Genomic DNA, 144,179 nt, shown 5'->3' with positions numbered 1-144,179 from the left:
TGCTAGTACAGGCATACGCTTGTGGTTAAGTTCGTTAATGAAGCTGATTGTGTGTGTGTAGAGTGGAGAAAGTGATGACACCGTGATGCGCTACTCTTCACAGTACGAGGAGAGGCTCGACCCCTTTGCTTCCTTTAGCAAGAAGGTGAGAAAAGCACAAACACTTATCACTAATATGTTTCACTAATCACTACAGAATATGGCTTCTTGTTAACATGTGATCTCTTGTCAATTTTTTATCCTCAGGAGCGCCAGAGACGATACCTGAGCCTCAGTCCATGGGACAAGGCCACCCTCAGCTTGGTATGTCTGTCTCTCACACACACTCACACACAGCGTGTCATGTCACCAGACGTGTGTATGGGTTTTCAATTCTGCTTGAGTATGTTTCACACCACACATGCTGTACTTTCAAGCAGATCCAATTAATGCACCCAGGGGTGCCATTACCATTTTGAACACTTGTCATTCCAAAAATGGCTTGTTTTCATCATTTATCACTGTGGCGTACTAATACAACACCACCACCTCAGCCTCAGCCTGTGTGGTTATGTTGATCAATATTATTATAAAGCGTATTTTTATACACGAGGCTGTAAATTTATAGAGAGTTGACCTTCTTTCTCAGGAAATCTCTTTTAATCATACATTTTTACACACAGATTAGAAAATATGTTTAATGTGCTGTGGGTGCAGTATATAAATCAAGATGGCTGATATTCGGTGTGTCTGTATTTCAGGGTCGGGTCATTTTATCCAACAAGATGGCAAGAACTGTTGCTTTCTTCTACACTCTTTTCCTCCACTGCCTGGTGTTTCTGGTAAAGAGCTACACTTGCACTATGTTCCATTCCCTTATTAACTCCTCACCTACAGTGCGCAGCATAAATGAGTCCACCCCCTTTGAAAAGTAACATTTTAAACAATGAACACAATTTCCAAAATGTTGACAAGACAAAGTTTAATATAACATCTGTTTAACTTATAACATGAAAGTAAGGTTAATAATATAACTTAGATTACACATTTTTTCAGTTTTACTCAAACTAGGGTGGTGCAAAAATGAATACACCCCAAAACAAAAACTACTACATCTAGTACTTTGTATGACCTCCATGATTTTTAATGACGGCACCAAGTCTTCTAGGCATGGAATGAACGAGTTGGCGACATTTTGCAACATCAATCTTTTTCCATTCTTCAACAATGACCTCTTTTAATGACTGGATGCTGGATGGAGAGTGATGCTCAGCTTGTCTCTTCAGAATTCCCCAAAGAAAATAATTTCTTTACACCACAAAGGTGAAGGCTACAAGATGATCAGTGAAGCTTTACTTATCAGTCAGAATACTGTAGCAAAAGTGGTACAAAAATTTAAGAAAGATGGAACTGCAACCATCTCACAGAGACGTCCAGGTCGTCCACGGAAGTTAACACCTCGACAGGAGCGTCTTCTGATGAGAAGGGTTGAAGAAAATCGGCATGCAAGTTCACTGCAGTTATCTAAAGAAGTAGAAAGCCAAGCTGTGGTGACTATTTCCCGTGACACAATACGGCGTACACTGCAGAGGAATGGCATGCATGGATGCTGTCCACGAAAGAAGCCTCTCCTAAAGCCCAGGCACAAAAAAGCCTGCCTAGAGTTTGCCAGGGCCCATGCTGACAAAGATGAAGACTACTGGGACTCTATACTCTGGAGTGATGAGACCAAGATAAATGTTTTTGGAACTGATGGCTTCAAAACTGTATGGCATCACAAAGGTGAGGAATATAAAGAAAAATGCATGGTGCCTACAGTGAAACATGGTGGTGGCAGTGTCCTTATGTGGGGCTGCATGAGTGCTGCTGGTGTCTGGGAGCTGCATTTCACTGATGGCATCATGAATTCACAGATGTATTGCTCTATACTGAAAGGGAAGATGCTACCATCACTCTGTGCCCTTGGTCATTATGCACTTTTCCAACATGACTAAACACACATCTAAGGCCACTGTTGGATTTCTGAAGAAGAACAGGGTGAAAGTGATTCAGTGGCCAAGTATGTCTCCTGATCTGAACCCAGTCGAACACCTATGTTGCAAAATGTCGCCAACTTGTTTATTCCATGCCTAGAAAACTTGGTGCTGTCATTAAAAATCATGGAGGCCATACAAAGTACTAGATGTAGTAGTTTTTGTTGTGGGGTGTACTCATTTTTGCACCACCCTAATTTGAGTAAAACTGAAAAATGTGTAATCTAAGTTATATTATTAACCTTACTTTCACGTTATAAGTTAAACAGATGTTATATTAAACTTTGTCTTGTCAACATTTTGGAAATTGTTTGTGTTCATTGAGATATTGTTTAAAATGTTACTTTTCAAAGGGGGTGTACTCATTTATGCTGAGCACTGTAGAATCATGCACATCACATAGAGCAGGGGTTCTCAACCTTTTCTACTTGAAGGCCCACCTATTCATACTTGTACCGATTTGGGGCCCATTAAAAAAGATCCCCAATTATTTTGGCTCACCTATTCTGTTAGAATCTAATCTAAATATTGTGTACTAATGGGATGCAACATCACTCCCTGTTACAGATGGGAGCCCAGGAATTAAATAAATGCAATAAAAAACAAACTGTTTTTAATTTGTAGGTATTGTATTTAAAACTGTATGGATGTACCAGAAGTCAAACCATGCACTTCTCAGTCAAAAGGGATTAATGATCCAAAAGTGGAGTCTGGTCCATTAACACAAGAACTTATTGCCATGTTTGTGTACAGCAAACAAGCAAGTTATTAAAACCAAGAAGTACACTCAAAAGAAGTGGATGTAGAAAGTACTCAATGGGATAGATCCTTACATGCTAACACAGAAGGATTTTTCCTATGAAAGAAAAGTTTACCAGCTAAATTTGACATTAGTAGAATAAAATTTGATTCGATTGTAGGCATAACTAAATATAAAGACAATAGTTATTCATACTATTAATTAACTTAATGTGAAGATAATTAACAGATAATCAACAGATTTTAATGGGGTTTTTTTAAGATTATGTATATTTTTAGTCTTTTGTATTTGTAATTATTTGTATCTGTACATGTATGACCCCACCAGCTCTGGTGATCCACTTATTGTGCTTAAATAAAGTTATTCATTCATTCATTATGAGCTGGAAAATTATCCATCCGTTGACTTCCCCGAAAGCTCAAACTACCTGGTGCTGCAGACATCATTCTACATGGACACACAAATGAAAACCTGGAAGAGCATGGAGGCATACAACTTTTGATATGTGGCTGGATTAAAGATCTGGGGATCAGGACACTACAAGATAAATCCTGTATCGTTTTTGCGGGTAATTAGGAGATTCTGGGCTTTTTGTCTGCGTCTTTGCGATGGTTGGTAGGACGCTACAAGTTTTGGTATCGAGTGTAAACAAACGTCAGCTGCTTGATTCCTAATCCTCCATGCTCTTCTCTTCCAGCAGGCATCACAGATCCATAGAATTTGCCCACAAACGTATTTATTTATAGCTCTTTCTCTCTGTGTGTGTGTGTGTGTGTGTGTGTGTGTGTGTGTGTGTATATACGTGTGTGTGTACATGTGCGCAGAGGAGGAATGTGACAAAATAAAGGCTTCTTCATCTTAATTTACCCACAAATGTGTTTATTCCACTTGAAAAGTGTTCGGCAAACCAGCTACCGGATTTGGGACACTACGACATCCTGAACTATTTAGTATTTGGCTTCAAACTTGAAAAAAATTTGCAGCCTACTAGATGGCGCTTCCGGCCCAGTGGGTGGGAAACAGTGACATAGTGTATTAAAATATTGAAAAAAGTAGCTACAAATAAGCACCATGTGTTGCTCCATTCATAGTATAATGATGGATCGTTTATTTTGTGCACAGAAAAGTAGCAGATCAAGTACGTGGAGTAATTAATCATGGAGTATTACCTCAGTGAGGCTACTTGCTATTGTTTGACACTTTAAGACTACCTTAAGAATCTAATTACTCCTTACAAGCCATCACATCCTCTCCGTTCCTCCAGTAGAAATCTCTTAAAGAAACCTTCCTTCGATCTCAAGACCTATAGAAGTCATGCTTTTTGTATTGCTGCTCCTGAACTGTGGAACAGCTGACCAGAAGACATCAAGGACTGTACTAAAATCGACTGCTTTAAACAAAAACTCAAGATGCATTTGTTTAATCAGGCCTTTGAAATGGAACTGTCTCCAGCGCTGTTGAACTCACGGAAATGGCGCTTTATAAGTCCATCATCATCATCACTTAGCACCATTCAGTCTGATAATAATTTTGACACAAGTCAACGAAACATAACGATTTAATGATTTTGGAAAAAAAACAATTCTCCAAAATTCGAGGCCTATTACCTGCTAGTTTTCAACAAGCTAACATTAACTAGCTAGTGTTGCGTTTGCTCGCAAAATAGCTGACCTTTCCGTGGATTGGGATTCTGCATTATGTTCCAGTTTGTTTCTTCATCCTGTGTAATAAAGAAATAATAGCCTCTAAAAATGTTGGTCTTTAGATCTTGGTGTTATAAAATCTGCCTCCAATGATTAGCAATCTTTGCTAGCTTGCTAATCATTTCTAAATAGAAGTATCTGTCTGGATCATTAAGAATAAATTGTATTGTATGCCAGAAAATGATTGAGTTGATAATGTATTTTTCATGCACTAGTACAAGGGTACAAGGTCAATGCTCAGCGCATTGCCAAGTTATGTCTGTTGTGTCTGTATAATGTTAGACTTTTCAAGTACGTTATTGTTACTAAGTAGCTTTGACTGCTATATTTGTGTTGTTGAATGGATCATTTCTATCAGCTTTACCGAACAAATGACAATAACATTGAGCTAATAAATGATATGTAATAATAAAGGATCTGTACTAATGTTTGTTTCAGGTACTTTATAAAACAGCCTGGAGTGAGAGCATTGGCCGTGACTGTGCTGCATATTGTGCTAAGAAGTAAGTGTTTCTTCACACACACACTACAGCATAATTAATATTGCAATCATATTTATTAACAGAGGTGTCAAGTAACAAAGTACAAATACTTTGTTACTTTACTTAAGTAGAAATTTTGGTACTTTCTACTTTACTGGAGTAATAATTTTTCAACCTACTTTTTATCTCTACTCGTTACATTTTCAAGCATTTACTTTCACTTCGTTACGTTTATAATAGTATCGTTACTTGCATTTCATTGCGCCAATCTTTATATTACTTTATATTACTTATATTACTTTGTGGCGGCACGATGGTGTAGTGGTTAGCGCTGTCGCCTCACAGCAAGAAGGTCTGGGTTCGAGCCCTGTGGCCGGCGAGGGCCTTTCTGTGTGGAGTTTGCATGTTCTCCCCGTGTCCGCGTCGGTTTCCTCCGGGTGCTCCGGTTTCCCCCACAGTCCAAAGACATGCAGGTTAGGTTAACTGGTGACTCTAAATTGACCGTAGGTGTGAATGTGAGTGTGAATGGTTGTCTGTGTCTATTGGCCCTTTTCCACTACCCTTTTTCAGCTCACTTCAGCCCGACACGGCTCGCGTTTCGACTACCAAAGAACAGCACGACTCAGCTCGCTTCAGCCCTGCTTAGCCCCTAAAACTCGCACCGTTTTGGAGTAGGGCTGAAGCGAGCCAAACCGAGCTGAGTGAGGCTGGGGGCGTGAGCAGGCACTCCCCTGTGCACTGATTGGTGAGGAGGAGTGTCCTCACATGCCCACACACGCCCCGCGAGCACGCTGGGATCTGTAAACACCGTAAACCCGGAAGAAGAAGAATTACGAGAATTTCTGAAGCCTTATGCGCCTCACCTCATCTATACGCTCTTGCCAGTATCTGTTGGCGTTGTCAGTGACAACAAGCCACAGCACCAAGACCAGCAACACTAACGACTCCATGTCCTCCATGTTTATTGTTTACTATTCGGGTCGTGAGACTACCGCTTAAAAGATCACTGATGTCACTGTTTGCGCTGTTTAACGACATCACGTGACGTCCACCCACTTTCGCTAACTCCACCCAATGTGTCCACTCACTTCCAGCCAGCACGGTTCAGCGCGGTTGTAGTCGAAATGCAACTCCAACAGCCCCGCTCAGCCCGACTCAGCACGGCACAGCTCAGCCCAACTCAGCCGCGTTTGTAGTGGAAAAGCGGCATATGTGTCAGCCCTGTGATGACCTGGCGACTTGTCCAGGGTGTACCCCGCCTTTCGCCCGTAGTCAGCTGGGATAGGCTCCAGCTTGCCTGCAACCCTGTAGAACAGGATAAAGCGGCTAGAGATAATGAGATGAGATGAGATATTACTTTGTCCACCTAATAAACTGCCACTCAGGGCCAGTGTTGCCAGATTGGGCGGTTTCCCGCCCAGTTGTGGGGTTTAAAGTGCATTTTGGCGGGTTTTGAACATATTTTGGGCTGGAAAACGTCAGCAGTATCTGGCAACACTGCTCAGGGTGCTCCAAGCACACAGCAATCAGAGCTCTGACTTCGACACCATTAGTAAATTGCGGGCTCTCGTTCGTTTGTCAGGAGTGGAATCCCCCCCACGAACCATATGCGGCATTCTCTTTTCTGAGTCAGGTTAAGTTTACAAACGCAGTTATGGTATCTTGGTGGGTGTTAGTGAGTAAAGTGACAGGTCTTAGCTTAGTAAACGTTATATTAGCTTGTAGTGTGTCGGCATTCCAGCGGCCGCCCTTTCTCTCCTCGCCTGTGTTCAGCCTCGCATTGCTGGAACACAAACATTCTGTTGACTTCTCTCGGTGAGCCAGTAACTAGTAGGGATGAGAAAGTGTTTTTCTTGCATTTTAACTGGAACCTGCTGCCTCTACTGCACGTCCCATATGAAAAAGAAAAAAACTGCAATTTTACAGTAGTGTTAGTGTAGTATTCATTCATTCATAGCATTCAAATACTGTATTATTACTGCCGTTTAAACAGTGAATGCAATGCAACTTTGGACACAAAATGATTGCCAGCATACTGCAAAAATATTGCGTTATACAATATTTTGGACATTACAATGTTTTTTTTTTAATATATACATTTTCAATAAAAATTTATTGATAACTTACTTCTGAGGTATGAAGTTTTACACCATTACAACACTTACAGACAACAAGTCATTATTACTTGTGCTCCATGAAACACATTTTAATGGGTCAGGAGAATGTACTGTATGTGGACTTCTAGGCTGCGCCTTTGTCCTTAATAGCATTTTTTCCTCTTTCATTACTTTTACTTTTGTACTTTAAAGTAGTTTAGAAATCAGTATACTTTTTACTTTTACTTGAGTAAAAAGCTTCAGTTGATACTTTTACTTCATGAAAAGTATTTCTAAACCATAGTATCTATACTTCTACTTGAGTAATAAATGGTAATACTTTTGACACCTCTGTTTGTTAATAGTAATAAGGCTTGTTTTAATTTGTAGCTGTACCGTATGTATATTATACGTGTGTGTGTATGTCAGTCTGAGAAAACTCACTCGCTGTGATTGAAACAGCTAGTCAGGGTTGGCCCAAACTGACGTTTTTCTACCAATAACACACCCTGTCCCCAGCATCACTCCCTACTCACTATATCATGAGTCCACCATTTTGTAGTGCTGTCCAAATGTATAGTGAGCATTATTACACCCTATATAGTGCACTCAAAGTATCCCACAGTGCATCACGAAAAATATTGTATAACCAATGGTCACTAACCAAGCAATACAGTATATTCCATCATGCATTGTGGTCACGCTGAAAGAAATCAAATCAAAAGCCTCAAATTTGATTTAATAAAAGGCAGTGGCAAAGAAGAAAGTATTCAGCCTTGATTTAAAAGAAGTGAAAGATGCAGCAGACACAAAGTACCTTGTATTTTTTAATGTGGGAAATACACTCAGTATAATATGGATTTATCACAAAAATACATGTATGTATTTGTTATTTTGAAACCCCACCAACTGACTGATCTGGTACATTTTAATTGTGCGACAGTAATGACGTAAATAACAGTGCGGTGGAGTAGTGTCCGAAAGTGTTTTTCAATTTATCAGTGAGCTCACTATATAATCCTCTATATAGAATTCCCTAGATAGGGTGGAGAGTAGTGAACGAGTGAGTGATTTCGGACACAGGAACAGTTTTTCCATGTCAGCTTTAAGTGTAAATGTATTTCACCAAAATGATTAGGTTTTGATCCCGTCTTGGCTGTTTGCCTGCATAAAGCATGTTCTATGAGGAACCAGTTTAAAGGTAGAGAAGGTCATTTTGGAGAAACCAGTAAGAGTAAGCAAGGTTTTGAAATTATCCAACTGAAAAATTCCCATCCCCTTCCTCCAAAGACACTCCTCTGAACCACATGAACGCGCACTGCCTGATTACTCCTGGAGGACAAGTGGACAAGAGAAAGTGTTAGGGGTCATATCTAACTAAATCATATCTCATTCCCATGGTTAGAACTCAAAGCTGTCGACGAGCATCGCTAGCTTTAGCAATTAATTTGGACCAAATGAAATGCTTGGATTGGTTTGATTTATTTGTTGTCCTCAGGATGTAAAGAGTTCTTTAAGAAATGTTACATAAACTGCATTTAAAGCAGTTACCTACCCTAGCTTTAACAAATGCAGCAGAAAAAACATTCACTGATCAACTGATTAAAAATGTCTCAGTCTTTGCTAGCTATGTGCTATTTCCTCACACAGTGAATATCGCACCTCGATCGAGTCATTGGACAGCTACAGGCCGTCATGAAACCTGACCTAGCTAAATCTAATCGATTCAGTTTGTAATCAAATGTTCAAAAAAATAAAGTTCCATGACGCTCCTATGCCTGTTTTCATGTTTATTCATGTCTCTTTAGCACGATATCTCAAGAACGATTGGTCAAATGTTTGCAGAATTTATACTGAATCATGACTGTAACCAGCAGATGATTTGATTTTGGAACTGAGCCAAACAGGGTCAAGGTCACAGCAAGGTCATATGTCTACTTTGATCGCTTCCTTCCTATTTGAGGCAAACAAATCGGTAACAGAAGGACTAGACTCATTGGTGGCAGAGACATCCTCGTTGACAACATTGGCATTTTGTTTTTCACCTAAAATGGCAGAACTTGTGGAGATGCACGCAAAAGACAAACACTTGTGCTCTGGAAAGACTCTAGTTTTCAGAACTAAGCGTTATAGAAAATGTAAACTTTTCTCTCATTGTGTTACATGTTTATTTCATTACACTCTTGTTCATAGTGTTTTATCATTATCTCTGATAAATGTATAAAATCTTTTTCTTTCCGTCTTCCTCTCTCTCTCTCTCTCTCTCTCTCTCACTGTCCACCTTCCAGGTACTCGGACCACCTACACCGTTTCCACGAGAACGGTGACAATCCTGATATGTGGCAGTGAGACATGAACACTCAAAGCTGGCGGTCTTGGCGATTTCTCTACTCTTTCACTCATATATATATATATATATATATATATATATATATATATATATATATATATAACTAAGTACCATGTATCCTAAAAACAGTTATTCAGACAACCTGGTACAAACGCATCAATATTTTATGGATTTCTGAACAAATCTTGGTTATGGCCACTAGAGGGCGAACTTGATTTTGTGGTTTTGATTTCTAGGGAGGAATCTAAAATTCCTAAGGATTATAGAGCATAGATTAGTAGAAATGAGCTTTTCTGTGTATGCTATGTGATTCTAAATGTTAGGAAAGAAAACGTTATTGTAATTCTGCTTTATTTTAGTGTAGGGACCAGTTTATGTCTGAATTCTTATTTTTCTTCTTGAAGAACATGAAAGGATTAGTAGGTGATTAAATGAGAGAGTTTAAAATCTGTAATCTTTAAAACATTTAGCAACATTTATTATTATTATATGCTTCTAGTCTTTCTCTCTTCCTCTGAACCCCAAATCTTTGATATCATTAACAGGGTGTGGCATTACTATATCTGTTTAGATTCTATGCAGAAGCCTAATTAGTGGAAATGAATAAATATATTAACGTTGTGGAAAGGAAAGTCAAACCAAGGATTAAGGGTCTGTTAATATTTTTGTTTTAACTGGATAAATTACTGTTGCTTTGTTAAAACCATCCTGCAGGTAAGTGGAGCTTAAGCCAGCAGGTAAAATCTGACCATGTTGTATACAGATCGAGGAAAGCTTACTAGCTGTAGATCATCTGCTCTTGTGTTTTGTTCAACGTTATGCAGTGCATCATGTGATGATCCAAATTGTGTAATAGACGTGAGCGTCCTCCATTTCCTGTTTGATTGATTGGCATGTCTCTGTTTTGTGCTTTTTTCTGATTAACCTAATAAAACTGTCGAGCATCTACAGTAGGTTGATCGTGCTTATTTTCTGTTATGGAGGACAGAGGATCTACAGTATACTGTATTTCAAGCTACACTCACAGCCACTTTATTAGGAACACCCATACAAACACCTGCTATTTGATGCAGTTCTCTAATCAGCCTTGACAGCAGCACGGTGCATCAAATCACGCAGATACAAATCAAGAGCGTCAGTCAATGTTCACAGTGTTCAAACATCAGAATGGGAAAAATTGTGATCTCACAGTGAAGTATGACTTTCTTTCACTGTGGTATGGGTGTTGGTTTGAGCCAGATGGACTGCTGGTTTGAGTATTTCAGAAACTGCTGATCTCCTGGGGTTTTCACACACAACAGTCTCTAGAGTTTACACAGAATGGTGTAAAAAAAACATTTTTTAAGTGAACAAGCGACAGTTCTGTGGGTGGAAACAAATGCCTTGTTGATAAGAGAGGTCAGAGTGAAAATGGACAGATTGGTTCAAGCTGCCAGGATGGACTCGTACAGTGACTCATATAATCACTCTTTACAACCGTGGTAAGCAGAAAAGCATCTCAGCATGCAACAGCAGACAGAAGACCACACTCATTGGGTTCCATTCCTGCAGCCAAGAACAGGAATCTTAGAATCAAGAACAAGTTCCTATTAAAGTGGCCGGGGAGTGTATACATGCTCTATAACTTTAAATTAATTAAAAGTGTCTGCTAAATGAGTGAAATGTGAAACTAGTTGCCTTTAAAAGGAAATTAGTGAGGGGGCGGAGCTTTCAGGGAATTTCATGGCTGAAAACAAAAAAAATAAATAAATAAACAGAAGCCTGAAATAAAAAGGCGAAGTTTATTGTTTTGCTCATTTATGCAAATATTTTTAAGTCATCATTTGAATAAACAATAATAAAAACTGGTGTATTTAGTTAACATTACATTTTCAGCTTTCCATCACAGGAAAGTCCTCAGGACTGGAGCTTATCTGGTACAATGTGTGTGTGTGTGTGTGTGTGTATACACATATATGGTCCGTCTCAGAAACTGGTCTCTCATTTGGGACATTACGGTCAAAAAATAAATTTTCTAATTTTACTCTTTTTTTTTTTTTTTTTTTGCATTTACCTAACACTCAATGTTTCTTTTGTCATGTTTAATAAGAATAAAGATAGCATCTTGCTTTATCTGGCCTCCACTGTGGAAATTTTTTTGATTACAATTCAAATGCTTTTGTAAAATTGATTTACATATAAAATACACTACATCATGAAGAATTAAAGCCCCTCCTTCACAGATGCGTGTAAATATTATAATAATAAATAATAATACATTTCCTCTTTTTGATTGCTTGGGTTAAAAATGCCAAGTTATGATGACTGAACTGATTATTCACTTAAATATGAATTATATATATACATTTTGGGTATTTGATATGGCGAAATAGGACACAATGGAAAAATCAAGAACACACCGGAAAGATGAGAATAACGGCGCTGGTAAAAGAACAGTGACTGTACCGGCTGAAGGTCGCGCGGGTCTCTGCTGCGGCGCGTGAGCAACGGGACATCACTACCGCACCGGACGGAGCGGGGGCGGGGCAAAATGACTGGCCGTAGATTCTATCAAAAGTTCGATCTAAATTGACCATGGTTGCAAAATATTGGCCAAAAATACGCAAGCACTACGAAATATGAAAGTAAGATGAAAAAGAAACATTCTATTGCCTTATACTGCAAAACTAAAACAAAATAAAACTGTCAAAACTCACCTTTTCAGTGATAACGTCCGAACAGATCACTCGCATAACAGAAAGACCGCAAATGGAAGCACGATCAACTTCTAACTGTTGGAGTGGAAAATTCCATTCTACACATGCAAATTGTTAATGTGTGTCCTTCCCCGCACACAAATACGGTAAAAAATAGACCACAACTCATATGAGAAAATGGAGTTACAACGGTGATCAAATATTTTACATGCTGTTTTATTACGGTTATGATTATTCTGTGAGCGCACCAATCCTTAGGTGTATAAAGTTACAACTTAAAATACAATTAGTGATAACTATAGACTTTTCAGTGGACTACAACCTTTTTAAGGGAATGCGATGTAGTCAACCATTTATCATGTCCCAGATCAAGCCGCCATTTTCCCACAAATTTGCAGAATTTTTGCCAAATTCTGAATATTCACATCAAAGATTTAGTTTTATCTGTATTATTTCTTTCATCATTGTATTTCAAATTAAAACCAACATCACCATTCAAAACCGTATAGTTTATTGACTGTGAGTATATTTAGTGGGGTGCCCCCACAGTACCCAGTTTCTGAGACAGACCCATACACACACACACATACATATATATATATATATATATATATATCTCATCTCATCTCATCTCATTATCTGTAGCCGCTTTATCCTGTTCTACAGGGTCGCAGGCAAGCTGGAGCCTATCCCAGCTGACTACGGGCGAAAGGCGGGGTACACCCTGGACAAGTCGCCAGGTCATCACAGGGCTGACACATAGACACAGACAACCATTCACACTCACATTCACACCTACGGTCAATTTAGAGTCACCAGTTAACCTAACCTGCATGTCTTTGGACTGTGGGGGAAACCGGAGCACCCGGAGGAAACCCACGCGGACACGGGGAGAACATGCAAACTCCGCACAGAAAGGCCCTCGCCGGCCACGGGGCTCGAACCCGGACCTTCTTGCTGTGAGGCGACAGCGCTAACCACTACACCACCGTGCCGCCACATATATATATATATAAAATTATTTTCTAATCTCATTAGGGCCCAAGTGCCAGAGGTGTGTGGCCTCCGGTGTCCACTAGAGGGCATTGCAAAGCCCTATTGTTTTCCTAAAAAATCTTGTTTTCATTTATTTATTATAAATAAGCCGGCCGGGCTCAGCCCGAAGAGGTGACGTGGGCCCGACCTCCTGTGGGTTCACCACCCACAGAGGTAGCAGTAGGGGATTGGTGCAGTGTGGATTGGGTGGCAGTCGAAGGCAGGGGCCTCGACGACCTGATCCCCGGACACAGCGGCTGGCTGTTGGGACATGGAATGTCACTTCGCTGGGGGGGAAAGAGCCCGAGCTTGTGCGGGAGGTTGAGAGGTACTGGCTAGAGATAGTCGGGCTCACCTCCACGCACAGCTTGGGCTCTGGAACCCAGCTCCTCGAGAGGGGCTGGACTTTCCAGTTCTCTGGAGTCGCCCGTGGTGAGCGGCGGCGGGCTGGTGTGGGCTTGCTTATAGCTCCCCAGCTCAGCCGCCATGTGTTGGAGTTTACCCCAGTGAACGAGAGGGTCGCCTCTCTGCGCCTTCGGATTGGGGAGAGGGCTCTTGCTGTTGTTTGTGCCTACGGGCCAAATAGCAGTATAGAGTATCCGGCCTTCTTGGAGTCCTTGGGAGAGGTACTGAGGGGTGCTCAGACTGGGGACTCCATTGTGCTACTGCGGGACTTCAATGCTCACGTGGGCGACGACAGTGACACCTGGAGGGGCGTGGTTGGGAGGAATGGCCTCCCCGATCTGAACCCGAGTGGTGTTTTGTTATTGGACTTCTGTGCTAGTCACGGTTTGTCCATAATGAACACCATGTTCGAGCATAGGGGTGTCCATAAGTGCACGTGGCACCAGGACACCTTAGGTCGGAGGTTGATGATCGACTTTGTAGTCGTTTCATCTGATCTCCGGCCCTATGTCTTGGACACTTGGGTGAAGAGAGGGGCTGAGCTGTCAACTGATCACCACCTGGTGGTGAGTTGGATACGCTGGCGGAGGAGGAAGCTGGACAGACCTGGCAGGCCCAAACGTATGGTGAGCACTCTGTTGGGGAGGTCTTTAACTCCCACCTCCGGGAGAGCTTTTCCCAGCTTCCGAGGGAGGCGGGGGACATTGAGTCTGAGTGGACCATGTTCTCTACCTCCATTGTGGACGCAGCTGTTCGGAGCTGTGGCCGCAAGGTCTCCGGTGCCTGTCGTGGCGGCAATCCCCGAACCCCGTGGTGGACACCAGAAGTAAGGGATGCCGTCAAGCTGAAGAAGGAGTCCTATCGGGCCATGTTGACCTCCGGGACTCCTGAGGCAGCTGACAGGTATCGGCAGGCCAGGCATGCTGCAGCTCGGGCAGTTGCGGAGGCAAAAACTCGGAACTGGGAGGAGTTCGGGGAGGCCATGGAGAAGGACTATCGGTCGGCCTCAAAGAAATTCTGGCAAACCGTCCGGCGCCTCAGGAGGGGGAAGCAGTACTCTGCCAACACTGTTTACAGTGCGGGTGGGGAGCTGTTGACCTCGACTGGGGACATTGTCGGGCGGTGGAAGGAATACTTTGAGGATCTCCTCAATCCCACCATCATGTCTTCCACTGAGGAAACTGAGGCTGATGACTCAGAGGTGGACTCGTCCATTACCCAAGCCGAAGTCACTGAGGTGGTTTGCAAGCTCCTCGGTGGCAAGGCACCGGGAGTGGATGAGATCCGCCCTGAGTATCTCAAGTCTCTGGATGTTGTGGGGCTGTCTTGGTTGACACGCCTCTGCAACATCGCGTGGCGGTCGGGGACAGTGCCTCTGGAGTGGCAGACTGGGGTGGTGGTCCCTCTTTTTAAGAAAGGGGACCAGAGAGTGTGCTCCAATTATAGGGGAATCGCACTTCTCAGCCTCCCAGGGAAGGTTTACTCCAGGGTACTGGAGAGGAGAATTCGACCAATAGTCGAACCTCGGATCCAGGAGGAACAATGTGGTTTTCGTCCTGGTCGCGGAACACTGGACCAGCTCTATACCCTTCATAGGGTGCTTGAGGGTTCATGGGAGTTTGCCCAACCAGTCCACATGTGCTTTGTGGATCTGGAGAAGGCATTTGACCGTGTCCCCCGTGGTATTCTGTGGGGGGTGCTTCGGGAGTATGGGGTTCGGGGCTCTTTGCTAAGGGCTGTCCAGTCCCTGTACGAACGGAGCAGGAGTCTGGTTCGCATTGCCGGCAGTAAGTCAGACCTGTTCCCAGTGCATGTTGGACTGCCCTTTGTCACTGGTTCTGTTCATAATTTTTATGGACAGAATTTCTAGGCGCAGCCAGGGGCCGAAAGGAATCCTGTTTGGGAACCACAGGATTTCATCTCTGCTTTTTGCGGATGATGTTGTCCTGTTGGCTTCTTCAAACCAGGACCTTCAGCATGCACTGGGGCGGTTTGCAGTCGAGTGTGAAGCGGCTGGGATGAGAATCAGCACCTCCAAGTCCGAGGCCATGGTTCTCGACCGGAAAAGGGTGGCTTGCCCTCTCCAGGTTGGTGGAGAAGTCCTGCCTCAAGTGGAGGAGTTTAAGTATCTCAGGATCTTGTTCACGAGTGAGGGAAGGATGGAGCGTGAGATCGACAGGCGGATCGGTGCAGCCTCAGCAGTGATGCGGTCGCTTTACCGGTCCGTCGTGGTGAAGAAGGAGCTGAGCCAAAAGGCGAAGCTCTCAATTTACTGGTCGATCTACGTTCCGACTCTCACCTATGGTCATGAGCTTTGGGTAATGACCGAAAGAACAAGATCGTGGATACAAGTGGCCGAAATGAGTTTCCTTTGCAGGGTGGCTGGGTGCTCCCTTAGAGATAGGGTGAGAAGCACAGTCGCTCGGGAGGAGCTCGGAGTAGAGCCGCTGCTCCTCCACATCGAGAGGAATCAGCTGAGGTGGCTTGGGCATCTTTTTCGGATGCCTCCTGGACGCCTCCCTGGGGAGGTGTTCCAGGCATGTCCCCCTGGGAAGAGGCCCCGGGGAAGACCCAGGACACGCTGGAGGGACTATGTCTCTCGGCTGGCCTGGGAACACCTCAGTGTTCTTCCCGTGGAGCTGGCCAAGGTGTCTGGGGAAAGGGAAGTTTGGGCTTCCATGCTTAGACTGCTGCCTCCGTGATCCGGTCCCGGATAAGCGGAAGAAGACGAGACGAGATGAGACATTTATTTATTTATTTATTTATTTATTTATTCTTCAAGACTTGGCCATTTTTGAGATGGTTCCCATGGATGAAAACTCATGAAATTTGGTCCACACATCAGTCCTGGCTACCACTACTCAGGTAGAGGCTTGGCCCCGGGTGTGTCTGGGGGACTCCATAGCGCCCCCACGTCTTTGAGACTTTTGCTAGAGTCTCCTAGTTCTAGACAGTATATCACATGATGAGGCCAACATTTCACAGGATCCTTTACACATTGACCTTAATGTCATCTACATGTACACAGTCTATGTTCTAACGCCACCATTTGGACCTGGACAGTAATGACTCCATTGCTTAAAAACTCCTCACTGGTGGTGTACACATCAGATGCCCAGGCTTTTGTCTCACATCTCATATGTGTGTCATTGTATAATGACCATGTGTGACGGGTCGCAGAACCAGAAATGCTCTGGCCCTTCATCGCCGCTTGCGGCTATATTTTAACTTATAATTATTAGCAGCTACTAACTCCAGCATAAGTATATTATACCGACATAATGACATCATTCTTTACTCTTGTCGCCATTAAAAAACATCACTGGAAAATTGCTGTATATAATTTCAGAACTGAAACACTTCCTGACATGCAGTTACAGGAAAATGATAAACCTTGGGGTGGAAACAGGTACGGTAACTCTGCTTTCTGTCAGTCTGCATCACACCATTCCATCACTGATTATTTTCCTAAAACAGCACAACCCAAAGTGTTCCATTCCGTAGTTGTTGATCATTTCATAACTGATGTTCATTTACCTTAATGTAAAGCATTACCACAATGTACATCATTAAAAGTGCAGGGGGAAACATTGAAATATCAGAGTGGTGGAGTTAATAATATCACATCATGTTTCAGGAGATGAGAGGTTGCTGTATCATACACTATATACCAAAATAATCGAAAAATTTACTTATTAAATTTACCTTTAATCTGTTAGCAAATGTCGTGCTGATTAATTATCAGAATTAACCACAAAACATCATCAAAACATGTTAAAAGAGAAGGAAAAGAAGCAGCAGAGAATCAGCTTGTGTCCTCTCATGGACCTACATAGCTTAGAAAGTGATGTTTACTAACACTGTCTATCGCTGAAGTGCCTCGATCTCCGGAGCTGCATTAGAAATGCTCTAAATATGGTTTGTTTGACTTCTGTGCATCATGAGACACCCTCTGAAATCACATTCTGCTTTCCTCAAGATGTTTAATGCAGCTCTTTGCAAAGGTCGTGTTTGTAACTAAGTCTTAATCCCTTCATAGCTGCATTTTTTTAAAAATTCCCATTTCAGTTTAATGGGAATGGTAATTAGTGCTAATTTTAGAAGTCTTCTTTTAATTGTAAGGTGAAGCAACATTTATATGAGGTGATGTTAAGGTTGTGTTTAATTCATTTGAGGATAAAAGTGCTTAAAGGTGACGTATTCTACCCTTTTTCCACAAGTTGACACAGTTCGCTGAGGTCTTAATGAAATGTACTTTAAGACGTACTTTGATCAAAATACCACAAGGAGAAAACACCACAGCTCCCTTCTCACCCTAAACAGCCCTGTTCAAAAATGGCTGATGTGAGGAGCGGCCTGTTCCTTTAAATGATAATGAGCCTCTGCTCACCCCACCCCCTTCTTCCACCAGCCAGCCAGCCACTTAGCACTTTCCTCATGAATATTTGTTCATAAAGGCAGTTCTCAAGCCATGCTTCTGTGGAGATACTCAAATGAGGGGCGGGATTATTCTAATGAATGCCACTTGTGACATAGTAAAAGGGCCTGAATCTGAATAGCTTGTCGAAGCTCATGGTTTTTTTGAAATAGGCAGTGCAAAAGAAACTGATTTGGGAGTCTTATTTCAGAGTGTTTGGGTTGGTAGCCGCTCTAGATACCCAAATGTATGTGCATAAGTGCTGAAAAAGTGAGTTTTTCATTATATGTCCCCTTTAAATTTATTAGACGTTGGCCTGAAAGATTCAACTGATAATCGGCAACACTCAAATTTGTCACACCCCTTGTCTCTACAGCATTCCCTCATATTTTTTATTTTATTAATTAAAACACTTCATGTCATTTCTCTTTACTTAGTTGAGTGGTTTCTTGACATAATATGGATTACTACAGTTGTGGAATAGGGCTGTTTACTGTATTTTTATTATATACTATCCATCCATCCATTATCCATAACCGCTTATCCTGTGCAGGGTCACTGGCAAGCTGGAGCCTATCCCAGCTGACTATGGGCGAGAGGTAGGGTACACCCTGGACAAGTCACCACGTCATTACAGGGCTGACACATAGACACAAACAACCATTCACACCTACGGTCAATTTAGAGCCACCAATTGTCCTAACCTGCATGTCTTTGGACTGTGGGAGAAACCGGAGCACCCGGAGGAAACCCACACAGACACGGGGAGAACATACAAACTCCAGACAGAAAGGCCCCCGTCAGCCACTGGGCTCAGACCTAGAACCTTCTTGCTGTGAGGCGATGGTGCTAACCACTACACCACCTTGCCGTCCATGAGACACATCTGTTAATTGAAAAGCATTCCAAATACAAAATACAGAAAAACCCATGAATGAGATTTCTCATTATAATACGTTCGAGTACCAGCTCATTCACAGAGACTTAGGGATCATAATATAATCCTAATAATAAACCACTTAAACATGTGTTTGTTCTTTAACAAAAATTAATATGGTGAAATTTTTTTGGAAGAAGCTTTAACATGTACTAGTGCATCTCAAAAAATTAGAATATTGTAAAAAAGTTCAATATTTTCCATCAGTTATTTAAGAAAGTGAAAATGTTATATATTATAGACTCATCTCATCTCATCTCATCTCATTATCTGTAGCCGCTTTATCCTGTTCTACAGGGTTGCAGGCAAGCTGGAGCTGACTACGGGCGAAAGGCGGGGTACACCCTGGACAAGTCACCAGGTCAAAATACCACAAGGAGGACAGGGCTTATTATAGACTCATTACACATAAACTAAAATGTTTCAAGCATTTTTCTATTTTAATTTTAATCAGTATGGCATACAGTACAAAAACATAAAAAAAAACATCTCAAAATATTAGAATATTTCATTTCGAGTTTGAGTAAAACAGTATGAACACAGTGTATCTCTCGGTCTAGTTCAGTACACACAACCACAATCATGGGGAAGACTGCTGACTTGACTGTTGTCCAGAAGATGATCACTGATGCCCTCCACAAGGAGGGTAAGCCACAAAAGGTCATTGCTGAAAAGGGTGGCTGGAAAAGGTGCACAAGCAACAGGGATGGCCGCAGTCTTGAGAGGATTGTCAAGAAAAGTTGATTCAAGAACTTGGGAGAGCTTCACAAGGAGTGGACTGAGGCTGATGTCAGTGTATCAAGACCCATCACGAACAGACATCTTCAAGAAAGGGGATACAGCTTTCTCATTCCTAATATCAAGCTACTCCTGAGCCAGAGACAATGTCAGAAGTGTCTTATCTGGGCTAAGGAGAGAATGAAATGGACTGTTGATCAGTGGTCCAAAGTCCTCTTTTCAGATGAAAGTACATTTTGCATTTAATTTGGAAATCACAGTTCTAGAGTCTGGAGGAAGAGTGGAGAGGCACAGAATCCAAGGTGTTTGAAGCCCAGTGTGAAGTTTCCACAGTCTGTGATGATTTGGGGTGCCATGTATTTTATCAAGTCCAAAGTCAACACAGCCATCTACCAGGAGATTTTAGAGCACTTCATGCTTCCATCTGCTGACGAGCTTTTTGGAGATGCTGATTTCCTTTTCCAACAGGACTTAGCACCTACCCACAGTGCCAAAACTACTACCAAATGGTTTGCTGACCATGATATTACTGTGTTTGATTGGCCAGCCAACTTGCCTGACCTGAACCCCATAGAGATGAGAGGAAGATGAGAAACACCCGACCCAAAAATACAGATACGCTGAAGGCCGCTATCAAAGCAACCTGGGCTTCAATAACACCTCAGCAGTGCTGTGGCAGTGCTGTGGACTGATCACCTCCATGCCACACCGCATTGATACAGTAATTCATGGTAAAGGACCCCCAACCATGTATTGAGTGTATAAATGAATATACTTTTCAGAAGTTGGACATTTCTGTATTGTAAATCCTTTTTTTGATTGATCTTAGGCTGATGTCAGTGTATCAAGACCCATCACGAACAGACATCTTCAAGAAAGGGGATACAGCTTTCTCATTCCTAATATCAAGCTACTCCTGAGCCAGAGACAATGTCAGAAGTGTCTTATCTGGGCTAAGGAGAGAATGAAATGGACTGTTGATCAGTGGTCCAAATCCTTGTGAATCATCACAAGGAGTGGACTGAGGCTGATGTCAGTGTATCAAGACCCATCACGAACAGACATCTTCAAGAAAGGGGATACAGCTTTCTCATTCCTAATATCAAGCTACTCCTGAGCCAGAGACAATGTCAGAAGTAGTTCTGCTCAGTAGAATGCTCAGGAGTAGCTTGATATTAGGAATGAGAAAGCTGTATCCCCTTTCTTGAAGATGTCTGTTCGTGATGGGTCTTGATACACTGACATCAGCCTCAGATCAATCAAAAAAAGGATTTACAATACAGAAATGTCCAACTTCTGAAAAGTATATTCATTTATACATCATCACAAGCTTGATGATTATTATTCTAATAATTTGAGATACTGGATTTCTGATTTTCATGAGCTATAAGCCATAATCATCGAAATTAAAACAAAAAAGGCTCTAAATATTATTCTATATTCATTACTTTACATGTAATGAATATAGAATATATGAAACTTTATCTTTTTGAATTAAATTATGAAAAAAAGGAACTTTTTCATGGTATTCTAATTTTTTGAGATGCACTAGTATTTAATGTTTCTGGAAGGAGTCTCCAGGGTCAGAGCCAGTGTTGTAGTTGAGTCAAACCTCAAGACCCCAGTGTTCAAGTCCAAGTCATTAAAAAAATTTGAGTCAAGTCCGAGAACAAGACTCCAACTGTACCATTTGATGGTGGCTGTTTTAGCGCCATTAACATTAGTTTGTTCCTGAACATCATGTATGAACAGGTGAATGTGCATTCTCTTTGTCAGGGAGTGCAAAGTATTCTGTCAGAGATGGTTGGGAGACAGATGTAAGTGCAGAAGGTGTATTTATTAATACAAGTGAAGACAGGTAAACAATCCAGAACGGCAGGCAAAATAGTAAAACAGTGAAACAGGCAATAGGTCGAGTGAGGCACAAACAGGCTATTGTAGACTCAGCAGAGTCAAAGACGAGAAACAGGAAATCAGGGATCAGGAAACCAAACAAGGAAATAAGGCTTGGTAATGTGTCAGCAACGCAACTCAATACTTCGCAAAGTAAGTGTGTTTTCACAGTTTTTATATAGGCATGCTGATTGCGCCTTAATCCTGTGCAGGTGCGAGTCATTTACAGCGTGCACGAAAGTCCGCTTGGTGTGCGTGCTGTCCGGAGTGTGCCCGAGAATCTATCTGATGCATGCGCCAAGGCATGCAGGTGTGACATTCTTACATGAAATTAGTACAAAATAATGTAGATAAAAAGCTTGTCATGTAACCCAGAACCTCAATATAGAAACTTCTCTGTCCTAAACACTTTGTGTCTGAAAACATACAGTTACAAAGCTCTGGCCAGGCTTGTAGTACTTGAGTCCGACTCGTGCCCTAATTTTAAGGACTTGTGACTTGACTCGGACTTGGACTCGGACTCGTGCATAAACTGCATTTGGACTCTTATGCCAAATTATTATGGCATGTTGCAAAAAAAAAGAAAAAATCAGAGTCCTCGTCTCCAGTTTATGAATCCAAATGCAGTTTATGCACGAGTCTGAGTCCAAGTCCGAGTCAAGTCACAAGTCCTTAAAATTAGGGCATGAGTCGGACTCAAGTACTACAAGCCTGGTCAGAGCTTTGTAACTGTATGTTTTCAGACACAAAATGTTTAGGACAGAGAAGTTTCTATGTTGAGGTTCTGGGTTACGTGACAAGCTGTGTTTTTTATTTTATTAACTTGAGGGAATGAGGGTTTATAGCTTCTGTAATGTAAGTGATAAAAGGAGCTGGTTGGTTTCATGGACGTTCTACAGCATTAAATGTATGATGCATCATTCTGAAATGTTGGCAATGTTGTCCTGTGGAATAAGAATAAGAGGCATCAAACACCCTCCCCCGCAAGCTATTTTTTTTTTTAATTTGTGGTTGTAACACTAACTTAATCACTGATTAGTTGCCTATAACAGCACATCCCATCCATTGTGTCTTATTCCTTACTTGGCCTCTGAAAGATGGAACTGTCCTAAGTTTCATGAGTTAAAACAGTAACAATGTCGTAACCAGTTTTCTGGGCAGGAAGGACTACCTCCTTGAAAGATTTTTATATTTTTTGAAATGAGTGTGTTCATTTGCTCGCTCATGTGCATTAAATGTGGTTACATGCAGTTCAATCCAATCTATTTGGTGGCACAGTGGTGTAGTGGTTAGCACTGTTGCCTCACAAGAAGGTTCTGGGTTTGAGCCCAGTGGCCGACAGGGGCCTTTCTGTGTGGAGTTTGCATGTTCTCCCTGTGTCTGTGTGGGTTTCCTCTGAGTGCTCCGGTTTCCCCCACAGTCCAAAGACATGCAGCAGGTTAACTGGCTGCCCTAAATTGTTCATAGGTGTGAATGTGTGTGTGAGAGTGCACAGAAAGGAACTGGCCACCCTACTGCTGCAATTCTGGCCAAGTCAACCAAACATGGTTCACCTCGAGCCTGGATTGGGTTCGGCAGTGACGATGACGACAACAAGATCCAATCTGTGAGGCTAAAGGTCAACGTGCATTTTCCGAGACGCATGAAGAAAAAAAAAACTTTTTAATTTCATTTGAAAAGTATGGTGTCCTTTATTATGAACAATTTATTTATTGCTACACAGCCTTTTATTCCCCTGTCATTATACTATTGCTATTACATTCACACTTTTTGTTTATCAATGAGGTAATTATATCGTTTAATTCCTTTACTGGCGGCACGGTGGTGTAGTGGTTAGCGCTGTCGCCTCACAGCAAGAAGGTCCGGGTTCGAGCCCCGTGGCCGGCGAGGGCCTTTCTGTGTGGAGTTTGCATGTTCTCCCCGTGTCCGCGTGGGCTTCCTCCGGGTGCTCCGGTTTCCCCCACAGTCCAAAGACATGCAGGTTAGGTTAACTGGTGACTCTAAATTGACCGTAGGTGTGAATGTGAGTGTGAAAGGTTGTCTGTGTCTATGTGTCAGCCCTGTGATGACCTGGCGACTTGTCCAGGGTGTACCCTGCCTTTCGCCCGTAGTCAGCTGGGATAGGCTCCAGCTTGCCTGCGACCCTGTAGAACAGGATAAAGCGGCTAGAGATAATGAGATGAATTCCTTTACTTTGTCTCAGAGAATTTTTCCTCTATTAGTATCATAGTATTGCTCAAATTTTAAATTTGACTTATTTTTCATATATCTCCAATATTTACTATTACAAGTAAAGGATTGGGGTTTTTTTTTTTTATCTCAGGCTAGGAAATTTTCTTATCTTTTATATTTATTATTATAAGGTTAACAATTAGCATTTAGGATTTTTAACATTAGTAGAGTATGTATATTTAGCTTTTATATCAGCTGAAGAGCCGTATTTGTGGAAACGCTAATATTAAACCATTATCATTATAAATGATGAACTGCTGCATGGACAGGTTTAAAATAAGAATGGCAGTTTTTAACACATGACAATCATAACTAGCTATCAACGTCTTGTGTTTATTGTTTGTGAGATAGGCTTGTGGAGTGTGGTGGTGGTGCACGAGGCGGGGAGCCTGTCACAGTGGGAGCTTTTTGGATGCAGCTGAATAATTCATGCAGTCGCCTTTTAATGCGTAGCATCATCCTGAGCTTTTGCACTTTCATTAAAGAGTAAAGAAGGCACTATTCTGTTCACATAAACCCACTCTCTCTCTCTCTCTCTCTCTCTCACACACACACACACACACACACACACACACACACACACACACACACACTTCTGTTATCCTGTTTACTCCAATTAGCCCAGAGTCGTTTGTTAACCTGTGGGAGACAAAACAGGCTTGTAAATGCGGGAAATGGAGAAGAGCTGCAGATGAGGCCATGCTTTTAAAACCCGCCTCGTCACTCCAGCTTGTCAGTGAGTGGACCTGTTCGCACTCTCAGGGTGTGAATTATACAACCCCGATTCCAAAAAAGTTGGGACAAAGTACAAATTGTAAATTAAAACGGAATGCAATGATGTGGAAGTTTCAAAATTCCATATTTTATTCAGAATAGAACATAGATGACATATCAAATGTTTAAACTGAGAAAATGCATCATTTAAAGAGAAAAATTAGGTGGTTTTTAATTTCATGACAACAACACATCTCAAAAAAGTTGGGACAAGGCCATGTTTACCACTGTGAGACATCCCCTTTTCTCTTTACAACAGTCTGTAAACGTCTGGGGACTGAGGAGACAAATTGCTCAAGTTTAGGGATAGGAATGTTAACCCATTCTTGTCTAATGTAGGATTCTAGTTGCTCAACTGCCTTAGGTCTTTTTTGTCGTATCTTCCGTTTTATGATGCGCCAAATGTTTTCTATGGATGAAAGATCTGGACTGCAGGTTGGCCAGTTCAGTACCCGGACCCTTCTTCTACGCAGCCATGATGCTGTAATTGATGCAGTATGTGGTTTGGCATTGTCATGTTGGAAAATGCAAGGTCTTCCCTGAAAGAGACGTCATCTGGATGGGAGCATATGTTGCTCTAGAACCTGGATAAACCTTTCAGCATTGATGGTGTCTTTCCAGATGTGTAAGCTGCCCATGCCACACGCACTAATGCAACTCCATATCATCAGAGATGCAAGCTTCTGAACTGAGCGCTGATAACAACTTGGGTCGTCCTTCTCCTCTTTAGTCCGAATGACACGGCGTCCCTGATTTCCATAAAGAACTTCAAATTTTGATTTGTCTGATCACAGAACAGTTTTCCACTTTGCCACAGTCCATTTTAAATGAGCCTTGGCCCAGAGAAGATGTCTGCGCTTCTGGATCATGTTTAGATATGGCTTCTTCTTTGAACTATAGAGTTTTAGCTGGCAACGGTGGATGGCACGGTGAATTGTGTTCACAGATAATGTTCTCTGGAAATATTCCTGAGCCCATTTTGTGATTTCCAATACAGAAGCATACCTGTATGTGATGCAGTGCCGTCTAAGGGCCCGAAGATCACGGGCACCCAGTATGGTTTTCCGGCCTTGACCCTTACGCGCAGAGATTCTTCCAGATTCTCTCAATCTTTTGATGATATTATGCACTGTAGATGATGATATGTTCAAACTCTTTGCAATTTTACACTGTTGAACTCCTTTCTGATATTGCTCCACTATTTGTCGGTGCAGAATTAGGGGGATTGGTGATCCTCTTCCCATCTTTACTTCTGAGAGCCGCTGCCACTCCAAGATGCTCTTTTTATACCCAGTCATGTTAATGACTTATTGCCAATTGACCTAATGAGTTGCAATTTGGTCCTCCAGCTGTTCCTTTTTTGTACCTTTAACTTTTCCAGCCTCTTATTGCCCCTGTCCCAACTTTTTTGAGATGTGTTGCTGTCATGAAATTTCAAATGAGCCAATATTTGGCATGAAATTTCAAAATGTCTCGCTTTCGACATTTGATATGTTGTCTATGTTCTATTGTGAATACAATATCAGTTTTTGAGATTTGTAAATTATTGCATTCCGTTTTTATTTACAATTTGTACTTTGTCCCAACTTTTTTGGAATTGGGGTTGTACACAGCTCAAGGACATCTCAAAAATAAAAATGCACAGGAAGTGGTAGCATTAGTTTGTTTGGTGTTTGTTTTTTGGAATGCATTTTATCTAATGAGCTCATTTGGTTAGTGGGTAGATTTGTGGATATCGGACCATCACAAATCCATGGATATGGAGTCGTGTTCATTCAGCCACAAGAGCATTAGTGAGGGGGTCTGGGGTGTGCAGTTCATCCCAAAGGTGTTCATTGAGGTTGAGTTCAGACAGGGCTGTGTACAGGACATTCAAGTTCTTCCACTCCAACTTTGGCACAACGTGTCTTCATGTAGCTGGCTTTGTGCACAGGGGCACTGTTGTGCTGGAATAGATTTGGGCCTCGTAGTTCCAGTGAAGTGAAATTGTAATGCTACAGTGTACAAAGACATTTGAGACAATTGTGTGGTGATAAATTTGTGGCAACGTTTTGGGAAAGACTCGTGTGAGTAAGTTCTTCAGGTGTTCACAAACTTTTGGCCATATAGTGTGGTTCCTTGGTGGTGTAGTGGTTAGCACTGTCACCTCACAGCAAGAAGGTCCTGGGTTCGAGCCCAGTGGCCGACAAGGTCCTTTCTGTGTGGAGTTTGCATGTTTTCCCCATGTCTGCATGGGTTTCCTCCAGGTGCTCCGGTTTCCCCCACAGTCCAAAGACATGCAGGTTAGGCTAATTGGTGGCTCTAAATTGACCGTAGGTGTGAATGTGTGTGTGTGTGAATGGTTGTTTGTGTCTCTGTGTCAGCCTTGCGATGACCTTGTGACTTGTCCAGGGTGTACCCCACTTCTTGCCCATAGTCAGCTGGGATAGGCTCCAGCTTGCCTGTGACCCTGTAGGACAGGATAATGGATGGATGGAGGGGTGTGGTTCCTTTTGTGGAACGAAGCACTAGTGGCTGTAAGTAAAAAAAATAATAATAATAATTTAAAAATACACATAATGCAATGGAAAAAGTGAGAAATTAAGCTGGGGCTGATTTCTTTCTAGCCCAGGCTGTAGATTCATTACCAAAATACTCCTGAGATCTCATATCCATCATGATTAATTTATTTAATCTCCCTTCTCTGATACATTCCTATCACTTCATGAGCAGTTTAGTCCAATAGTGAGTAATAAACATGAATGAGATGGATTACTGTCTCAGTTATTGCGGGATTTTTTTTCGAACTTGGAAGTAAATACATGAACAAACATCATCTCGTGAAAGTGCAAATTATGCAAAGGGACAAATGATGGTAAGGTTTCTGATCCTCAGCTTGAATGAAAGGATGAGCTTTTTTTCTAACTATTCAAAAAAAGACACTTTGTGTTGGTGTGTAACTCTTTCGTTATGGATGTGAGCGAGCTCCTGTGTGTGCGTTTTAAGAACTTTACACCTATAATGCATCTCTTTGCTGATCATTTCATTCCTCACCCCATTTCCTTTCTCGCTCATAAGTTTTTTTCTTCCACAGCAAGTGAAATATTATCAGCCTCTTTCAGGAAACCCCCAGGTTCTCGTTGACCCCTGCTTGGTCTGGTCGCCGTGGCAACAGTGCTTCCCGTCACATCGATATCCTCTGTGTGATGCTGAAGACGGAGTCCGGATGATTCATTAGCCCATGTGACCTGGCTAAGCCAATCAGAAGCTCAGCTTGGCCTCCTCAGGCTCAGAGACACCACCAGTGTTAAAGCCTTCTAATGGAGAGACTTTACTCTCTCACAGCTCCATCCTGTGCTCCAGTCATGTGGTGTGATGTGATGTGATGTGATGTGATGTGATGTGATGGAGTGGGATTAAATCAATTTAGCTGTGACGGCCCGGGGTTGAGCCAATTTAAGGGTTTTCTCAGATTTGGAAAGATGTGTTTAAATTATATCTTTAAATTATGAATATAAATTATAAAACATCCAAAACACACTCGACGGATTACGATCCTGAGGACGTGTCTCAAAAGGAAATATTACGCAAAGCACACAAATTCGAAATAAATCCTGACAGAAATATAAACAATAAATTATTCAATTCCAGTTTTAAAATGAAGGTCAAAATACTTAAAGAAAAGAAAAGAAAAAAGAAATGCGATCCAAAAATTTAAAACATAAAAATAAAAAATGAATTAGTGTTTATATATATATATATATATATATATATATATATATATATATATATATATATATATTACTGAATCACATTAATGAATATATTATATAAAAATATTAAATCTATTTTTCATGTATACAGTTGTGGTCAGAAGTTTACATACAGTGACGTGAATGTCATCTTGGATATGAATGTCATGGCAATATTTGGGCTTTCAGTCATTTCTTTGAACTGTTCTTTTTCTATGGCAGAATGATTGTACAGCGTACATCTTTAATTAAAAAACAACACTAGAATTTGGTGCACAAGTTTTAATTTTCTTTGGGTTTCCTGAAATCAACACAGGGTCAAAATTATACATGCAGGGTCAAAATTTTACATACGCTCACTTCGATTATTAATTCAGAGGTGCTGAAACTTCTAAAATGTCTTTTTATCTTGCCAAGGCTGAGGTGTCTTAACTTCCTGTTAGTGATCATGATTGACTACAACTGGTAGCTTCTCTGTGTCTTCATAAAAAGGGTTTGTTTACAGCACTCAGATTGACCAACACACAGTAAAATGGGAAAGTCCAAGGAGCTCAGTGCAGATCTGAGAAAGAGTGAGAAAGAATGTCTCTTGGAGCCATTTCTAAACAACTGCAAATTCCGAGATCAGTTCAAACAATTTTATCCACGTTATTGTGAGGTGTAGTCACTTTGCCAAGCCACTTTGCTTCAAGAAAACCCAAACTGTCACCCTCAGCTGAAAGGAAATTGGTTTGGATGGTCAGGAACAACCTGGAAACCACCATGGCACAGCCCTGCCATGAACTGGAAGCTGATGGATCACTGTCTACAGTTCTGATCACCATGGTCTAAAAGGCTGCTATCCAAGAAATAAGCCCCTGCTCCAAAACTGACACCTTCAAGCTTAACTAAAGTTTGAAGGTGACCACATGGACAAAGAAAAAGCCTTCTGGAGGATAGCTGTATGGTCAGATGAGACAAAGATTGAGTTGTTTGGCCATAATGACCACACTGTACCAGCTGGTGGTGGTGGTGGTGGTGGTAGGATCATCATGCTCTGGGGCTGTTTTGCTGCCAGTGGAACTGGTTCATTGCACAAAGTCGAAGGAATAATGAAGAAGGAGGACTACCTCAGAATTCTTCAGCATAAACCATCAGAAACTTGAACACGACTTGGGAGTTACAACAGGATAATGAACCCAAACATGCATCAGAGCTGGTTGTGGAGGATAAAGCAGGCTAACATTAAGCTTAAAACAAGTTCTGACTTCAACCCTATTGAAAATATATGGACCATGCTTATACGTCGAGTCCATACCAAGAAAAAAAAAAACAAATTTAATTGACCTCTCCCAATTCAACCATGAAGAGTCATGAAATATCCAACCAAAATTCTGCCAGAAGCTTGTTCATGTTAAACAAAAATGTTTGGTCAAGGCGAATCTTGCGAAGAGACATTTTACCCAAATATTAGGTGTGCTGTATGTATATTTTTGACCCTGTGTTGATTTCAGAAAACCCAAAGAAAATTAAAACTTGTGCACCAAATTCTAGTGTTTTTTTTTAATTAAAGATGTGTGCTGTACGCAGTGTTGCCAGATATTGCTGACGTTTTCCATCCCAAAATATGTTCAAATACGCCAAAATGCACTTAAAACTGCCAAATCTGGCAACACTGGCTGTACGTTCTGCCACAGAAAAATAACAGTTCATCAAAATTACTGAAAACCCAAATATTGCCATGACATTCATATCCAAGATGACATTCATGTCACTGTATGTAAACTTCTGACAACTGTAAATATGCCTATACATCTATTTTTAAGTTATATATGACAAATAAAAAATTAACTGATATTTTAATTCAATATTATTTTTAAATATCTAATATAAGTATTATTTTAATTAATCAAAAAACATTTTAATTAAAATTAAATATAATCTAATTGTAATCTAATTAAAATAACCTTATGTAGGAGTAAGCACAAAATTAAGATTTTTGATATTTAAAAAAAAGCAAGTTTAATTTCATAAATAAATAAAGAAAGAAAATGATTAGAACTCCTGAAGAGTTTCTGAGTAGTATATTACACAGAAACGGTTGTTGAGTGAAAGTGCAGCGATGTTCAGCTCTGCTTTATCTCACTACTGAAGCTTTGATGATGATGATGATGATGATGATGAAGAAATCAGGAGTCGTGCATGTACAGCTTGTCTCTTTGTCCTCAGTTAGAGGGCGAACGGAGGATGTGTGTGTGTGTGTGTGTGTGTGTGTGTGTGTGTCGTGCTCGATTGCAACCAGATGTGCGTGCTGTCAGGAGCCACTTCAGTTCCTGCCATCGTCTCATAGCTTACTGTCTCAGCTGCTGTTTTCCACATCGACACCACAGAGTGAGAATATGAACTTCGTCAGTCATATGACATCATGCTCCATTAAAATCTCCTCCTGTTCAATTCCATAATTAAAAGCACCCCCAGTGGCTATAAGTACAAATACACAATGCAATAGAAGAGTGAGAAAGCAAGCTGGGGCTGATTTCTTTCTAGCCCAGAATCGCATATCCATCATGATTAATTTATTTAAGCTCCCTTCTCCCATTATTAAAATCCAGTACATTGTGGTAAGCACTGTATTAAGCTGAGGAAAAGATTACATGTTTATAGTGAGGTTACAGCTAGTTTGCAGTTGTCTGATCAAACTGAAGTTCTACCTGGCACTTAGTGTCATTTTATAGATTTTTGGAATAAATACAGTAACACAACCTGACAGACACGCTGTGTCCGAAATCAAATCAAATCAAATCAAATCAAATCAAGTTTATTTGTATAGCGCTTTTAACAATAAACATTGTCGCAAAGCAGCTTTACAGAATTTGAACGACTTAAAACATGAGCTAATTTTATCCCTAATCTATCCCCAATGAGCAAGCCTGTGGCGACGGTGGCAAGGAAAAACTCCCTCAGACGACATGAGGAAGAAACCTCGAGAGGAACCAGACTCAAAAGGGAACCCATCCTCATTTGGGCAACAACAGACAGCCTGACTATAATATTAACAGTTTTAACAGGTATAACCCTCAACTGTCCTCATGGGGCCGTCCTTCACAGGAGCGGTGCGATAAAACTCCGACCAGACACAGGGCACCAGGATGGATCAAGCAGGTCTGAGGGGCAGAAGAGGCCAGCATCTCAATCCCAGGATCAACATGTAACTCAGAGGGACAGATGGGGGGGAGAGAGAGAGAGAAAGAAAACACATTGTTAGGTATGCCCTAAAAATGACAAGTATTAAATCTGTGTGGTAGGCTCGCAGAGACAAGAGTCTTTACATCAGGCATAACACACAACAATGGCATGTTAATATGGTAAAATATATCATGACCTGCTCTGGCTGGATGCTTGATTGGGTGATGGGAGCACACTCCTCAGCAATGATGAGATGCAGATGGGACCCTTAGGCCTGGCCAAGACAATTCAGTTACATTTCACCGGGTCTGGGACATGCGACAGAATGTCTGACGGCTGATTCCCTGCAGGCTACGATAGCCAGTCGAGGTCTCCACCCTCTCCACCAAAAGATTTCCTGTTGACTCCATGTAACTCAGAGGGACAGATTTGGGGTGGGGGGGGAGGGAAAGAAAACACAGGTGGTTAGGTATGCCCAATGTCACCTGAATAAGTAGGAACAGTATACATATTGCACCGAGTACAAGCAGGGACTCCGGCAACTAACTATGACAGCATAACTAAAAGGAGAGAGCCAGAAGGTAACACAGGCATGAGGGAGCCCCGGGACATAAAGCAGCCAGCCACTACACCGTCAACAAACTCGAGTGAGCAAGCGAGTGGGGACTGACAGCATCCATACATCCCAGTTTACCAGATCCAGATCTACTCCTTTACCTCATAAACACCATTAACAAAAGGCTTGACTAACAGATATGTTTTCAGCCTAGACTTAAATGCTGAGACTGTGTCTGATTCCCAAACATTACTTGGAAGGCTGTTCCATAACAGTGGGGCTTTGTAAGAAAAGGCTCTGCCCCCTGATGTAGCCTTCACTATACGAGGTACCAGCAGATAGCCTGCACCTTTTGATCTAAGTAGGCGTGGCGGGTCATAGAGGAGCAGAAGTTCACTCAGGTACTGTGGTGCGAGACCATTTAGTGCTTTAAAGGTCAATAGTAGTATTTTATAATCAATACGAAATTTGATTGGGAGCCAATGCAGTGTGGATAAGACAGGCGTGATGTGGTCATATTTTCTAGTTCTAGTAAGGACTCTTGCTGCTGCATTTTGAACTAACTGGAGCTTGTTTATGCACTTATTGGAACATCCAGACAGTAAGGCATTACAATAATCCAACCTGGAGGTAATGAAAGCATGGACTAGTTTTTCTGCATCATGCAATGACATTAAATTTCTTATCTTTGCAATATTTCTGAGATGAAAGAAAGCTATCCGGGTGATGTTATCAATGTGAGTTTCGAATGAAAGACTGGGGTCAATAATCACTCCGAGGTCTTTTACTGCTGCACATGAAGAAACAGAAAGGCCATCCAGAGTTACTGTGTAATCAGAAAACTTACTTCTAGCTGTATGTGGTCCTAGCACAAGTACTTCAGTCTTGTCAGAGTTAAGCAGAAGGAAATTAATAAGCATCCAGTGTCTAATGTCCTTAACACATTCCTCAATTCTATTAAGCTGGTGTCTCTCATCAGGTTTTGCAGAGACATACAACTGTGTGTCATCAGCATAACAGTGGAAACTAATACAATGTTTATGAATAATATCGCCCAGAGGTAACATATATAGAGAAAAAAGCAGTGGACCCAAGACAGAACCTTGTGGAACACCAAACTTTACCTCGGTACATCTAGAAATATCACCATTTATATCAACATACTGATAACGATCAGTTAGATAAGACCTGAGCCAGGAGAGGGCCATTCTCTTAACTCCCACAACATTTTCTAGTCTATCCAGAAGAATGGAATGATCAATGGTATCAAATGCTGCACTAAGGTCAAGCAACACAAGTAGCGAGACACAGCCCTGATCAGACGCCAACAGTAGGTCGTTTACTACTTTAACCAGTGCTGTCTCTGTGCTATGATGAGGTCTAAATCCTGACTGATACATTTCATGGATGTTATTCCTATGTAAATATGAGCATAACTGCTGTGCCACAGCTTTTTCAAGGATCTTGGAGATAAAGGGGAGGTTTGATATTGGCTGATAATTGGACAGCTGACAGGGATCAAGGTCAGGTTTTTTAATCAGGGGTTTGATAACTGCTAGTTTAAAGGATTTGGGTACATAGCCAATCATAAGAGAAGAATTCATTATCTTTAGAAGCGGTTCAATTACTCCAGGCATTATCTGTTTGAATAGATGTGTCGGTAAGGGATCTAGTATGCAAGTTGAGGCTTTTGATGTAGAGATTAATGAAAGTAATTCAGTTTCTTTTAGGGGAGTAAAACATTCTAACTGATGATCTGATACAGTTATATTGTTAACTACAGGGTCACTTTCATTGTCTAACCTTAAATTAGTAGTTTGAATTTTTTGTCGGATATTCTCAATTTTGTCATTAAAAAAAATTCATGAAGTTGTTGCTACTACATACTGCAGGTGTGCATGTGTTGATAGTGGACTTATTCCTGGTTAATTTGGCTACAGTATTAAATAGGAATCTAGGATTATTTTTGTTATCTTCTATTAGGGAGGAGAAATATGTTGATCTCGCAGCACTAAGAGCTTTTCTATACTTCAGGAAGCTCTCCTTCCAAGCTAATTTGAACACTACCAATTTTGTTTGACGCTATTTACGTTCCACTTTTCGAGTGGTCTGTTTTAATGTGCGAGTGTCATCATTATACCAGGGTGCTAATTTTTTGTCTCTGACCATTTTCCTTTTTAGAGGAGCTACATTATCTAAAGTATGGCGGAATGTTGACTCTAAGCATTCAGTTGCCTGATCAAGTTCTGCAGGGGCTGACAGTGACCCAATCAAAGTTGACAGCTCTGGGAGATCATTTATAAAGCTCTGTGCAGTAGTTGACGTGAAAGTACGTTTAATACAGTAGCGTGGTGAGGTGCATATATTATTACTCAGACATATTTTGAATGAGATGAGACAATGATCTGAGATAACTTCAGACTGTGGAAGTATGACTATATTGTCTACATTTAATCTGAATGTTAGTATTAGATCAAGGGTGTGACCACCATTATGGGTCGGTCCTATGACATTCTGCTTAATCCCGACTGAATCTAAGATGGACACAAACGCTGTTTTTAAAGGGTCTTCTGGATTATCGAAGTGAATATTAAAATCTCTGACAACTAAAGCTTTGTCTAAGGAAATAACCAGATCTGAGATAAAATCTGCAAATTCAGAAAGAAACTCAGAATATGGCCCCGGGGGCCTGTAAATAATAAGCAATGGAATTAACTGGGTAGACTTATTTTTTGAGGCTACGTACATTATATGAGTATGAAGAACTTCAAATGTATTAAATTTATAACCAGGTTTGTGTGTTACACCTAGATAATCGTTATAAATAACCACGACGCCTCCTCCTCTGCCAGTTAGACGAGGCTGGTGTATATAACTGTATCCAGGAGGACTCGCTTCATTTAATGCTATATATTAATTTGGCTTAATCCATGTTTCTGTTAAACACAGTACATTAAACTCCTGATCAGTAATGAGTTCATTAACCATTAGCGCTTTAGATGTAAGAGATCTATCACTATTCACTCACTATTCACTATATAGTGGACTATATAGTGAGTTTGCAATTTTGTAGTGTTGTTCGGACGTACAGTGAGAATTATTACACCCTATATAGTGGACTCACAGTATCCCAAAATGCATCGTGAAAAGCAGTGCTCACTAACCAAGTAATATAGACCATCATGCATTGTGGTGGGCGGCACGGTGGTGTAGTGGTTAGCGCTGTCGCCTCACAGCAAGAAGGTCCTGGGTTCGAGCCCCGGGGCCGGCGAGGGCCTTTCTGTGTGGAGTTTGCATGTTCTCCCCGTGTCCGCGTGGGTTTCCTCCGGGTGCTCCGGTTTCCCCCACAGTCCAAAGACATGCAGGTTAGGTTAACTGGTGACTCTAAATTGGCCGTAGGTGTGAATGGTTGTCTGTGTCTATGTGTCAGCCCTGTGATGACCTGGCGACTTGTCCAGGGTGTACCCCGCCTTTCGCCCGTAGTCAGCTGGGATAGGCTCCAGCTTGCCTGCGACCCTGTAGAAGGATAAAGCGGCTAGAGATAATGAGATGAGATGAGATGCATTGTGGTCACGCTGAAAGAAAAATGGCAGACAACAGAATAAAAGTTACAGTGCAGTGCGAGGAATTAACCAAAAGCCTCAAATTTGATTTAATAAAAGGAAGCAGCAAAGAAGAAGAAAGGATTCAGCCTTGATTTAAAAGAACCGAAAGATGCAGCAGACACAAAGTACTTTCTATTTATTAATGTGGGAAATACGCTTAGTATAATATCTATTTATTATTTTGAAAACCCACCAGCCGACTGATCTGGCACATTTTAACTGTGCGACAGTAATGACGTAAATAACGGCACGGCAGAGTAGTGTCAGAAAGTGATTTTTTTATTTTTACCAATGAGCTCACTATATAGTCCTCTATATAGAATTTCCTAGATAGCATGTAGGGAGTAGTGAATGAGTGAGTGATTTCGGACACAGCTACAGTGTATGTGACATACATGCTATTGGTTAATTAGCTCCCTTGCTAAAATGAGAAAGATACAGATGAGCAGAGGATTGACTGATATACCGTAAAATACCAAATAATAGCCCGGGCGATTATTTGTCTCAATCACGTAAGAGACCCGGCGCGTATTAGAGACTAGGCGGCTATTTGGAACAGGCGATTAATTCCTTCTTCACAAACACCTTCCCCAAAATCTACCTCAAAACGGGGAAAAAATCATTCTCAGATAGGCCTACTTTTAACCAGTATAACTTACAGTTTGTTTAGAGTTAGATTACAGATAGCACGGTGCCGACTTCGGGGAATTTTGAAGACGCAGAATGCATCTTCGCATGGCACAGTCGGGGTGGATAAAGGATAAATCACACACCTTTTCCTGTTAATGACTAGTTAAGCGCATGCTTTACAAAATAATCAAGAAACCACACCATTGTCTGTGCGCAGCACTGTGATTTAATTACTCTGCAAAGTTATGGTCACTTGCTATCACCCTCACCCATGCAGCCTCCACCCTTTGCGCTTCACGATGTCTGTCAATCTGAAATTGCATGGAGGGCGCGACGTTGAAGCAACATAATTAGGGTGCGAAGTGTCAAACCAAAGGGTTTTTTCTTATGCTGAAAAATAAGTGACCTGCAGTGGCTACATACTGTCATCTTGCATTCTCACGTTTCTCTCCAAGACGTCTCCCTATTTGGCCGATATGAGCCTATTCCCCGAGTGAGTTGGTACGGTGGCTCGACCCCGTAGAAAACTTAAAGTTCGGATGAAAGTTGGTTGAATAGGTTACTGACTTGTAGGCCTACATGTTGCCTGCCTGACGCGTGCTTCTGCCCAACTTGCACGACAGATTACTTGTTGAAAAGGCCCCTTGGATTAGATTGGCCGCGAGCAGACTGAAATGCATGTTAGAACGCTCTCACCTTTTTTGTAAAGCGTCTTCCAGATCCGAATGGGTAAGGGCAAGTGAAATGGTATAAGGTCTTTAATAAAACTCAGTGTGTGCTTTGACGCATGCATTCGGCAATTTCGGTCGTTTAACAGAAGCAGCAGTCCAACCTTGGAAACCCGCAGTCCTCAATGTCACCACACACGCTGGCTTTCGTTGGGTATACCCAAAGGGGTGGCTAAGACATCTGTCAAAAGTTACGGAGTTGCATTCCTCAATAAATATTACGGTAGACCAAGATTATAACATTGAAATGGCATGTTTATTATCACGTAACAAAATGTTGTAAACAGTATTATAGAAATAATTTCATTCATTCATTCATTCATTCATTCATTCATTCATTCATTCATATTGTTTCGGTAGAAAACTATGCAATGCAAAATCGTTTAAACACCAGAAAACCAGAAAAGTGCTGGGCCTCAAGATTCTAGATAGAACGTTCGGACGCTTTTTTTTTTTTTTAGACCCCGGCGAGTATTCGGAACCGGCCTTTATTTGTCACAACACACGCGTACACCCGGCCGTTAAAGGGAACTCGGCGGTTAATTGGAACTCGGCTATTATTTGGTATTTTACGGTAAATGGACTAGCAGGGCTTCTAAGGCAAAGATTTATTTAAAAGAAAAAATCTCAATAAATTATATACACACACCAGCCACTTTATTAGGAACACCCATCCATCTACCTGCAGCGGTTTTATGCAGTTCTCTAATCAGCTGATCCCTTGACAGCAGCACAATCATGCAGATACAAATCAAGAGCTTCAGTTAATGTTCACTCACATTCAAACATCAGAATGGGAAAAATTGTGATCTCACAGTGAAGTGTGACTTTCTTTCACTGTGGTATGGGTGTTGGTTTGAGCCAGATGGGCTGCTGGTTTGAGTATTTCAGAAACTGCTGATCTCCTGGGGTTTTCACACACAACAGTCTCGAGTTTATACAGGCAGAATGGTGCGAAAAACAAAAAACATTGAGTTCTGTGGGTGGAAACAAATGCCTTGTTGATAAGAGAGGTCAGAGGAAAGTGGACAGATTGGTTCGAGCTGTCAGGAAGGACTCATATAGCAACTCATAATCAATCTTCACAACCGTGGTAAGCAGAAAAGCATCTCGGCATGCAACAGCAGACAGAAGACCACACTCATTGGATTCCACTCCTGCAGCCAAGAACAGGAATCTTAGAATTAAGAACAAGTTCCTATTCCTATTAAAGTCACCAGTGAGTGTGTATATGACCTCGAACTGTACCCATGGGGATTCTGGGAAACGCTTGTACAGTTATCAGATTTCATTCTGCTAAAACCTGGGACTGATATTCAATAATCTGCATCTCTAAAGTGACATTAGACACGGCCTGTGGTTTATTTGAGCTGTGTATAAGACTATGATGTATGTATGTATTTGAAATACTGCATTCTACATCTACAGTGCTCAGCATAAATGAGTACACCCCCTTTGAAAAGTAACATTTTAAACAATATCTCAGTGAACACAAACAATTTCCAAAATGTTGACAAGACATAGTTTAATATAACATATGTTTAACTTATAACGTGAAAGTAAGGTTAATAATATAACTTAGATTGCACTTTTTTTTTTTCAGTTTTACTCAAACTAGGGTGGTGCAAAAATGAGTACACCCCACAACAAAAACTACTACATCTAGTACTTTGTATGGCCTCCATGATTTTTAATGACAGCACCAAGTCTTCTAGGCATGGAATGAACAAGTTGGCGATATTTTGCAACATCAATCTTTTTCCATTCTTCAACATTGACCTCTTTTAATGACTGGATGCTGGATGGAGAGTGATGCTCAGCTTGTCTCTTCAGAATTCCCCAAAGAAAATAATTTCTTTACACCACAAAGGTAAAGGCTACAAGAAGATCAGCAAAGCTTTACTTATCAGTCAGAATACTGTACCAAAAGTGGTAAAAAAATTTAAGAAAGATGGAACTGCAACCATCTCACAGAGACGTCCAGATCATCCACTGAAGTTAACACCTCGACAGGAGCATCTTCTGATGAGAAGGGTTGAAGAAAATCGGCATGCAAGTTCACTGCAGTTATCGAAAGAAGCAGAAAGCCAAGCTGGGGTGACTATTTCCCGTGACACAATACAGCGTACACTGCAGGGGAATGGCATGCATGGATGCTGTCCACGAAAGAAGTCTCTCCTAAAGCCCAGGCACAAAAAAGCCTGCCTAGAGTTTGCCAGGGCCCATGCTGACAAAGATGAAGACTACTGGGACTCTATACTCTGGAGTGATGAGACCAAGATAAATGTTTTTGGAACTGATGGCTTCAAAACTGTATGGCGTCGCAAAGGTGAGGAATACAAAGAAAAATGCATGGTGCCTACAGTGAAACATGGTGGTGGCAGTGTCCTTATGTGGGGCTGCATGAGTGCTGCTGGTGTCGGGGAGCTGCATTTCATTGATGGCATCATGAATTCACAGATGTATTGCTCTATACTGAAAGAGAAGATGCTACCATCACTCCGTGCCCTTGGTTGTCGTGCACTTTTCCAACATGACTAAACACACATCTAAGGCCACTGTTGGAATTCTGAAGAAGAACAGGGTGAAAGTGATTCAGTGGCCAAGTATGTTTCCTGATCTGAACCCAATCGAACACCTATGGGGAATTCTGAAGAGACAGGTTGAGCATCACTCTTCATCCAGCATCCAGTCACTAAAGAGGTCATTGTTGAAGAATAGAAAAAGATTGATGCTGCAAAAATGTCACCAACTTGTTCATTCCATGCCTAGAAGACTTGGTGCTGTCATTAAAAATCATGGAGGTCATACAAAGTACTAGATGTAGTAGTTTTTGTTGTGGGGTGTACTCATTTTTGCACCACCCTAATTTGAGTAAAACTGAAAAAATGTGTAATCTAAGTTATATTATTAACCTTACTTTCACGTTATAAGTTAAACAGATGTTATATTAAACTTTGTCTTGTCAACATTTTGGAAAATGTTTGTGTTCATTGAGATATTGTTTAAAATGTTACTTTTCAAAGGGGGTGTACTCATTTACGCTGAGCACTGTATACACTTATCAAGACGCAGCAACAGTGTGTGTGACATGCTATTGGTCAATTAGCTCGCTTGCTAAAATGAGAAAGATACAGGTGCACAGGGTCGACTGATATAAATGGACTAGCAGGGCTTTTTTTGTTCACATCCCCTTCAGCTCGTCCTTTTCTAAAGTACCTTCCTGCGTCCTTCAATAGGGTGATATAATACGTCAACCCTGCTGGTTGGTGGTCCACAGAGGCCAGACCACCACTTTACAACGGAGAAGATGCTTTCCTTTTCCACAAAGTGTGTGTTTATGGCATGTCGGAGCAGCTTTTAGAGAGCCATACACACCTTTATGAAGTGAGAAGAGACTATGAAGTGACCTCAAAGTAATTGGATGGATTCAACTGGTGCTAAGCTGTTGCCATGGCTGTGTGTGTGTGTGTTGGCTTCCTCCCCCTCTGTCCAGAAAGATGTCAATTCATCCTTCCGGCAGAAAACAGCTGAAGGATCAATAAGGTTTTGTGGAGGCTTGACATACTCTGATTTGTCTATTTATTTCCTGTACTTGTCTTGGTTTTCATATTTTGTCATGTCATGTATCAAGTTATTTTTTGTCATGTTAAATCGTATTGTATCACATCGTTATATTCAATGACGTCATGTTATGCTGTATTAGTTCATACTGGGTTATGTCATGTCATATTATTGTAAGTCACTGTGTCATGTAATGTAGCATGACGTCATATTATATGTCATATCAAGTCATATTGTATGACGTTTCAACTATGTGTTTTAACATTACAATAGGCCAATGTTATGCCATGATACCCCGTGTAACAGATCAAACTAACAGCCGGATAATGATAATAATAACATGAATTTTGTCCAGTTGTCATGGTGTGGCTTTCCCCCGTCATGCTCCACTCCACTGCAGCACGTTCTAAATAAAAAGAAATTCTATTTTCTCATCCAGGAAATGGATAACTCGCCCTGCTCCTGAGGGAAAACTTACTGTATTGATGTATGCTGTAGTCAAGCCTGCAAAGTTCATAAAGATCATACTGCCTCCTGTTAATCCCCCACACAAGAGCTTTGAGATCAGTAGCATCGTTCTTCATTTATTGGCCACAAAGACATGCAGTTGCTCTTCATACATCTTGCTGTGTCGTTCAATGTACCGCCTCGTATACTGTAAGGGCTGAGAAAGCTCCCGGGCTACGCGCAAGACCTCTTTCAGTGTGTGTGTGTGTGTGTGTGTACGCGCATGCAAATCCATTGGGTGGGTGCTGAGTAACTCCCCAAACAGCAGGGTCCAATTCTGAATCCCGTGAACCATCTTAAGCAAACGGATTTAATGGTGTCTTATCTGGTGAGTGAGTGAGTGAGTGAGTGAGTGCAGTCAGTAAAGAGGGAAATTGAAAGCAAACGGAGTTGCACAAAAGTGCAACGATAAGTGAGAGTTTTGCTATTTGCTACATTAACATAGCAAAGAGCCTTCAGCCAGAGTAAATTACAAATAAGGCAGAATCCAATCCAAACACAGAACCTAACCTGTGACTTGCACGCTTCCTCAGTGGCAAACTGTTTCTTAAACAAAGCATATTCTCCACAATCATCACGGAGCCTATTTGTGACTGGCAGTGCAAAGACTGTAACTATAAAGCTGTTATAGATACATAACCATATGTGATGAGAAAAACACGAGGCAATATAACAGACTCCGGGGTTGGTTGATATTCCTTCTTACTCCTACTCCCTTCCCAGCTGCTCTCGTCTCTTCCCCCCTTCTCAGGATTTTGTATGAGAAACCGCGGCGTGAGAAAGCGTGAGTGGGTGACGGTTTCGCTCTACGCTGATGTTATTCTACCACTGCTAGTTTTCTCATGTGAGGCTTAAAAATTCAGCTCATCCTTTAATTGAGTGAGATTAGAAGGAAAGGATGGAATAAAATCCAAGGCCTTGTTCAAATCTCGAATGTTCCTTGCAAGACCAAACATCATAAACAAACAAACAAACAAACAAACAAAGATGTACAGTTCTATCATCTGTCTATTCGACATGTTACAGAGGTGTGATTAAAGCAGGATGAAAAATGTCAACTGAAATGGAGATCAGACCGAGGTGGCATGTCACTCTGTGTCATCACATGACTGACCGTCACCCATAAGCTGGATGAATCTACTGTCTGGGCTAGAAAGAAATCAGCCCCAGATTCACTTTTTTTGCTTCTTCATACCATTTCTGTGTGCTTTTCTTCCAACCTTTGTTACGCTCGATTCCAAAATCATCAATGTCCAGATTTGTTAACAGCAGCAATGTCCACAAGCGCCGGCAACTACACAGACGGTCTGCACCGGCTACTCGATCTCAGGAAAAAAGCACAATAAAATTCGCCTTTCAATGTTCAAGCAATTTATATTGTCTCCACTGCCCATAATTTGCTGCAAATCCACCACGAAATTGTCTTTGATTTGGGTCTAGCATGACCGGAAGCGACGCCATATTTGTTGATCAATTCTCGCACTGTAATTGGCTGAGCCGGACCACATGACCATGCTGTAGCATATGTAGTTATGTTACACCATGTAGTTATGTTATAGAGCTAGGCACCATACTACAGATGGTCAGGGGCACTGTTGTGGGGGGAATTAGGACAATTCTAAGGGCCCAGCATTGACAGAGGGCCATCAGAAGACAATATTAACATTATTACCATGTGTAAGTTCCATCCATCCATTATCTGTAGCTGCTTATCCTGTACAGGGTCACAGGCAAGCTGGAGCCTATCCCAGCTGACTAGGAGGGAGAGGCAGGGTACACCCTGGACAAGTTGCCAGGTCATTGCAGGGCTAACACCATGTGTAAGTTAATTTAATTTAAAAAATAAAATTGTCTCTTAAACAAATACAACAACCTTCTGGCTTGGTTTTCCATTTTCCACAAAATTATTAGGATAGTCTTTATATTTCACCCCTCTCCCTATCAGAGGTGGACAGTAATGAAGTACATTTACTTGAGGACTGTACACTTTTTGAGTATCTGTACTTTACTTGAGTATTAATTTTTTTGGCAACTTATGACTTTAACTTCACTACATTCGAAAGACAAATATCATACTTTTCACTCCTCTACATTTCTATCAAGGTCCTCCTTACTATGAAGTGGCTTTGAAAGTGGATGTTTTTTCTTTTCTTCTTTTCTAAAACGTGATGGTTTTTTCGCAGGTGACACTGAGACAGCCTATCAGTAAACACTAAGGTCATGTCATGTCCATAGACTGTATAAAATCAATTAAACAATTTCTCCACAGCATTATTTAACACGATCAGTTGATGGCAGAATGGAAGCAGACAGTTTTTCTGGAGAATGCACACACTCCATGACTATAGCTAGAACCCGTTTCAGTTTTCTGAAAGGAATAAAGAGTCATTTCATTTTAAATGTTTGTTTTGTTTGCCTAAAACGAACCACATCGCAGAAACTTGCCATCCAACCTGCGGAAGTATATTGAGGTATGTAAACATTTTATTCCAAGAGAAAGCTTGCAACAAAGTTGTTTGTGCTTTTAGAGCTAGCGATAATGTTGCAATAGCTATACAGTCTGGTTAGTCAAATGACTTTCTATGGATATGGCTGCCAAGTTGCCGTAGCCTTGTCCACAGCTAACATTAACACATAGCTAGTTAACTTGGACACTCTTAGTTAGCATGTAAAAACAGAGTTACACTAACATGAATATGAAACATGAAACGTTAACTTATCTGAAGTGCTTTCAGAAATGTTTTAGCATAATCTTGCCAAATAAACAAAATGTAGAAATCTTTCTTTTCTAGTAGCATTAGCTACCCAAAATGATTTCGAGTTTGAAAAGATTTTGCTAACATGTCAGGTGGAGCTTCACTGACTAGCTAGCTTAACGTTAAACCACCATGATTCCACAGGCAGATTCATGCGTATGAATACGTACACTTGTGTGCACGCTCTCACATACACGCTCGCGTGACCTGTGAGATGGACAGTATTGTACTAGTCAGTCACAACAAATTGCTGGAATTTTTTGTTTTGATGTCAGATGATGGTCTTGCTTTTTTGTCTTGCTTAAAGCAGTGTTGCTGTTGGGCAGTTATTAAGCTCGAGGTGTGGACCTGGGTTTTAATCAGGTTGGATTGTCAGTTTTATTTTTTGAACAATCTGCATTTACAGCTATTTCACTGTCTTCTTGATTTAACTTACAGATGCATGTGTGCACACACTGCCAGAGCTGGGTCAGAACACTACCATGCTGCTTTATGTGGGTGGGGAGGAGTGTTACAATTTAAAAAAAAAATGAAAGTGACAATGGCTCTTTTTCAGTTCAGTTGTGTTTCATTTTGTAACGTTCTACCAGGTGTTTATTCTACAGGTTCTACAAGTTAGTAAACCAGTCGGTTGCTTCAGAGGCATTAGGTTTTCTAAGTGTTGTGGCAATAATATACCGTAACAATGTGTTGACAGAAAATGTACTTTTAATACTTAAGTATTTTTAAAAGCAAATACTTCAGTACTTTAACTTAAGTAAAATTTTCACGTGTATCAGAGTAACATTTGACCAGTGGGATCCGTACTTTGACTTAAGTAATGAAGTTGGGTACTTTGTCCACCTCTGCTCCCTATTCATTTCATGATACAGTCTTGTGTAGGCGGAGCCAGAGCATGACACCACGTTAGGTTTGTTGCTTTCCAATCCATCACTAACGTTAGCTGAGCACGGTAGAAGCAGAATCGATGGTGAACCATCAGTATATTGACTTCATGAAGAAGTCGGGTTACCAGAAACGTGGTGGTGGTGGTGGGGGGGGCAATCTTAAATTCTTTCATAGGGCCCATAATTTCTAGTGGTGCCCCTGCAGAGGGTAACTCAGAAAGCCAAGCACACACACATCTGGAAGGAAATTTCATATATATTTACCAAGTAGGGCAGCACGGTGGTGTAGTGGTTAGCGCTGTCGCCTCATAGCAAGAAGGTCCGGGTTTGAGCCCCGTGGCCGACGAGGGCCTTTCTGTGCGGAGTTTGCATGTTCTCCCCGTGTCCGCGTGGGTTTCCTCTGGGTGCTCCTGTTTCCCCCACAGTCCAAAGACAAGCAGGTTAGGTTAACTGGTGACTCTAAATTGACCGTAGGTGTGAATGTGAGTGTAAATGGTTGTCTGTGTCCATGTGTCGGCCCTGTGATGACCTGGCGACTTGTCCAGGGTGTAACCCGCCTTTCGCCCGTAGTCAGCTGGAATAGGCTCCAGCTTGCCTGCGACCCTGTAGAACAGGATAAAGCGGCTAGAGATAATGAGACGAGATGAGATTTTCCAAGTATTTTACAGGGAAACCATTAGTAATTTATTAGCTGAGAATGCACCAGAAGCCACCAGAAGGCATGTCAGTTTCAAAATTTTCTGGAGCGGCATGCCCCCTATAATTAGCGCACCTCTGGCGTGCCATGCCAGCAAAGCCGCTGCACATTCCAGACCTGCCTACTACTTTTTTTTTTTAACCGGCTAATTTAGATTTTCAGGAGCACCCTGATTTACAGGAAATAATCTGATGCGGATGCTCTGGATAATCAAGCTTGTGATGATGAGCTCCGACCCCAAAGGAACCTGTCCTGTGTGAGGTTTCAAACCAAATGTGAAAAAAAAAAATTCACCAGGATCAGGGCTGGAAACTTGTTAACTTGCTTTCTTATGCTCATCAACAATGAGAGCTTCTTTAAATATGCAAATAAAAACGCGCTCACCCCACCCCCTTTCCTGAATACACCAGTGCTTCATGGGCTGCTGTATTTGCATACTGGAATCTGATCAGCTTTTTATATATAGATTTATATTATTTATGATGCAATAGCATACACCCTATAGGTTCCTGTGTCAGACTGATCAGTGGGAATAGAAGTCGGGATCCTTCAGTCTGGGATGAGAGACAGGATGAATTAAGTTTTAGTGTCCTTTCCAGATTTGGCGCTAATCCTAAATCTAATTCCCCCCCTCCTCTTATGCACGTGACACAGGAGAGCCTGCTTCGTGGGTGTAGGAAGAAGAGTGTGTGTGTGTGTGTGGTTTGGGATAGAGCCTGAATTGAGGAAGTCCAGGAGAACAGAGCACGCGCCTGGTTGCGCACGGCTCCTTTAAGACGCACGGAGGAGAAGCGGTGTAAAACAGAGCTCAGAGACACGGAGATCCTGGGGCTGTTTCTTCGCGCTGCTGACGTCCCCCTGCTCATTATCATCCGGGAATCTGATAACGGATACCGATTATTGCCTCGGTGTGATCATGGTGTACTGAGGTTACCGGCTGTAGCGGTCATGCAGTGAGTCGGATTCGAGGTGAGGTGAGCTGAGCATTAGGGCGGGTGGGATGGACGAACCCTGTTGTAACACGGATCTCGGTACCAATTAGCAAAGCGATTATTCGATTAATCACGAGCTCTGAATGATCAGTAGGGCAGATGTCAGGGCTCAGGTGAAGCAGCAGAGGGGATCAGTGTTTCGCTGTACTACAAAACCTTCTCACCTTACCAAGTGTTTCCTTATTCGTGATAATCGTATTAATCGATTACTGTTCCCCCCCAGTGCAGTATAGACTAATCAGGGCTGAAGTGTTGGTCCAGGAGCTGTTTAATTCTCTCAGGGGGAAAGGCGTAGTGGGGTCAGTGGATAGACTGCACAGACATACCTTTTCCAGGAATTCCGAATAATAATTGGAATAATCGTGTTGTACTGAGAGGACAAGATGTTCAAATAGGAGCCTTGTTTTAAGATGCAGTTCAAAAGAGACGTCTCAGATACTAAGAGGAGGGAGGGGTGTTCATTCATGAAACCAGCATCAGTGGAAAAGCTAGTTTGATTTGATAACTCCTACAGCATGTTCCTTGATAGACGTAATTGACAATTTCTTGACCCTCTTCTCTGATGACATGGGCAGTGTTGTTATTTAACACCGTACTGTATAATCACTGACATGGTCTTGTTTTGGGCGGCACGGTGGTGTAGTGGTTAGCGCTGTCGCCTCACAGCAAGAAGGTCCTGGGTTCGAGCCCCGGGGGCGGCGAGGGCCTTTCTGTGTGGAGTTTGCATGTTCTCCCCGTGTCCGTGTGGGTTTCCTCCGGGTGCTCTGGTTTCCCCCACAGTCCAAAGACATGCAGGTTAGGTTAACTGGTGACTCTAAATTGACCGTAGGTGTGAATGTGAGTGTGAATGGTTGTCTGTGTCTATGTGTCAGCCCTGTGATGACCTGGCGACTTGTCCAGGGTGTACCCCGCCTTTCGCCCGTAGTCAGCTGGGATAGGCTCCAGCTTGCCTGCGACCCTGTAGAAGGATAAAGCGGCTAGAGATAATGAATGGTCTTGTTTTCTATTAGATGTTTATTTAACATTAATGGAAGGAGTCTTCAGCGTCAGTGCTGAAGAAGCTTTTATTTGAGGATGGGTTCCCTTTTGAGTCTGGTTCCTCTCGAGGTTTCTTCCTCATGCCGTCTGAGGGAGTTTTTCCTTGCCACCGTCGCCACAGGCTTGCTCATTGGGGATAGATTAGGGATAAAATTAGCTCATGTTTTAAGTCGTTCAAATTCTGTAAAGCTGCTTTGCGACAATGTTTATTGTTAAAAGCGCTGTACAAATAAATTTGATTTGATTTGATATTTGTCACATGCACACTCGAGCACAGTGAAATTCGTTCTCTGCATTTAACCCATCTGAAGCAGTGAACACATGCATGCACGCACACAACTGACATGACAAATTGTGTATTGTTTTTTTTGTTGTTGTGGTTTTGTTGATTGGTCGGGATCAAAGTGTTGCCAGACTCCCAACCAAGAAACAACAAGATTTTTTTTTGCACTAGGCTTTGTGAAAGACAAAAAATAAATATTGTGTAGTCTGATCCTGGTATCAGTGATGCCTTACTTCTTCTTTTTTAAAATTTTTTTTTAAATAATGAATCGGGCGGCACGGTGGTGTAGTGGTTAGCGCTGTCGCCTCACAGCAAGAAGGTCCGAGTTCGAGCCCCAGGACCGGCGAGGGCCTTTCTGTGTGGAGTTTGCATGTTCTCCCTGTGTCCGCGTGGGTTTCCTTCAGGTGCTCCGGTTTCCCCCACAGTCCAAAGACATGCAGGTTAGGTTAACTGGTGACTCTAAATTGACCGTAGGTGTGAGTGTGAATGGTTGTCTGTGTCAGCCTTGTGATGACCTAGCAACTTGTCCAGGGTGTAACCCACCTTTCGCCCGTAGTCAGCTGGGATAGGTTCCAGCTTCCCTGCGACCCTGTAGAACAGGATAAAGCGGCTAGAGATGATATGAGATAATGAATCGCAAATCAAGACGTTTTTGTAAATCTGTGACTCGAGCTGTACCACAAATATTAAATTCTATATGACTCGCATGTGATCTTTACTTATGAAATACCACAGCATTGCTGAATTCTTGAATCTGATTGGTCAAAAGGTTTGGATGAATTTTCTCTGAGTAGCTCCAGCTGTGATTTGACTCGTGTGTTAATATTAAAGGAACAGTCCACCGTACTTCCATAATGAAATATGCTCTTATCTGAATTGAGACGAGCTGCTCTGTACCTCTCCGAGCTTTGCGCGACCTCCCAGTCAGTCAGACGCGCTGTCACTTCTGTTAGCAATGTAGCTAGGCTCAGCATGGCCAATGGTATTTTTTGGGGCTGTAGTTAGATGCGACCAAACTCTTCCGCGTTTTTCCTGTTTACATAGGTTTATATGACCAGCGACATGAAACAAGTTCAGTTACACAAATTGAAACGTAGCGATTTTCTATGCTATGGAAAGTCCGCACTATAATGACAGGCGTACTAACACCTTCTGCGCGCTTCTACAGCGCATTGATACTGAGCTCCGTATCAATGCGCTGTCGAAGCGCGCAGAAGGTGTTAGTACACCTGTCATTATAGTGCGGACTTTCCATAGCATAGAAAATCGCTACGTTTCAATTTGTGTAACTGAACTTGTTTCATGTCGCTGGTCATATAAACGGGGAAAAACGCGGAAGAGTTTGGTCGCATCTAGCTACAGCCCCAAAAAATACCATTGGCCATGCCGAGGCTAGCTACATTGCTAACAGGAGTGACAGTGCGTCTGACTGACTGGGAGATCACGCAAAGCTCGGAGAGGTACGGAGCAGCTCGTCTCAATTCAGATAAGAGCATATTTCATTATGGAAGTACGGTGGACTGTTCCTTTAATGCCCTTGTTCTAATACCTTCTTGTTTCTATAGTAACAGCACGCTCACAGGGACGTGTTGTTGTTTAACATCGTTCTGTATAATCATTGACGTGGTCATGTTTTCTGTTAGATGTTTAACATGAATGGAAGGAGTCTCCAGCATCAGTGCTTTGGAAGTCAGTAAGTTTTCCACCACAGGAAAGTCATCAGGATGATGGTCTGTGCAATTTCTGTCCGAGAATGACTGACTCTTCTAGCTCCTGTAATGTAATCAGTGACAGGAACTTGTTTTGCACAGGTTCCGCAAGATTAAATACAACTATAAATGGTTAAGAATCATGATATCATTCCTTAATAAGTTAAAACCTGTATTATTGGTACAGTTGCTTTTGTATAAAAGGAATGAAACAGCTTAGGACATGCTGATATTGTTAAATAATCAACTCTGGAAGTAACAGTTCCTCTGCTTCATACTGGGTGACCTCAAACCATGCCCTCGGTGATTTAGTTTCCAATAACAGGGTTTATTCCTTTACTTTTTGGATGAAGTAAATGCTGTGATTTTCTCTAGGAAGACTCATCTGGAAAATAATACTAGCACAGAAAATTAATTTGCAGCTTTCTGTGATAACATGTCCCACAATAACAAGCCCAAATGTACAGAACCTTAATCTCCTTTTTCTCTTGGCTACAAAACAAAGCTGCTACTTTGATGACTCAGTCCTCAGCCTCCACCTTTCTGGAGCAACTGTATTGATCTTGAGATGAACAGAGAAGGTGAAGAGGAGAGGAAATTTAGGATCTGATTTATGGGTCTCTGGCTTTGTTTTTCTGATTGGAGATGCAAATCTTTTGCCTTTGACCTGGCAGTCTGATTGGACGAGAAAGAGAGAGGTATGATTTTGAATCATATTTGGAATACGTGGTTAAAGCTAGATGGCTTTCCGATTTCATAAAATCTGTGAAATTTAGTTCCCTCTGAAATTTGTTCATTGTGATATGTTTATTTCTGTAATATCTCACAAAATATCAGGCCATTCTGTGGGTGGGAAGTTATTTAATTTGAGGGGATTCCTGAGCAAATAATGTGCATGAAATCACTCGCTCCGCGCAGTCAAGCAGACAGAGCAAGCCGTGCACTGACAGTTCCATCGTTCTGTCGCTAAACGAACAACTGCTCACATCGAGGTGCTCGCTGTCCGCCCATAGCCGATATTTTAGTTTGGTCCTGCGTTTCCTTTCCTTCATATATAACATAACGTCTTTTCTTCTCACTTTCCATTACTGTAGTCAGTCTTTTCACGTTTCATTCGTACATTCGCGTCCTCCATTTTTCTCTCCTGTTTCAAACTTGTATCCCACAATGTCTTCTGTGAACGGGGAAAGCCCACCATGTGATGCATAACATAATGTCTTGAATTGGGTCATGGTGAAGCAGGAAAAAAAATAGTGGAGAATTTAGGGCCACATGGAGATAAATTCATTAATTGTTCTATTAGGGGGGCGGCACGGTGGTGTAGTGGTTAGCGCTGTCGCCTCACAGCAAGAAGGTCCTGGGTTCGAGCCCCGGGGCTGGCGAGGGCCTTTCTGTGCGGAGTTTGCATGTTCTCCCCGTGTCCACGTGGGTTTCCTCCGGGTGCTCCGGTTTCCCCCACAGTCCAAAGACATGCAGGTTAGGTTAACTGGTGACTCTAAATTGACCGTAGGTGTGAATGTGAGTGTGAATGGTTGTCTGTGTCTATGTGTCAGCCCTGTGATGACCTGGCGACTTGTCCAGGGTGTACCCCGCCTTTCGCCCGTAGTCAGCTGGGATAGGCTCCAGCTTGCCTGCGACCCTGTAGAAGGATAAAGCGGCTAGAGATAATGAATGAATGAATGAATGTTCTATTAGGGAAAAAAACCCTAATAAAATTGGAAGTTTATGATTCGAATTCAGTAGCTTTCAGTCCACTAAACAAAAATAATTGGGTGTTGGGGAAAATTCTTTTAATGACCTACACTTAAAATCTGAAAGGCAGTAGTACAGCTTTAAGATTTTGTTTGGAAGCAGATCTCTGTGTGTGTGTGTGTGTGTGTGTGTGTGTTACTATAACAGAGCTGTGTATGCCTGAATGGCCAGAGCTAAACTTAGAAATCATACTGGTGTTTGCATGCCACTACGGATCTTCTCTCTTCTGTTTACACACTTTGAGTAGCAGCACATTTCTGTAGGCTTTCTCTAAGGGTACGTTTCCATTCCAGAGTAGAAATACAGAATGTGCAGGAGTATGTGTCTGTCTGAGTATATGATAAGCTGAAGAACACTCCGAATGTACTCATCTATCCACATCATTAATAAAATGTTAGGATTTTTTTTTAAATGTACCAAATCTACTAAACTGGCCCAAGAACATTTTTACTCCTTTACTGTTCTCAAAAATGCCAGGGTCTATGAATATGCAAAGAAACCCCCATATCATCATCATCATGCCATCCTAAAAGGCTATCTAGCCAGGTTAGTTAACTGCTTGTAAATTTGTTCATTTGTTGTAGATCAACACAAGTGCTCTCTTGTGTTAGTAGTGGAGGCTTGGTTTATCATCACTTTGTTTACAGCTGACATGTTTACAGCTCTGATTTAGCATGCTGGTGGGAACTTGAAGGTTAGGAGTTTCCAGTCAGATTATAAACTGAGCCCATGATTATTTCTTGTATGCTGAGAAATTATTTAAATGGAAGAATGTTGATGTACAAGGACACATGGATTTGGTGAACTGGCTACTTGAAATTGCCCTTAGGTGGGAATGAGCTCCATTCAATTGGCTCCAGCTCACCTGCAATGGATAAGCGATATACCGTATATAATTTGTATTTTCTACATTGTAGAACAACACTGAAGACATCAAAACTATAAAATAACATCTGGAACATGTATGGATGTGGTATTATGTGGTAAACACAAAACAATTTTAGATATTTTAGGTTCTACGGAGTGGCATGGTGGTGTAGTGGTTAGCACTGTTGCCTCACAGCAAGAAGGTTCTAGGTTCGAGCCCAGTGGCTGACGGGCCTTTCTGTGTGGAGTTTGCATGTTATCCCCATGTCTGCGTGGGTTTCCTCCAGGTGCTCCAGTTTCTCCCACAGTCCAAAGACATGCAGGTTAGGACAATTGGTGGCTTTAAATTGACCATAGGTGTGAATGGTTGTTTGTCTCTGTGTCAGCCCTACGATGATCTGGCAACTTGTCCAGGGTGTACCCCGCCTCTCGCCCATAGTTAGCTGGGATAGGCTCCAGCTTGCCCTCGCGGGTCGCCCCTGCACATGATAAGCGGTTACAGATAATGGATGGATGGAGAAGAATGCTTTTGCTAAGAGTTTTGGATATGTTTGGGCATTTCCATCATGCATGTTTTATATATGTCACTTCCTGTCAAATGTTTATGAATGAAAACGATTGAATGATGTCCATGTGAGTTCTCTAAGGAACTCCAAGTCATCCAACCAAGCAACTCCAAGCTGTAAGTAAGTAAATTTTAATTTATAAAGCACATTTAAAATAGTTTTCACTGACCAAAGTGCTGTACATAGGGTAGCTAAGAAATCAGAGGTAAAATGCACAAAAATAAACACAACACAAAAGAAAAGATGCATTAATAGCTGCAACAAAAGTACACATTACAAACAGAGATAGACAGAGGCCAGAATTACACAAACAACAAATGAACAACAACATTGAAAATCCTCTCTTAGTCCACAAGCAGGTAAAAGTGGTATGTAGCGTGAGTTTCTGTTTAATTATGATTTTATTGACGTCTAAGTTTGTTCGTGGATTTGAACATATGACTGACTGACTGTCTCATGTTTGTTTTGTCTTGTTTAGTGCTACGGTGTTTGTTGTAAGTTGGTGCTTCGCAATAAAACATCTGTGAGAAATGAACCTGAGCCTTTGCACTGTGACTAAGGGTGACGTAAATAATAAAAATACAGTAAATAGTCCTTTTCTGCAGCTGTAGTTATCCATATTATGTCAAGAACTGCTCAAGTAAGTAAAGAGAAATGACCTTCATTACTTTAAGACATGAAGTGTCTTTTTAGTGTGTCCAAACTTTTGACTGGTCTTCTCTATAATATTTAGCTTACTGCATCATGGGAAATTGAGTCCTGAAGGTCTTTGGGAGCTGGAGTTCTTCTCTGCGACGTTTAGGGATATCAGTTTGCAGAAATGTGCTCAGCAGACACACAGACTGCTGTATTCTGATAACGAAAATGTTAAGGCCTGTTACTGTGACCTTCTGAGGGTCACTGCTGGTCTCGAATCAGCCAGAAGGAACAGGAGGTCATGTGGTCATCCTCAGCACTGTATTTGTAGACTGATATGAGGTCAGTGATTGGGCAGTAGCAGTAATGATGAACTCTGGATTCTTCATTAAACCCCCCTCTCTGCACTTCCACACTTTTCACCCACACGACCCGGAGGACTCTGCTCGCGCGCACACACGCAGACACACAGATTGTTTTAGCAGCTGGGATCGGATCGAGCACAAAAACATGCCTCTCTCCTTCTTCCTGGTCTCTTGTTGATTGTTGTACATGTCGACTGGAATAACAGATTCTCCTGACGTCCCGGTTGTGTAAACTCCCAGATCATTGCTCTGTATGCTATAAATCACACACACAGCAGCAGCTGCATAAATTCTTAACATCTCACAACATATACAGCTTCCATAGGTTGCTGGTGACCAGAATGTCATGAGTTCCAGTCCTGAAAGGTTTAACTGAGTGTTCTATCAGGAAGGTTTCCAGGTTCATTTTAGGAGGCAAAAAAAATTAACCCAGTTTATCCCAAGTGAAGCCTTTTTTTCTTTTTCCACAAGAACAAACTGGAGCTCAGGAAACTAGCAAACATTAAAAAAAGGCCTCAATTTCTATCATTACATAAACAGATGTAGGAATTTTCTGATGAATTGTGTAAGAGGGCGGCATGGTGGTGTAGTGGTTAGCGCTGTCGCCTCACAGCAAGAAGGTCCGGGTTCGAGCCCCGTGGCCGGAGAGGGCCTTTCTGTGTGGAGTTTGCATGTTCTCCCCGTGTCCGCGTGGGTTTCCTCTGGGTGCTCCGGTTTCCCCCACAGTCCAAAGACATGCAAGTTAGGTTAACTGGTGACTCTAAATTGACCATAGGTGTGAGTGTGAATGGTTGTCTGTGTCAGTCCTGTGATGACCTGGCGACTTGTCCAGGGTGTACCCCGCCTTTCGCCCGTAGTCAGCTGGGATAGGCTCCAGCTTGCCTGCGACCCTGTAGAACAGGATAAAGCGGCTAGAGATGATGAGATGAATTGTGTAAGAAAAATGATTATCATAGAGGTTAGAGGTTAATAAACTTGATGTGATTACATATTTTCCCATCCTTTCCCTGTGACTGATGATTTGAGGGAGAAAAGGAAGCTAAAGCTAGCTCAAAAAGTGTCAGTCACTAGGTGACTTCTCTCACATGCTAATTTGTGTTCTAGTTATTCATGATGATCAATGGCATATCAAGTCTCTATTTCTGTCTGTCTGTCTCCTGGTCAGTTGGAGGTCCAGGCAAACAGGACATTGGACTGGGCGGCACATTGGCACTTTCACTCATAGCTTGTATTTAAAATGCTACAGATGTCACAGAATAGATATTTCCTCTTAGACACTGATTCTTTCTTAGTAGGTTTTTTTTGTAGTTGTTGTTTTTCTAATATTTTTTTCCTTTAAAAATTCCTGATGTCAGAGCTTCTGCTTTCAGATGATTTCCTGACTCTGGAAACTTTCCACTCTCAGTAAACTTGAGAAACCCTGATCATACACTCTGCTCACAAGATCTTCCTCAAAGTTGGTGGGTTTTCATTCGTTCTTCCTTTTTTTTTTTTTTCTTCCACCACTTTGCTCAGCTAAAAAAAAAAAATCTATTTTAGCAGCTTATCTGGACCTTGTGCTGTAGAAGAAGCCATCTGTCTTTGCAAGTTTTTTTTTTTTTAATTTGCCTAACTCTGTATAGATTTTTAATGCTTATGTAGTTATCGTTGTATTGTAATACATCAATCCCATTTATCTTTTTATTTGATCTCCGTATCAAAGACATCAGGAATTGGCTGATTCGTTATATCAGTCCATTCCTGACATCCTCTCCATAACCATGCCAACCAAGCTGACCGCAGGTGTAATACAACATGTATTACGGCAACTTGTGTCCTGTGTTCACATGCATGATGTGTGTTGTGTCAGCTAAAATCACACATTCATGGTGTAAAATATGCCAGGGGATCAGATTAGATGTCAGTCCGGCGTCTCAGGCCAGAATCAGACCAGACACTGATACTCGGTATTAGATTGGTGTGTCACTTCTTCTTTTTGTTTGACTTGGTTAGATTTAATATTAAAGGCCAAACTGACTCTAACTCGAACATCATTCATACTTGTATAAATACTACACTGACTACAACTAAAGTCCTTCTAGTAAAGTCTGTCTGCTCGGTGGCCATGTTGGCGACACTCCCAGGCAGTTGTTTTCAGTCATACAAGATGAGGCTCATATCTACTTGAATGCTGAGATCCATATACCTGAAATGGATTGATACAGATCTGAAATCACAGTTAAAATCAGACACATTGGTGTAAAGATTAGTGTCTTCAGCTCATACAAGGTTTTTTTTTTTTATATATCACCAAAATAAAGCGCCCGATATTTGTGCATCAGTGAATGAATCTCATCTCAAGACTTTTCTGCTAACGTTTTTACTTTCTTTTTACTGGAGAGATGGAAGTTACATAATACATTTGCGACACAGCTCCATTCACGTTTTAAGCAGCTGAGCTGTGTCTGTTCCTCCTGTCTCAGCTATTATTGCTCTCCAATTTTCATGACCTCGTAACCAGGATCAGCTTGGTTTAGATCAATGATCTGTTGGGAGACAGAATTCTTCCATCTCAAATGATCAATTTGTGATCCATCCCCTAAAGTGCATTGGTCAAAAGGGCAATGGTAATGATGAACATGTATTACAGAGAGGATATTACAGGGTTGCGCGAAGATATGAAGTTTGTATTCAAGTGGCGAATATATTCACAAGTGAGTGAAAATATTTTCAACATGAGAATATAAACTTCGTAGCTTTACACCACCATGTAATGTTCTTTATATTATATAGACACATCCACAAAAAATATGCAAGCTAATCAAAAGAATTTTAATTTTGAACCAGTTTGCTATTTTGACAATGCACATCTAGTCGGTGGGAAAACAATGGGAGTGATGTCATCAGAGTGAAATATCAGGAAATATTCTGTCCATATTCACTGGATATAAGCAATCATGAGCTCTGATTGGCTACTCTACTACTAGGATATCAGCTCATGTACCATGAGGAGAGAAAAACAAAATGGCGGAGCGTGTTGCTGAACCAACCGAGGATGAAACAAAAACTCTACTCGAAAACAAAACCCCCCCCAAAATAAAAAAAAAAAGCAACAAAATATGGAACAAAAGTATTTGATTGTAAGAACATTTTAAAATTTTTCAAACATTATTATAGCATTTTTCACAAATTGCTCCTGTCATTTCACTGGTTTGTTTACATTCTTCATCTTTTAAACATTAACATTTTGTTGAAGTTTTTTCGACTGGTTCAAAAGCTCAAAGAAGTTTGAAAATTACAGACCTGAAATGTCCAAGGAAGAATTACATAAATGTCTAAAGCTATTCTATACCTCAGCAAGATGGCACTTTCTACAAAAAAAACAACACTAAAGTAAATTTGTGCAGGCCATCGATAGGGTTTTAAGAAGTCCGCCAAAGCGGAAATGATTTTGTTGGACGTTTTGTACAAAGTTTTTATTTATTGAATTTGCAAAAAATAAAAATGCTCTGTTTCTCAAAATCCAGTGAATGTGGATAGAATAAAACAGTTATTCCACTCAATCTTGTCACACATGGCTTATAGCCGAATCGGTGCTATGCGCCTTATCAGCTCGTACGACTCGATTTCATGGAATAACTCTTAAATATGTCACTCAGATCCATGATGTATTTCATATGAAAAATGTGAGTTTTTCAACACAAGAAGATAAACTTCATATCTTCAAGCCAACATGTGAGTTTCTTTTTATTATATAGACACATTCATAAAGAAAGTCCCCAAATTTATCAAAATAATTCATCGATTTCCTCACGAATGACATATAGAGATTTGTCATGGTTTTTTCTAAAGGAACTAACCGTGGCTCTCGGGCCATGCTGAGATTTACACCTTCAGCTCACAAGCGCAGAATATTAACCGCTGAGCCAGAGCCATGGCTGCTCTATTTATGTTGCAGGATTATCAGAGTAGGGTAATTCAGCTGCAAGGCAAATCGTAGGTTTATATTAAAGCTGTACTGCCTTTCAGATTTTAAGTGTCGGTCATAAAAAGAATTTTCCCCGACACCCAATTATTTTTGTTTAGTGGACTGAAAGCCCCTGAATTCGAATCACAGACCCACTTTTATTAGTTTTTTTTTTTTTTTTAATTAATAAATTTAGAGCCACGTGGCCCTAAATTCTCTGCTATTTTTTCCTGTTTCACTATGACCCAATACAAGATGCTACGTCATGCATCGCGTGGTGGGCTTTCCCTTTTTGCACCAGGCATTATGGGATACAAATTTGAAACAGGAGAGAAAAATAGAGGACGTGTGTGAATGAAACGTGAAAGACCGACTACAGTAACCGAAAGCGAGAAGAAAAGATGTTCTATACGAAGGAAAGGAATTGCAGGACCAAACTAATAAATATCAGCAGTCAGCGAGCACCTCGGTGTGATCAGCTGTTCGTTTAGTGACAATGATGTAACTGTCAGTGCATGGTCAAAGGTAAACCTGTGCATGCACACACAGACTTCCTCTGTCTGCTTGACTGCATGAAGCAAGCGGTTTCATGCACATTATTTGCTCGGGAGTCCCCTCAAATTAAATAACTTCCCAGCCACAGAATGGCTTGATATTTTGTGAGGTATTACAGAAGTAAACGTATGTCACAACGACCAAATTTTAGAGGGAAATAAATTTCACTGATTTTATGAAATCGAAAGGCCATCTCGCTTTAATAAGAGTCACTTGAAATAAAGCATAAAACTCAATGGTGTAATTTTAACATAAATAGAAATCAGTTAATTAAGAATATTTCAGAAGCTACAGTGGTTAATTAACTTTTTAATTTTTCTTTAATTTAATTATGATGTTTACAATTCAAGTTCTGTATTTATTTACAAGGGACAATCCATGTTAATGAACATCACTATTTATTATGCAAGTGTGTCATTTGGCAAAATGGCTAATTTTGTACCAGGAAAAACTACACATTAAGAGTTTGTATATTTTCGCAAGTTCATAATTAGAACTTTTGGATCACGGTTTTACTTTTTGTTTGTCCTTCACATTCTTGGAAAAGCAAAATGAAACTGTAGCGTTGCTCATATCTCCAGCAGTACGCTCAGTTGTGTGTTTTTGCACCTGTAGAATTGAACGTTTATCTGGGAACATGAATGTACACAACGAACCTTAAAGCTCTTGGTCTTTATGGTCTAGTCATGTTTCTCCATACAAACACCACAGATTCAAAAGGTGTACACTTGGTGTGCGTATTGCAGCTATACCCTGCTTTATTTCAGCTGGGTTATTAAATATCTTATTTAAACTACACTCCATCATGTTTAAGTGAAATTAAAAGCAGGATCATTAACGATGGGCAGGTATGTCTCATACAGGTCTCCATTCATATAGCTTATGGATCTGAGAGCTCCTCAGGGAAAGCTGATTGTTATTAATGCGAGCTGCTCTGTGGTATAGCATAGTGGTTTTTTTTTTTTTTCTCTCACGCTCTCTCGCTTGCTTGCTCATAAATGTCTTGTAATGGGGAAGTGTATCCCAGAATTCCCTCTGGTTGGCTGGGAAGATGATGAGTCATGAGTGCTTTTACAACACAGGATCTTTGTGTCTTTCTCTCGAAAAAACTGGGCTGCAGGGGCTTAGGAAAGGGGTGGGGTGAGCACAGGGGGGTGAGGGGCGTGGATGTGTGAGGCAGGAGTTGCTCAGTGAATCTTGATCAGCATGTATTTGTAAAACTGTGCTGATTTTCAGACTCCCACTCAAGGGCGGGGCTTGGGGAAGGTGAGCTGCCCACCTCTGATTAATATCATCTCTAGCCGCTTTATCCTGTTCTACAGGGTCGCAGGCAAGCTGGAGCCTATCTTTAAAAAAAATTTTTTTAAAAGTTGAAAACTGCTCGAAATGCCATCTACTGGTTATCCTGAATCTTGCGAATCTGATGTAGAGTCGACCGCTGGTACTTCTCTACATGTTGAAATTTTTATTTAAAAAAAAGAAAATCATGATGTAGAGAAGTACCCATGGTCGACTCTACATCAGCTTCGCAAGATTCAGGATGATAACCAGTAGATGGCATTTTGAGCAGTTTTCAACTCATTTTATTTATTTATTTATTTATTTATTTATTTATTTATTAAAAATGGTCATATTTACTTTACTGCTCGGAAAACATTTAAGTGTGCAGTACCTCTAAAATAATGAACAGTGCAGTTAATTATGAGGTATTTTTCTGTAACAAATAAAGGATGTTGGTGTCTTCAAAATCATTATCAGTCTATCTCAGGGTTCAGATCGCAGGAAAATAGAATTTAGGAAATGACCTGTAATAATCGGGAGAGCAGATCAAAACCAGGAAACACGATAAATCTGAAAACACAAAAGGGAAAAAAATACTGTGGAAGGGCTCGGAGGCAAAACAGAGTTAACCAAGGAAGGGAAGAGGGCAGAGCTTGGAGCAAAACAGTAGCACATGCCACTGTTGGCATGCGAACCATATACAAATGAGCAAGAGCGAAAAATGTGAGAATGTTATGAATCGCATTGTGCAATATGTAACCCGTCAGTACGATGTTTTGCCTTTTACACTGTTTTAACACAATTTACATGAGCTGTAACTGCTAGCTTGCGAACAACCTGAACTACTGTGTATCTGAGTTTGCTCTTGAAATGGTCTTATGGATTGCTACAGGTGAAACAAAGAAAAACCAGCGGATATCACAATCAGTGGATTGCTAAAATTCTTAAGTGTTTTTTGTGTTACATTTTTTTTCCTCCAAACCTAACATTTATGCAAATGAGGCCTGACCTAATTAACTGTGTAGACATTTTCATACTTGATTAACCCAAAAATCTAGTCGTTTGAAGTTGTTGGAATAAAAATAATTAAACTCTCAAGACAAAGATATTTCCAGAAGTGTGTGTGTGTGTGTGTGAGTGAGACTTTGTTTTAATAAAGAAAACACCATACATTGTTATTTAAAAAAAAAGGCATTTTAAGTATAAATCCAACAATCAACATTTTTGAAAATTAAAACTTTCACAAATGCAAGGTAGTTTAATGTGCTTTCAGTCTAGTTATAAAAAGAAAGTGACATTTTACATGTAATGACACACAAACTGACACTCCAGTCAATCAGGAGATTTTTAGAGGCATTATGTGGTGGTTTTTTGTGGGTCCCCCCCCCCCCCCCCCCAAGTGGGCGGAGCTTAAGCCACCTTTAAATTACTAAGAGCAGACAATAACAGTGAAATGTCCATCTTTTGTTGAATATTTTTATTTTTATTTTTTTTATAGCTACAGTTTAAGAGAAGACCTGTTAAGTTATAAATTTATTAACATCTCCAAAGATTTCAAAAATGATTGGCATGACCAGAATTGTTGTTTCTACCACTAGCGTCTTTTCCTAAAAGCGCATTATTGAATAACTATAGTGAATGTAATAGAAGCGGTATCCAGTTACGTGAGTGAGAAAGTGGCTCAATCTGGACCCAGTAATGGTTCCTGGGACTTGAAGGGTTAAGTGTTGAGCAGGACTACTGAAGAAGCTCAGTTAGTGTTACATAGACTCATTTTCTTACACACTTGACATCTCTGCTTACAGGTTCATGGCAGTGCATAGTGAGAGAGTCTGGACATGTGTTATGAACACCTGTGTGTGTGTGTGTGTGTGTGTGCTCCTTCTCTTTGAACAGAATCAATCAAGACGATTTGTCTCACTCGGACCACTTTAGTGGGCTCAGGTAGTCCCACTGAGCCCCACTTCTTCTCCTTTGTTCTTGTGTTTTAACCTGGAGATGTTCATTACAGCAGCACTGATGCTTGTAAAACTCCGAGCACAGTCTGTCAGGCATTTGTGTCGATTAAAACCCGAAATAAAAGCATGAGATCAATTCAAACTGAAACAGCCAGTGTGCTGATGCTAAGCAGGTATAGTATTATTTTCCCCCATTTTCAGTGATTTGTAGCTTATTACTTTACTTGAAGTAAATCTTTACAAACCTCTTATTTTACAAAAAATATTTATTTATTTATTTATGAATTCGGGCGGCACAGTGGTGTAGTGGTTAGCGCTGTCGCCTCACAGCAAGAAGATCCGGGTTCAAGCCCCGTGGCCGACGAGGGCCTTTCTGGGCGGAATTTGCACGTTCTCCCCGTGTCCGCGTGGGTTTCCTCTGGGTACTCCGTTTTCCCCCACAGTCCAAAGATATGCAGGTTAGGTTAACTGGTGACTCTAAATTGACTGTACTGTAGGTGTGAATGGGTGTCTGTGTCAGCCCTGTGATGACCTGGCGACTTGTCCAGGGTGTACCCTGCCTTTCGCCTGTAGTCAGCTGGGATAGGCTCCAGCTTGCCTGCGACCCTGTAGAACAGGATAAAGCGGCTAGAGATAATGAGATGAAATTTATGAATTCTGGGCAAGGAAGTCAAATCGTGCTAGAGCTTATGCAAATGGAGTTATGCTAAATGCCTGCTAGTCACACGAGCACTTTAGCTGACACTTCTTTTCCTTCCTAATCTGAAGAGGAGCCTAACTTTAGCTTGACGCTAACATTCTGAAAATGTTCACATTTCCCTCCCTACTTCACTTGGCTTGGTTTCTGCTCAGACCTGAGGGATGCTGTTGCCATTTTAAGAATATCTGGATGTGAACATGTCAGTAACTACATTTAACATCTCTGTTGTCGCTAATTTTGGACAATAGATTGAAAGCTACTGAATAGGAAGCAAACAGGAAATTTCTTGAAATTCAAACAGGAAGTGTTGGGGATAAGATAGCAGATGATTGATTTTTTTGAATGGAGTGCTCTTTCAGGGACTCCATGGCAGTTTCCAGGATTTGTATGAAATGTAGTTCGTCTATTTTAATGTAAAGTGTGTGACTTCTTATTGTTTGTCACAAGTGGTGTTTGTAACTGGTCACTTTCATTGTCAAGGTGCTTGAAGTGTTTGAGGTATTTGAAGTTTTAAAATGTAAATAATGGAAAGCCTTGTTAAGTTTGTTGATGTACTTGCAATACTCTACTGTATATTCAAAATGGAGCACGTCCTTATTAAATAATTTATCAAATTTATTGCTTATTGTTACTATCATTTCATTAATTGTCAAAATCTGCATTGAAGCCAAATCTAAAACACCACCAGATCAGAACCACTGATCAGAACGAAATTCTTGTGCTTTATCATTAATGCACCTGAGAACATCTTGAAACAAACTTCAAGCTATTTGCACCGTTATTAGCTCATCCAGCTGACAGTTGATGAGTTTATGCCATCATGTGTTGTCCATCTGGCATCGTCCACATTTCACGCAAATCTCTTCTGTCTCAGTTCTTCACCGATTTTTTTAATAATTCTTTTTGGCAGGAAGGTAGGCCTGCCTGGGGTACATATAGCTTCTACCCAAAGTTGCGTAATTACAGTTGATAATGAAGATATGGACTAATTAAGCCCTAATGAGCAGTTTCCACACAAATTGCTTTTTCTCCCTCAACTCTTCACCGATTTTGATTCTTTCTGGCATGAAGGTAGGGGTACCTAGGATGTATATAACTTCTACCCAGATTTGTTTAATTACAGTTATTACTGAAGTTATGGACTAATTAAAGTTTAATTAGCAATTCAACAAAAATCACTACTACTTGGTCAATTCCTTGCCGTTTTAGATTCTTTTTGGCAAATAGGTAGCCATTCCTAGGGTGGATATAGCTTCTATTGAGGTATTTCACCCACGTGACCAAGTCACGTGACGCAGCCATTTTGGATGGCATGCTTAAGTCCTTCAGTGCAAGGCGGTATGAGATGGTGGAGACCTTTGCACATTTTAACAAGAAAGTAAGCTGTGATTCGTGTTAAATTGGATCTGTCTTTTATCACAAACACTGTACCCAGCCTTGGTATGGAGCCCTGTTTATTTATTTCTGTGTCCCGTTTCTTTCTAGCCTCTGTTATTGCGTTTTATGTCTGATGTCTGCTACATGCAACCCTAGACAAATTAACACTGCCTTGTTTCATTGCTCAGATGGGTTAACAAACACTGACCCATTTACTTTTTGCTATATATTTTATCAAAATTGCGTTAACTGATAAACTAACCTGAAATGAAATGATCACTGCAAAGTCTGGAGTACTCTGTTGGCTCCCAATCCTGTCTCTTCACAGCTGCAATCCATTTGGCCCTCTTGTCTGGGTCAGTAGGAAACCGGTAGTGATGTGTCGGTCGCGAACGATCCGGTTCAAAGAGCCGGCTCTTTGAAGTGAACGACGGGAGCCGGCTCTTCGGTGGGAGCCGAGTTGGGGAGCCGAATTAGTTTTTGTCCTTAGGTGCCTCAGAGAGAGAGAGACTTTCACAAAAAAAGTTGCTGTCCGATTGCGTCTTTGTGTTGTCTATTACCATTCAAAGGAAAAAAAGTAGCATGGTGTACGCCTACTTTTTTTGGTTGGGGGGGTTGATGTCATTCACAGCTGCGAAAATACGAAAATTGGTGTAATGCTTAAAGCTGTGGCGCGCAGGGGAGAGGAGTCTGTGAGGCACCTGAGGAGGGGAAAATCAGCTGTGTATTTTATATTGGTAATATAACACAGTTTTGCATTATGTTTGTGAGAAAATAATTTATTAATTGGTAAGTAAGTTTTATTTCTATAGCTAGAACATTGTTACACTGCTATACTTTACAAAGCTTTACAATGGCTGCAAAAACTAAAAAATAAAATGGAAAACATCCTATTGATAAAATATAAAGTAATTAATTAACTAGTTAATTGCAGCAATTAAATCAAAAATAAAATCTCAGGAGCCATTTGGGAGCCGAAAGAGCCGGCTCCTTATAGTAAGAAGAGCCAAAAGAGCCGAAATTCCCATCACTAGAAACCGGTAAAAGGAGCGTCCTGCACACTGTCCCTGTCTGTTGTGGCAGCCCACAGCATAACAGCATAGAGTGCTTACTGACAAATTAATCTATTCTAGGTGTCTGTAACACGGTTTTTTTTTTTCAAGCTGGTTCTCCCTCTCTGTCTGCAGCGTTAGTATGTAGCTTGACGTTCAAAATGGTGGACACCGGGGCGTCACGTGACCCTGTGACGTCAGGTGAAATACCTCAATATATAGCTTGTATATCATGTATATACAGTGGTGTTTGAAAGTTTGTGAACTCTTTAGAATTTTCTATATTTCTGCATAAATATGACCTAAAACATCAAATTTTCACGCAAGTCCTAAAAGTAGATAAAGAGAACCCAGTTAAACAAATGAGACAAAAATATTATACTTGGTCATTTATTTATTGAGGAAAATGAGAGGTGAGATGAGATGATCCAAGTGTGAATGGTTGTTTGTCTCTGCGTCAGCCCTGCGATAGCCTGGCTGTACCCAGGTATCCAGGGTGTACCCCGCCTCTCGCCCATAGTCAGCTGAGGTAGGGTCCAGCTTGCCTGCAACCCTGTAGAACAGGATAAGCAGCTACAGATAATGGATCCAATATTACATATGTGAGTGGCAAAAGTATGTGAACCTCTAGGATTAGCAGTTAATTTGAAGGTGAACTTAGTGACTACGTTTACATGCACATCCAAATCGAGCTGCTGTCGGTAATCGAGCTGAAGGTCCCAGCAGGGGTGCCAGAGAAATCCAATCCTACATGCACAGTGTTTAAATCGAGCTATTGTTATGAGGTGCATTGTGCACCCGAGCCACAGGTGGCGCTACACGCCCCATCGTGTTGGTACACTTCCGGTTGTCGTCATGAAGAAGAGCTATTCAAGAGTATAAACAAAGTGACTACAGGCGGAAATTAGCATGCACTGCTATAACCTGGGACAGACATCTGTCCTGACCACAAGGATAATGTTTAATTTGTACACTGTCCCTTTTAAAAATAAAATAAACTCTAAGAAGAGTGTTTGTAGTTTGTATGTACGAACAGAAGTGTTCCTAATAAAGTGGGCGGCTAAGGTGAAGTGTCATGCCGACCGAGGCTGTTTTTTCGACACAATTCACAGCTATGCAACAGCTGTACAGATGTATTTGGTGATACAGTAAGTGAGCTAAATTTTAACAGTGCAAACAATGCCACAAAAAGAAAAGATTCATGCCGTTGTCATGATTCGTTGTCATGCCGACCGAGGCTGTTGTGTTTCCCTTGTGGTCTTGTCACTTCCGGAAGGGGCAGTGCTGAAGTAAGTAGCTCGAATACATAGCTCAATAGGGTATACATGCACTAACTAGCTCGGCAGAAATCGCATAATCTAGGTCGTGTAGCTCGATTCCAAGAAATCAAGTTCGGTTCAATTTCAGCCGAATTAAGGTGTATACATGGCATTTTGAACTTCGATTTCAGTCGAGCAACGGCAGAAATTCGATTCTCTCTATGTGCATGTAAACGTAGTGACTGTCAGGTGTTTTCAATCAATGGGATGACAATCAGATGTGAGTGGGCACCCTGTTTTTATTTAAAGTACAGGGCTCTATCAAAGTCTGATCTTCACAACACATGTTTGTGGAAGTGTATCATGGCATAAACAAAGGAGATTTCTGAGGACCTCAGAAAAAGCGTTGTTGATGCTCATCAGGCTGGAAAAGGTTACAAAACCATCTCTAGAGAGTTTGGACTCCACCAATCCACAGTCAGACAGATTGTGTACAAATGGAGGAAATTCAAGACCATTGTTACCCTCCCCAGGAGTGGTCGACCAACAAATATCACTCCAAGAGCAAGGTGTGTAATAGTCAGTGAGGTCACAAAGGACCCCAGGGTAATTTCTAAGCAACTGAAGGCCTCTCTCACATTGGCTAATGTTAATGTTCATGAATCCACCATCAGGAGAACCCTGAACAACAATGGTGTGCATGCCAGGGTTGCAAGGAGAAAGCAACTGTTCTCCAAAAAAACCATTGCTGCTCGTGTGCAGTTTGCTAAAGATCACATGGACAAGCCAGAAGGCTATTGGAAAAATGTTTTGTGGATGGATGAGACCAAAATAGAACTTTTGGTTTAAACGAGAAGCATTGTGTTTGGAGAAAGGAAAACCCTGCATTCCAGCATAAGAATCTTATCCCATCTGTGAAACATGGTGGTGGTGATAGTATCATGGTTTGGGCCCGTTTTGCTGCATCTGGGCCAGGACGGCTTGCCATTATTGATGGAACAATGAATTGTGAATTATACCAGCGAATTCTAAAGGAAGATGTCAGGACATCTGTCCATGAACTGAATCTCAAGAGAAGGTGGGTCATGCAGCAAGACAACGACCCTAAGCACACAAGTCGTTCTACCAAAGAATGGTTAAAGAAGAATAAAGTTAATGTTTTGGAATGGCCAAGTCAAAGTCCTGACCTTAATCCAAATGAAATCTTGTAGAAGGACCTGAAGCATGCAGTTCATGTGAGGAAACCCACCAACATCCCAGAGTTGAAGCTGTTCTGTACAGAGGAATGGGCTAAAATTTCTCCAAGCCGGTGTGCAGGACTGATCAACAGTTACTGGAAACGTTTAGTTGCAGTTATTGCTGCACAAGGGACACCAGAGACTGAAAGCAAAGGTTTGCATACTTTTGCCACTCACAGATATGTAATATTGGATCACTTTCCTCAATAAATAACTGACCAAGTATAATGTTTTTGTCTCATTTGTTTAACTGGGTTCTCTTTATCTACTTTTAGGATTTGTGTGAAAATCTGATGATGTTTTAGGTCATATTTATGCATAAATATAGAAAATTCTAAAGGGTTCACAAGCTTTCAAGCACCACTGTAGCTTGCAACATTTATTGTGCAAGATGGTCTACTTTAGGTCGTTCTTTCTGGACTAGACAGGGCCGGAGCGACCTACGCCGTCATTGACGGTCTCATTATTTTTATACAGTACTGTGCAAAAGTCTTAGGCACATGTAAAGAAATGCTGTTGACCAAAAATGGCTTAAAAATAATGAAATAAAATGTTTCAACATTTAAAAAAATACTATAAGCAGTAAGCCATAATAAATTGATATAACAAAGCCAAATTTGGTGTGAGATGACCCTTTGCTTAAAGGAACAGTCCACCGTACTTCCATAATGAAATATGCTCTTATCTGAATTGAGACGAGCTGCTCCGTACCTGTCCGAGCTTTGCGCGACCTCCCAGTCAGTCAGACGCGCTGTCACTCCTGTTAGCAATGTAGCTAGGCTCAGTATGGCCAATGGTATTTTTTGGGGCTGTAGTTGGATGCAACCAAACTCTTCCGCGTTTTTCCTGTTTACATAGGTTTATATGACCAGTGATATGAAACAAGTTCAGTTACACAAATTGAAACGTAGCGATTTTCTATGCTATGGAAAGTCCGCACTATAATGACAGGCGTACTAACCCCTTCTGCGCACTTCGGCAGCGCATTGATACCAATGCGCTGCCGAAGCGCGCAGAAGGGGTTAGTACGCCTGTCATTATAGTGCGGACTTTCCATAGCATAGAAAATCGCTACGTTTCAATTTGTGTAACTGAACTTGTTTCATATCACTGGTCATATAAACCTATGTAAACAGGAAAAACGCGGAAGAGTTTGGTTGCATCCAACTACAGCCCCAAAAAATACCATTGGCCATACTGAGCCTAGCTACATTGCTAACAGGTGTGACAGCGCATCTGACTGACTGGGAGGTCGCGTAAAGCTCGTCTCAATTCAGATAAGAGCATATTTCATTATGGAAGTACGGTGGACTGTTCCTTTAAAAAAAAAAAAAGTAGTCTCAGGCCCAGTGACTGCAGTTTTATAAGGAAATGAGCTGTAGGTTTTATTGAGCATCTTCCAGAACCAGCCACAGTTCTTCTGGACACTGTCACACTCGCATCTTCATTTTGCACCAAAATGCAGTAGCCTTCATTTACGTTTTCTTTTTTAATCTGAAAAGTGGTCTCTTATGAAATATGCTGCTCAGATACAAACTTTTTTTCTGTAACATTTAATTTTGTGCTGGAAAAACGCCAACGTTTAGAACTCTGTTTTTGTACTGACTCCATAACACAGAAGTCATAAAATTGAAATCTATAACAAACTTTGTATGAAAAAAAAAATGGGGTGCCTAAGAATTTTGCACAGTACTGTATTTAGGATAAGAAATGGCTATATTATTCTAAAAGAGGAAAGTAAAATACTTTTTGATAGATTTACACTATCATGTCTTGAAGATCATATGTCCAGGTATGTGTAACTTGTGAATTTCAATATGTGTTGCAGTGGTGGACAAATAATCATAAAAGCATTGGGTGGCCTACCATACAAGAAAGAAAAAGCTCCGTTGTGTTGCCAGGTCTCAAGTTTTCGTTGCATGGAAACTGACAAAGTTAAAAAGTAATGGCTAATTTAATGTCATAACATGTGGTGGGCTAGTTTAATAGCTTTATTATAGGTTATGGGAAATTAACAAATTTATACTCTTCTAACCAAAATTCCTGTAGCACATCATAAATGAACTTTCAACAAAAAGTTAACTAGTTGTTGGCCAAAGTTTTGTTCAGAGACCTGGTGTTAGTGTCTTTATTTTCCCTCAGCCTGTTTAACCCTGAGGTAACAGTGTTGTGCAAGGAAGAGAGTTAAATATGATGACTACTTCACAGCAGCAAAGGAAAAGCTCCCAATCACCCCCAGCTTCCTCCATATGTCGTTCCTAACCAGTCGCTGTAAAATTTGAGAGGTCTGTTCAGCTATCTGGAGAGTGGCTCTTACAAATTGTTCATAGCCTTTTTCACCATTTAAAGTGTGTTTTCAACCATTTGAAGGATTCAGAGGTGAGAAGACTATTCCATCCATTATCTTTAACCGCTTATCCTGTGCAGGGTCGCGGGCAAGCTGGAGCCTATCCCAGCTGACTATGGGCGAGAGGCGGGGTACACCCTGGACAAGTTGCCAGATTATGGCAGAGCTGACACATAGAGACAAACACACAGATTCACATTCATACCTACGGTCAATTTAGAGCCACCAATTAGCCTAACCTGCATGTCTTTGGACTGTGAGGGGGAAACCAAAGCAGCCAGAGGAAACCCATGCAGACACGGGGAGAACATGCAAACTCCACACAGAAAGGCCCCTGTCGGCCACTTGTCTCGAACCCAGAACCTTCTTGCTGTGAGGTGACAATGCTAACCACTACGCCACTGTGCCACCAAGAAGCCGATTCGGAAAGCATAAATCGGCTTGTAGACCCAACACATGCACTTGGCTGCTGGTGACCTAGTTTATATTTACTGTCTGTATGATGTAATAAATTGTGGCGCCTGAAAAAGGAAAGTCAGGCTAGAAATGGAGGCATTTTCCTGTTGTCCTTGCAAGCTAAAATATAATCCTTAGGAAAAGTAGTTAATTTTGAATTTCATTTTGAAACATATGAACTGTAGCATATATTTAAATTTTTGTACAAGGGTTAATTCACCTCTCAAGGCATCAACAGATTCCAAGCTACCACTTTTTGGAAGTTCGCATTACTTGTGAATGTCTGTGAGGAAACCCTACTTGGAAATGAGCTGAGCACATTGGCAGCATCTCATAAACAGACTAAAAATAAAGCAACATTTGGAACACACACATGATAACTTGATAAATGGGGTCCGGCTTGGCCTTGGCTGCATTCGCCACAAAAGTGAAGCCCCAAATGAAAGCTGAAAAGGAGAGAAGAATACAAGAGGGTGGGAAAATATGGGGTGGGGGGGAGAGAAGGAGGGGACACAAATGGTATAATTTGCATGGAAGACTTCTTTCAATGGAGCAGAGAAAAAAGAGAAAGGGGAAGATGGAGGGAGATGACCGAGAAAAGCTTGATGTTGGTTGGCAATAATAGAATGTGTTGTTTTTTCTTGACACCATGAAACCACAAAGAGGGCTTATCTGAGATACAATGAGCTTGGCAGCAGAGCTTGGTGAAGAGAGAGACTGACTCAATGAGTCTCGGTTTCAATGGGGTGGGAAGTAGCTGCTTGTCAGCTTCATTTAGGAAAGAAAGCGCTGGCAGATTCACACTGCCACTCCTTAACACATTCTTCATTCTCACTCACATTTGTGAAAAAGGAGGCCAGGGGATTATTTCAGCATCACTTGTTCTTGCTCATGTATATTACAAGAAACAGTTGGTCAGACTTGAAGGAACCGAAGATAAGGCAACTGCAAACTTTGTGCTTTGTTGTTCTTTCAAAGCTTTCTTTTCTTTCTCTCACATCAACCCTGTTCCATGTCTCCCCCTGGCACTGATGCACACCTTTTCTCACTTATGCTCTGACACACTCCCCCATCCTCCATGGTTGATTGTGAAAGCAGGCCAGTGTCTTTCTCCGTTCCAGGCACCCATTTTCACTAGCAGCACACTGTAGCAGTCTTTCTTTTATACAAACCCTTTTTCTTTCTCTTTTGTGTACAGTCAAACATGCACACTGATGGCTAACCAATAGTCTGCTTAGTCCACCCCAAGACCAACCCCTGTTCAAATTCCTCTTCTCTTTCTTCTTCCATTCTCCTTGTCCTCCTCATCTACAGCAGGATGTCTGACCCGTTCTTCCTCTTTCTGTCCCGCAGTGCACTGCCAGGCCATTGGCATGGCCCAGGGATGAATGGTGACGGGGTGCCCGGCAGCCCGGAGCTCTCCTCATGCCCGCTGCCCGACTGGAAGGAGTTCTGTGAGTTGCATGCCCGTGCCTCTGCTGCTGACTTTGCCCACAAGTTCCGTCAGTTTGTCACAGAGAACCCATGCTACGACGCACCAGGAGCTGATGCCAGCTTCTCACGTCACTTTGCTCGACACTTCCTGGACTGCTTTCCTGCTGCCCTAAATCAGGCACATCAACCTGGCTCACCTGGCACTTCCTCAGCACCCAAGTACACAATAGCACCTTTTGCAGGGATTCAGGGCTGCCCACTTCCCTCCTACAACCACGAGCTCTACCAGCGCCGGAAGGGCACCGGTGCCTCCAGTGAATCACTGGATAGTATGGACAGCGGAGGGGGTGGAGCCTCTGCAAGCTCCATCCTCCATGGGCACAGGGTGACCGCACTGGGCCAGTCACGAAGCTCAGAGGATGTTTCTATAGGTCACGCTAAGGCCCGTTTCAAGAAGGGCTTCTCGTTGAGGAACATGAGCCTGTGTGTGGTGGATGGGGTGAGGGAGATCTGGCAACGGCGGGCACCTCCTGAGCTTGACATGGTGGGCACTGGAGTCAGGAAGTCAAATGGAGCTGAGGCAGGTGGACATGAGCACTGGAGCCAGAAGCTGAGGTTGGCACGGGGCTTGCAGGGACACCGTGTTGAGCTCCTGGAGATCCAAAGGGAGGGCAATCTGCGCTACATGGTGGCAGATGATACTAATTGTATGGGCACTGCTCAGTGGCAGAAGTGCAGGTTGCTGCTCAGGAAGACAAGAACCAGCTTGGAAAGTGGCGAGAAATTCTTACTTGAGTTTTACGTACCACCAAAGGTAGGAGCATAGTTGCAAGGTTTACAGGTGGGGAATATAAATGTTGTTCTACATTACCTAGGAGTTAAAAGATTAACCACTGGTTTGGGAAATACCTTTTAGAAGCATGTTATCTCCAAAAGTCTACCCTATACTTCTATATAGTGCACTATTTTTGGTGGTTTTTGCCATTTTGTGCATAATATCCACTTTCTGGTGTGGACTGTGCACATAACATCCCATAAAATGTCTAAATTATGTCCAAGTTGTGTAATTTAATTGGATAATTCTAAGGTTGGGAGTGTATCAGTTAATCTAATGCTTGAAAAGATATGCATTAGTTTTATAGGGAGAAACATTCGTAATTAAGAATGTAGCTAAGAACTCAATGTAGCGGCTAGTCCTCAGCTTGTTGAGAGAGCCCCTATATATATTTTTTATTATTATTATTATTATTATTAGCTCACACAGCCATAGACTGAGCTATTGCCATCACGCAGCGTCCGTCGTCCGTCCATCCACAATTCACAACAAGTGTTACTAGGCAAAACAAACCTTGCCCGGCAGCACTTATTTTATACCTATATGTTGATAATGGTAATATTTTTCAATCATCAGCTGTCAAGTTATAGTCCTAGGAAAATCCATGACCTTGAGTTTGACATTTCAGTCATTCAAGGTCATGATGCCAAATGAAAGCCCATATGGCACTTCCTATAAGTTGATAATGGTAAACGTCTGTCTACCATCAACCGTTTTCAAGTTATAGCCCTCTGAAAATCCATGACCTTGAGTTTGACCTTTCAAGGTCACTCAAGGTCAAAGATCATGGTGCCAAATGAAAGGCCATATGGGAGTTCCTATATGCTCATAATAGTAAACATCTGTCTATCGGCAACCGTTTTTGAGTTATAATGAAATGTTATTTTAACCAAAAGGTTGACCTTTCTGGTGACCTTGACCCGATTACCCCCAAAATTCAATCAGGTAATCTATAGACCATTGCCCACCTACCCTGAAAATTTGAAGTCAGTCGGTGCAACCGTCTAGATGCTAGGTTGTCTCTCTTTCTCTCTCTCTCACACACACACACACACACAAACAAGGTCAAAGGTCATGGTGCCAAATGAAAGCCCATATATGACTTCCTATATATTGATTTTAGCAATGACCTTGACCCCCAACCGCTAAGAAAATTATGAGAGATATCCCATCATGTAGCATATCAATAGAAGCAGAATTGAAAGATGAACATTTTGGAATCGGTTTGAAGTGAATATGATATAAAGGAAGATATTGGGGGGAGGAACGATTTTGACCTTTTTTGGTGACCTTGACCAGATGACCCTCAAAATGTTGGCGGTTCTATTTGAGACCAATGCCCATCTATCCTGAAAAGTTTCATGAAGATCGGTCTAGCTATTTTCCCGTAATGTTGCAAACAAAGGAACCCCACCGAAAACAATACCTCGCCCTCTGGTTGATTCTGTCCCAGGCGAGGTAAAAATTGCTACTCTTCCCTGAGGTTTTTAATTGTTTTTGATTTTGTTTGGAAGATCTCATCAGTTTGCACAAAAGTTACTCTTTGGTTTTGTGATTTCTCATTACAAGGTTGCTAATTGGGCTGATTAATGAACTTTCAGGAAAATCACTACTTCTTCCTGAGTTTTTAATGCCTTTTGATTGCTTTAGATCAGGGGTAGGCAATTATTTTTTCCATGGGGCCACATGAGAAACAGAAAATTTTGTGGCGGGCCGGACCAAAAGGCTGAACTAAATTCTGCATAATATTAATTGTATTTCTTTATATAAAGCAGTAAATAACATTGTTTTTACAAGCTGCTAAGACTGGTAAGAGTATGGAAAAAAACGAGGTTGCCTTACAAAAAAATGTCATTTATTCAATCAAATTTCCCAAAACAATGGTTAACAAAACGTGAACGTTTGTACCTTTTTTTTTTTTTTTCCAGTCACATTCACCCCAAAACACAGTAAAGATATTGTCTTTCTACTCCAAATATGAAGCAAGATACATCATGATGCCGTGTTGATTCGGTGTAGGTATCAGATCTACAGATCGGCTCGGGCTCCAGCGCTTGCTAGTGACGTCACGCTATGTGATTGGCTGGACCATTTGAAGGATGACGTACAAGTTTGTGGTTGGTCTGGACAAATTACGGAAGTAGTTATCGCGGGATTAGGTTTCGTGGGATTTCATGTCATGTTCATGTCGCGCGCGTTGCGTTTTTGTTGAACACAACTTCAAAATAAAAGCAATGCACATTCAGTCCATGCATGAGGTAAAATTAGAAAATACGTTTATTTTGTAATCTCTAATTAACCTTACGCGGGCCGGTCAGAATGAACCAAAGGGCCGGATGCGGCCCGCGGGCCGTAAAATGCCCAGGTCTGCTTTAGATCCTCAAAAGAAAACATTATTCTTGACAAAAGTTACAATTTCATTTTATTGATTTCTCATTAAGAAATTGCTAATTAAGCTATGGGCAGCATGGTGGTGTAGTGGTTAGCATTGTCTCCTCACAGCAAGAAGGTTCTGGGTTCGAGCCCAACGGCTGACGAAGGCCTTTCTGTGTGGAGTTTGCATGTTCTCCCCGTGTCTGAGTTTCCCCCACAGTCCAAAGACATGCAGGTTAGGCTAATTGGTGGCTCTAAATTGACCATGAGTGTGAATGGTTGTTTGTCTCCATGTGTCAGCCCTGCGATGATCTGGTGACTTGTCCTGGGTGTACCCTGCCTCTCGCCCATAGTCAGCTGGGATAGGCTCTAGCTCTGCCCTGCACAGGATAAGCACTTAAAAATAATGGATGGAATAATTAAGCTGTGTGATGAACTTTCTGGGAATTTGCTTTTCCTAGCAGAGTTCTTGGTGGGTTTTTATTTTTTTGTTTTCTTTGGATAATTGGGAGTCTTCACAAAATTTACTATTGGGTTTGTTGAATTTTCATTTTTTAGTTGCAGTCATCCGTGGTTGCGTATTTTACTGTTGACGAGATTTTCGCTTGCTACGTGCCCGTCGTCCATCCACAATTCACAAAATTTGCTACTCCTCCCTGAGTTTTAAATGGATTTTGATTCTGACTGTTTTGTTTGGAAGATCTAATCAGTTTGCAAAATAATTACTGTACTTCCTGGTTTTGTGATTTGGTACAGCCATGTGAGCTACTGTGTCGCTGACGCTCTGGTAGGAGAAATGCCCTATAAACTCCAAAAATGGTCTTGAAACATCTCTGCAGTTCTTCATCCCTTTTTAAAAATTCTACAAATATGCCTGTATATGTGAATTGGAAGCTCACCAATATTCTTCTACTGTTTCTTATAGCTAGCTGGTTGGCTAACTACTAGCGAGCAAGCATGCATTTGGAGCTACTAAGTATGAGTGCGAATCCCCATGTACATTATCTCTGAAATATACTTAATAGTTGCTAACCCTGCCAAAATATACAATAGAAACAGCAATCTGTTTATTGGTAAAATTAGCTAGGTTAGCGGAGTATTTAGTGTTGCAGGTTATAGCAGGTTCAAATTGATTCGGAAAATAATAATAATGCATTCAAATATGCTTTTTCACAAACTGAGCTCGTATCAACACTGAATCTTTTTTTTTTTTCTAGAAATACTGCTAAAATTTCAGCTTTAAATTTAATATGAACTTTTAGCGTCTTTGTAACTACCCAAATACCACCGTCTCTATCATGTGTTCAGAGGTCCTTTAAATGAACTACACTATACCATTATATAGGCCCTGCACTGAGGAATAAGGACACACACACACACACACACACACACACACACACACACACACTTAAACCCACTTTCAGTACACAAACTGCAGTAATGCGAGGACAGCTCTGCTGAGTGTGTGTAAATTTGCCAGCTGGTGTAGGATCCGGTTCTGAGCTAAGACCTGGCTTTGTTTCAGCTGGCACTAGCATGCCACTGCACTGCCTCCGGATCTGGGTGTGTGCTCCCTATTCCTCAGGGTGAAGGGGGACGGGTAAAGGGCAACATAAATCCATTGATGTCAATGCCGCCTTAAATTACGCTTCCTCCGATTATCTCTGATTTACATCTATCTTGTCCAAGCTGTTTTATAGGAAGCATGTTGTTCTGTGCTAATGTCAGCAAGCAATGTGAGACCTGCTGTGCCAGCTAATGGTAAACTGCAGTTTAGTGCAAAAGTTTGCATACCCATACAGCTAAAGAAAGAAGACCAATTTAACAGATGTTCCAAAGTAGCAAAAGAAGTTTTTATGATGTTAGGAATAAAAGTTTGCATATCCCTTTCTGAACATGATGTAATAAATTTTCCTTATACCACATTGCTGTGGAATTCTCTCATCTGATTGGTCAGAAGGTCTTGAAGCAGCTCTGGCAGCAGTTCCCAACATAATTTAAATCATATGTTTTTATATTAATGTCCTCATTTCTGTGAGTGGCAAAAGTACGTGAACCTCTAGGATTAGCAGTTAATTTAGTCAGGTGTTTTCAATCAATGGGATGACAATCAGGTGTGAGGGGGGCCACCCTGTTTTATTTAAAGAACAGGGCTCTATCAAAGTCTGATCTTCACAACACAGGTTTGTGGAAGTGTATCATGGCACAAACAAAGGAGATTTCTGAGGACCTTAGAAAAAGTGTTGTTGATGCTCATCAGGCTGGAAAAGGTTACAAAATCATCTCAAGAGTTTGGACTCCACCAATCCACAGTCAGACAGATTGTGTACAAATGGAGGAAATTCAAGACCATTGTTAAGGCCAATTTATGCTGACAACCCAGTCCTCGCAGACGGTGTCGCAGATAGCGTCTGCGTAGCCCCCCCACCTTCGCAGAGGCTCTGTGCGCACCTCCCAAAAATTGTGACCACCGCAGAAGCCTCGCAGACAGCGTCGCAGACGAGGGCTCTGATTGGTCCACTCTACATCTGCTGTACACGCACTTCCGCTTCCCTACTTTCCCGGTTTGTTTTGTTTTCACGACCGGCATTTTTAAAAACACGAGCGAAGATGGAGCAGCATGAAGAGCGGTTGATTTGAGGAAGTACGTACATCTATACGACTCCAGTTCTAGTCATTATAAAAAAAAAGTTCTAGTCATTATAAGTAACCGGAGGATAAACACTCCACTAACCACACCCACCAACTACTCCTAGCGACTTCGTGCCCCCTTGCGTTGTGCCGGTGAATAACATCGTGCACGCCTAGTACTCCCCGCTCAACAATAAATTACAACTGTCTGCGAAAAGCTATCTGCGAAAGCCTTGTCGCAAGAGCATGCAGAGGCCTTTACCCTCCCGAGGAGTGGTCGACCAACAAAGATCACTCCAAGAGCAAGGCGTGTAATAATCGGCGAGGTCACAAAGGATGCACTGAAAGCCTTTCTCACATTGGCTAATGTTCATGAGTCCACCATCAGGAGAACACTGAACAACAGTGGTGTGCATGTCAGGGTTGCAAGGAGAAAGCCACTGCTCTCCTAAAAGAACATTGCTGCTCGTCTGCATTTTGCTAAAGATCACGTGGACAATTGGACAATTGTTGGCAATTGGAAAAAATGTTTTGTGGACAGATGAGACCAAAACAGAACTTTTTGGTTTAAATGAGAAGCATTATGTTTTGGAGACAGGAAAACCCTGCATTCCAGCATAAGAACCTTTTATCCCATCTGTGAAACACGCTGGTAGTAGTATCATGGTTTGGGCCTGTTTTGCTGCGTCTGGGCCAGGATGGCTTGAACAATGAATTCTGAATTATACCAGCGAATTCTAAAGGAAAATGTCAGGACATCTGTCCATGAACTGAATCTCAAGAGAAGGTGGGTCATGCAGCAAGACAACGACCCTAAGCACACAAGTCATTCTACCAAAGAATGGTTAAAGAAGAATAAAGCTAATGTTTTGGAATGGCCAAGTCAAAGTCCTGACCTTAATCCAATCGAAATGTTGTGGAAGGACCTGAAGCGAGCAGTTCATGTGAGGAAACCCACCAACATCCCAGAGTTGTAGCTGTTCTGTACAGAGGAATGGGCTAAAATTCCTCCAAGCCGGTGTGCAGGACTGATCAACATTTACCGGAAATGTTTAGTTGCAGTTATTGCTGCACAAGGGGGTCACACCAGATACTGAAAGCAAAGGTTCACATACTTCTGCCACTCACAGATATGTAATATTGGATCATCTTCCTCAATAAATAAATGCCCAAGTATAATTATTTTAGTCTCATTTGTTTAACTGGGTTCTCTTTTATCTACTTTTAGGATTTGTGTGAAAATCTGATGTTTTAGGTCATATTTATGCAGAAATATAGAAAATTCTAAAGGGTTCACAACCTTTCAAGCACCACTGTATAAAAGTACAAGTTTTGGCAGTTTGTTGTTCTGGACCACTAAGGTGTGTGTCTACATCATGCCCAAAAGAAAGGACCTCAGCCATGATCACAAAGAAGCAGTTGTTGCTGCTGATCAATCTGGGAAGGGTTATAAGACCATCTCCACATAATCTGAAATGAACCATTCTACAATGAAAAGGATTGTTTATCAGCAGAGAGCCTTCAAGGCAATCTTCCCAAGAGTGGGCGCCCAAGGTCAGACTGTTTAACGCTCCGCCATATTAAAAAAAAAAAGTGATATCACGTGACCCAACAGGCCCCTTTAAGCACATTTTAAATGTTTGTTCATGATGGTACAATTTGAAAAAGGCTGAACGAGTATGGTTTTCATGGAACGGTGGCTAGGAAAAGCCCCTTCTCTCCAAAAAAAAAGAATATGGCTGTTTGCAAAATTGCATCTGAATAATCCACAAAATCTCTGGAACAATGGGACTCTCTTCTGGACTGATGAGACCAAGGTGGAGATGTTTGTTTGGCAGGGTGGTAGAGGGCCGATGACTTGGGCTTGTTTTACAGCCATAGGGCCTGAGAAACTTGCGGTCATTGAGACAACAACAAACTCCACTTTTATTTAAGTTATTCCACGAAATCAAGTCGTACATGAGCTGCTGGCTGACGAGGTGCGTACTACCGAGTTGGCTATAAGCCATGTACGACGAGATTGAGTGAGTGGACTAACTCTTATTCTATCCACATTCACTGGATTTTGAGAAATGGAGAATTTTTTGCAAATTAGAAAATAAAAACTTTATACAAAACTTCTGACAAAATCATTTCCACTTAGAATGTAAACAAACCGGCAAAATGACAGTAGCAATTTGTGAAAAATGCGATGATTCTTAAAAAATAAATACTTTTTATTTATTTATTTATTTATTTATTTATTTTTAAAATCCCCTGCTGGCCGAAAGGCCCGAAAGAGGATTGTCGTGGCGAAGTCCATTCGTCCGTCCCGGAAAGGGTTCTCCCCTTCTGAAATCAACTCCTCTCACAATTTTTGGAGAAATTTCACTCAACTTGGGAAAAGGCATTGTTATAGGATAGTAATATGCATATTGCAATTTTTTTTGCAATATATTGTAGTGGGAGATATTGTGTTCTCAGAGCACTCTTGTTTTTATCCCCCGCCCAAAGTTTGGCAGGGGATATAGAAACGGTGTCCGTCTGTCTGTCCAATCACATTTTCGTTTCCGGGTCATATTTTTTTTTAAAACTACTGAAGATATCTTCATGAAACTTTGTATACATATCAAGCAACATGTGAACTGATGCCTTTTGCTATTTTGGATTTTTGAAAAAAAAGTTTTTTTTTTTTTTCTTCCAAATTTTTACATAAATAAATAGATTTTGACTTAGTTTCCAGAGCATATATCCAAAACCATTCATGATATGGATTTGAAACTTGGAATACAAGTTAACAAGATGATGTAGATGTGCCTTTTCATACTAAGAAACTTGAGATTTTAATTTTTCATGTTTCCATGGGAACAATTTCAGACTTAGTCTCTCAGGTTAGTCTTAGGGGTAGGTTTTGTTTCTGGAGCAGAACTTGAAAACTGAGTGATATGGTCTTGAAAGTTGGTATGTGTTTGATTTAAGTAATGTATATGTACCTTTTGATCCTAAGAAATGTGAGATTTTTATTTTTAGCTCACCTGGACCAAAGGTCCGGTGGGTTTATGCAATGGGCTGCTGAGGTCTGTGTAAAGATGTAGGGTTGGTTTCCTGTAGCAGAACTTGGAAAATGTAACACATGCTATCTTGAAACTTGGTATGTAGTTGATATGTAGGGCAGCGGATATAGATGACTGTCGTCTTGTATTTTTTGGGGTTTTGTTTTCAAGTAGAGTTTTTATTTTGTCCTCGGCTGGTTTAGCAACACGATCTGCCATTTTGTTTTTCTCTACTCCCGGTAGATGATCACCTTGTAGCAGAGTAGCCAATCAAGAGCATGCGATTGCTCATATCCAGTGAATGTAGATAGAATAAATCAGAATATTCTTGAAACAAATGTGAGGCCAACTGTCCAGCAGTTTAAAGGTCATAGGCAGCGGTCGGAGGTGAAACGTAGAATATCAACTTTATTGTCTAGAAGAATGACCCAAAAAGCAAATTCAGTCTTCCTAGTGTCTAATTTGCACCCTAAAATTGAATAAAACGATTAAAATATACTGTTTTGCCCAATTTACGAAGGTTTGTTTACATCTCACTTATGTGCACTTCCATCGCCAGGGGACAGTTGTTGTGATGTCATTTAAGCCAAACAGACTGGGAGCAGCTCTGTTTTTTACTTGTGAACCGAGCACAAGTGTACGGACTTTGGTCGTGAGAGATTGTGTAAAATGTATGAAAGCGATAGCAATTTTGAAGTAGGAACTCTCCAAATTGAATATCGAGAGGTGAAACCATATATGTATGAACCTGTGGCTGTTGCGAAGCAATCAGTGAATGTGGCTCACTGGTTTGACCGTGCAGCCTCAGAATTGGACAGCGTCTCAGCCGACTCTGATCGCGGTGACCCCGGACCTCAACAGGACTCATGCCCAAATGATTTATCCTGGTAATGATTAAATTCCTACTTTTGTCGTAATACTAAATAAGAGCCCTTTTTGAAGAATAATTAAACCACCCTCCCTAGTGGATATAAGTGGATATAAGTAACGATTACTTGACAGTGCGCCGGTAGGCCACATTAGCCTGCCATCCGCGGCATTATACTATTTATAGCCTACTCTAAGCGAGGATATATCCCTTTGTTTCATTTCCACAATGATTGTACAGGATCCCTCAGGATTCTTGACTTGTCATGTCATCTCATCTCATTATCTCTAGCCGCTTTATCCTTCTACAGGGTCGCAGGCAAGCTGGAGCCTATCCCAGCTGACTACGGGCGAAAGGCGGGGTACACCCTGGACAAGTCGCCAGGTCATCACAGGGCTGACACATAGACACAGACAACCATTCACATTCACACCTACGGTCAATTTAGAGTCACCAGTTAACCTAACCTGCATGTCTTTGGACTGTGGGGGAAACCGGAGCACCCAGAGGAAACCCACGCGGACACGGGGAGAACATGCAAACTCCACACAGAAAGGCCCTCTCCGGCCACGGGGCTCGAACCCAGGACCTTCTTGCTGTGAGGCGACAGCGCTAACCACTACACCGCCGTGCCGCCCCCTTGACTTGTCAATTGCAAGCAAAAGTAAAAATGTTTACCTCCAATCTTCTCCTTTTTGCTTGAGTGTCGCTGCTCCGTTTCTTCTTTGACTGCTTGATTTTGTTTCACGCGCACAATCCACTCTCTCCGCCTCTTCTCCTCTTCCGGAAAAAGCCAACCCTCTGGCTTCACGCGCACAATCCACTCTCTCTGCCTCTTCTCCTCTTCCGGAAAAAGCCAACCCTCTGGCTTCACGCGCACAATCCACTCTCTCTGCCTCTTCTCCTCTTCCGGAAAAAGCCAACCCTCTGGCTTCACGCACACAATCCCCTCGCTCCGCCTCTTCTTTTTTGGAAAAAGCCAACCCACTCGCTCCGCCTCTTCTCTTCTGGAACAAGCCAATCCACTCTCTCTGCCTTTTCTCCTCTCTCGGAAAAAGGTAAAAACTTCTTCCTGAACTGGTCCCGTTGTTACAGTTCACTGCCCAACAGTAAGGCATGGGGTTTTTCTTTGAAAATTCCCGAACGCACATCTGCACTCAAGCCAAATGGCAATGTAAGTAAACGGAAGTGGACTCAACTCGAGCGGTTTGTTTGGCTTAAATGACGTCACGCGCCAAGTGGTCATGAAAATAGCCAACAGAAATTCGCCACAATCCGCACTAACTTTTATTTTAATTATTACTTATTAACAATACTTCTTGGGACCAGAAGAAAATTACAGAGGGTTTTTTAATATATAAAGTTTCAAATGTAAACTTAAAAGTAAAATGTAAGTTTAAAAGTATTGTACTTCTTCCCACTCCTTTTTCGAACAATGCGCAGTGTATTGTAATGTATTAGCTCTTGTTATTTTATTTATTCTTTTTTTTTGTCACTTTTTTCATTTTCTTTCTTTTGTATGTACAAATAGTTACATACATTTTTATACATGTTCGAAATAAATAAATTCATTCATTCATTCATTCATTCATTCATTCATTCAAATGTGCATAAAATTAAAACCCTTGCCTATGAGCTTTAACCTGTGCTGAAATTGAGTCATGCAACAGGATAATGATCAGTAAGAAGGGAAAAAAAAATCACCGTGTTGGAATGGCCGTGCCAAAGTCCAGACCTCAACCCCACTGAGATGCTGTGGCGGGATCTTAAGAGAGCTGGGCTTAAATGAATGTCCTCAAACTTTTAATGAATTGAAGCAATGTTGTAAAGAAGAGTGGGCCAAAATTTCTCCAAAACAATGTGAGGGTTTTATAAAATCCTATAGAAAATGTTTACTTCAAGTTACTGTTGCTAAAAGTGGTTCTAAGTTTTACTAAATTATAGAGTGTACTTTTTTTTTTCCTCCTCCAAATGGTTTTTGAATGTTGGTTTTATTTATTGGGGGGATTAGTACGTTTTGAAACATTTTGTGTTCTTTGTTGTCAGTTGAGGTAATTTTTTATAGAAGTTAGTGAGGACCACAAATGAAGACGACATTCAAGACCAAATAGTAATGTAGGCCCTGATTTAAAAAAAAAAAAAAAGCATAGAACTGAACAAAGGTGTACTTTCTTTTCCCCATAAATACAGATGTACAGTACATGTGGGATGCAAACATTTACACTCTGTTATAATTTGGGAGATTTAAATAGTATTTTCCTGTAGTCTAGATCTAAATATATCCTTATCTACTACATCAAGTCTGTCATTAGAAGAATCTGATTTCAGACTGCCACTTCACAGTGGCCCTTTTTCAGGACTTCTTGCTAATGACTTCCTCTTCTTGGCCAAAATGACTTCCTGACGATTAGAATGGAATTTTTGGCCACAGAGGAAGCGGAGTCTTTCTTGCTATTGTTGCGTTTGACGTTGTGAAATTGCCGAGAAGGGAAACTGATGTGATTCTGATTTGTAGAAGCGAGAATAACCTAGAAATGGTTTGTTGATTTAAGTTGGCATGATGTGTGCGTGGTTTTCCGATTGAAGCAACACAAACTGGGTAATTACACAAGAAAAACAATGGTGATGTAGTGGTTAGCACTGTCGCCTCACAGTAAGAAGGTTCTGGGTTCGAGCCAAGTGGCTGATGGGCCTTTTCTGTGTGGAATTTGTATGTTCTCCCCATGTCTGTGTGGGTTTCCTCCAGGTGCTCCGGTTTCCCCCACCATCCAAAGACATGCAGGTTAGGCTAATTGGGGGCTCTAAATTTGACCGTAGGTGTGAATGAGTGTGAATGGTTGTTTTGTCTCCATGTGTCAGCCCTGCGATGACCTGGCAACTTGCCCAGGGTGTACCCCGCCTCTCGCCCATAGTCAGCTGAAATAGACTCCAGCTTGCCCGCGACCCTGTACAGGATAAGCGGCTACAGATAATGGATGGATGGAGAAACAACAGTGTGTGATGAACTCCTAAGCCATGCACTATCTGTGTATTCATCTGTCTCCTAGTCAGGACACGATCAGTTTCACTTTAGCCTGTACACAATGAATATTTCCACTCCACCTGCTGGATTGGAGTCATTCCTATCCTGTTTATATTAAGATGGATATCCAGAAGGTTTGGCCAAATAGCATGACCATTAGGGCTATACAGTATACTTTTCCAAATATGTTTGATGTGACTGTTTTGATCAGTTATGGTACTCGTATTATTAAAAAAAAATAGAAACTTTTGGCCAGATTAATGCTGACTGCATCAAATTACAAGATCATCAGTTTGGTGTAATACGCTGCATGCATACTGCAGCCACTATATCTCTCAAACACACCCTATACCCATATACACTCATTGGCCACTTTTAATAGGAACTTGTTCTTGATTCTAAGAGTCCTGTTCTTGGCTGGCAGGGGTGGAACCCAATATCAGCCAGCCTGCCCGCCCCCCCCCCCAAAAAAAAAAAATCATTGGCCCTACAGATAGGGAGACCCTGGCCCAGAGGGCCCCGAAGGTTGCTGGGGGGGGCATGCTCCCCTGGAAAATTTTGAAATTCGAGACTTCAAATCGTGCATTCTTGTGACATCTAGGGCTGATTTAGGCACAATTTTTAACATTTTATAAAATTTGCTGTTTTTGTCAAATATGCGAGGGGCAAAATTAGATTTGAAATGAAAGCACTTTGTAGCACGTCTCTTCATTTTCCAATTCCAGGATGCCAGGAACAAACTCAAGGTCAAATCATGAACGTGGTTGTATATATGGCTGCGAGTGGCAGTCAGCGAAACCCTTTTTCACTTCTGGGTTGAGGCATATCTCATCTCTCATTATCTCTAGCTGCTTTATCCTGTTCTACAGTCAAGTCAACTTTATTGTCAAATATGCTATACATGCTCGACGTACAGCACAGATGAAATTTCAGTCCTCTCTGACCCACGGTGCAAACAGGCAATGCAATAAATAAAAATAGAATAATTGAAATAAACAATATAAACAGTATAAACACACTAGATAAGAAATAGACATAGACTAAACACTCATTCACATACAAATACATACATATAAATTGGAGCAAAAGGACATAAAATAAACAGTCAAGGGCACTTGAGGTAGAGCAGGTAAACATGAAATAAGCAGTATAAACAATAAACTAATAGCTGTTAAGGTGAGTTAGTGCGGAATAGTGCGAATGAGCGAGGTAAAGTGAAATGTGCAGTCCCTGAGTTCAGTGTGCGAATGAATGTTGAGAGAGAGAGAGAGTGTGTGTGTGTGTGTGTGTGTGTGTTGGGGGGGGCGACTGTGAGGGTGACATGATGTCAGATGCTGAAGGGGGGAGGGCAGGGGTGTGTGCAGGCAGAATCTGTGGCAGAGGGGGGAGGAGGGGCAGAACAGGGAGGGAGTTGAGCCTCCTGACCGCCTGGTGAAAGAAACTGTCCTTGAGCCTGCTGGTTTTGGCCCGGAGACAGGGTCACAGGCAAGCTGGAGCCTATCCCAGCTGACTACGGGCGAAAGGCGGGGTACACCCTGGACAAGTCGCCAGGTCATCACAGGGCTGACACATGGACACAGACAACCATTCACATTCACACCTACGGTCAATTTAGAGTCACCAGTTAACCTAACCTGCATGTCTTTGGACTGTGGGGGGAAAAACGGAGCACCCGGAGGAAACCCAGGGAGAACATGCAAACTCCGCACAGAAAGGCCCTCGTTGGCCACGGGGCTCGAACCCGGACCTTCTTGCTGTGAGGCGACAGCGCTAACCACTACACCACCGTGCCGCCTTAGTTGAGACATATATATCTTTCTATAGCAATTACTCCTTTTCAGAGGGGAATATGAGATATTTAGGTGCAGAGAGTATTCTGCATTGTTCAATTTATGGTATTTTATATATTTTTTTTTTTGGTGTGTAAGTGACAGCACGGCTCTGACGTCGCACAGCATTGCAGAGTGTCATGTATCCACACTTTGGGTAAAACCTTGCAATGTGTTGTTCTGCTGCTGTGTGCTGAGATGCTTTTCTGCTCACCACAGTTGTAAAGAGTGATGATCTGAGTTGCTGTATGAGTCCTTCTTGGCAGCTTGAACCAATCTGTCCATTTTCCTCTGAACTCTCTTATCAACAAGGCATTTATTTCCACCCACAGAACTGTTGCTTATTCACTCAGTATTTTTTGTTTTGCACACCATTCTGTCTGTGTAAACTCTAGAGACTGGTGTGTGTGTGTGTGAGAGAGAGAGAGAGAGAGAGAGAGAGAGAGAAAGAAAACCCCAGGAGATCAGCAGTTTCTGAAATACTCAGACCAGTCCATCTGGCTCAAACCAACACCCATACCACAGTGAAAAGTCACACTTCACTGTGAGATCACAATTTTCCCATTCTGATGTTGGAACATGAACTGAAGCTCTTGATTTGTATCTGTGTGATTTGATGCATTGTGCTGCTGTCAAGGGATTGGCTGATTTAGAGAGCGGCATAAAACTGCTGCAGGTGGATGTATAGGTGTTCCAAATAAAGTGGCCAGTGAGTGTACTGTACACTCACATTGAATCTGGGCATGTACAGGTGCTGGTCATATAATTAGAATATCATGAAAAAGTTGATTTTTATTTCAGTAATTCCATTCAAAAAGTGAAACGTGTATATTCTATTCATTCATTACCAGTGTTGGGGTCGTTACTTAAAAAAAGTAATCAATTACACATTACTCGCTACTGTAAAAAATGTAATGCATTACATTACTTCATTACTCTTTATGAACAGTAACTCCTTACATTACATTGCATTACTCAGCTACAGCGTTAAGAAAAAAAACCCCAAACCCTAGGCCTATATGTGCAGGCACACTTCCTATTTCAATCAGTAAGACACAAGGCAAGCCTTTCTTTAATGCCCTTTAATAAAAAAATTTAAGGCTTAAATGTCATGATGACGACATGAACAAGTGGTACAGAGGAAGAAGAGTCAGTATGGGTCTGTGGACAGGCTTATGCCAAAAAAAACAAGCCTCCTCAAAAGTCTAAAACAAATAAGAGGCTAGCTTGAAAACAGCACTGACTAAAATTAGCACAAATTAAATCGCCTGCAGACACTTAAGTTAAGGCCCACTTTACACGGGGACGGTCTGAAACAAAAACGCAAAAGTCCGTTTTTGTTCTCACTTTTTTCCGCGTCTACACGACCGTTTTCAAGGAGGAAATCTGCGTCTATACGGTGACGCATAAATGTGTGGAATTCAATTGGATGTTGTAATAGAGTGTGCCGAGTGGATGGAGTAGTCAGTCAGAATGATGAGCAAAACAAGGAAAATTCTTGTACAAAAATAGTTTTCTTTTTATTCTTAAGCCGGCAGTTAACACAAACAGGACAAACAAACAAACAAAAAAAAAACACTGATGACAAAACCAAACAAAAACAAAAATTCTGGGACAAAATGCCCACGCAAGCTAGGCTACTCTGGCATTACTCACACAGAGCTCAAGTCATGCGTCCTCTCCCTGCCGAGGCCATCTCCCCCGAATGAACAGTGCAGCGCATATTTAAAAGACTACGGCACAGTCTTAACACAGTTAAAATCAATCAACACATCTAGACAGATTTTAACAGTTCTAAACATTTTCACTGCATGCATTACACTCCTACAACAATGTGCAGACCTTAAATATTACAACAAACACTTACGTAAGATTTTTAGACCATTTCTCTCCGCTCTAATGAGCTGCTTTCCCGCGCATCGCAGAAGAAACCTTGAAAAGCGCTTTCAGACCTGCGTTCTGGTTTGGTCCCGCACCCGGAAGACTACAGCAGGTAAATGGTAAACAAACATTTCTGGCTGATGTTAGATAAACTCTAGCAGAAAAGGATTCAGATGTTAAACGTGCGCACTTAATGAATCTTTATACGCTATTGTTTATAGTGAAAACTAATAAATGCTTGCGCTGTTTAAACCTGTGTCGCGTCTTTTACTATGAACACATGGACCAAACATTTCAGGTTTACATATCTAAAAGTTGTAACAAACGTACCCGTAACAAAACATACTTGTAAAGCCCCCATTACCAAACCCACAACAGACATACAACACAGATTGTATTTGGAATGTCTTTGCAACTGTGGTTTAGTCCATTGCACTTGACCATTGAAACATGACCAGCGGGAGGAACCGCTGTTTAGTGACAGACGCATTGCGCTCTGTCACAGATGTGCATGCCAGGCGGTGCTGTGAAAGACCTCCGCTATGTCTGCACGCATGCGCAACATCTTCCGTCTTGTCTGATCTGCACATCTGCGCCGCGAAAACTTTGACTACTCTGGCTATGGTAAGTAAGAAAGTAAGTAAAAAAGTAAGAGCATACTATACCCGCCTCTGTTCATTAACGGTATATGTGCAGATTCGGTATAGATGTTCGAAGGACTCCTGGACGTTTATTAAAGCTGCCAGAGAAGCTTGAAGGTCCATTGGATCGATGTAATCAGACATGCTCTTACTTTTTTACTTACTTTCTTACTTCCCGGGCTGGCATGTACAGTATATGGCATATGTATGACGTAAACGCGTACCCGACGTGAGCAGATCCGAGCAGAGTTTCGCGTATTGGGTAGTTTAGACGGATATGCAACGGGGGCCGTTTTTAACTTATCCACTTTGGAAGGCGTTTTCAATTTTTTCTGTTTTTCAGCCTCGGAAACGCCGTCCCCGTGTAGACGAAAGGCACTTCCGATAAAATATTTAGTCATTTTTACCAGACAGCGTGCTCGTGTAAACGGGCCCTAAATAAGAGGTAGTCTATAAAGAAAACACAGCATAAATGCCTTAAAATTTAAATACCACAATGACCATTTAACCTAGATGAAGTCAATTAAACACGTTTGATTGTCGGTCTAGCCTTGCAAACAGACTTCGTTAACTTACTGGGGGTGCTCCCCACTAAAGCAATGATTGTAGCACATGAGGAGCAGTCTTTCAAATCTGTTGTCTGACAACCTGTTTCTTCTAGGCGTCAGCACGAGACCACCCAGGCTGAACAGCCTCTCAACTGGCGCACTAGATGGGGTAGCTGTGTTTAATTTCAGTGATTATATTTTTTTTATATGAGGAAACCGATTAAGTACTTCCATCTCTGACCCCGATTGCAAATACTCTAGGACTTCTGTGTCACAGCTGAAGGAAGACGTGTTTTCCTCCTTGTCAAAGTCAAAGAACTCCTTCTCAGCCACAGTGCTGTAGGAGGCGGCGGGAGTCTTATTCCCCAAAACGGGCGCATGAAGAACTGGAGCGCGACACTCTGCAAGCAGTAAATTCTTCGCGGCTTCTTTCCTCTCGTTCTCCCTCAGCCATCGCACTTTAAACTTTGGCAACATCACGGCAGTGCGCACCATTAGGAACTGTAGTGTGATTAATGAACTTATAAAAGTAACGCGTTACTCTACTATGTTAGGAACTGTAATGTGATTAATAAACTTATAACAGTAACGCGTTATACGTTACCGACAACTGTAGTGGGAGTACAGTAACGCGTTACTTAGTAACGCGTTACACCCATCTCTGTTCATTACACACAGACTGATTTATATTTCAAATGTTTCTTTTAATTTTGATGATTATAACTGACAACTAATGAAAATCCCAAATTCAGTATCTCCAGAAAATTAGAATATTACTTAAGACCAATACAAAAAAAGGATTTTTAGAAATGTTGGCCAACTGAAAAGTATGACCATGAAAAGTATGAGCATGTACAGCACTCAATACTTAGTTGGGGCTCCTTTTGCCTGAATTACTGCAGCAATTTGGCATGGCATGGAGTCGATCAGTCTGTGGCATTGCTCAGGTGTTATGAGAGCCCAGGTTGCTCTGATAGTGGCCTTCAGCTCTTCTGCATTGTTGGGTCTGGCGTATCGCATCTTCCTCTTCACAATACCCCATAGATTTTCTATGGGGTTAAGGTCAGGCGAGTTTGCTGGCCAATTAAGAACAGGGATACCATGGTCCTTAAACCAGGTACTGGTAGCTTTGGCACTGTGTGCAGGTGCCGAGTCCTGTTGGAAAATGAAATCTGCATCTCCATAAAGTTGGTCAGCAGCAGGAAGCATGAAGTGCTCTAAAACTTCCTGGTAGACGGATGCGTTGACCTTGGACCTCAGAAAACACAGTGGACCAACACCAGCAGATGACATGGCACCCCAAAGCATCACTGACTGTGGAAACTTTACACTGGACCTCAAGCAACGTGGATTCTGTGCCTCTCCTCTCTTCCTCCAGACTCTGGGACCTTGATTTCCAAAGGAAATGCAAAATTTACTTTCATCAGAAAACATAACTTTGGACCACTCAGCAGCAGTCCAGTCCTTTTTGTTTTTAGCCCAGGCGAGACGCTTCTGACGCTGTCTCTTGTTCAAGAGTGGCTTGACACAAGGAATGCGACAGCTGAAACCCATGTCTTGCATACGTCTGTGCGTGGTGGTTCTTGAAGCACTGGCTCCAGCTGCAGTCCACTCTTTGTGACTCTCCCCCACATTTTTGAATGGGTTTTGTTTCACATTCCTCTCCAGGGTGCAGTTATCTACGGAGCCCCTCTGGTGACATGGGTGGGGAAAAAAAATATATTCCGTGGCCACGAGTTAATAACGCGTGGCCACGAGAAGTGTTAGTCATTTCATCACTGAGACTGCTGACTTTCTGGCATCAGTAGCTTCAGCCGCAAATATGGACAAGTTTGATCTGATTTCGTTTTATTTTAATCTAGGCAAGAATTATAATGATATCCTTAAATCACTTGCAGTTAGACATGGAGTAATTCTGAGCAAGAGACACTTAATTCGGCTGCTAACTGCAAGTGATTTAAGGATATTATAATTCATTCCTAGATTAAAATAAAACGAAATCAGATCAAACTTGTCCATATTTGCGGCTGAAGCTACTGATGCCAGAAAGTCAGCAGTCTCAGTGATGAAATGACTAACACTTCTCGTGGCCACGCGTTATTAATTCGTGGCCACCTAATAATCATCTCGTTCCCACGCATTAAACAAGTCGTGGCCACGGAATAGGATCTCGTTCCCACGCGTTATTAACTCGTGGCCACGGAATTTTTTTTTTTTCCCACCCATGTCACCAGAGGGACTCCGTAGTTATCCTTATTGCTTGTACACCCTTTTTTTTTTTCTACCACATCTTTTCCTTCCCTTCACCTCTCTATTAATGTGCTTGGACACAGAGCTCTGTGAACAGCCAGCCTCTTTAGCAATGACCTTTTTGTGTCTTGCCCTCCTTGTGCAAGGTGTCAATGGTCGTCTTTTGGACAACTGTCAAGTCAGCAGTCTTCCCCATGATTGTGGAGCCTACAGAACTAGACTGAGAGACCATTTAAAGGCCTTTGCAGGTGTTTTGAGTTAATTAGCTGATTAGAGTGTGGCACCAGGTGTCTTCAATATTGAACCTTTTCACAATATTCTAATTTTCTGAGATACTGAATTTGGGGTTTTCATTAGTTGTCAGTTATAATCATCAAAATTAAAAGAAATAAACACTTGAAATATATCAGTCTGTGTGTAATGAATGAATACCGTTCAAAAGTTTGGGGTCACTTTGAAATTTCCTTATTTTTGAAAGAAAAGCACTGTTCTTTTCAGTGAAGATCACTTTAAACTAATCAGAAATACTCTATACATTGCTAATGTGGTAAATTACTATTCTAGCTGCAAATGCCTGGTTTTTGGTGCAATATCTACATAGGTGTATAGAGGCCCATTTCCAGCAACTATCACTCCAGTGTTCTAATGGTACAATGTGTTTGCTCATTGCCTCAGAAGGCTAATGGATGATTAGAAAACCCTTGTACAATCATGTTAGCACAGCTGAAAACAGTTTAGCTCTTTAGAGAAGCTATAAAACTGACCTTCCTTTGAGCAGATTGAGTTTCTGGAGCATCACATTTGTGGGGTCGATTAAATGCTCAAAATGGCCAGAAAAATGTCTTGACTATATTTTCTATTCATTTTACAACTTATGGTGGTAGATAAAATTGTGACTTTTCATGGAAAACACCCCAAACTTTTGAACGGTAGTGTATAATATACAAGTTTCACTTTTTGAATGGAATTACTGAAATCAACTTTTTCATGGTATTCTAATTATATGACCAGCACCTGCAAATGTAGAATTTATCTCTATAGTTAGTTCTGTATCTGCTGTACCTATATATGGCTTAAAAAAAATTATTCTTCCCTTCTAGTCCTCAAAGCCGAAAGTGAGTGTGCCTTTGTCCGCCATTGTGGAGGTGAGGACCACGATGCCTCTGGAGATGCCTGATAAAGACAACACATTTGTGCTCAAGGTAGCATGACTTCATCATCTTTCTTCTCTCTTGCACACACACGCACACAATCTCTTTAGTGTCTGTTTGCTTTTATGTTACGTTTTTAGTGTTATCACAAATTTTGGTTTTGTGAAGTAATTATTCTTAATCAACTGTGATATTTTACATTTATGTCTTAACTGTAAATGTGAGTTGAATTCTTGTGATGTTCATTTCATCTGACTAAGAAGCATCTTGTTCTGGTTGAAAGATTTATCCTTCCAATTTCTGGTATTGCTTCAAAGTTGATAAATTTCCCATAACAGCAAGTCCTGAAGTGTTTTATTCCTCTTATACTACAGCAATTTCCTGACTGTTACAATTAATGATGTGGAACGTACACGAAACAAGCTACAGTGGTGCTTGAAAGTTTGTGAACTCTTCAGAATTTTCTATATTTCTGCATAAATATGACCTAAAACAACATCAGACTTTCACACAAGTCCTAAGAGTAGATAAAGAGAACCCAGTTAAACAAATGAGACAAAAATATTATACTTGGTCCTTTATTTATTGAGGAAAATGATCCAATAGTGAGTGCCAAAAGTATGTGAACCTTTGCTTTCAGTATCTGGTGTGACTGCCTTGTGCAGCAATAACTGCAACTAAACGTTTCCGGTAACTGTTGATCAGTCCTGCATACCGGTTTGGAGGAATTTTAGCCCATTCCTCCGTACAGATTAGCTTCAGCTCTGGGTTGTTGGTGGGTTTCCTCACATGAACTGCTTGCACAACATTTCGATTGGATTAAGGTCAGGACTTTGACTTGGCCATTCCAAAACATGAACTTTATTATTCTTTAACCATTTTTTGGGAGAACGACTTGTGTGCTTAGTGTCGTTGTCTTGCTGCATGACCCCACCTTCTCTTGAGATTCAGTTCATGGACAGATGTCCTGACATTTTCCTTCAGAATTCATTGTTCCATCAATGACGGCAAGCCGTCCTGGCCCAGATGCAGCAAAACAGGCCCAAACCATAATACTACCACCAGCATGTTTCACAGATGGGATTAGGGTCTTGTGCTGGAATGCATTATTTTCCTTTCTCCAAGCATAATGCTTCTCGTTTAAACCAAAAATTCTATTTTGGTCTTGAAATTCCTCCATTCCTCCACAGTCTGTCTGTCTGTGGATTGGTGGAGTCCAAACTCTTTAGAGATAGATAGTTTTATAACCTTTTCCAGCCTGATGAGCATCACCAATGCTTTTTCTGAGGTCCTCAGAAATCTGTTCATGCCATGATACACTTCCACAAACGTGTTGTGAAGCTCAGACTTTGATAGATCCCTGTTCTTTAACTAAAACAGGGTGCCCACTCACACCTGATTTGTCATCCCATTGATTGAAAACACCTAACTCTAATTTCACCTTCAAATTAACTGCTAATCCTAGAGGTTCACATACTTTTGCCACTCACAGATATGTAATATTGGATCATTTTCCTCACTAAGTAAATGACCAAGTATAATATTTTTGTCTCATTTGTTTAAGTGGGTTCTCTTTATCTACTTTTAGGATTTGTGTGAAAATCTGATGATGTTTTAGGTCATATTTATGCAGAAATATAGAAAATTCTAAAGGGTTCACAAACTTTCAAGCACCAGTGTACATCCTGTTATCAGTTACATTTATCGCAGCTATTTAACAGTTATTACACAAAATTGTGAGCTGATAGCTGGCTATAAGCCATGTACGACGAGATTGAGTGAGTGGAATAGCTGTTTTATTTTATCCACATTCACTGGATTTTGAGAAACGGAGCATTTTTTATTTTTTTGCAAATTCGATAAATAAAAACTTTATACAAAACGTCTGACAAAATAGTTTCTGCTTAGAATGTAAACAAAATGACAGGAGCAAGTTGTTAAAAATGCGATGATTACGATGATGATTCTTGAAAAATAAGAAAAGAGACATTCTTACCATCAAATACTTTTATTCCATGTTTTGTTTCTTTTTGTATTTTTTGAGGTTTTATTTTCAAGTCAAGTTTTTATGTCGTCCTTGGTTGGTTCAGCAACACGTTCCCCCATTTTGTTTTTCTCTACTCACGGTATATGAGCCGATATCCTAGTAATAGAGTAGCCAATCCGAGCATGCGATTGCTCATATCTAGTGTATGTGGATAGAATAAAATGTTAAAAAAAAAAAAAAACCTGTGGTGTTTGAGAAATCACAAAGCTCTGCATCCTGAGGAGTTTCCAGAGTTGGAAAACATAACATTACAGCATCAGTGCTGACCGTTAAAAAGAACTGATGTTTGAGATGCCGTTCATTAGTGCTAAATAAAGGTCTATTTACAGAAATCTTCATGATAGCAATGATATTTTCAAAATAGTAGGGACTGCAGATGTAAATTAGCCTAAGGCTAACTCTGGTGCAGTGCATCAAATGGCAACATTTGTTTTTAATTGCACATGGTCCCTTTCAAATAAAATGAAATAAAATGGAAAAAAAAGAAAAAAATCCACTTACGTGGTGTGCCCACCATACAAGGCCCTGTGTCACTATGGAAACGACAGCGTATTAATATAAATTACTTTCAGAGCGGCTATGTTAAAACTGTAATCAACAGTAGGCATATCAGACGCTCGCTGGCCGTGCTGTGAAAACTGTGCATGCAGACACTCATCTAAGTTTCCAAATCTGTCATAGCTTAACTCTTGAATAGTTTCTATTGTGAATACCATCATTCTGTCATTAAAAAGCTTATTTCTGCTTTCCGAAGAAATTTATCTCGTTAAGATCTGCTCAGTACTTTGGGAGTAATGGCAGGTTGAAGTTGGTACAACAGAGTAAAAACTCTCTGCTGGTGCTTTTCTTTTTGAGTCATGGGAAAGCAGTCAGGCTCTCTCTTCTAATTGGTTTCCAACTGGATTACTTATGAATATCAATCAGAGAACTTTTTTAGGGATGTTCTCTTGCCCTCACTGTTTCTGATGAAATATTCAGCAAAAATTTCTGTCAGCTAGTTTTGATATTATGATTCACGGGAGACTTTTTGAATTGAGTTTTCATAGCTTTATCTGCTTTTTTTTTTTTCAAATAAAATGGATTCATGTAAATAACTATTTTAGAATATAACTGGAGTTGTTTTGATGAAAAATATTGAGATCTTGGTGGTCAGAATGAAATTTTAAAAAACCAGCAGTCAGAAATGCGAGTGTCAATTTCAATTCAGTTAATGTGAATTGTTTATTGGATGTGGCTCACAGGTTTTTTTTTTTTTTTGAGGTTTGCTTTGAAAGCTGTTAATATTAATTGAAAAAATAATTTATATATTTTTTCATATAAAAACTAGTAGGCCCTGAGAAATACAAAGGCCGACAGAACAAAAAGAGGGTATTAGAAATAATCTTTTTTTAACCTATTTAATGTGCCTTTTTTAACCTAATTAGCAATACTTAATGCTAATTAAATACTAGTTTGCATAATGTTTCCCCTCCCCCCCCCCCCCCCCTTTTTTTTTTCAAATTTTGTATTCAGTATACAACCATCTATGTGCCTGCCAATTTCCATGTAAATATCTTGGAAAAATAGAAAAGTTATGAAGAGAACATTTGATCTCATTGCTTAATGAAGCCCATTTTGGAGCATGTGAGCCTCATACAGAATATTACGGTAGTTTTCTAAAAATTAAGCTATTTTTCAATCTTTGATTTGTAACATCTCAAGAACGGATAAACATATTGTAATTCTGTAAAAAGTATGTTGTCCTGCATTTAATTCTGAATTCATTGAGACCAGTTTCAAGCAGTTGAATTTGAATTTTCACCTGATATGCCTATCAACACTTTTTGACCAGTCAGAATTATTCAACTATGATTGTAGTTTTAAATGTTCTGTATTTTTAAAATTGAGCCAAAGAGGGGGGGAAGCTTATTGTAGATTATAATCCATTATTTTTCAAGACTGAGAGTACACTATTGAGATGTTTGTCTGCATCACAATTCCTTTATTTCAACTTATTTTCATCTTGTGTACAAAGTTGTCATGTACACAAGTTGATATTAATATCATTTTAAATCATTATTAACCATAGAGCTTTAGTTTATAGCGCTAATGTGGAAACTATTAATCTGTGTGGTTTCACTGGTGGTAAATAGTGCTGGGAAATGAGCCAGTCGTAAAAACTCCATGCGTTTATGCTCTGCTACAGGTGGAAAATGGTGGTGAGTACATCTTGGAAACCATTGACTCTCTTCAGAAGAACTCCTGGGTTGCTGACATTCAGGACTGCATAGATCCTGGGTAAACAGCGGGGGATAAATATTTACCTTTAGAAGGAAGGAAGGAGAAGAAGGCTGGATGGAGTGGGCACAGTACATAGCCACTGATCATAGCTGGAGGATGAATTGGTTTTAGCAGCTCTTGGTACAGGACTGGATGTTCAAAGCCAATTTTTAAGCCTGAATAAACAGTATCGAGGCAATCCAGTAACTAATAAGAGCCGTCCATAGATGTCTAGTGAGCTAGTCTGGTCTAACTTGCATTGGCCCAGTATTGGCCTATTTTTGGTTGGTATTGGTCTACTCTAATTTCAGTCCCAGATTGTTTGTTTTTTCTTGGCCAATATTAAGTTTGATGGCTTCCATACGACCTCACAAGCCATCTTTGAAAATTTGTGTTAAATATTCACTGTTGGTGAAATCTAGATTGAGTAAACCTCAGCAAAGACCTCTATTTACCATCGTTTAAAGAAGCAGCCTTGGTTAAATACGGTGTTTAACAGGAAACCGTTCTGAAACCTATAGAAATCTGTTTTTGAAAGTTCAAGTTCAATATAAATATATTTCAGTGCAAAAATCTGAATGTATACATTATATGGATACGAGTGTGTTACTGGGAAATATGCGATTCGTATTTTTCATACAACCCCGAGTCCAAAAAAGTTGGGACAAAGTACAAATCATAAATAAAAATGGAATGCAATAATTTACAAATCTCAAAAACTGATATTGTATTCACAATAGAACATAGACAACATATCAAATGTCGAAAGTGAGACATTTTGAAATTTCGTGCCAAATTTGAAATTTCATGATGGCAACATATCTAAAAAAAAGTTGGGACAGGGGCAGTAAGAGGCTGGAAAAGTTAAAGGTACAAAAAAGGAACAGCTGGAGGACCAAATTGCAACTCATTAAGTCAATTGGCAATAGGTCATTAACATGACTGGGTATAGAAAGAGCATCTTGGAGTGGCAGCGGCTCTCAGAAGTAAAGATGGGAAGAGGATCACCAATCCCCCTAATTCTGCGCCGACAAATAGTGGAGCAATATCAGAAAGGAGTTCGACAGTGTAAATTTGCAAAGAGTTTGAATCTACAGTGCATAATATCATCAAAAGATTCAGAGAATCTGGAAGAATCTCTGTGTGTAAGGGTCAAGGCCGGAAAACCATACTGGGTGCCCGTGATCTTCGGGCCCTTAGACGGCACTGCATCACATACAGGCATGCTTCTGTATTGGAAATCACAAAATGGGCTCAGGAATATTTCCAGAGAACATTATCTGTGAACACAATTCACCGTGCCATCCGCCGTTGCCAGCTAAAACTCTAAGAAGAAGCTGTATCTAAACATGATCCAGAAGCGCAGACATCTTCTCTGGGCCAAGGCTTATTTAAAATGGACTGTGGCAAAGTGGAAAACTGTTCTGTGGTCAGACGAATCAAAATTTGAAGTTCTTTATGGAAATCAGGGACGCCGTGTCATTCGGACTAAAGAGGAGAAGGACGACCCAAGTTATCAGCGCTCAGTTCAGAAGCCTGCATCTCTGATGGTATGGGGTTGCATTAGTGCATGTGGCATGGGCAGCTTACACATCTGGAAAGACACCATCAATGCTGAAAGGTATATCCAGGTTCTAGAGCAACATATGCTCCCATCCAGACGACGTCTCTTTCAGGGAAGACCTTGCATTTTCCAACATGACAATGCTAAACCACATACTGCATCAATTACAGCATCATGGCTGCGTAGAAGAGGGTCCGGGTACTGAACTGGCCAGCCTGCAGTCCAGATTTTTCACCCATAGAAAACATTTGGCGCATCATAAAACGGAAGATACGACAAAAAAGACCTAAGACAGTTGAGCAACTAGAATCCTACATTAGACAAGAATGGGTTAACATTCCTATCCCTAAACTTGAGCAACTTGTCTCCTCAGTCCCCAGATGTTTACAGACTGTTGTAAAAAGAAAAGGGGATGTCTCACAGTGGTAAACATGCCCTTGTCCCAACTTTTTTGAGATGTGTTGTCATGAAATTTAAAATTACCTAATTTTTCTCTTTAAATGATACATTTTCTCAGTTTAAACATTTGATATGTCATCTATGTTCTATTCTGAATAAAATATGGAATTTTGAAACTTCCACATCATTGCATTCCGTTTTTATTTACAATTTGTACTTTGTCCCAACTTTTTTGGAATCGGGGTTGTACAAGCTCCATCCGGGACACATCTCTATATGTCAGTCATGAGGAAATCAATGAATTTTGATAAATTTGGGTACCTTTTTTTTTGTAATGAGATATAATAAAAAGAAAATCACACGTTGGCTTGAAGAAATGAAGTTTGTCGTCTTGTGTTGTTAAACTCACATTTTTCATACAAAATACATTGCGGATCTGAGTGACATATTTAAATAATATTGGCTGGCGCTTTTTTTTTCGTGGTATATCAGATGTATTCCATTCAGCTAGCAATGATATTGAACAAGTCAAAGATGAGTCACTGAATGGAATATATCTGATATACTACAAAAAAAGCCAGCCAAGATTATTATTATTATTATTATAATGTACAGGGTGGCACGGTGGTGTAGTGGTTAGCGCTGTCGCCTCACAGCAAGAAGGTCCGGGTTTGAGCCCCGTGGCCGGCGAGGGCCTTTCTGTGTGGAGTTTGCATGTTCTCCCCGTGTCCGCGTGGGTTTCCTCCGGGTGCTCCGGTTTCCCCCACAGTCCAAAGACATGCAGGTTAGGTTAACTGGTGACTCTAAATTGACCGTAGGTGTGAGTGTGAATGGTTGTCTGTGTCTATGTGTCAGCCCTGTGATGACCTGGCGACTTGTCCAGGGTGTACCCTGCCTTTCGCCCGTAGTCAGCTGGGATAGGCTCCAGCTTGCCTGCGACCCTGTAGAAGGATAAAGCGGCTAGAGATAATGAGATGAGATTATAATATACGCATTCCTTTCGGGTGTTCAACGCGTCTTTCTCTTTTCCAGCGAATACAGAAATGGGCAGCAGAAAAGATTCTCACTGGCTGTTCATGCTCCGATGTGTGATGTCATGTTGTCTCAACAACCATGCAATATCGTAAACCATATTCAATGCTCATTCTCCATTGGGTAGTGTGACGTAATACACGTAGGATAAGCGATATGCTAACAGTATTGCATGCTATCAAACCAAATGAATGAAACCTGCTAGAAGGGAATAGAACAGGTTTTTATTCCATCGAAAAACTGTCCTGTGTGCACAGTCAAGCTGGAAAGTCTACACCCCTTTCACCTTCTCCACGATTTGTTTCAGACTTATTCTACAATGGATTGAGTTCATTTTTTGTCATAAAAGTCTACACAAAATAGCCCATAATTACAACGTGAAAGCAGGTTTTTAGATATTTGTGCTAATTTATTAAAAATCAAAATATAAAATGTATGTACACAAGTGTGCACACCCTTTGATATGACTCCCAAAAGTGAGCTGAGATGCATTTTGTTTTCAGTGATGCTGCTTGAGATGTTTCTACAACTTAATTGGAGTCCACCTGTGATAAATTAAATTGATTGGACATGATTGGGGATTGCCAACACCTGCCTATATAAGGTCCCACAGTTGACAGTGCATGTCTGAGCAAACTCCAAGCCATGGGGTCAAAGGAATTATCTGCAGATTTCAGAAACAGGAGTGTGTCAAGTATAGATCTGAAGAAGGGTACAGAAAAATTGCTGCAGCTTTACAAATCCCAAAGAGCACAGTGGCCACCATCATTTGTAAATGGAAGAAGTTTGGAATCACCAAGAATCTTCCTAGACCTGGCCGCCCAGCCAAACTGAGCGATCGGGGAAGACGGGCCTTGGCCAGGGAGGTGAGCAAGAACCTGAGGGTCACTCTGACAGAGCTCCAACATATCCTTGTGGAGATGGGAGAACCTTTCAGAAGATCAACCATCCAGGCAGCACTCCACAAATCAGGCCTTTATGGTAGAGTGGCTAGACGGAAGCCACTCCTTAGTAAAAGGCACATGACAGCCCACTTGGAGTTTGCCAAAAGGCATCTGGAGGACTCTCAAACCATGAAAAACAAGATTATCTGGTCTGATGAAACCAAAATTGAACTTTTTGGCCTGAATTCCAAGCGTCATGTCTGGAGGAAACCAGGCACTGCTCATCACCTGGCTAATGCCATCCCTACAGTGAAGCATGGTGGTGGCAGCATCATGATGTGGGGATGTTTTTCAGCAGCGGGAATGGGGTGACTAGTCCTGATAGAGGGAAAGATGAATGCAGCTAAGTACACTGAGATCCTTGAAGAAAATCTGCTCCAGAACACTCTGGCCCTCAGACTGGGGCGAAGGTTTACCTTCCAACATGACAACGACCCGAAGCGCACAGCCAAGAGAACAAAGGAGTGGCTTCGGAGAAAGTCTGTAAATGTCCTTGAGTGGCCCAGCCAAAGCCCAGACCTGAATTCAATTGAACATCTGTGGAAGGAGCTGAAAATGGGTGTGTAGTGATGTTCCCCATCCAACCTGACGGAGCTTGCAAGGATATGCCAAGAGGAACAGACAAAAATGTCCAGAAACAAGTGTGCTAATCTCGTAGCTTCTTTCCCAAGATGCCTTGAAGCTGTAATTGCTGCCAAAGGTGCATCAACTAAGTATTAGGCTCAGGGTGTGTACAGATATGTAACCCTAAATAACCTATTTTTGTCAGTGTAGCAACTCGGATGGGTGGGTGGAGCACAGAAGGACGGCAGGCCAGAACTGAGTTCACAAACACGTTTATTACAGCTTTTCAGCCTTAACTATACTTTGATATACCTATACACACACGCCACACACACACGTCTTCTGGTCGGGAGAGAGCCCGCTCTGCTCTCGCTCTCTTCCTTAAATAGGGTGCACTCCTGGGAAGACACACAAACACGTTAATTCACATCAGGTGTAGTGATTCTGCCACTTACCTTCCCTGACTCCGCCCTCTGGTCACAGACCGACGCTTGACCACGCCCCCACTGCCAGAGTCAGTAAAATAAAATTGCATATTTTCTAAAAACCTGCTTTCACTTTGTCATTATGGGCTATTTATTTATTTATTTATTGTGTAGAATTTTGTGACAAAAAATGAACTTAATCTATTGTAGAATAAGTCTGTAACGTAATAAAACGTGGAGAAGGTGAAAGGGATGTGCAGACTTCCCGCCTTGACTGTATGTTAATTCCCGATATTTCACTCCGATGACGTTGCTCCCAGTGCGTTCCCACTGACTTGAAGTGCGAGGTCAAAATGGTGAACCGGTTCAAAATTAAAATGATTTAACTTGCAGTCTTTATTTATTTATTTATTTATTTGGTGGATGTGTCCATATAAAGAATATTACATGGTTTGCTTTGCTCACTCATGATCTATCCATTCACCACTTGACGATAAACTTCATATCTTCGTGCCACCCTGTATTGTAATACCCTCTATTGATTTACTTTTTAGTCTTGTCGAGGCTGTTTTCCTGTAACAATCATGTTGGGTAATGAGCTAGTTGAACAAAAGCAAATCAATCTGCCTAAAAATGTCTAAAGTTTGATTTCCTCACACAGTGAAATGTCAGACTTTTGATCATGTTTTTTGGACAGCTACAGGCTGCTTTCTTATTTCACTTTTAGTGGATAACCATAACTTAGAAACTGTGAGATACATGCAGAAGAGAAACCGAGGGTTATGTATATAACCGCGGTTCTATGAGTTTCGGATGACCGCCAGAGGCGGTGCTTTCAGCACATGGATATCCATCACACGAACGTGCAGGTCGAGTAATAGTAACAACAAAGTCACGTGTGACCTGGGTGACGTCACCCCGTGACCCCGGCATAAAGGACCGGTAAACCCAGGAAGTGACCTCTTGGCAAATCTTCTCGTGTACACTCCGAGTGACTGCCAAGCTCTGGCGGTCATCCGAAACTCATAGAACCGCGGTTATATACATAACCCTCGTTCTATTTCGTTTCTCCTGACCGCCAGAGGCGGTGCTTTCAGCACATGGATGACTAATACCAACCAGGTCATGAGGAGTGCCTACCCGTACTCAGTGCTGCTGCGACGGGCCTGGAATGACAGCCGTCGCCACAGGATTATGTGGGACGACATTAAGACGGTAAAACCTGGTGAAGGTGCAGCTGGAAGCCCAGGAGGCTGTGCTGCGTATGTCTGAAAGGGGCACGCCCTTCAGTGATGCCCATGAGGCCACCACGCCCCGTGCAGAGTGCGCCCTGACAGCCGGAGGAATCGGGGAGCCACTGTGCCTGTAGGCATGTAATATGGCCTCGACTATCCACTTGGATAGCCTCTGCTTAGAGAGCGCCAGACCCTTCCTCGGCCCTGTGTGGCACAGAAACAGGGCGTCGCTCCTACGGAAGCCCTCTGTACGGGACACGTACACCCTGAGGGCGCGAACTGAGCACAAAAGTTCCAACCTCTCACCATGGCCCGGCTCGAACGCCGCAAGGCTAAGGGGCTGGTTGACGAAGGTAGCAGAGAGGGTCTTCGGGAGGAAAGAGGGGTTTAGGCCACAGGGTGACCCCACTGTCGCCGGAGTGCCACTGCAGGCCCTCCCCACTGACTGACAACGCGTGTAGTTCCCCGACGCGCCTCGTTGATGTAATGGCCAGAAGAAAGGCAGTCTTCAGGGAGAGCCATGAAATGTCTGCCGTGAGCAGGGGCTCAAAACGGTGCGTCGCAGAGAGCCTGCAGCACCAAGTGAAGGTCCCATGTGGGTACCCGGCTCCATCGGGGGGGGTCTCAACCGGAGAGTACCCTTCAAGAAACGTGCCACCAAGGCGTGGGACCCCACGGTCCTTCCCCCAACTCTGGCATGCTGAGCAGAGATGGCAGCTGCATACACCTTGATGGTGGCAGGGGTAAGACCCTTATCAAAGCAGAGACTGGCGGAACAGTCGAATGGTCGGCAGGGGGCAGCATGTAGGCTCCTCCCCCCAAGTTAAGCACCAGTTGGAGAAAAGCCTCCATCTGTTGGCATAGAGGGCATTGGTGGGGGGTGCCCGAGAGCTTGCAATGGTGTTGACCACTGCCGGCTCACAAGGACCTCGCAGGGGGTCCGGCCCTTCAGCGGCCATACCCAGAGCTGCAGACGGGCTGGATCCGGGTGCCAGATCTGCCCTCCCAGCTGTGATAGCAGGTCAGTCCTCACTGGCAGGCACCAGGGGTCGCTGTTCAGAAGTTGCAGCAACTTGGGAACCACACTCGGCCCGGCCACCGGGGGGGCGACAAGCAGCAGCCCGTGGTGGTCCATCGCAACCCTGTGTAGGGTTGGCACGATCAGCAGCAGAGGGGGGGAGGCATACAGCAGTTGCCTCGGCCAAGCATGCGCCAGCGCATCCTGGCCCAGGGGACTGGGGCCGTGGAGGCTGAACCACAGAGGGCAGTGTGTCGACTCCTGGCAGGCAAAGAGGTCCACCTCTGCCCTGCCAAAACGTTCCCAGATGGCGAGAACCACCGCTGGGTTGAGTCTCCATTCCCCGGGATCGGGGTCCTGGCGGGACAGCAGATCCGCTGCCCTGTTGGCAGTGCCTGGCAAGTACATGGCACGCAGGCTCAAGAGATGTCGATGGGCCCACCGCAGAAGTTGGCCAGCCACTTCCAAGCACTGGAGGGACTTTGTGCCTCCCTGGTGGTTGATGTAGTACACTACCGTAGCGTTGTCCGTCCGCACCAGAACGTGTCTGCCTGGGAGGCCTGGGAGGAAGTGCTGTAGGCCGAGGAACACAGCCCGTAGCTCCAGCACGTTGATGTGCTGCTGTCGCTGCCCTGGACTCCAGTAGCCTCTGACGGTCCGGCATTGCCAGACTGCACCCCAGCTTCCCAGGGGAGCATCCGTGGTGATGACCTCCCTCCGGGAGGGGATAGCCGCCGGCGGAACACCCCGCGAAAGGTAAGCCCTCCTCCATGGACGGAGGAGCCTGAAAAAAAAGTATCCGTCGTCTTCACGAGCCTGTGCCCGTGCAGCACCGGGTGGAGGTGGAGACCGTTGAACCACCTCTGAAGCGGCGTAAGTCCAGGAGTCCCAGCGGGACCAGAGAGGAGGCTGCCGTAAGCATGCCCAGCAGGCGCTGAAAGGTCTTCAGGGCGAGTGACCTACCCCGTCCGAAGCGGCCAAGCAGTAGGCGGATGTTGTGGATCCTGGTCTGGGAGGGAGTTACCATCAACGACCTCGAATCCAGGTGCATGCCCAAGAAAGTCGTCTCCTGGCTGGGCACCAGCGAGCTCTTCTTGTAATTCACCCTGAGCCCCAGCTCTACGACATGCGAGAGCACAGTCGCGATGTTGGTGCGGGCCTGAGCTGCTGACCGTGAACAGACGAGCCAGTCGTCCAGGTAAGGCAGGACACGCAAACCCCTTGCCTGAAGTGGTGCCGATGCCGCTGCCGCACACCCGGTGAACACACGGGGTGCCAGCGATATCCCAAAGGGCAGAACATTGAACTCGAAAGCCTGGCCCTCGAAGGCAAACCGCAGGAACTGCCTGTGGTGTGGCACAATGGGAGCATGGAAGTAGGCGTCTTTCAGGTCGAAGGTGACAAACCAGTCGCCCGCCTGGATGTGGTGTAAGACATCCACTGTACGCAGCATGCGGAATCTCATGGTCCTCAAGTGGGAATTGAGGGACCTCAGGTCGAGGATCGGGCGGATACCGCCGTCCTTCGGAACCAGAAAATACCTGGAGTAGAACCCACCTTGCTGTCTCTGCCTGTCGACGGGAGAGACTGCTCCTTTCTCCAGGAGGGTGGCGATTTCCTGCCGGGGGACGAGGGACTTCCCCGGATGGCTCACGGTGGTGTGTTTGACCCCATGAAACGTGGTGGACGGCGGCAGAACTGGATGCGGTAACCCTCGGTGAGGGTTACCAGCACCCAGGGGTCAACGCTCTCCAGCTTTGGAGCTGTTCGCTGGAAAAGCGGCCGACCGCCGGCGCGCTGATGTCAGCGCCGTCCAGAGCGCCCCCGTCGGTCACCATGGGGGCGACGAGGAGCGGACTGGGTGTAGGGGGCGGCACCGCGGGTCCGGGAGGTGGTGGGGCGGCGAAAGTCATCAACCCGTCTGGTCTCCTGGCGGGTGCGTGGCCGAGACAGAGTCGGTGTGGGCCCCCTGAAGGACTGGGCAGCATTGCCATGGTGGTGGGCCTGGCGGGGGCCAGCGAACTGCTGTTACGCCTAGATGACCTGGGCACTCCGATCCAGGGCTTGCTGAGTGGCTTCGCCAAACAGCTCCCCGGGGACAACAGGGAGAGAGTGCAGCACACGCCGGTCGGGCTCGGCCAGAGGGGACTGTGCCCGCCGTATCTGCTGGCGGCCGAGGGTGAGATACGACATCAGCCGGCCCAGTTCCCGCGACGAGTAGGCAAAGGCCTGGAGCCGCGTCACACAGCTCCCGTGATGCCGCGCTCGTCCCCTCCAGCGTCTGGGGGTCCATGACACCTGGCTGGCAGAAGGGAACTTAAATAGGGCGAGAACGCCCCAAGTAAGTAGCCCAAAATAAACTATCAGGCGGAAATAAAAAATAAACGACCGGGCGAACACACCCGTGGTCGGGAATATTAACAAGGATGGCGCCGTGCGCTACAGAACTGATAAACAGCGGCGAGAAACACCGCTTTAATTTAAATGAATGAAAACCGCTTACCTGAGCGACAACAAGCCGGCCTCCAGCAGCGAGGACACGCCTCGGAGGGCTAGTCAGCTAACTCCACCGAGCGAGAGCGCTCAGCTTAACGGAGTAACAAACAATACGAATACAACACACAAGACAGCCGGCCCGTGAGCAGGCCGGAGACAAGGCTACACAAAACAAGCGGTTGATAATATTAACAAGGATAGGCACTGTGCGCCACAGAACTGATAAACAGCGGTGAGAAACACCGCTTTAATTTAAATGAATGAAAGCCGCTTCTCAATGTTGGGCATCTGCAGGAGGCCGTAGGTAGGGGTGTCCTGCATTGCCGCCAGGGCCCTGCAGTCACTAGGGAGGTGGGAAGGCATCTAGGGTCCGCCCAACACCTCTGTAACTCCTCGATGTATGAGGCCGAGGGCGGAACAGACAACGAGGAAGGCTATGCGGGACCTCTGAAGAAAGCGCTCTGATGCTGGGCCACCGGGGCGTGTCCAACCCCAGACGGGCCAATGCAGCCCTCAGCGTTGGCTGGATGGATGAGCATCCGCCTTCCGACGCTGCCACGGTGCCATGGCTGGTGGCCTGGGAACCGGCCGGAGAGGTGGAGCCGTGACCATCGGACCCACCGCAGTCAAAGCTCTCCGAAGCCCGGATCGACAGTTCATCCAGGCCGCGTGCATCAACAGCCGGTGACAGAAGCGGTGGTGATGGTGAACAGTCGGGCTGCCAGGCAGAAGGGGTGGCTGCGGGAACACTGCCCCCTGTGGCGGAGGCTGAAGATTCGCCAGCAGGGCCTTCATCTCCTCCAGCTCGGTGGACATCACCTCCACCTTCTGAGCCAAATCGCCCGAGCGCTTCTTTTTCGCCTTAGAAGCGAAGACGTGTGGGGGAGCCCACGGCGCTTGCTGGGCCCCGCTGCTGCAGCCGACACCGTGTCCTGTCCCCCCGAGGCCCGGGGGATGTCAGACGGAGAATCCAGCCGAGCCAGCCTGGCGGTCCGCGCAGCCACGCTCAGGCACATGCAGTCTGCGCAGGCCATGTCCGTCAGCCCCTGCCGCAGGTGATCAATACCCAGGCATGAGGGGCACTCGCGGTGGCCGTCCTCCGGTTCGAGGGGGACCGGCAGTTGGCGCAGCGAGAGAATAGGTCCATGACGCCTGGCTGGCAGAAGGGAACTTAAAAAATAGGGCGAGAACACCCCAAGTAAGCAGCCCAAAATAAACAATCAGGCGGTAATGAAAAACGACCGGGCGAACACACCCGTGGTCGGGAATATTAACAAGGATAGGCGCCGTGCGCCACAGCACTGATAAGCAGCGGCGAGAAACACCGTTTTAATTTAGATGAATGAAAACCGCTTACCTGGGCGACAACAAGCCAGCCTCCAGCGGCGAGGACACCGCCACGGAGGGCTAGTCAGCTAACTCCACCGAGCGAGAACGCTCAGCTTAACGGAGTAACAATACGAATACAACACACAAGACCGCCGGCCTGTGAGCAGGCCGGAGACAAGGCTACACAAAATAAGGCGGTTAATAATATTAACAAAGATAGGCGCAGTGCGCCACAGAACTGATAAACAGCGGCGAGGAACACCGCTTTAAATTAAATAAATGAAAACCGCTTACCTGAATGAAGACAAGCCGGCCTCCAGCGGTGAGGACGCCGCCCCGGAGGACTAATCAGCTAACTCCACCGAGCGAGAGCGCTCAGCTTAACGGAGTAACAAACAATACAACACACAAGACCGCCGGCCTGTGAGCAGGCCGGAGACAAGGCTACACAAAATAAGGCGGTTAATAATATTAACAAGGATAGGCGCCGTGCGCCACAGAACTGATAAACAGCGGCGAGAAACACCGCTTTAATTTAAATGAATGAAAACCGCTTACCTCAATGAAGACAAGCCGGCCTCCAGCGGTGAGGACACCGCCCCGGAGGGCTAATCAGCTAACTCCACCGAGCGAGAGCGCTCAGCTTAACGGAGTAATAAATCAATACGACAAGAGAAAAGAGTTGGTGGACTTAGCGCAGTTTCTTGGAGGATGCATAAGCACAGCCCCAACCCTACGGGTAACGAAACTACCACAGCGCTTTGTCCAAATTCCAACTCGCAACCTGCAAACGCGAGAAGATGTAAGAGGTCACTTCCTGGGTTTACCGGTCCTTTATGCCGGGGTCACGGGGTGACGTCACCCAGGTCACACGTGACTTTGTTGTTACTATTACTCGACCTGCACGTTCGTGTGATGGATATCCATGTGCTGAAAGCACCGCCTCTGGCGGTCAGGAGAAACGAAATAGAACTTTAGTTTTCAGCACTATATATTGTGGAAAAGTGTCAATTTCACCAAGTAAAGGGTTTTTCCAGGCCATAATACATTTTCAGCAGCATTACAAAGTTATTATTTTTATTCACTGCAATCTTAAAATGCATGACTAGAAAAGATGTGGTGTGGTGTATGTTTCAGGGACAGTGGCGATGACATTGAGCTCACGTCATGTCCCCATGGCCAGTTGTCCAAAGAATTCTCCATGGTGGCCTCCTGCAGCTGTGAACTCCTGTCTGAAGGTGGGTCACATCACTTCCTGAGACAATTCACAAATGCACTGAAAAGTACAATAATTCAAATACAATTTATATTAACAGGTGATATTACAGTCCTTTTTTTTAAACTCGCTTGCAAAGGAACATATTAAGACTTTCTCATTGCTGAGTCTGCTTCGTAGACATTCCGTATCCAGTTGCACGCAAGTTCGCCTGAGTTCACAGAGCAGCTCATTAAGAACCATCAGACTGAACATGGAGCTAAAATCAATAAACGGCATTCTGCTGCAAATCTTGTGCTTGTCGAAAGTCAGTTAATGGCCGCATTAAAAATAAAGTCTAAACCAACTCCGGTTCTCATCCATGACCTGTGTGATTTGTTTCTTGTTCCTCTCAGGTGTACACCGGGGCCCTGAGAGGTCGTGTGCTGCAGCTGTCGATCATTACAGCACCCCTAGTGTCCGCTGCAGGGAACCACCATTCACACAACACCCCTCTCATGTGCCCTTAGAGCGTTTTCTGCAGCTCCCCGAGGCTCAGAGTACAAACCCATCATCAGGTATACACAAATGGTACTCTCTATAGAATACCTGTTTTATATGTTCCTTTGAAGTTTTCTGAAAATTCTTGAACTGTATATTTTCAGAAACCGAGCAGGATGCTACAACACAGCAATCAGAAGAGAATGGTGGTCCATAAGTGCAAAACCAACAGATCAGAAAATACAGCAATGAATTTTAAAAAGACAACAAAATCAAACGCACAACAAATTAGAATAGGCAACAATAAAACCAAAAATGCAACAAATTCAGAAAAACATTACCTCAAAACAGAAAGAGCATCACATTTTCATCGCTGATTTGAACACAATGTATGACTATTCCAAGGGAAAAACAATTACACTTTGTCAGTGTTATCCTAGTGAATAGGGGAGAGTGGGGAGACCTGGGACAAATTTTTAGTGTTCGTAGTGTGTGTGAAATTCTTTACAGGTAGTATCACATTCATATTACATTAGAGAGTATTTACTGTACCCTCTTAACATGACATTAGTTTCTCAGCTTGTCACACATCCTGGCATTCAGGCTTTAAATTTTCTGTTATTTATTGCTAGGAGACAGAGTGAAGACATGGGACATTATGTTGGGAGACTTGGGACATAGTAGGGAGACATGGGACAAAAATAAAATAAACCTGTAGGATTAAACCTGTAGGATTAAGCTTTTATTTATTATCAAAACCTGTACTATATGAACTGGAGGAACACACAATGCTGGTACAGTGATAGAAAAATGTCACTTTACCCAAAACCTGACAAGACAAAACAATTCCGTTCTCCAGTTCCGTTATCCCTTGACTGCTGAGGTCATGGGGTGCCATGCTAGACTAGATGGTCAACACCATTCACTGGTCATGTTTCCTCCGTGAGGTGAAGGAGAGTATCAAGGCTGCTGTCAGTCCAACTCTTGATGTCCAACCAAGCCTTTCTTGGTCTGCCTTGTTGGCGCTTGCCTTCTACTGTGCGTTGGAGAATTGTTTTGACTAGGGAGTTGTGGCAGCTCACATGTCCATACCAGCAGAGATTTTTGCACATCCATTATCTGTAAACATCCATTATCTGTAGCAGCTTATCCTGTACAGGGTTGCAGGCAAGCTGGAGCCTATTCCAGCTGACTATGGGCGAGAGGCGGGGTACACCCTGGACAAGTTGCCAGGTCATCGCAGGGCTGATACATGGAGACAAACAACCGTTCACACTTAGTCAATTTAGAGTGAGTTACCATATATTCACCCCTTTCCCAAATCCCAGCACGCATTGCGCACTGGGAACTTCTGGTGGCTCAGCTCACGTTGCTGATAATGGTACAAAAACGATATTGGGCTGTATAATCACATAGCTGCCAACTACTACGAATAAATCGTATTTATTACGATTTGTCGTTTTGATTACGAAAATACGAATTTACTACAATAAAATAAGATTTTGCCAATTTTCATGGGTCATTTTCAAAGTCTATCACCGGTGGGATTTGTATTTGAACCTGTTGTCTTTCAGACTGTCTCTGTGCATATAGGCCAACGCTCTGACCAATCAGCGCAACAGTGACTGTGACGTAGTCAGAGCGACAGAAAGCAGTGGGGGAGGGTAAACCATAGACATATAAACATAGACGCCGCATTCTGCGTAGAATCATACGTCATCCTCGCCGCCATATTGGATGTGGCAAAGTGGAGATTCTTCAACTGTCTCTGGTATAGCGTCTAGACAGTAGCCGAGAATAAAGATGCCTTGTTCATGTGCTGCGTTTAACTGTACCAACAGGTTTACCGTCCAAACAAGATCACATGGGATTACCTTTCACAGGTGAGACTGGAAAAATACTTTTCAATACTGTTCCTTCAGTCTTCAGTTTCCCAGCTCATCTCCACCGGGTAGGTGTATAGTTATAAGCAGTGAGAATTAGATAATACAGTGTCACACTATGACGAATGTTTTTAACCTCTCTGAATGTGAAGGAATCAGTGATGTATTTTGTTTTGGTATGACGTTAGAACCTGGCCGAACCAGGTTTGGCGGTCATTCAGCTCACTTTATTCAACGAGAGTAGGTCTGTGTGGTGACTCAGTAAATTTTTATTTTCATTCACTATTTCCAGTTTTTCCACTATTTCCATCATTTATCATATTCAGTCTTGTAGGTTGGTTATTTTGGCCTCAGGTTTTGGTAGCTTGCTACGGTATGCTGACTGATTAGCTTACCTGAGCTATCTATTGCGTATCTGTCGCTAGTTTGCAGTGTACAGGGTATTTCGCACACTATTTATAACCATCACATTAAAAGTTATACGTGTTGTTTTGATGCCTGTTTGTTTCCCAAATATATACGTGTGTGTCTTAATGGGTGAATAAAAGGCATCGAGTTAAATATTATTGTAGAAAGGGGCTTTATGAAGTTCAGTCCATTTACTTGCATTGGTTTACGGGGAAGATTTGCCACATCCAATATGGCGGACACTCTGACGTATCCCAGCAACGGGGCCACCAGCTCAATGCGGCGTCTATGTTTATATGTCTATGGGGTAAACAAACAGCATGTGGAGAGGGACACCATTGGAGCGTCGAGTGTTTTGGTGAAGATTCAGCGATCATGGAATGAGCGGAGAGCCTCTTCCTGCTCATGTTTCAACGAAAACTCCTAATTCTTCTAAAACTGATTCCAAAGCGGAGTCAAACAAGCGCTGTTCAATAGCACTTTCTCCAGCGTCGTGCAGCCTTGTCGTCACTCCTGCAAAAGCCCGCCCAAAGAATCCAAACAAAAACCTTGCGTTGTGATTGGCGGGCACGATTTGATGCCCAGGGTGTGTTGTTGATTCTGTTCTGTTTGATTTGTAGTCATGTGAAGAAGCAAGTTGAAATTGACACTTTTGAGCTGTTTCACTTTGTGCCAAGCATGTTTTGAGACATTATGTTTGGTGTTGATTACAAGAGGTTCCTTTTATGTTTGATCTGTGCCAAATTGCTTTGATGATATATGTATTCTAGTTCCAGGTAAATTTGTTTCCATTGTTGAAAAGAACTTTGCAAATTAATGCAAGATGATAGTTTAGTTTGTAGAATACATTTTGTCAAACTATTTTGTTTTGGTGTGATTTTTCAGGGTAGTTTTGCTAGAAAGCTTTGGCGGCGGGGGGTTTTTTCGCCCCCCCCACCAAGACTCAGTACCCAACCTTGTATTACTATTTACAATTTCGGAATGTTGGCAGCTATGTAATCATTTTCGAAGTTCAAGTATCAGACATAAGTTAAAATGTGATGTTATTGTATTGCCTTTATTTGTCCAGTTGCTGGTTCCGTGGTATTTTTTGTCAACACAGAAGTTTTTAATTGGTCATTATTATATCATCACATTGTCTTCAGCTCTGACTGCACTGCCACTGCATTCTGTGGTGCTCACAATTATAGTCTAACTGTACTAGCAGATGTCCAGTGAGATAAATCCTATGATGTAGATTGTATATTAAACATTTAATGCTTAGCCTAGCTTTGACATGGCATGCTTGAGGCTGAGCAATGATCATCTTAGCTGCTAGCTGCTTGTACATTGGACTCGAATTTAATGCCTTTGCTTTTCAATGCAACCAGGAACGTTCTACATTTGATCCCAGTGGTCCATGGTGGTGAATAAAATATTTGGAAAGTCATTACTGATGATTCGCTTCATGAATTGAGAGATCTCGTCCATTTGTATGGGTGTAAAGTGGCCCGGAATTCAGACATTTATTCTCGAATACGATTACACCGGTCACCCCACTGACACCAGATGTTTATCAAGTCTGCTGGTCTGACATAGAAATGTTCAAAGAAATTTCATCGCTGACATTGACTGAACAGACAGGGCCGAAAGCTATACTGTCAGTCAGTGGCGTCTGCAGAATGCAGTGGCAGTGCAGTCAGTCAGAGCCAAAGACAAGGTGATAATATAAGAGTGACCGATTAAAAGCTTCTGTGGTGATGAAAAATACCATAGAACCAGTAACTAGACAAAGATGATCCAATAACATCACATTTCAGCTTGCACTACTACTACTACCTGGCTTGTAGTACTCGAGTCCGACTCGTGCCCTAATTTTAAGGGCTTGTGACTTGACTTGGACTTGAGCACTGATGACTCAGACTTGTGCATTAACTGCATTTGGACTCGTAAATTGGAGACGAGGACTCTGATTTTTTTTCTTTATTTTTTTGCAACATGCCATAATAATTTGGCATAAGATATTTATATCTACATTTAATTTTTATACTAATTTCGTGCATCAGATAGACTCTCGGGCACGCTCCAGACAGCGAGTGCACCAAGCAGACTCTTGTGCACATGCCGTAAACGACTCGCACCTGCACAGGATTAAGGCACAATCAGCGTGCCTATATAAAAACTGTGAAAACACACTTACTTTGCGAAGTATTGAGTTGCGTTGCTGACACATTACCGAGCCTTATTTCCTTGTTTGGTTTTCTGATCCCTGATTTCCTGTTTCTCGTCTTTTGATTCTGCAGAGTCTCCAATAGCCTGTTTGTGTCTTGCTCGACCTGTTGCCTGGTTCACTGTTTTACGATTTTCCCTGCCATTCTGGATTGTTTATCTGTCTTCACTTGTATTAATAAACACACCTTCTGCACTTGCATCCGTCTCCTAACCATCTCTGACAGAATACTTCACACTCCCTGACAAAGAGAATGCACGTTCACCTGTTCATACGCCATGTTCAGGAATAAACTAATATTAATGTCGCCGAAACAGCCACCATCAAATGGTACAGTTGGAGTCTTGTTCTCCGACTTGACTCGGACTCGACTCAAATATTTATTTATTTATTTATTTAATGACTTTGACTTGACTCGGACTTGAACACTGGGGACTCGAGACTGGACTTGGAATCGAGGTTTAATGACTCGACTACAACACTGACTACTACTGCTACTACTATCCAGTTTTACGTCGGTTTCTCCACTGGGAGGCAGGTACGATGCTACATAGCAATTTTGGTTTTTCTTTCCCATCCCTGTCTATCCAATATGTCAGAGGCCTCCAGTTTGTATTCACGGAGGTTATTCCGGATGACCTCTGCCCAGGTTTTCCGTAGCCTGCCCCTAGGCACCCGTTCCTCCACGCTAAAGCTGGTCACCTTGGCAATCCACGAATTGCTGCATTGCACGTGTCCAAACCATCTTAAACACCTGCCTGAAATGGCTGTCTTCAGGTCCGCAATTTCGAGCCACTCAAGCAGGGTAGAGGTTGGGATGTCATTGTCTCCTCTCAGTCTGCAAATCCACCTGACCATTGATCGCTCATTCCTTTGCAATCTACAAAAGTCAGCCTTCTTCAGGGTCCAGCACTCGCTGGCATATAGCATTGCACCTCTCACACAGATGTTGTAAATACTGCCCCGGGTTCTCCTGGAAAGGCTTTTGCTTGTTAGGATGGGTAGAAGTTCATGGAATTTACCCCAGGAGGTTCTTACTCGCCGATGTTTGAACATCAAAAATGATTTATATAGCCCAATATTTGTTTTTGTACTGTTATCAGCAACGTGAGCCTAGCCACCGGAAGTTCCCAGTGCGCTATGCGTGCTGGGATTTGGGAATGGGGTGAATATATGGTAACTCTAGGCTACATACTTTAATTTGTAACAAATCCCCAATTCACTAGCATACATTACACCATAGAATGGCAGTGGAGGTGAAGTAGAAAATACAAGTGTTGGCTGACAAAAATATTTAACTCCACAAACCTTACTGCAGTGTCCAGCTTCATGGCTCCAAAGAAAGTAGGTTACTCTAAGGGGCAACATCTAACTTCTGATGTCTTCTAAAACCTGATTGGTTGAAATGTTTGAATCTAAACTGTCCTGAGTCTTATTACAGCAAAGAGTCTCCTTTCTTCTGAATAGCAATGCTTCTTTTAGTAAATATAAATGCAAGTTAAATAACAAATAAAACAAATCTGAAACTTTTAAAGGTTATGAAGAAATTTTATGGTTGAATTGATACAAGTGCATTGTGCTGTCTGAGAATATACTGTAACTTTGAGCTTATGAATATTCAAAAGCATAATAATTAAAATAAGTGCAGATTTAACAGGATTCGATTGGAGGCTTGGACGTTTAGTCCATGATTTTTATGCATGACGCACAACTAATTTCACTGCCCCAGTCCTGGTGGACGATCCTTCAAACGTTCGCTTGAACTAATCCAGTATTATTTTTTTTATTGTTTAAAATTGCAGTAGAGAAGGTTAAATGTCTTACTACATTCTTCATGTATTCAGGTCCTGGTGAATCTCCTGTGGAGATGGATGTGGCTGCCACTCTCATTGGTTTCCCATGGTTCCATGGGACTCTATCACGTGTGCGAGCAGCCCAGCTGGTACTCGCAGGTGGAGTTCGAAGCCACGGCCTGTTTGTGATTCGCCAAAGCGAGACGCGGCCAGGAGAATATGTGCTCACTTTTAACTTTCAGGGAAAAGCCAAGGTAAGCCTGAATGGCACAGAACAACTCAACAATTTTAACAGGGTTCCCCGTGACACCTCATCGAAAATATTGAGCAGAAACCCAACAAATCAGGTTTCTGCACTAATGTGTATGCATGTAATAAGTATGAATCATGTGATTTTGCTCTATCTGTCCAATCAGATTCAAGAATTTGAGAACACTTGAGTCTGTGTGGACGTGCTGCTCAAACTCATTTAAAGAAAGTCCTTCTTTTACAGAAAAAGGCTCTTAATGTACTTTGTTGTTAGATCTGAATCGATGAGGCCGATGAGCTGTTGCCATGGTGTTGCGTCCGTTGTTCGTCCATCGTCCACAATTCAGTTAAATCGTATCTCCTCTATCAATTCTCTATGGATTTCAGTTCTGATTGTTTTGTTTGAAAGAACTCCTCAGTCTGCACAAAACTTGGTCGTTGTTTTGTCAAATTTTTTTTTGCTAACGAGTTACTAATTCGGCCAAATTAATGAATTTTCCAGAATTTTTTAAATCTCCTCTCTAATTTCTCATCCGATTCCAGTTCTGATCTATGTTTTGGGGAGATCTTCCCTTGAGGAACAAAACTTGGTCGTTTGATTGTTGATTTTCCTTTTGTAAGCAATTTGTTTACAACTTTGTTTATTTTCAGTTAAATCGTATCTCCTCCATCAGTTCTCAATGGATTTGAGTTCTGATTGTTTCGTTTGAAATAACCAGTTATTCCGTACAACACTTGGTCATTGTTTTGTCAAATTTTTGCTAACAAACTGCTAATTGGGTCAACTTAACATGTTTTGGGACTTCTCATTAGAATTGTATCTTTTTCTTCTTTTTTTCTAAAGAAACCTTTATTTGTCACATGAACACTTCAAGCACAGTGAGATTCATCCTCTGCATTTAACCCATCTGAATCCGTGAAAACACACACACAGAGCAGTGGGGAGCCATACTACAGCGCCCAGGGAGCAGTCAGGGGTTAGGTACTTAACGAAAGAACGATCTAAAGTGGGTCACCTTGCGCAATAAATATATAGAAGCTATAGACACCCTAGGAATACCTACCTATTTGCTAGAAAGAATCCAAAACAGCGAGGAATTGACCAAGAGTAAGTGTTTTTTGTTGAACTGCTCATTAAGGCGTAATTGGTCCATAACTTCATTAATAATTGTAATTAAGCAAATCTGGGTAGAAGTTATATGCACCCTAGGTACCCCTACTTTCATGCCAGAAAGAATCAAAATCAGTGAAGAATTGAGGGAGAAGAAGCAATTTGTGTGGAAACTGCTTGTTGGGGCTTAATTAGTCCAGATCTTCATTATTATTTGCAATTATGCAAATTTGGGTAGAAGCTGTATGCACCCCAGGCAGACCTACCTTCCTGCCCAAAAGAATAAAAATCAGTGAAGAATCTAGGGAGAAAAGGAGATTTTCGTGAAATGTGGACGATGCCAGAAGGATGACAGACAACACATGATGTAAACTCGTCACCTGTCGGCCGGATGAGCTATATAATAATGTTGGCTGGCTTTTTGTTCATGGTATATCATATTCTATTCAGCTAGCATTATATTAGACTCGTTCAATATCATGCTAGCTGAATGGAATATATCTGATGTATCACAAAATAAAGCCAGCCAATATTATTTAAATATGTCACTCAAATCCACGATGTATTTCACATCAAAAATGCGAGTTTTTCAACACGAGAAGATAAACTTCATATCTTCAAGCCAACGTGTGACTTTTCTTTTTATTATATAGACACATTCACAAACAAAAAGTACCCAAATTTATTAAAACGACTCACTCATTGATTTCATCATGAGTAAAGATATTGGAAAAAAAAGTCACTCCGTGTCCTGGATGTATTTCATCTGAAAAATATGAGTGGCGTATTTCCTAGTAAAACACTCGTGTCTATATAATATGATATGCTATTTGATGCGATATGATGTATGATACTATGAAATATGATCTATGAAACAATACGATACGTGCACTGTACATTTTGCCTACATGTTCCTGGGTGATATTTGCACTGTGCTGGAGTTCATTCGAGGGTCCTATTTTGTTGATTTAAGCATGAAATCCTCTAAGGTAGCGCAAGTCAGATTTATATATCAATAGGGCCTACACTTCAAATGTGACAAATTCTTGAGACAGGAGTAAATTTCTGATCTAACAGTACGTAAAATATCATTCCTTAAGGCTGAAAAGTGTTTGTGTTTTATAAGGGTCTCTTTGCTTTGATGCATCTCTTAATATCAACTTATACTGTAAATAATAGATAAGCTCTTATTCTTTAGTACAGTGAGTGCATAAGTAAGTGAGTGATCAAACATAACAGGGCAAAGAGTTATAAGCAACAACAGGGTGGTGTGATGACATTACAACATCCTGAAGTGTTTTTTTTTTTTTTCCCCTTGTACCACAGCAGTTTGCTGATGCTAACATTTTTTTTAAAAACAAGTCTGTGACTATAAACCTGTGATTTGCTGTGCAGCCTGCACAGCAGGCTGTCAGGGCTGCTGCTGTTAGAAATTTTTCAACATCATCTGACCAATCGGAGTCAAGTATTCGGCAGCATCGTGATGTGATTAAAACATGACGCAGCAGATCTCGTGCTGCATTAACTTTCATTTTTATTTGATGTATTTTCTAACAATTTTTCGAAGGCTAGTCATAATAAAATTCATTAAAACAATCATTTTAGAACTGAATAAAAAAGTAAAGCTAATAAATTAATATAAGTTTGATTGATTATTCGTGTATAAGTGATTAAAAATTGTTAGCAGCTGTATCAGAAAAAGATTTTATACATTTATTCTGTGAAAAAAAATTCTTGAGTCTATGTTTAAAAATATTCGAGCAGTTTCTCCGATGACTGATAGATACTTTAATGATCCAAAAGGAAATTTAGACATCCTGTAGCTCTTAAGACACGTACTGTACATTCAACACACACAAGGACAAAGAAAAACAAAGCGATAAAAACACGAAAAACAAACTAGTCAGACAGAGCTTGGGAAAGGCAGCCACACTTGTCGGCGCCGATGGCCCCTCCTACTTCCGCATCATCCGCAGAATGGTGTGAAAAAAAAAAAAAAACACTGAGTGAGCGACTCGTAATGGAAGCTTTGCACTGTCGCTTCAGTATTATTATAAAAATGTAAGTGTGCAAGCAGTGTCTTTTGCAGTATGCCAAAATTGTGAAATGTGACTGTGTAATGACCGAAAGCAGTGAACAAAATCACATTCTGGAGTGTCATGTTGAGCAGCAAGCTCAACATAAGTTCCTCCCAAGTTTGAGGAAAACAATCAAGCAGGAGCTTCCTGTTATTGACCACCGCTCTGGTACACACTACGTCTTCAACATCATTATATAATATGATAAATGCAGTAACTGAAACCAGTGATCATTGCTGGAGTGTAATTGTGTGTGTTTTGGCAGCATCTACGGTTGTCGGTGAATGAAAATGGCCAGTGCTACGTTCATCACCTCTGGTTTCAGACGGTGTGTGACATGCTGAGGCATTTCCACACACACCCAATCCCACTGGAGTCTGGCGGCTCTGCTGACATCACGCTGCGCTCATACGTGCAGGTCCAGCGCAGTCCTTCAGGTGTGTGTGTGTTTAAATATCCGTCTCAGAAACTGGTCTCTCATTTGGGACATTTTGGTCAAAAAATACATTTTCTAATTTTACTTTTTTTTTTTTGCATTTACCTAACAATGTTTCTTTTGTCATATTTAATAAGAATAAAGATAGCATCTTGCTTTATCTGGCCTCCACTGTGGAAATTTTTTTTGATTACAATTCAAATGCTTTTGTAAAATTGATTTAGTATCAACTACATCATGAAGAATTAAAGCCCCTCCTTCACAGATGAGTGAAGAATATTGAATAAATTTCCTCTTTTTGATTGCTTGAATAATTCATTTGATCATTTGAATAAACAATAATAAAAACTGGTGTATTTAGTTAACATTACATTTTCAGCTTTCCATCACAGGAAAGTCCTCAGGACTGGAGCTTATCTGGAACAATCTGTGTGTGTGTGTGTGTGTGTGTGTGTGTGTGTGTGTATGGTCCGTCTCAGAAACTGGTCTCTCATTTGGGACATTACGGTCAAAAAATAAATTTTCTAATTTTACTCTTTTTTTTTTTTTTTTGCATTTACCTAACACTCAATGTTTCTTTTGTCATGTTTAATAAGAATAAAGATAGCATCTTGCTTTATCTGGCCTCCACTGTGGAAATTTTTTTGATTACAATTCAAATGCTTTTGTAAAATTGATTTACATATAAAATACACTACATCATGAAGAATTAAAGCCCCTCCTTCACAGATGCGTGTAAATATTATAATAATAAATAATAATACATTTCCTCTTTTTGATTGCTTGGGTTAAAAATGCCAAGTTATGATGACTGAACTGATTATTCACTTAAATATGAATAATATGATACATTTTGGGTATTTGATATGGCGAAATAGGACAATAGGACACAACGGAAAAATCAAGAACACACCGGAAAGATGAGAATAACGGCGCTGGTAAAAGAACAGTGACTGTACCAGCTGAAGGTCGCGCGGGTCTCTGCTGCAGCGCGTGAGCAACGGGACATCACTACCGCACCGGACGGAGCGGGGGCGGGGCAAAATGACTGGCCGTAGATTCTATCAAAAGTTCGATCTAAATTGACCATGGTTGCAAAATATTGGCCAAAAATACGCAAGCACTACAAAATATGAAAGTAAGATGAAAAAGAAACATTCTATTGCCTTATACTGCAAAAACTAAAACAAAATAAAACTGTCAAAACTCACCTTTTCAGTGATAACGTCCAAACAGATCACCCACATAACAGACCACAAATGGAAGCACGATCAACTTCTAACTGTTGAAGTGGAAAATTCCATTCTACACATGCAAATTGTTAATGTGTTCCCCACACACAAATAACACGCTACAGTAAAAAATAGACCACAACTCATTTTATAAATCACAGATTTATAACTAAATCTTTATATGGTGTAGTGATTTTAAGTTACTACTTTTGGTGAGCTAGTGACCTTGACCGTTTAGATCAAAACGCACGATCGTATTGGTTTTGGGTATGCGGAAAATGGAGTTAGGTACAACGGTGATCAAATATTTTGCATGATGTTTTATTACGGTTATGATTATTCTGTGAGCGCACCAATCCTTAGGTGTATAAAGTTACAACTTAAAATACAATTAGTGATAACTGTAGACTTTTTAGTGGACTACAACCTTTTTTAAGGGAATGCGATGTCGTCAACCATTACTACTTCCAAAGAAAGTCCACTATACGGGGCGTAAAAAAACTACATTGGTCATGCCCTATTACTAAATAGGGCATGACCAATGTAGTTTTTTTACGCCCCGTATAGTGGACTTTCTTTGGAAGTAGTAATGGTTGACGACATCGCATTCCCTTAAAAAAGGTTGTAGTCCACTAAAAAGTCTACAGTTATCACTAATTGTATTTTACACTAATTGTACACTAATTGCAGTGACAAAGACATACAGAGTCTTTGTCACTGCTGCCTTCTGCACAGCTTTTTCCACCATTCCTAATCTCTAATATATGAAAGGAGGTATTACAAATGGAGAAATTGGAGCTAAGAAGGGAGAAAAGTGGATCCTGATGGGGGATCAGCAGGGCTCAATAGCAAGCCACTGAATGTGGTGCCATGATGGATGGGTGGGCTTGTCATCTAACTTGGGGAGCAGAACACAAACTCGCTGAACCTGTGAAAAGGACCCTCTTCTCTCCCTTGCTCCATTCACTCACTGTTGCTCTTTCCCTTCTCTGTGCCAGCCTGGCTGCAGCAAATGAATGCCCTCCATTGGGCTCTGGGGCGGCACAGAACCCCTCTGTTTTCCTGCGGGTCTGAACATGCTCCGTCACACACAAAAAAACATGCAGACGTGTGTGCTCATGCTGTTTGTAAAAGCGCCATTAATATGCTGTTCTGATTAAAAGGAGTGCGTAGGCTTAGTTTTTCCACACACATGCGCACACCATTTACGGGCATCGTTACTGCATAATGGATGAATGAATTTGTGGTTCAACATTTTGGTTATTTGGTTATTTATTTATTTGCTCTATTCATGATTTAATCCTTTGTAGGACTTTTCATGAAGACAGTCTTGGATACTTTAATAGTTACTGAAATGTCTGAGACATACGAGGTGCAATCAAAAGTTCCAAGACTGTTCCTGTTGCGAATGAACGGAGAGCGGCAAGGTCATGCGCCTATGGAGTCAGTATGCCACATGACATTGCACTGTCAACATCGAGACCTGTGTTGAAGGTGTTTTTGTGATGCCATGCATATGTGCGTTTGCAATTTTTTTGCTGTGGAGCAGAGAACACAATAGTCTGTGCCAAACTTGGGGAATCAGCAACAGAGACTCTTGAAATGCTTCAGTAATAAAGCAATCAACAGGGCAAGGTGTTTTGAGTGGCATTTGCACTTCAAGAAGGGCAGGGCATTGTCGGAGGATGACCTTCTGCCCCTCTTGATGCATGAATCCCACTCAAAAGATCTCGCCTTGCTGAAGCATTCCAGGAGTCTCCTTTACCGATGGCAATGTTTGCGCATTGTGTAGTCGCATACGTGCACATGTATGTTGTCACAAAAACGCATGGTCTCAAATGTTGACAAGATGACATCACGTGGCATACCAACTCACAAAAGTTACTGCTTGCTCCTACTGCATGTGCATGACTTTGCTACACTCCATTGGGTCGCAACAGGAACAGTCTGGAACTTTTTGATCATGCCTCAAACCACCACCATCATCATCAAGGACCCAAGAAAAGTAGCTACATTTAACATCACCACCACATACTTCATAACCAATGCATGCCTCAAGGCCTGGAGAAAGCTCCTAATCTAATCATGTTTTCATTGCAGATGTTCCCAACGTCGCCACTCCTTCACGGGAACCCAGCTGCCGGAGTGAGGCGGCGCAGCCGAGTTTTCATCTTCCTGGAGTTTCCCAGCTTCCGGCAACCCCTGTGCATGACGTTCCACTCTCTTCCAGCTCCTCTTCCTCACCCACAGCCCATGGAGGTCTCCGGAGCAGAAGCAACAGCTCTGAAAGACTGCTGGAACTCCCTGTGGGCACTGCAGAGGAGTATAACGACAACGATGGCACTCGGAGGACCAGAGCCGTGGAGAATCAGTACTCTTTTTACTGAAATCCAGCAAGACACCAACAGCATGCAGACAGGAAATAAATATGATGACAGCTGCTCATTAAGAATCAACTTCTAAGTTTTATTTGTTGCCAACCTTTTTTGAATAAAGTACAGTATTTCCTACATAAAAATTTGCAAACACATCTTTAACAGTTGAGTTTCTTGGAGTCCCAGCTACTCTTGGGACCCAGATGTGCTCTTCAAGGACACACTGCATTTTCTGCGTTTTCTACGTTTTCTTGTTTCTTCAGGTGACATGGCTGTTCATGTATGGAAGGAGTAGGATATACTTCTTAAAGAACAGACATACTGTATATTTTGTTGCTCTTTGCAGCCAAACACCCCAAGCAAAGCAGAATTGTTGGTTAGAGAACTATCTGCTAAAATCAGAGGTCCTAAAAGCACCTTTCAAAGGTTTACTACATCCTGTTGTGTAATTTTCAACACATCCTTTGAATTTGAGAAAGTGTTGGAATCTCACAAGGATATGGATCACATATTTTGATTCGGTTTTTTTCCCTCCTTTTCTCACACACACAAAAAAAGCCATAACTAAATGTTGAAGGAACTTGTTTGGAGTCCATGTGAGGACTTGCTGCATGGCATAGCCGTCACCTTAGAAAGAGGAAGTGTCCAAATTTCAAAATGATCTCAAGGCAAAGATTTGTAAGGAAATATCACATTCATTTGGTCAGGGTAGGGTGTGTTTTTTGGTATATAGGAAGACATCAGAAACAAAAAGAACAAACCATGAACGCAAAAATGATGTGTGGTTTGACGACGTGTCCTACCCTTTAAAGACTTTAGTTTGTTGAGGAATGGATCTTGACTCATTTCTGCTTAGAATGTAAAGAAACAGACAAAATGACAGTAGCAATTTGTAAAAAAATACGATAATTCGTGGAAGAAAAAAAGTTCTTACCATCAAATACTTTCCTTCCATATTTTGTTGCTTTTTTTAATTTTTTTGGAGTTTTGTTTTCAATTTTTTTTTTTTTGCTGCTGTTTTTTTTTCTTCCTCCCTTTACAGAGGAAATATTCCAATCAAAAAGTAAAAGTGAGTTCTTGGCTCAAGTCCCAGTCCTACTCTTTATACCAGAGGCCTCAAAGCATATTTTCTTTGGTTTCTTATCTTCAGGCCACATTGCCATTGGTTTACAGTATCATTTATTCTATCCACATTAACTGGATATGAGCAATCGCACGCTCTGATTGGTTACTCTACTACCAGGCTGTCTGCTCATATACCATGAGTAGAGAAAAACAAAATGGCACAGCGTGTTGCTAAACCAACCGAGGATTAAAAACAAACAAAAAAAAAACACTATTTGAAAACAAAACTCCAAAAAATACAAAAAAAAGCAACAAAATATGGAAAGTATTTGATGGTAAAAACTTTTTTTTCTTCCATGAATTATCGCATTTTTTACAAATTGCTACTGTCATTTTGTCTGTTTCTTTACATTCTAAGCAGAAATGATTTTGTTGGACGTTTTGTATAAAGTTTTTATTTATCGAATTTGCTAAAAATAAATATGCTCTGTTTCTCAAAATCCAGTGAATGCGGACAGAATAAAACAGTTATTCCACTCAATCTCGTCATACACGGCTTATAGCTGACTCGGTGCTACGTGCCTCATCAGCTATCAGGTCATGTATGACTTGATTTCATGGAATAACTGTTCAATAGGCTTTCCTCTACAATTCCTTGCTTACATAAGTAAGTAATCCACTTTTGAGCTTTTTCCATATTTTGTAGTGTTCTAACCTGAAACTGAAAGACTTTAACTGGGCTAACATGTCATGAATCTACACAAGAGCCCATAATATTGAAATGGGGAAAGTAAATAGAAAATGGCAAAAGATTATGATGACTTCTAATCTTAGTTATGTCCATTTCAGTTCCAGCTTGTAACGCTACAAAATGTATTAAAGCTCAAGGGGTGTGAAAACTTCTGCAGGACACTAGAGCTTCTGATGATCCCAAAAGCATCATGGGAGTTGGGGAATGATTGAAATTTCATATGAACATAGAAGAAGAATTAGAATTGATGATGGATTTTCAAATATGGCTCCCAAAAAGAGAAAGTGTTCTTGGTTGAGGGAGTTGTATCTTCCACCAGGGGCTTGGAAACACCCTTCAACAACTTGCAGCATCTTTGGTTTTATTTTTTCACCATGGCCCAAAAGTGAAAGTGATAATTTGGCTGCTACTCAACTACCCAGAGGCACCAGAGCTCCTTCCCTGAACATCCTACATCCTTTCTTTCCTTTTTTTGGGGGGGGGGGGCAAGTGCGCTGATCCTGCTCTGCAAAGTTTGATATCATGCATTCCTTTTCCAAAGAGGAAGCTGTTGTGTTGAGACATCTGCCAGCGGTTAGACTCCTGCAAGCCGTTTCCTGCAGATGACTCTTGCTCCCACCTATTTTTTTCTTTTAAAAAGGGCTTTTATGAAGTTAAAAGCTGCTCAGTGAAATTGATTTCCCCAGAGTGCTCCACTTGTGTTTGTGAAGCTGTTGATAGAACGTTCTGGACATCCTGTCCTTTGGGCTTTGCGGAGATGGCTTCCTACAACTTTGATGTGGGGTGAAATGGGTCAGTCTCCAGAAGTACAGTGGTGCTTGAAAGCTTGTGAACCCTTTAGAATTTTCTATATTTCTGCATAAATATGACCTAAAACATCATCAGATTTTCACACAAGTCCTAAAAGTAGATAAAGAAAACCCAGTTAAACAAATGAGACAAAAATATTATACTTGGTCATTTATTTATTGAGGAAAATGATCCAATATTACATACTGTATCTGTGAGTGGCAAAAGTATGTGAACTTTTGCTTTCAGTATCCGCCTTGTGCAGCAATAATTGCAACTAAACGTTTTCGTTAACTGTTGATCAGTCCTGCACACCGGTTTGGAGGAATTTTAGCCCATTCCTCCATACAGAACAGCTTCAACTCTGGGATGTTGGTGGGTTTCCTCACATGAACTGCTCGCTTCAGGCCCTTTCACAACGTTTCGATTGGATCAAGGTCAGGACTTTGACTTGGCCATTCCAAAACATTAACTTTATTATTCTTTAACCATTCTTTGGTAGAACGACTTGTGTGCTTAGGGTCGTTGTCTTGCTGCATGACCCACCTTCTCTTGAGATTCAGTTCATGGACAGATGTCCTGACATTTTCCTTTAGAATTCGCTGGTATAATTCAGAATTCATTGTTCCATCAATGATGGCAAGTCGTCTTGGCCTAGATGCAGCAAAGCAGGCCCAAACCATTATACTACTACCACCACCATGTTTCACAGATGGGATAAGGTTCTTCTGCTGGAATGCAATGTTTTCCTTTCTCCAAACATAACGCTTCTCGTTTAAACCAAAAATTTCTACTTTGGTCTCATCCGTCCACAAAACATTTTTCCAATAGCCTTCTGGCCTGTCCACGTGATCTTTAGCAAACTGCAGACGAGCAACAATGTTCTTTTTGGAGAGCAGTGGCTTTCTCCTTGCAACCCTGTCATGCACACCATTGTTGTTCAGTGTTCTCCTGATGGTGGACTCATGAACATTTAACATTAGCCAATGTGAGAGAGACCTTCAGTTGCTTAGAAGTTACCCTGGGGTCTTTTGTGACCTCATCGACTATTACACACCTTGCTCTTGGAGTGATCTTTGTTGGTCAACCACTCCTGGGGAGGGTAACAATGGTCTTGAATTTCCTCCATTTGTACACAATCTGTCTGACTGACTGTGGATTGGTGGAGTCCAAACTCTCTAGAGATGGTTTTGTAACCTTTTCCTGCCTGATGAGCATCAACAATGCTTTTTCTGAGGTCCTCAGAAAAAGCATTGTTGTTCGTGCCATGATACACTTCCACAAACATGTGTTGTGAAGATCAGACTTTGATAGATCCCTGTTCTTTAAATACAACCCCGATTCCAAAAAAGTTGGGACAAAGTACAAATTGTAAATAAAAACGGAATGCAATAATTTACAAATCTCAAAAACTGATATTGTATTCACAGTAGAACATAGACAACATATCAAATGTCGAAAGTGCAACATTTTGAAATTTCATGCCAAATATTGGCTCATAGGAAATTTCATGATAGCAACACATCTCAAAAAAGTTGGGACAGGGGCAATAAGAGGCTGGAAAAGTTAAAGGTACAAAAAAGGAACAGCTGGAGGACCAAACTGCAACTCATTAGGTCAATTGGCTATAGGTCATTAACATGACTGGGTATAAAAAGAGCATCTTGGAGTGGCAGCGGCTCTCAGAAGTAAAGATGGGAAGAGGATCACCAATCCCCCTAATTCTGCGCCGACAAATAGTGGAGCAATATCAGAAAGGAGTTCAACAGTGTAAATTGCAAAGAGTTTGAACATATCATCATCTACAGTGCATAATATCATCAAAAGATTCAGAGAATCTGGAAGAATCTCTGTGTGTAAGGGTCAAGGCCGGAAAACCATACTGGGTGCCCGTGATCTTTGGGCCCTTAGACGGCACTGCCTCACATACAGGCATGCTTCTGTATTGGAAATCACAAAATGGGCTCAGGAATATTTCCAGAGAACATTATCTGTGAACACAATTCACCGTGCCATCCGCTGTTGCCAGCTAAAACTCTATAGTTCAAAGAAGAAGCCGTATCTAAACATGATCCAGAAGCGCAGACATCTTCTCTGGGCCAAGGCTCATTTAAAATGGACTGTGGCAAAGTGGAAAACTGTTCTGTGGTCAGACGAATCAAAATTTGAAGTTCTTTATGGATATCAGGGACACCGTGTCATTTGGATTAAAGAGGAGAAGGACGACCCAAGTTGTTATCAGCGCTCAGTTCAGAAGCCTGCATCTCTGATGGTATGGGGTTGCATTAGTGCATGCGGTACGGGCAGCTGGAAAGACACCATCAATGCTGAAAGGTATATCCAGGTTCTAGAGCAACATATGGTCCCATCCAGACGATGTCTCTTTCAGGGAAGACCTTGCATTTTCCAACATGACAATGCCAAACCACATACTGCATCAATTACAACATCATGGCTGCGTAGAAGAAGGGTCTGGGTATTGAACTGGCCAGGCTGCAGTCCAGATCTTTCACCCATAGAAAACATTTGGCGCATCATAAAACGGAAGATACAACAAAAAAGACCTAAGACAGTTGAGCAACTAGAATCCTACATTAGACAAGAATGGGTTAACATTCCTATCCCTAAACTTGAGGAACTTGTCTCCTCAGTCCCCAGATGTTTACAGACTGTTGTAAAAAGAAAAGGGGATGTCTCACAGTGGTAAACATGGCCTTGTCCCAACTTTTTTGAAATGTGTTGTCATGAAATTTAAAATTACCTAATTTTTCTCTTTAAATGATACATTTTCTCAGTTTAAACATTTGATATGTCATCTATGTTCTATTCTGAATAAAATATGGAATTTTGAAACTTCCACATCATTGCATTCCGTTTTTATTTACAATTTGTGCTTTGTCCCAACTTTTTTGGAATCGGGGTTGTAAAACAGGGTGCCCACTCACACCTGATTGTCATCCTACTGATTGAAAACACCTGACTCTAATTTCACCTTCAAATTAACTGCTAATCCTAGATGTTCACATACTTTTGCCACTCACATATGTAATATTGGATCATTTTCCTCAATAAATAAATGACCAAGTATAATATTTTTGTCTCATTTGTTTAACTGGATTCTCTTTATCTACTTTCAGGACTTGTGTGAAAATCTGATGTTGTTTCAGGTCATCTTTATGCAGAAATATAGAAACTTCTAAAGGGTTCACAAACTTTCAAGCAGCACTGTAAATGGTTAGCAATTAAGCCAACAAAAAAAAAGCTTTCTGTTTGGTAAAACGTAGCATTGATGTATATTGAATATATAAAAACTATCACATTTCCTAGTGAGCACATCTGAATGCTGGCACATTTTTACTCGTGAGTAATAGTTCTCTGGAAAGTTTTTCAACCCAACATGAGCTGCTGATATAACATTTGGCATTTTAAAACTTCATTTCATTTTGTATATATTGTAAAAGGCTAGAGTAATTACCTACTAATACACAGTTCTGTAATATTTGCCTTGTTTACAAGGGATTGCAATTCTGTAAGGGCAGTGTATCAACGCTCGAGGAATAACACAAGTAATTTGTCAGTTAATTAATGAAATATAGTTTTTAGAGCATTGATCGATTTGATGGGCTGATGTCATGATATTCATAGAATCATTGCTTAATCGAGATTGCATTTAAATAATGTAAAAAATTAAATTTTTTTCCTCACAAAACTCATTAATTCATCCATGAAGAAGTTAAATTGCAATCGTCTTTTAAAGCGCACTCAAAAATAAAGTAGTAAAATCCAAGCCACATTCACACACAAGTCACTTTGCTTCAACGGATATTTTAAACATGCCATGATGACAATGTCGTTTGCTTTCGTGAATTTTGTATTGGAACATACTGTTATTTAAAGGAACAGTCCACTGTACTTCCATCATGAAATATGTTCTTCTCTGAATTGAGACGAGCTGATCCGTACCTCCAGGGCTCGAAATTAACTTTTTTTCTTTGTGTCCCCCAGTGGTCCCGAATTCTGTGTTGTATTGTCCCGAATGGAAGCAATAGTGTCCCCATTTTTTTCCTCTCTGAAATAACCAGTGGTTAATATTATCATATGAAGTTACTATTATATTTGTAACTATACGATTTTAAACCCTTTATATCATATCATTTTTACAATAAGTCACAAGACACAAGCGACACATGTCCTATACATCATCTACTTCAAAATTACAGTTATTGCATTTTCATTTTATTAAACTTTGGCGATCTCACTGTATGAATAGATACCTGTTTATTTAAAAGGGGCCAACTAGCTCATTCAGAAAATGTTTCAACTCCCTACATCTGCAGTACACTTTAGTTGAAAATAAGACCCCTTTTATGTTCATTTCATCTACTTATACCTTGAATATCTGTTGGCATTTATAAGGCCAACTTATCATTTTCACCATTACCGTTATCCATTTCCATTTTTATGAACTTTCCGTTATCCATTTTTATGAACTTTCCGTTATCCATTTTATGAACTTCCGCTGCCGGGTGCAAATGTTAGTAACATCAACATAGTGCCAGCAGGTCCGAGCCTAGTTGTGCTGCTGACTGACTAAACTTTCTGAACTAGAAAGACACCAAGAAAACTCACTTATTCTGTTGAACGGTATCTTCCGTCAATATCATCCACATCATTCCTGTTGTATTTTATAACGTGTCTAACAGTGTTCATTAAGTTCATTCAGTTGCTAGCGTTGCCTGCAGACCAGGCGATGACACTTTGGATCCTGAAGGTCCCGGAGACGTTATGTCTGGGCTTTCAGTTTCTTCCCCGCGGTCGGTCCGCTTCAACCACTTCAGCATTTTTGTTCTGGCAAGAGTCGGCGCAGCGTGTGCGGTAGCAATTCCATTCCAAGTCCATATAATGCGGACTCCGGCCGAAGATTCTAGAACAGAATGCGCTGCTCTGTAGCCTCCGGATGCAGGTGCATCGAAAGTGTAGCTACTATGTATTTTTCGCTGTTAACGTTTTAAAATTAAAATTGACAAATTAGGTGAATGTCTACGTATGTGTTACGGCTTTGTAAATAATTTTAATGTAGAACTTTTTTTCTAGATCTATTTTTTTCCATTGTCCCGGGATTGTCCCAGATATGATAATTTTGTGTCCCGATGACATTTTTTATGGTCCCCGGGACATCGGGACACCGTTAGTTTCGAGCGCTGCGTACCTCTCCGAGCTTTGCGCAATCTCCCAGTCAGTCAGACGTGCTGTCACTCCTGTTAGCAATGTAGCTAGGCTCAGCATGGCCAACGGTATTTTTTGGGGCTGTACTTAGATGCGACCAAACTCTTCCGCGTTTTTCCTGTTTACATAGGTTTATATGACCAGTGACATGAAACAAAGTTCTCATCTCATCTCATTATCTCTAGCCGCTTTATCCTTCTACAGGGTCGCAGGCAAGCTGGAGCCTATCCCAGCTGACTATGGGCGAAAGGCGGGGTACACCCTGGACAAGTCGCCAGGTCATCACAGGGCTGACACATAGACACAGACAACCATTCACACTCACATTCACACCTACGGTCAATTTAGAGTCACCAGTTAACCTAACCTGCATGTCTTTGGACTGTGGGGGAAACCGGAGCACCCGGAGGAAACCCACGCGGACACAGGGAGAACATGCAAACTCCACACAGAAAGGCCCTCGCCGGCCCCGGGGCTCGAACCCAGGACCTTCTTGCTGTGAGGCGACAGCGCTAACCACTACACCACCGTGCCGCCCCTGAAACAAAGTTCAGTTACACAAATTGAAACGTGGCGATTTTCTATGCTATGGAAAGTCCGCACTATAATGACAGGTGTACTAACACCTTCTGCACGCTTCGACAGCGCATTGATACCTGCACTCAGGAGTGAAGGTATCAATGCGCTGTCGAAGCGCGCAGAAGGTGTTAGTACGCCTGTCATTATAGTGCGGACTTTCCATAGCATAGAAAATCGCCACGTTTCAATTTGTGTAACTGAACTTTGTTTCATGTCACTGGTCATATAAACCTATGTAAACAGGAAAAACGCGGAAGAGTTTGGTCGCATCTAAGTACAGCCCCCAAAAATACCATTGGCCATGCTGAGCCTAGCTACATTGCTAACAGGAGTGACAGCGCGTCTGACTGACTGGGAGGTCGCGCAAAGCTCGGAGAGGTACGGATCAGCTCGTCTCAATTCAGAGAAGAACATATTTCATTATGGAAGTACGGTGGACTGTTCCTTTAATAATTATTCGCTGAAGGTGAAGTGAATATCGGTGATTATTATACATACGGGCCACTTTTTCCATGGAATAAAAACATGTATTCTATTCCCTTCTAGTGGGTTTATTGATAGCATGCAATATTGTTAGCTTATCGTTTATCCTCTGCGTATTATGTCACTCTACCCAATGGAGAATGAGCATGCAATATTGTTACAGTATTGCACATTGTCAAGACAACACATCACCACATGTCAGAGACATAAAATTTCCGCGTTAGCGAGCGACAGTGACAATTTGTCAACAAACATGGCTGTCAGGTTTGCTTTGTGAAAAATGGAAGCTTTTGGGAGAATTTTGGCTGCCAGGTCGCTCCGTTGTGCGTAACTGTCGATGTTGATTTTAAAAGTAACTAAGTAAATTACACAGGGAAAATAATATTTGGCTTGACTGCACTAGTGTTTGCCTTTGCTAACACTACGGCTGGAAGGTAACTGGACTACCGCACTAACAGGGCCAAGTCACGGATAAGCTAGCATTGGCCTTCGAGAATGTTGATATGGAGAGTGTATAATAATAATGCCTTTTTTCATGGTCAATCAGATATATTCCATTCGGCTACTCGTCTTCGACTCGTTCAGTATCATGCTAGCTGAATGGGATATATCTGATATACCACTCAAAGCCAGCCAATATTATTTAAATAATAACCGAGATGAAAGGTTATTATTCACCGATATTCACTGAGCCTGAGGCAGAAAATTGTTTTAGTATAAATACACAGGTGATTATTTTAAAAAATGTATTTAAAAAATTATACCAAACTTTAAAAGCGGCATGTAAATGTAATAACTTTGTGGTGCAGACTTGTCACTTATCTATGCGGAGTCTCATAAAATACTTTGTTTTGAAATTGATAAATCACAATTCCACCTTACCTCTGAATAGTTTAAGACCAAACTTCGTAGCGTCTTTAGTGTTTTTAGGAACAGCATTTTCTTTCATCATTTGTAATTCTTCCTCACTTACGGTGACAAAGCGATCAGCTACCATTTTGCTGAGTCACTCAAGGTGATTGGTCGAGAAACTCGGGCTATTTCTCGATAATCAGCGCACACGATTTCCTATAATCACCTGTGTATTTATACTCAAGGAAAATAATCAATAACGACGCATTGCCCAGTGTGAACCACCCTAAAGGTTTTTACTCCCCCCCCCCCCCCCCCCAAAATATAGCCCCTGAAGACTTAGATTACGTAAGGTTTACTTCTGACTGACTCATATAAAGCTCTGACACTGGAGATTCCTTACAAAACGAAGAAAAATGTCACCATATTAACGATTACACGTTCTCCGCCAGTTTATAGGGAGTGTCTGGATACAAGTCCCTGTGTAACTTGTTACAACAGAAACTACAAAGTATTAGAACAAGTGCATTAACCTAACCCGTGCAGCTGGAACTATTGTCAGACCTGCTGTTTTAGAAAATTAATCAAGGATAATTCTGACCAATCAGAATCAAGGATTCAGAGAGTGTTGCGGTAGATTAGAATATAAATGACAGGAATGGCCCGTAAATTTATTCAGGAACACACACACGGATTAAAAGTAGACAGACCGGAAGAGAGACAGTCACAGTGTGTGACAATCTGAATCGTATTTTTGAAACCTATTTATTTCTCAGCTGCTGTAAATATAGTTTTACTAGAGATTTTTAGTTGTGTATTTTCACTATACATTTTTTTGTCTGTGTGTAATCTTAGTTTGCTTATGTTAACAACTCTTTTTATTCTTTTTTTTCCTTGTCCTTTTAATGGAGTTTGTGCAATTTTGTACAAAGTGATGTACGTACTTGACACACTATATTTCTGTGAATAAAAACTGAGTGAAACAATCTGGTTACCTTTGCATCGGTTTTCTTTCAAAAAAAAAATAGGGAAGGGGATAGTCTAAACAGTGACTTCAGCAAGGTTGCGGAATATCCTTTTTAATTTTGGTTGTCTGTTAAATATAATCAGATGAAATATTGGTAACTTAAAGGCTCTGAGTGCAAAGTTGAATTCTGGGCAAAATGTTCTATTTCCACTGCTGTTGGAAGATGTTTCGCTGCCACACACCGTGTATCCTGTGCGTGAATGTTTTGCCGAGATAAAAAGCGTCCTGCATTTTACGATTCCGGAGATCGCAGAAGGAAGTGAGTGAGCAACACGTGACCACCAGGGGGCGTGTTTGACCTACTTTTAACCAAAACAAGTCACTGTGGACAAACATAGCGGACTTGGCTCTCCCGCCAGCGGAAAAGAAAAGGAAAGCCTGCCTAGTGAGTGCAACTGCAAGATTATATGACGTGTCATTTTTCTGGACCTATATTCTAGCTAGCGCTTAGGTAACTTAGCCTTAGAATGCATGGCCTCGACTCCACGGTAGCAAGTATGGAGTTATACACCTAATGTTTTGATCTTACAGAAAAAGAAATGATAACACAAAAGCAGGAACAGAGAAAAGATATATTTGTCTTTTTGTTTCATGGATCTATTCGACTACAAATTACATCCCTGCGACTCAAAACTCTCCGAGGTCGATGCAGAATCGTGATGTTTTCTGCATGTCACCATCTTGGCGTGATGCAGTTCCATAGTTATGCTAATTAGTTAAAGCTCCTCCCTCACATTTGCCTGTTTCCGTCCATAGGGCTGTACTGTACCTCAAGAGGTAGGAAAACGTGGGTGGCACGGTGGTGTAGTGGTTAGCGCTGTCGCCTCGCAGCAAGAAGGTCCGTGTTCAAGCCCCGTGGCCGGCGAGGGCCTTTCTGTGTGGAGTTTGCATGTTCTCCCCGTGTCCGCGTGGGTTTCCCCCACAGTCCAAAGACATGCAGGTTAGGTTAACTGGTGACACTAAATTGACCGTAGGTGTGAGTGTGAATGGTTGTCTGTGTCTATGTGTCAGCCCTGTGATGACCTGGCGACTTGTCCAGGGTGTACCCCGCCTTTCGCCCGTAGTCAGCTGGGATAGGCTCCAGCTTGCCTGCGACCCTGTAGAACAGGATAAAGCAGCTAGAGATAATGAGATGAGATGAGGTAGGAAAACGTCCCAAAACGGAGGAAAGTGACTCTCAGGACATCAAAATGATCACATCTTGTTCAAATGATATTGTTCTTGCGAGACATAGAAAAATGCCATACACAATAAAACAATTTTAAAAAATTGAGATGACTTTGCAGTCAACACCTTTAACTAATTCCTGCTAATATACTAATGTCGGACATGTCTTACTTGCTCCGATTCTTTGACAAAGGCTGCATGATCAATCACCGTTTATTCCTCAAACTGTCTGATTTTGTGATTCAAAGATTTATACATTTGAAAGCTATGTAAGGAATAAAATGTGACCGGACGTGCTGTTAATAATGTATGAAAGTAATCAGAGATGGAGGGAGGTGGTGTGATGCAGAGTAACTGTTACCACCCTCTGAAGCTGATATTCCTATAACAGCATCTCATTATCTCTAGCCGCTTTATCCTTCTACAGGGTCGCAGGCAAGCTGGAGCCTATCCCAGCTGACTACGGGCGAAAGGCGGGGTACACCCTGGACAAGTCGCCAGGTCATCACAGGGCTGACACATAGACACAGACAACCATTCACACTCACATTCACACCTACGGTCAATTTAGAGTCACCAGTTAACCTAACCTGCATGTCTTTGGACTGTGGGGGAAACCGGAGCACCCGGAGGAAACCCACGCGGACACGGGGAGAACATGCAAACTCCACACAGAAAGGCCCTCGCCGGCCCCGGGGCTCGAACCCAGGACCTTCTTGTTGTGAGGCGACAGCGCTAACCACTACACCACCGTGCCGCCCCTATAACAGCATGTTTTTTTAAAAAAAATCCATTTCTAGTTACATTTAATGCTGTGGATTGTCTGTCTGTAAAACGTACATTCCAGCTATCACTAATGTTATAGTAGCTATAAATGGTTGTTCCTTTACCAGCTACTTTTCCCCCCCCCTCAGAAAATGCAGCTTGTTTTAGGAAGAAACCTGTCCTGAAGACATTTCTGTGTCAGAAAAACTTACAGTTCTGACACTGGAGATTCCTTCCTTAAATGTTACATAAACATCTCCTTACTTTAAGAAAACATATCAGTGATTCCACATGTTATTTAAAGCTAGATTGCCTTTTGATTTCATAAATTTGGTGAAATTTAGTTCCCTCTGAAATTTGGTCATTGTGATATGTTTATTTCTTCAATATCTAAAAAAAAATGTATACATCAGGCCATTCTGTGGCTGGGAAGTTATTTAATTTGAGGGGATTCCCGAGCAAATAATGTGCATGAAATTGCTTGCTTCGCGCAGTCAAGCAGACAGAGGAAATTGTGTGCGCATGTGCAGGTTTACCTTTGACCGTGCACTGACAATTACATTATTCTGTCACAAACCGAGGTGCTCGCTGACCGCCAATATTTATTAGTTTGGTCCTGTGTTTCCTTTCCTTCGCAACATAACGTCTTTTCTTCTCGCGTTCCGTTCCTGTAGTCGGTCTTTCACATTTCAATCACACACTCACATCCTCCATTTTTCTCTCCTGTTTCAAATTTGTATTCCATAATGCCTTGCCCGGATGGGGAAAGCCCACCACGTGATGCATGATGTAGTATCTTGAATTGGGTCATGGTGAAGCAGGAAAAAATAGTGGAGAATTTCAGGCCACGTGGCTCTAAATTAATTAATTGTTCTATTAAAAAATGTATTAAAATTGGAAGTCTGTGACTTGAATTCAGTAGCTTTCGGTCCACTAAACAAAAATAATTAGGTGTCAGGGAAAATTCTTTTAATGACCTACACTTGAAAAATCTGAAAGGCAGTCTACCTTTAATGAGGAAACATAATTAGAACGAGTGCATTAATATGAATGTGTGAAACTGCTTTGTTGTCAGTTTAAAATATTATGCAACACATCGATGTTTGTACCGAAATGGAGTAAAAATGATATAACAGATAAAGCATAAGTTTCCTAAATCGATGTTTTATCTTTTTAACCAAAAGCTATAAAGATACTGGTGTAGTCCTCCATTCTCTTCATCTCATGCCAGCATGATGCCATCTAGTGAGCATCTGATTAATTCCAGAAGCCCAAAATACCGAAGGTTTCAGGTTTGAGAACATGAACTCTTGAGAACTTCTCCCACACATTTCATCAGACTGCACTTTAAAATACATTATCGTACCTTTAGGGGTACAATGGCTTATTCCTGAGGCACAACCCTCTCTAAGGTACTTATTTGTCCCATTTATATACTGCTTGGGAACACCCATCCACCTGCAGCGGTTTTGTGCAGTTCTCTAATCAGCCATTCCCTTGACAGCAGCACAGTGCATCAAATCATACAGATACAAATCAAAAGCTTCGGTGAACGCTCACTTCATTCAAACATCAGAATGGGAAAAATTGTGATCTCACAGTGAAGTGTGACTTTCTTTCACCGTGGCATGGGTGGTGGTTTGAGCCAGATGGACTGGTTTGAGTATTTCAGAAACTGCTGATCTCCTGGGGTTTTCACACACAGCAGAATGGTACAAAAAACATCGAGTGAGCGAGTGACAGTTCTGTGGGTGGAAACAAATGCCTTGTTGATAAGCGAGGTCAGAGGAAAATGGCCAGACTGGTTCAAGCTGCCAGAAGGATATAGTAACTCATAGCAATTCTTTACAACCGTGGTGAGCAGAAAAGCAACAGCAGACCACACTGGGTTCCACTCCTGCAGCCAAGAACCGGAATCTTAGAACCAACAACAAGTTCCTATTAAAGTGTCCGGTGAGTGTATATGTACCTTTTCATCCCTAAAAAAGTACATATAGTTACTTCGAGGTCCAATAATGAACCCTAGAAGAGTACAGTAATGTAGATTGTACCTTGGGGGACAGAAATGGCCTCCTACTGAACCCCTATTTCTGACTATTATTAAGTCTAAGGCTAAAAACAAACACAAAAACATGTTAACACAAACTTTTTCATGGCTGTTCCACATCCTTACCTGTAACTATAAATGGACAAAAATTAAGATGTCATTTTTTTAATAAATAAAATTTGCAATCGTTGGTTGTGGTGTTGTGGTTTAAGAGGAATTAAACACTTCAGGGAGTGCTGTTGAAAACCATCTGTCGACATCATACCAACCTGTTGCTGATTATTTTTCTATAACAGCATGTCCCATTATCTCATCTCATCTCATTATCTCTAGCCGCTTTATCCTTCTACAGGGTCGCAGGCAAGCTGGAGCCTATCCCAGCTGACTATGGGCGAAAGGCGGGGTACACCCTGGACAAGTCGCCAGGTCATCACAGGGCTGACACATAGACACAGACAACCATTCACACTCACATTCACACCTACAGTCAATTTAGAGTCACCAGTTAACCTAACCTGCATGTCTTTGGACTGTGGGGGAAACCGGAGCACCCGGAGGAAACCCACGCGGACACGGGGAGAACATGCAAACTCCGCACAGAAAGGCCCTCGCCGGCCCCGGGGCTCGAACCCAGGACCTTCTTGCTGTGAGGCGACAGCGCTAACCACTACACCACCGTGCCGCCCATGTCCCATTATGTTTTATTCTTTTTTTTTTACCACAGAAATATGCCTCATATTTGTTCCCCAGTTAATCAGGAAGTCATGGATTACAGCTTGAAAGTTCCTCCACACTCCAATCAACACAAAAATACTGTACAATTTAAATGGGAAACATTTACAATTTCCACACAGTTACAGTGTGTTCACTATCATTTCCAGAGGTTCCAATAATAGTGGTATGTTTTTGTTGAAAAATCATTGCTTGGGGGCGTCAGGGCTCAGGTGGATAAGGCGCCATACCATAAATCCAGGGACCCGGGTTTGATTCTGACCTGAAGTCATTTCCTGATCCCTCCCCATCTCTCTCTCCCTCACTCATTTCCTGTCTCTACACTGTCCTATCCAATAAAGGTGAAAAAAGCCCCCCCAAAAAAATCATTGCTTGATCATTTTTCCTCTGGATAAATTTTTCAATTAAAGGTTGGATTTTTCTCATTTTTTTCAACGCGAGATGAAGCGACTTCACCAAAAGGTGGATGTGGCAGCGGGGGCGTGGTCAAGCGCCGGTCTGTGACAGGAGGGTGGAGCCGGGGAAGGTGAGTGGCAGAATCGCGACACCTGAGGATAATTAACCTGTTTGTGTGTGTTTTTTCCCAGTAACCGCTCCCTATTTAAGGAGGCAGAGAGAGAGGAGAGGGAGCGCAACCCGGGACCAGACGAGTGTGTGTGTGTATGAATGAATGAATGAATGAATGAATGAATAAGATTATTAGACTGAAAAGTTATAAAAATAAATCACCTTGTCTGCCTCCAAACGCTGTCCTGCCGTCCTCTGTGCTCCACCCACACTCGATACACGCTACAGTGGTGCTGAAACCTGGGAAAAGGTGGAGCACCAACATTGCAGCCCCATGGAATCCTCCCCGTTCGCGGACTTGGTCCACGCCCTCGCCACGGCTCAGCAGAGCCAGCACCAGGCACTTGTCACGCTCCGAAAGGAGCAGGAGCGCCGCTTCGAAGCCCTGGTGCTGGCCCAGCAGGAAGATCGAGAGGCGTTCCGGCGTCTCCTCGCGTCGGCGGGGTCCACCAGCGCCCCGGCCGCGGGCCCGTCTCCCCTCACCGTGACCAAGATGGGCCCGCAGGACAACCCCGAGGCTTTCATCACATTGTTCGAGCAGGTCGCCGAAGCCTCGGGGTGGCCGATGGAGCAGCGCGCGGCGCGCCTCCTCCCCCTCCTGACGGGAGAGGCGCAGCTGGCCGCGCTACAGCTCCCCGCCGATCGCAGGCTGGCCTACGCCGACCTTCGTCGGGCTGTCCTCCAGCGCGTGGGGCACACGCCGGAGCAGCAGCGCCAGCGCTTCCACGCGCTGCGGATAGAGGAAGTCGGCAGCCCGTTCGCGTTCGGCCAGCAGCTCCGGGACGCCTGCTGGCGGTGGCTGAGGGCCGAAGATCACGACGCCGAGGGAATCATCGACCAGGTGGCGCTGGAACAGTTCATCGCCCGCTTACCAGCTGGAACCGCAGAGTGGGTCCAGTGCCACCGCCCAGCGTCGCTGGATCAGGCCGTGGGACTGGCGGAGGATCATCTGGCGGCTGTTCCGGCAGCAGGACAGCGGACGACAGCATCTTCTTTCTCCTCTTCTCTCTCTCTTTCTCCCCCCCCTCCTCCCGTGTCCCGTCCTCGCCCCATTCCCCCACCGCGGAGGCGGGGGCCGGCTCCACCCCAGCCGGCCCGCCGCACCCGTGGTGCCCTCCCGTTTCTCCCTTCTGTGTCTGTCTCTCCCCCCCCTCAGGTGAGTGAGCCCCAGAACACAGCTGCAGAGGGAAGGCCCGGGCCGGTTTGCTGGCGCTGCGGGGATCCGGGCCACCTGCAGCAACAGTGTGCAGCGAAGGAAGTGGGGGCGGTGGTGCGGATCCCCGACGCGCCAGAGGCTGCCCTCGATCGGGCCGGAGCGTATCGCATACCGGTAAGTGTACAAGGGGCTACATATCAGGCGTTGGTGGATTCAGGTTGCAATCAGACCTCGATCCGCCAAAGCCTGGTGCAAGACGAGGCATTGGGGGGAGCACAAGGGGTGAAGGTGTTGTGTGTGCATGGGGATATTCACAGCTACCCGTTGGTGTCGGTCCACATACATTTCAGAGGGGAGAAATCGATAGTGAAGGCGGCGGTTAATCCTCGCCTTACCCACTCTTTGATCTTGGGGACTGATTGGCCGGGATTTCGGGGTTTAATGGCACGCCTAATAAAGAGTGGGTCCTGCCGGTTAACAGGGGAGGGTCCCGGTGTCGCTTTGGCTGGAGCTGCGGTCGCAGAGCCGTCTACGTCATCTCCGCGACAGAGTGAGGAGCCACCGGCCCCTCCTCTTTCTATTGGGGAATCCCTCGCGGATTTCCCACTGGAACAATCGCGAGACGAGACTCTGCGACATGCGTTTGACCAAGTGAGGGTAATCGATGGTCAGACGCTCCAGCCGGGCGCCACCCCCTCCTTCCCCTATTTTTCCATTTTGAAGGCTAGGTTATACCGAGTGACGCAGGACACTCAGACGAAAGAGCGAGTCACCCAACTGCTAATTCCAAAGAGCCGCCGGGAATTGGTATTTCAGGCGGCTCACTTTAATCCCATGGCTGGACACCTCGGGCAGGATAAGACACTCGCCCGGATAATGGCCCAATTCTATTGGCCGGGGATTCGCGGCGACGTCCGTAAGTGGTGTACGGCGTGCCGCGAATGCCAGTTAGTAAATCCGGCGGCCATTCCAAAAGCGCCCTTGCGCCCCCTACCATTAATCGAGACCCCGTTCGAAAGAATTGGGATGGATCTCGTCGGGCCATTAGATCGGTCAACACGAGGGTACCGCTTTATATTGGTTCTGGTGGACTATGCAACGCGATACCCGGAAGCGGTGCCTCTTCGCAATATCTCAGCACGCAGTATTGCAGAGGCCCTCTTCCACGTCATCTCCCGGGTTGGAATCCCGAAAGAGATTCTGACTGACCAAGGCACCTCGTTTATGTCATGAACACTGAGCGAACTGTATGGGCTACTGGGTATTAAGCCGATCCGCACCAGCGTTTATCACCCACAGACGGACGGTTTAGTTGAACGGTTCAACCGCACCCTCAAGAATATTATCAAAAAATTCGTAAGTGAGGACGCACGTAACTGGGATAAGTGGCTCGAACCCTTGTTGTTTGCAGTGCGAGAGGTCCCCCAAGCCTCCATGGGGTTCTCCCCGTTTGAATTATTATATGGGCGTAAGCCGCGCGGCATATTAGATGTACTGCGGGAAAATTGGGAGGAGGGACCTTCACCGAGCAAAAACGAAATTCAGTACGTTATGGATCTGCGCGCAAAACTCCACACGCTCACCCACCTAACTCAGGAGAATTTGCGGCAGGCCCAGGAACGGCAAGCCCGCCTGTACAACAAGGGCACGCACCTTAGAGAGTTCACTCCGGGAGATAAGGTACTCGTCCTGTTGCCCACGTCGAGCTCCAAATTAATCGCCAAGTGGCAAGGACCCTTTGAGGTCACACGGCGAGTCGGGGACGTCGACTATGAGGTTAGGCGAACGGACAGGGAGGGGGCGCTACAGATCTACCACCTCAATCTACTGAAACGCTGGAACGAGGAGGTCCCCATGGCGTTGGTGTCGGTAGTTCCGGAGAAGGCGGAGCTGGGGCCGGAGGTCCAAAAAGGGTCATTGGCATCACGTACCTCTCCGGTCCCCTGTGGAGACCACCTCTCCCCGACCCAACTCACGGAGGTCGCCCAGTTGCAGGCCGAGTTTTCGGATGTGTTCTCGCCCCTGCCCGGTCGCACTAACCTCATAGAACACCACATAGAGACGCCCCCGGGGGTGGTAGTGTGGAGCCGTCCTTATAGATTACCCGAACACAAAAAAAAAGGTGGTTCGGGAAGAACTTCAGGCCATGCTCGAAATGGGCATCGTCGAGGAGTCCCACAGTGACTGGAGCAGCCCGGTGGTCTTGGTTCCCAAGGCCGACGGCTCAGTCCGGTTCTGTGTGGACTATAGGAAAGTCAACGCGGTGTCTAAATTTGACGCGTACCCAATGCCTCGTATTGATGAGCTGCTCGATCGACTAGGCACGGCTCGCTTTTACTCGACACTGGATTTGACGAAGGGATATTGGCAGATCCCCTTGACTCCATTATCCCGGGAAAAAACGGCCTTTTCCACACCGTTCGGCTTACAGCAGTTCGTCACACTTCCTTTTGGGCTGTTTGGGGCGCCCACTACGTTTCAGCGGCTGATGGACCGGGTCCTCCGGCCCCACGCCACCTATGCGGCCGCGTACCTAGATGATATCATCATTTATAGTAATGATTGGCAGCGGCACCTACAACACCTGAGGGCCATCCTTAGGTCGCTGAGGCGGGCGGGACTCACTGCCAACCCGAAGAAGTGTGCGATTGGGCGGGTGGAAGTACGGTATCTGGGCTTCCACTTGGGCAACGGGCAGGTGCGTCCCCAAATTAATAAGACAGCAGCGATTGCGGCCTGCCCGAGGCCCAAGACCAAAAAGGGGGTGAGGCAGTTCCTGGGGCTGGCTGGCTACTACCGTAGGTTTATACCTAATTATTCGGACGTCACCAGCCCGCTGACTGACCTCACTAAAAAGGGGGCGCCAGATCCGGTCCAGTGGACAGAGCAGTGCCAGCGGGCTTTCTCTGAGGTAAAGGCTGCACTGTGTGGGGGGCCACTTTTACACTCCCCTGACTTCTCTCTCCCTTTTGTGTTGCAGACCGATGCGTCGGACAGAGGGTTGGGGGCCGTTTTGTCCCAGCAGGTGGAGGGGGAGGACCGCCCGGTCCTGTACATCAGCCGGAAGCTGTCAGTGCGTGAGGGGCGCTACAGCACAATTGAAAAAGAGTGCCTGGCGATTAAGTGGGCGGTCCTCGCCCTCCGTTACTACCTGCTGGGGCGCTCTTTCACTCTCTGTTCGGACCACGCGCCCCTCCAGTGGCTCCACCGCATGAAGGATGCCAACGCGCGGATCACCCGTTGGTATCTGGCACTCCAACCCTTCAACTTCAAGGTGGTCCACAGGCCGGGGGCGCAGATGGTCGTGGCGGACTTCCTCTCCTGTCAAGGGGGGGGGGGGGGAGTCGGCTGCGGGCCGGACGAGCGCCCGGCCTGAGTCGGGCGGTGGGGGTATGTGGCAGCGGGGGCGTGGTCAAGCGCCGGTCTGTGACAGGAGGGTGGAGCCGGGGAAGGTGAGTGGCAGAATCACGACACCTGAGGATAATTAACCTGTTTGTGTGTGTTTTTTCCCAGTAACCGCTCCCTATTTAAGGAGGCAGAGAGAGAGGAGAGGGAGCGCAACCGGGGACCAGACGAGTGTGTGTGTGTATGAATGAATGAATGAATGAATAAGATTATTAGACTGAAAAGTTATAAAAATAAATCACCTTGTCTGCCTCCAAACGCTGTCCTGCCGTCCTCTGTGCTCCACCCACACTCGATACACGCTACAGTGGATTTTTTCAAACCCTTTTTATTAATCTTTACAAGGAGTGCCCAATAATTGTGGACAGCACTGTATGCATGGATGTTGGGTATAAAACAAAAAAGCTTGATGCTATACACTAATCTATGATATTATCTTTTCCATCAGTCCTCTGAGATTTACAACCCCATTTCCAAAAAGGTTGAGATGTTGTGTAACTGCAAATAAAAACGCAATGCTATAATTTGCAAAGCATGGAAACCCTATATTTCATTGAA

At 42.4% G+C, this 144,179-nt stretch overlaps 2 protein-coding genes across 5 annotated transcripts in view; both read left to right on the top strand.

Annotated features, from left to right (window-relative positions):
- The window catches only part of cux1b (cut-like homeobox 1b), a 296,665-nt gene extending 286,312 nt beyond the window's left edge, over window positions 1–10,353 (top strand). For both annotated transcript variants that reach the window (XM_060905892.1, XM_060905893.1), the window contains exons 19-23: window positions 62–145; window positions 247–303; window positions 741–821; window positions 4,914–4,978; window positions 9,342–10,353. In XM_060905892.1, the coding sequence (XP_060761875.1) occupies window positions 62–145; window positions 247–303; window positions 741–821; window positions 4,914–4,978; window positions 9,342–9,402 (348 nt within the window). In that variant the 3' untranslated portion in view covers window positions 9,403–10,353. The remainder of the gene's footprint in view (window positions 1–61; window positions 146–246; window positions 304–740; window positions 822–4,913; window positions 4,979–9,341) is intronic.
- A 35,610-nt stretch (window positions 10,354–45,963) lies between these two features.
- Window positions 45,964–123,153, top strand: LOC132871603 (SH2B adapter protein 2). 3 transcript variants are annotated; one of them, XM_060905886.1, is made up of 10 exons: window positions 45,964–46,330; window positions 71,087–71,981; window positions 92,178–92,279; window positions 96,461–96,552; window positions 108,678–108,778; window positions 109,152–109,313; window positions 109,401–109,442; window positions 115,581–115,783; window positions 119,233–119,404; window positions 122,736–123,153. In XM_060905886.1, the coding sequence occupies exons 2-10, from the start codon at window positions 71,118–71,120 to the stop codon at window positions 123,020–123,022; spliced, it is 2,025 nt and encodes a 674-aa protein (XP_060761869.1). In that variant the 5' UTR covers window positions 45,964–46,330; window positions 71,087–71,117; the 3' UTR covers window positions 123,023–123,153. The 3 variants fall into 3 exon arrangements, with proteins under 3 accessions (XP_060761869.1, XP_060761868.1, XP_060761870.1); XM_060905885.1 differs by having other exon boundaries at window positions 45,965–46,325; XM_060905887.1 differs by lacking the exon at window positions 109,401–109,442 and having other exon boundaries at window positions 45,966–46,325.
- The last annotated feature ends 21,026 nt before the right edge of the window (window positions 123,154–144,179 follow it).

The sequence above is a fragment of the Neoarius graeffei genome, chromosome 23, assembly GCF_027579695.1.
Source record: "Neoarius graeffei isolate fNeoGra1 chromosome 23, fNeoGra1.pri, whole genome shotgun sequence".
Lineage (NCBI taxonomy): Eukaryota > Metazoa > Chordata > Actinopteri > Siluriformes > Ariidae > Neoarius > Neoarius graeffei.
Note: the sequence above shows the minus strand (reverse complement) of the source record. Positions and strands in the feature narration are given on the sequence as shown.

Bases quoted from the DNA above. Each gene is read 5' to 3' on its own strand.
- LOC132871603 (XM_060905886.1), top strand. From the start codon at position 71,118: ATGAATGGTGACGGGGTGCCCGGCAGCCCGGAGCTCTCCTCATGCCCG. The intron at 71,982-92,177 runs GTAGGAGCATAG...CTTCCCTTCTAG, and splicing joins AGTTTTACGTACCACCAAAG to TCCTCAAAGCCGAAAGTGAG. The intron at 92,280-96,460 runs GTAGCATGACTT...GCTCTGCTACAG, and splicing joins ACAACACATTTGTGCTCAAG to GTGGAAAATGGTGGTGAGTA.